This window comes from Scyliorhinus canicula, chromosome 5, assembly GCF_902713615.1.
Source record: "Scyliorhinus canicula chromosome 5, sScyCan1.1, whole genome shotgun sequence".
NCBI lineage: Eukaryota > Metazoa > Chordata > Chondrichthyes > Carcharhiniformes > Scyliorhinidae > Scyliorhinus > Scyliorhinus canicula.
Window position 1 is genome coordinate 39,223,212 of NC_052150.1, and position 144,179 is coordinate 39,367,390.

Sequence of the window (144,179 nt, forward strand, 5' to 3'; positions counted from 1 at the left end):
GTTGTACTAAGTTAAGTGTCCTTATTATGTCTGTCTAAGGGTGTCGGTCAACACGTGCTTCATCTAAAAATAACTTCCTACATCTTGTATGTTCAGGGAGTGGAATCCCTCCCTGTTAATATAGGCCCTCTCTGATGCCCTGGGACTCACAGGATGGCATGTGTGCCATCGATAATGTCCTGGACCTGGGGCATCCTGGCGATGGCAGCGAATCCTGCAGCCCCGCATCTTGGTGGGTCTCATCCAGGACAAAGGTGATATAGTTGGATGCCTGGACATACAGAGCATTTGTCACGTCCCAGATACATCTGTGGGCTGATGACTATGAGATGCCACACAGGTCCTCGCTCGAGCCTGGTAATGAACCGATGGCATAGAAGTTTAGAGTTGCAGTGACCTTCATGGCCACTGAGAGTGGGTGTCCTCCTCCTCCATGGGGTGTCAAGTCTGTGAGGATATGGCACAATCTCTCTCTGTTGAGACACAGTCTTCTGCAGCATATGCTGTCTGTCGGTTCATTGAAGGACCAAAGACCCCTGTACACCTTGACACATCACTGGACTCCCCTTCTGGCCCCCTGCTCAGATTGATGGGTGGCCAGGTCTCGAGGGTGTGCGGCGGTCCCCTGCATGTGTGGTGCTGCCTCCAACCTGGGTTGGTCTTGCTGTCTTTTTCAGTGCCTGCCCGCTTTAGCTGCGACAAGTACAAGGAGGGCCTCCACGGGATCGACACTACCAATCATTTTTGTATCTGTTAGGAATTGGAGAAGGAGTGGGACCGACAATCAGTTAGGCCTTCCACACGGGGCCCCTCAAATCTCCCAAGCCTCCACCACCCTTAGCATGCCTGTCCCGCCTTCTCTCAGAGTGCTATTCAGTAAGCCAGGTGTGCTGGCAAACTGCACTCTGCACGCTAACCCCCAGCCAGATCAGGAACCCCTGGACACCAGGCCTCTGCCAGCAACATTAGGGAGTTGTGCTCAGCTGTCCTCTGTTCATTCAGACACTTACTCTTTGGCCACAAGCGGGTCCTCAAAGCTGCAACCCTGCTCTTTTTAGTTTGATTGTTGGCAGCTGCTTCTATGGTGCAGACGCCAGGCACGCTGTTCAGGCATCAAAGGTTACAGTACATCCAATCCACTAATCATCCTCTCAGACAGGCACCTGTTCATTTGAGGAGGCTCTTGAGCGTTCAGGAGCGTCAAGTGCTCTTTCAACTAACCAGGCGAATCCCTCTTTTGAAATAACCTTCAGCTGTGAAGCCAGTGGCTGCTCACAGTCAAAGGGGGTGAAATTGACTTTCATCAGAGAAGCCACAGCAGGGTTCTGCGCTGGAAGAGTTTGGTAGGACAGACAGGCTACAGCTGTGGTTGCCCTATTAAGGATCTCCACAATATTTAAAGATGGTTCGAAGGCCTCACAGATGCAAAGGTCCCCCTCCCTGGCCCAGGAGAGAACCCCAACTCCCCTGATGCTCCCCCCCCCCCCCCCCCACCCCCACACACACCAATGACTGGGCAGAAGTTATCTTCCTAAAGCTAATAATAATATTTTAAAACATGAATTAAGAACTACATTTTCACAACATAACATTGCACCCATTTACAATTCAGGCTAAAACCAAGTGCAAATAGTTTATTGTTTATGTTTATAAAGTTGATTATTTTTCTTAATGTCCATTTTGTTTTAAATTTATGGCTTTCCCTTTCATAATTTATAGTGTATTTTTACATAATTTTTAGTTGGCTAGAAATTATTGTGTAATCATTGCATTTCTATGGTGATCATAATCTTAATATGGACAAGAAAGACTATACACAGACTACATAGAATGTACAGCACAGAAACAGGCCATTTGAAAAAATGAAAATCACTTATTGTCACGAGTAGGCTTCAATGAAGTTACTGTGAAAAGCCCCTAGTCGCCACATTCTGGCGCCTGTTTGGGGAGGCTGGTCCGGGAATTGAACTGTGCTGCTGGCCTGCCTTGGTCTGCTTAAACGATCAGCGCTTTAGCCCAGTGTGCTAAACCAGCCCCCATTTGGCCCATCAGGACCATGCTGGCATTTTTGCTCAATACAAACCTCCTCCAGTCCTACTTCCCCACAAACCATTGGTTAGACTGCAGTGAGAATATTAAGGATGACATTGATGTGCAGCACATACAAGGTGCTGATGAGTAGATTTATTGTTGTACCGACATAATCCCATCACTATTTTGATGATAGAGTCTGAATTAGTCTGGGAACCTGGAGCTGTGAAGCCACAATGCTAACTGTATATCTCACTGACCTGTCTCTGTCCCAGTCTGTATATCTCACTGATCTATCTCTGCCCCAGTCTGTACATCTCACTGATCTATCTCTGCCCCAGTCTGTATATCTCACTGATTTATCTGAGTCCCAGACTGTATATCTCACTGATCAATCTCTGTCCCAGTCTGTGTATCTCACTGATCTGTCTCTGTCCCAGTCTGTATATCTCACTGATCTATCTCTGTCCCAGTCTGCATATCTCACTGATCTACCTCTGTCCCAGTTTGTATATCTCACTGATCTATCTCTGTCCCAGTCTGTATATCTCACTGATCTATCTCTGTCCCAGTCTGTACATCTCACCGATCTATCTCTGTCCCAGTCTGTATGTCACTGATCTATCTCTGTCCCTGTCTGTATATCTCACTGATCTGTCTCTGTCCCAGTCTGTATATCTCACTGATCTATCTCTGTCCCAGTCTGTATATCTCACTGACCTGTATCTGCCCCAGTCTGTATATCTCACTGATCTATCTCTGTCCCAGTCTGTATATGTCACTGATCAATCTCTGTCCCTGTCTGTATATCTCACTTATCTGTCTCTGTCCCAGTCTGTATATCTCACTGATCTATCTCTGTCCCAGTCTGTATATCTCACTGATCTATCTTTGTCCCAATCTGTATATCTCACTGATCTGTCTCTGTCCCAGTCTGTATATCTCACTGATCTATCTCTGTCCCAGTCTGTATATCTCACTGATCTATCTCTGTCCCAGTTTGTATATCTCACTGATCTATCTCTGTCCCAGTCTGTATATCTCACTGATCTATCTCTGTCCCAGTCTGTATATCTCACTGATCTATCTCTGTCCCAGTCTGTATATCTCACTGATCTATCTTTGTCCCAATCTGTATATCTCACTGATCTATCTCTGTCCCAGTTTATATCTCACTGATCTATCTCTGTCCCAGTCTGTATATCTCACTGATCTATCTCTGTCCCAGTCTGTACATCTCACCGATCTATCTCTGTCCCAGTCTGTATATGTCACTGATCTATCTCTGTCCCTGTCTGTATATCTTACTGATCTGTCTCTGTCCCAGTCTGTATATCTCACTGATCTATCTCTGTCCCAGTCTGTATATCTCACTGATCTATCTCTGTCCCAGTCTGTATATCTCACTGACCTGTATCTGCCCCAGTCTGTATATCTCACTGATCTGTCTCTGTCCCAGTCTGTATATCTCACTGATCTGTATCTGTCCCAGTCTGTATATCTCACTGATCTATCTCTACCCCAGTCTGTGTATCTCACTGATCCCAGTCTGTATATCTCACTGATCTATCTCTGTCCCAGTCTGTATATCTCACTGATCTATCTCTGTCCCAGTCTGTATATCTCACTGATCTATCTCTGTCCCTGTCTGTATATCTCACTGATCTATCTCTGTCCCAGTCTGTATATCTCACTGATCTATCTCTGTCCCAGTCTGTATATCTCACTGATCTATCTCTGTCCCAGTCTGTATATCTCACTGATCTGTCTCTGTCCCAGTCTGTATATCTCACTGATCTGTCTCTGGCCCAGTCTGTGTATCTCACTGATCTATCTCTGTCCCAGTCTGTACATAAGCATTTTATTTTTCATATTGCTCATCCTGGATCCCAAATAATGCTGGCAAATGTATGAAGCACCTGTTTTTCCATGTTCTTCGTAGGGCGGCACGGTAGCACAGTCATCAGCACAGTTGCTTCACAACGCCAGGGTTCCAGGTTCGATTCCCGGCTTGGGTGACTGTCTGTGTGGAGTCTGCATGTTCTCCCCGTATCTGTGTGGGTTTCCTCTGGGTGCTCCAGTTTCCTCCCACAAGCCCCGAAATACGTGTTTGTTAGGTGAATTGGACGTTCTGATTTCTCCTTCTGTGTACCCACACAGGCACCGGACTGTGGCGACTGGGGGATTTTCACAGTAACCTCATTGCAGTGTTAATGTAAGCCTACTTGTGACTCTAATAAAGATTATTATTATTAATTCCTTCTATTCTATTGGGTAATATTGTAAATGTGTTTTCCCATCCAAATTACATCATCCTAAAACCCCTCCTTTGGCCAAATTGGGACCGGTCAGCCATGCCCCGCCCCCTCTGAAATGGTGTAACTTCGTCATGGGTCTCGTGTCATTGCAACGGTGTTGGCGCATCACCGGCAGGCCCTCCTGCGATGCTCCGCCCCGATGGGCCTGGTTCCCGACCTCACTGGCCACGTGTGGTCTCAGCGGTCAGGAACCCAGCCTGGCGGCTGCGGACAGTGTCCAGCACCGCCACACTCGGCCAGGAACCCAGACTGGCGGCTGCGGACAGTGTCCAGCACCGCCACACTCGGCCAGGAACCCAGCCTGGCCGCTGCGGACAGTGTCCAGCACCGCCACACTCGGTCAGGAACCCAGCCTGATGGCTGCGGACAGTGTCCAGCACCGCCACACTCGGTCAAGAACCCAGCCTGGCGGCTGCGGACAGTGTCCAGCACCGCCACACTCGGCCAGGAACCCAGCCTGGCGGCTGCGGACAGTGTCCAGCACCGCCACACTCGGTCAAGAACCCAGCCTGGCGGCTGCGGACAGTGTCCAGCACCACCACACTCGGTCAAGAACCCAGCCTGACGGCTGCGGACAGTGTCCAGCACCGCCACACACGGCCAGGAACCCAGCCTGACGGCTGTGGACAGTGTCCAGCACCGCCACACTCGGCCAGGAACCCAGCCTGGCGGCTGTGGACAGTGTCCAGCACCGCCACACTCAGCCAGGAACCCAGCCTGACGGCTGTGGACAGTGTCCAGCACCGCCACACTCGGCCAGGAACCCAGCCTGGTGGCTGTGGACAGTATCCAGCACCGCCACACTCAGCCAGGAACCCAGCCTGACAGCTGCGGACAGTGTCCAGCACCGCCACACTCGGTCAGGAACCCAGCCTGACGGCTGTGGACAGTATCCAGCACCGCCACACTCGGCCAGGAACCCAGCCTAGCGGCTGTGGACAGTATCCAGCACCGCCACACTCGGCCAGGAACCCAGCCTGACGGCTGCGGACAGTATCCAGCACCGCCACACTCGGCCAGGAACCCAGCCTGGCGGCTGCGGACGATGTCCAGAACCGCCACACTCGGTCAGGAACCCAGCCTGGCAGCTGTGGACAGTGTCCAGCACCGCCACACTCGGCCAGGAACCCAGCCTGGCGGCTGCGGACAGTGTCCAGCACCGCCACACTCGGCCAGGAACCCAGCCTGGCGGCTGCGGACAGTGTCCAGCACCGCCACACTCGGCCAGGAACCCAGCCTGGCAGCTGCGGACAATGTCCAGCACCGCCACACTCGGCCAGGAACCCAGCCTGACGGCTGCGGACAGTGTCCAGCACCGCCACACACGGCCAGGAACCCAGCCTGACGGCTGTGGACAGTGTCCAGCACCGCCACACTCGGTCAGGAACCCAGCCTGATGGCTGCGGACAATATCCAGCACCGCCACACTCAGCCAGGAACCCAGCCTGGCGGCTGCGGACAATGTCCAGCACTGCCAAACTCGGCCAGGAACCCAGCCTGACAGCTGCGGGCAATGTCCAGCACTGCCAAACTCGGCCAGGATCCGAGTCGCTGGCCGTGGGTCTTCTGCATGAGCCAGGGGGACTGGTGGGGGTGTCCAGGGGGTGGCCTATTGGATCGCAGATGGCTGGTCGGGTCACGCATGGCCGGCACCATGTTGTATGACGCAACCGCTGCAGGTCATCACCGTGCACACGCATGGCCAAGGACCCATCCATTCTCTGCCCGTTTTCAGCATTGGCGCCGCTGCTAGCCCCTCACTGCTCCCGGAATTGGTGAGGGCTTGGCGCCAATTTTTTTCGTCATTAAACACCCGTGAATTCTCCGTTCGAGCCAACACTTAACCGCTGAAACGGAGAATCCAGCCCTATTATTCCTTGATTACTGGGTCTACTGGACACTTGAGGAACTTACGCAGAGTGATATCAAATGTTTTGATAGGCCATCAGTGACACTCACAAAACATTTAAAATCTAATCGCAGAAAGGGAATGAAATGTTGGCTAGTGTAGACTTGAGAGATGAACAGACACTACCAACACTGAGGAAGGTTCAACTCAATTTTATTAACTAACTTCTAACTAACTAACAGACAATGACTGCGGGTTATGCTAACTTAAACTAGAGACCTAAGCCTTGTTCGAACCAGTTGATTCTCTCAACGCGTGGTGTGAGTCTGTGCTGGGCTGGATGAGTTCTTGTTCCAGTGAGAGGCAACACCAAGAATGAGCGGGAACCGTGGTGCCCTCTGCCTTTATAGTATGTGTATTCTAACTGGTGATTGGCTGCAGTGTTTGTGCATGTTGATTGATCCCTGTGTGTGTCCATCAGTGTGTGTCTGCACCATGAAATACTGGTGTATATTATGACAGGGGAGGTCTCCATGATGCTGAAAACCGGATTGGCAACACGGCAATAAAATCAGCTACAGCCGGGTCAGTACCAGCTCTGTAATTAAAGTCACAGACTATTAGATGCTGCATAAACACAGGCAATAAAATGGGAATGGATATGCAAATAACCTCCTGTGTCTAGGACAGCGACTTTAAATGAATAATTTCCAGTCGCTGCTTCTCTGAGGATCCCATTGATAATAATCGGCGCATCATTGGTTTACCATGATTAAATAAATCTAATTCACCTACTCTTCAAGTAACAAGGTCTTAAAGGATCAAACAATGACACTTAATCCAAACTGGTTTTAAACACATGGGCAAGACAATGAACATTAGCATTGTGGTGTTAAATTTCCTTCCAAAGCTTTCTGGCAGGTTGGGGCAGTAGAGTGGCGTCATTAATTTTCTGCGCGTGCACAGACAGGTTTCGACAGACATAATCTCCAGAGCCCCCACAGATCTATCCTCAGTTCCCTCCTATATCTCATCCACTTGCTGCCCTCAGCTGCATCATCTGAAAATACATTGTTGCAAGAATCTGGTTCATTATACATTTCAGAATTCAACTTTTAGTTAGTCTATGGAATCGCAGTAGGCCGCCTCTATCCCTGATGTACCGCCTGGGGAACCACCTAGACGGAGCGTTAGGGCCTGTAAGGCCAGAAAGTTAGACACTAGTTAAATTGGCACAGCTGCAGCACATCGATTAGCATTGGGGGATCAGTCCAAAGGAGAGGGGTTGAGGAGTCTAATAGCTGTGGGGAAGGATCTGTTCCTGTGTCAGGATGTGCGGGTCTTCAGACTTCTGTACCTTCTGCCTGATGGAAGGGTCTGGAAGAAGGCAAAGCCTGGGTGGGAGCGGTCGCTGAAAATGCTGTCTGCCTTTCTGAGGCAGCGGGAGGTGTATACAGAATCAATGGGAGGATGGCAAGCTTGTGTGATGCGTTGGGCTGAGTTCACCATACTCTGCAGTTTCTTGCAATCTTGGACCGAGCAGTTGCTGTACCAGGCTGTGATGCAGCCGGATAGGATGCTCTCTATGGCACACCTGTAGAAGTTGGTGAGAATCGATGCAGACATGTCGAATTTCTTTGAGTGGCTGTCGGAGGCGGGCACGGGCTAGGACCACCAGACATCGCCCCGATATCCGCCCCTCTCTCCCACATCCCCCGCCACCCCAAGCATTTGATAGGAATCTATGATGGAATGGCCACCTCGCCTGCAGTGATTACCCAGGTGAATGTTGGAAAGGGCTACTGTGGCAGTAGCAATAGTTGTTGAATGAAGTGGAGCACCAGAGCTCATCGCAGATCGGGTCAATGTCATCCTCCACCCCATGGACCAGACCCGCTGATACTACCAAACCAGGGCCCGTTGCTGCACAATGTTGCGGCAGATGCAGCAGACCACCATGATGTGAGAGACTCTCCCAGCTCTATACTGGAGGGCCTCTCCAGAGTGGTGCAGGCACCTGAATCGCATCTTCAGGGTGCCAATGCACCCCTCGATCATGGCCCTGGTCAAAGCATGGGATTCATTGTAACGAGTATCATAGAACATAGAGCATAGAACAGTACAGCACAGAACAGGCCCTTCGGCCCTCGATGTTGTGCCGAGCCATGATCACCCTACTCAAACCCACGTATCCACCCTATACCCGTAACCCAACAACCCCCCCCCCCCAACTTTACTTTTTAGGACACTACGGGCAATTTAGCATGGCCAATCCACCTAACCCGCACATCTTTGGACTGTAGGAGGAAACCGGAGCACCCGGAGGAAACCCACGCACACACGGGGAGGACGTGCAGACTCCGCACAGACAGTGACCCAGCCAGGAATCGAACCTGGGACCCTGGAGCTGTGAAGCATTTATGCTAACCACCATGCTACCGTGTTGTCCTCCAGATAGACATCATCTGACATGACTGCAGCGGATTACCCCTGTCGCCCAGGAGTCAATCCCTTACACGGGGGCGCGCCTCAGTCAGGAACTGTCGAGTGTGCCAGAATGAAGGCGTCATGCACACTGCCTGGGTATCGGGCGCAGAAATGCATGATGTTCACCTCGTGGTCTCACGCCAGCTGCACGTTCATGGAGTGGAACCCTTTTTGGTTTGTGAAGGTGCTTGTAGAGGGACGTGCATCCCGTTGATCACCTCCTGGACATGGAGCATCCCAATGATGACATCGAAGCCCGCTGTTCGGGCAACCTGGTGGGCTCGGTCCACATTGAAGGTGATGTATTGTATTGACGGGGCATATAGGGCCTTTGTGAGGGCGTGGATGCACCTGTGCACCGAGGTCTGCAGGAGCCCAGATAGGTCCTGGAAGGACTCTGTAGCGAAGAATTTCAGGGCGACCATCACCTTGATAGCTGAGGAGATTGTGGAGGTATTAGTGGTGATCTTTCAGGAATCACTGGAAGCAACGGGTACAGCCACAGACTGATCAGCGCCACTCCCTTTACTCAGAAAGCCCAACTGCCAAGGTCAATGACTGCTAAGGACTCGCCCAGCTACCAAGGCACCCGCCCCTTTATTGGCCGAATTCGAAGACAGTGATCAGAGCCCTGTCGAACTATTGGGTACAAGGTCAAGGACCGCCCCAAAGAACGCGAAATCCCAGAGGGATAAAAGAGGACACAGCCATGTGTTCTGTCTCTTTTGGATCCGGTATGTGCCAAACTAATTGTAGCAGGAACAGCCAGCCAAGTTCAAGACCAATGATCGCTACCTGACGGATGAGCCCAGCAGAGACAGATCCACTTTCTTTGAACCAGCCAAGTGAAATCCAAATAAAGGCCTATTCATTTGCATAGTGCCGGTTGCCCTGAAGTTAAGTGTAGGTTATTGTAGCTGATAGGTGTAGTTTAACTTGTAGTAGATATTGTGTTTGTATGTCGAGGTAACTCTTGTGTATGTAAATAAACCATCTTTTGAACTAACTAACTAGTTGTGTGGTCATTTGATCGATATAAGGGAAGGCTTGTGGTTCACCAACATTATCATTAATATTAGCAACAGTATTGGCGACACTTTTGGGATCGAAAATGGACAAAATCTCTCAGTATCTCCCCTCCAACCCTACGCGATAATTCTGACTTCTTGTTCAACCCCGATTTAATCTCACCAGCTGTCAACTGTCAAGGCCCTAAACTCTGGAATTATCCACCCCTTCCACCCCCAAAAACTCTTTGTCTCTGTACCTCTTTCCTCCTTTAAGATTTTAATTTCATTTGTGCTTTTGATCTGTTGTTTCAAAATTATTACGCATATCAAGAAATCTGGCACGTAAAAAATGTGAAAATTGTATACAACTCAGACCACTGAAAAATAGAGACTTTAACGTATGTGGGGGACTTTAATATATATAATGCAGTTCAAGTGGCAATCAGTAAATACATGATCAACCTGTTAATATTCGGCATACAGAGGAGCATTTAATTGTCCTAAGTAAAAGGAAATTGGTAGTTGTTTCAGAATAAATCACACAATAAACCCTTGACAAAATATAGATATTTTTAAATAATCTTTATTGTCACAAGTAGGCTTACATTAACACATATAACCACCTAACCGTTGGACACTACAGACAATTTAGCATGACCAATCCACTTAATCTCGACATCTTTGGATTGTGGGAGGAAATCGGTGTGGTGGTATGATTAACATAGCTGCCTGCCATTGGTACAGAACACCAGCTTACCATTGGCCCTGGTCGGTCATGTGCCTCTCGACCGATTGGTTGAGACCAGTCATGTGACGGCTCCCTGATTGGTCGAGAGGCTGAGTTAACCCCGCCTCCAGGGCGAGGTATAAATACCCAGCACGCCCGGTGGTCGGCCATTTACTGTAGTCGACCGCAGGGCTAACATCTAGCTTATTAAAGCCTACTTTTGTACAGCAACTCGTCTCGCGTTCAATTGATGGTTCATCAATCGGAGCCCCGAAGAAAACCATCACAGACACGGGGAGAAAGTACAAACTCCACACAGTCATCCAAGGTCGGAATTGAACCCAGACCCCTGGTGCTGTGAGGCAGCAGGGCCAACCACTGTGTCACCGTGCTGCCCTTCTGGTAAGATAGGCTTCCACTGATGATAAAGAGGGAATAGCAGTACACCTGAAAAAATATTAGGCAGCAACATGAACATAATGGGCTGAATGGTCACCTTCTCTGCAGCAAGATTCTGTGCAGGTTGAGATTTCTCTCATTGTAACTTCTGAGTGCATTTTGAAGAACAATTGGAATCATGCCTCACTAAGGATAAGGGACTTGGCTTTGTTCCTGTTGGCATTTAAAAAGAGAAAATTTAGGAGATGGGTCAGTGATTTTACAGACCTTCATCTGAATTATTTATGCTGTCACTTCAATGGTAACTGATTATGTTCAGCCTCTGTGCCAACATTTTACCTGGCAGTCATTCTTGCCTCTTGGTACTAGGTAGTTGAAAATTAATAAGGAGGTCCAGACCGATATCTCCATTGAAAGTAAAATTATTTTGTTTCCTCAAAGGTTTTTTTTGCACAGCAACAATAAAGATACAACTAAAGGTTCAATTTCGGCTTTGTGTGACTGTGAAGTTTGCACTTCCTCCCCGTCTGCGTGGCGTTGTTTGGTATTCGCTGTCCAGCAAGGAATGTACCAAACAACTCGACTTGGCCAAACCAGGATCTTTACATGTGGTAAGATAACGATCTGTTACAGAGCAAGCTATCACGGAGTTTCTTTGCACTCCTCTGGAACTCTCCTAGCACAACTGTCCACTTGTATGTCTTATAATCATCTGCCTATGGCCAGATGTACCCCCACTTATATTGGAGTCCCTTGTCACATGATCACTGTCTTGAGACCGCATTATGTGTCTGTACCGTGCCACCTGCTGAGATTGCACCACCAGCCATCTATAATATCGCTTGGTATATCACCACATCCCCCTTCCTCAGAAAACATTATGATTTGTTTGCAACATTAATCTAACAATGTGAATACGTTTAACTAGGGTGTCCATAAACATGATATGCCTGGCCAGTGTCAGTCTCTTCCGCATATGTCATTGTGTCTCCCTCGCAGGATCACCTCTGTGATCATTTGGGCTGTTGTCAGCCTCTTCAAAGACTGGTTTACGTGCCGGCCTCGTCGTTCGTCTCCTCTTCGCTCTGTGCCTCTGGAAGGCATGCATCCGTGATTGCCACACTTGCATCACCAGCTTCCTTTTCATTTGCCTACCATGACACTGTTTGCTCCTTCTTTTTGTTTCTGTTTCTGGTTTGTTAGTGGGATGAATGAGCTCTCCCAGCCTTCTCCTCATCCTTCTCTTTGTTCTGAGGATGGAATTACCAGTTTCTTGCATTTGTGTTTGGTTTGACAGACTCTGGTATGGTGCTGGACTTCACCCTGTGCTCGGAGGTCTGCGGAGGTTCAGAGTGGACCCTGAGGGGCCGATAAGTCATCACTGGATTGTGTGACCACGCTTACTTCTGCGGCCTCCTTGGAATGCTGGAGCGCATGGCTTAACATTCCATGCTGTGGAACTTCAGAAGGATTGAAGAAGTTAAAGAACGATTCATTTGGTGCAGTATTAGTGATTGTTTTGCAAGCGCTTTGACCTTTGTGCTTCGGTCCCCTTTTAGTTGCCGTCATCGTTACATCTTCGTCCTCCCTCCAGTCGATCTTGCACCCTATGATTGCTGGTTCATCAAAGAATGATTCAAGTGGCCACGAATCCAACTGATATACTTTCGTGATCACCTCATTTGTGAAATACTCATTGGGCTCGAACCTAAACTCCAGAGTGAAGCTCCACGGCTTCTCATACTCTGCCCATTTAACATTCACATCTTGCAGATGCTTTAATACAGGCTTGCCATGCTCCTGTATCATGCCCGAGTACATGCATGTTCTTGAAACTGTTAACTAGAATTGCAAATGCTCGCTGGCTGTTCCGTCTCTTCGTCGTCCTCCACCAGGATTTCTTCTGAATCCTCATCAACTGTGCACACTCTAATAGTTTGTAGGGATCGGTAGCATTCAGCTGGCCACCGCCTTCTGGAACACAGTCGCTTAACTAAATTCAGGGAATCACATGAATCTGCTCGTATGACGGAGTCAATGTCCATGTCTATGGTATGAAATAGTAACATGTACTTCATGACCACTGAGAGCTCGAAGGTCTCCATTGTTCTTGTTCCGAAGTACACCTGGCCAATAAGCGACTATCAGATGCGTGCTCAGCTTTTGCACAGCAGACCGAGGAGGTTGGGTCTCATTGTCATGTCGAAGCAATGTGTTATTCAGAAATACCATTGATTTCCATCCAGTTTTAATGGTTGCCGGAGAGTTCTTTCTAGCTTCAGTCTTACTTTAAATTTTATTTTTCATATCTTTTGTTCGGACTCTTCTTTTTTACATCTTTTTTGTTCAGACTCTTCTGGTCCTTAGCTATGACAAGATTGATGAAAAACTTCTTTGGTATTTATCTCATCAACTACATTAACTGATCTTATATGGTCCATTGTAGGATGCGCAAAACATTGTTTTACCAAGTGCCCAATACAGCCGCACCTGGAACAGATTTTTCCAAAGGCCTGACATTGCCTTGGACTATGCCAAGTGCCACACTTTTGGTAGAAAATGGCAGCGTGGGCTCCTGTCAGCTTCTTAAATTGGCCATCTGCACTGAGACCATGTTTCTTCATGACGGGTCTCACAACACTAATTGCGCAGGCGTCTCCCTCGGAGTTGGCACCAATATTTTTCGAGCAGAGTACACCCATTTGCTGTGCAGCTACCTTGCTCACCTGGCAAATCTTTACTGCTTGTTCCAGCATCAAATCTTCCTCCTGCAACAACCTCTCCCAGAGCTTATCGTTAGCTACACCAAAGACAACTTGGTCGTGGATGAGCAAAGATTTCAGGCTGCTGAAGATGCATGACTGGGCCTTCAGCCTCAAGTCAGTGGCAAAAGTTACAAACGATTCACCAGGTTTTTGGGTATGCTAACGGAACATGTATCGCTCAAAAGTCTCTTTCTTTTTGGGGGAGCAATACCTTTCAAAGTGGCTAACAACTTCATCATATTTCTTGCGATCCTCCTCACTGTTGAATGCAAATTAGCTATACAGTTAGCAACGTGCTTCGCCTTCAGGGCCTGTAGGCTTGGGGCCAAAACATAGAGGTTGAACTGTTGCTTGAAGAGCCGCCAGTTTTCATCTACATTATCGGAAATCTGAAGCTGGTGGGGGGCCTTCAATCTCACTCTTCAGCGTCTTCTCATACGTTAAGTAGTCACAGGTTGCAGTTCACTAAATCGGTCTGTCCACCAATTTTTAAACTTTGTTATTGCCGTCGTTACCGTCCCATCTTCAGCAGTCGTGGTACCATGTTGTGTCTAGCAAGGAATCCACCAAACGACATGACTTGTCCAAACCAGGATCTTTATTAAACCCAGACTGTTTCATTTTGTTAGTCCTTGGCTGGTACACTGGTGTTGTACACCATGGATGTGGCTTTAAGAACATAAGAACTAGGAGCAGGAGTAGGCCATCTGGCCCCTCGAGCCTGCTCCGCCATTCAATTAGATCATGGCTGATCTTTTGTGGACTCAGCTCCACTTTCCGGCCCGAACACCATAACCCTTAATTCTTCAAAAAACTATCTATCTTTACCTTAAAAACATGTAATGAAGGAGCCTCAACTGCTTCACTGGGCAAGGAATTCCATAGATTCACAACCCTTTGGGTGAAGAAGTTCCTCCTAAACTCAGTCCTAAATCTACTTCCCCTTATTTTGAGGCTATGTCCCCTAGTTCTGCTGTCACCCGCCAGTGGAAACAACCTGCCCGCATCTATCCTATCTATTCCCTTCATAATTTTAAATGTTTCTATAAGATCCCCCCTCATCCTTCTAAATTCCAACGAGTACAGTCCCAGTCTACTCAACCTCTCCTCATAATCCAACACCTTCAGCTCTGGGATTAACCTAGTGAATCTCCTCTGCACACCCTCCAGCGCCAGTACGTCCTTTCTCAAGTAAGGAGACCAAAACTGAACACAATACTCCAGGTGTGGCCGCACTAACACCTTATACAATTGCAACATAACCTCCCTAGTCTTAAACTCCATCCCTCTAGCAATGAAGGACAAAATTCCATTTGCCTTCTTAATCACCTGTTGCACTTGTAAACCAACCTTCTGTGACTCATGCACTAGCACACCCAAGTCTCTCTGAACAGCGGCATTAAACTTTTGCATTAAAATAAATTTGGTTTAACCTTTACCTGGATTACTACATTTCAAGGTAAATGTATATATTGATCAGTTGTTCTTTTCCTACGTTCATACTTTAGCACATAATTTAGTTGCTAGCAGTGCTGTAATGAGGGAATGCTTCAGAGTAAAAGGCGGTACCTTAAATGCACCGAATGTTGATATGCAACAGGATATCAAATTGCTCTTATGGTTGTGGGTTGAATGCCTAACCGGCATAATAAAGGATAAGTGGGGCTGGAGCTAAGTACTTCCTGATGTTCGCTCCTTTTGATGTGGTGAGGAGCAAGAGTGTTTAGAAACATAGTGGTTAGCATGGAAGGGCAATTCAAGCCTGAAGGGAAAGTTCAAAAAAACAATCCACCAAGCAGCTGTCTCTGGAGTAATAAAACTGTCAATCACAGGCTAATGCAATTTACTGCTGTGTGAAATTGAATGGAAGATTTGCATGTCAAAGGCTTATCAAGGGATTTCTAGCCCTTTGAAGTGTACTGGGCATTCCAGGATGCCACTGGCACGTGCAGCTGCTGCTTTCAACACTTTTGTCTTAAATGGCAGATGTTAGGAAAAAGGATGTGTGAAAATGCTGTTTGCTTTCAACTTACTGCCTGGACTGCACTTCAGCTTTCAGGCAGGCTTCTGTTATGCACTAACCCACCACACGTTCAGCACATTAGTCACACTTGAAAGCACCTGCGCCAATTCACACCTGTATTATTCCCAGAGAATCACAGGGGCCTGCAGAATTAGGGTTCCGCATGTCCAGAATTGCAGCCTGTAGTTTAGTTTTGTCACCAGTAGAATATTTACAGGAGTCCAGAGAAGGCTTAAACACACTGGTTTATTGTTTTAAAAAACAAGGCCACAACACAGCTCGCAGTACATCAGTCCCAGCCAGGACCATCCAAAGATGCCAGTTCCCATCTTGGGTGGCTTTTCACTGCCCATTTCAATGAGTCCTATTAGGCCTCCACCTAAGGAGGCGCTTGTATTCTACAGGCCCCACAAGTTCAATTGGATCATCACCATGGAGGTTATTACACAAGGTCAGGAACAATTAACATTTGTGGTTTTTGTGATAGCGTTAAGCTATTCACATACAAACTTTCCAGAAATGATTCAGAGTGGAGAAGGTAACTAGATTTTCTCTGCCTTGCTTAAAACACAGGCAAACAGTGACACCGCATCGCAACCGTAGCTGAAATATACAGAAATCAAGAGATTATTCCAGTTTACCTGGCACTCTTCAGACTCCCCAACTGCCCTTATTTATGATACCTCAAGTGTGTGCACGCGCAATGTTGCATTATTTGTTCTGCTCAGGTTTGTTGGTTAATAAATTTGCTCCGACACAAGAAAACCTTGTTTGATTGGCTCCCAATTGCTCAAAGCTGGATAGTTAAATATTTGGAATTGGAAAATACATTACTTTCGAAGAGAAAACTTGGTGGTGACCTAAGCAAGGCGGTTAAATAGAGCACCAGTTCATCACTTCCTCACCTGGTTGTAACACTCACTGGAAAAACCAACCTTTGAACAATCTTTAGGTTCCCTGTCCCAATTGGCTTAAATGTCTTAAGATTTGTCCAATTGCACTCTAGCAAAGTGCCTTCAGCCACTTGACTGCATTAAAGGGGTCCATGTCTTTTTCAATATAACCACATTTCTTTCCATAGACCGGTGGATTTTATTTAATTTTCTAAAACATTGTTTCTAACAGCATGGTGTACCTACACAAACAAGTGGAGATGAACCACTGCAGTCTAAGTGCAATAATAACACTGGCTGAGACAGCACCACCCACATTCCAAAAAATATACTTTAAAAAAATCAGTGAACACTTGGATCACATTCACAAGTTAAATAGACTACTGTAGTTTGCCGTGCATGTGAAACTAGATACTGACAGCATTGATGGAAAACAAATGTATTTCTGACAAAGCACCACGTCTAGAGTTTGGTCATTCAAGTTGGCCGTAATCAACTCAAACTCAACTGTTACCAACTCAGCCAAGCTGATCAACACTCAACCATTACTTCTACGCAAGTGGCAAGGAACAAAACATGCAATTCCTTGGAACTGTTAGACAAGAAACTATGCATAATGCAATTTGAATAACAGCAACACATGTTGGAACCCTAAAATGAAAACAGCAAATGCTAGAAATAGACATCAAATGTACTGTATTTACAGCCTGGTTTATTTCTCATTCATTGCATTGTTAATTGGTACACCTCCTCTCATCCACATCCCTACACTACTTCCGCATTCATTTATACTTTCCACATCTTTCCATTGGCCTGCTACCAAAATTGTCATCTTGAGTTTTCTAAACAATGTGGAAGCCACTTATCACAAGATGTTCCCTTCCCTTCATGCAATGGAAATCTATTTAACCCAATTACCTTTTCAGCACAGCCAATTGAACTTCACCTTACTAAGCATGGCTATGTCATAACATCACTGCAATTAGTTCAGAGTTACAGAGGCATTTCCCAAAATATGTGGTCATAGCCGAGACTTAATCCCTATGGTGCCAGAGGGCATTCAGCCCATAGAATCTACACCAACCCTCAAAAAGAAAGTCCCACTCAATTCTTGTAACCCCATAACGTAATCTGCACATCCCAGGACACTAAAGGGCAATTTAGCATGGCTAATGCACCCAACCTGCATATCCTTGGGACTGTGGGAGGAAACCAGAGCACCCAGAGGAAATCCAGACAATTGAGACTCAGAAGTCACCAAAGGCCAGAATCGAACCCAGGTCCCTCATACTGTAAGGCAGTAATGCTAACCCCTGTGCCACCATCAATATATCTACATCTTTCTAAAGTAGGTGGATTTTATTCCATTCTCCTGAAACTCCCTTCCTAACACTAGGCCTACCTCCAATTGCCCCAAACGTTGTGCAACTCCCTTCCTAACAACACTGGGTGTACCTGTACTTGCCCTTAAAAGGTTTCCATTTAACTAGAGAACCAATGACCATATTTCATGGTGTGTAGCAAATGACTATTTTAGTCTGCCCAATAGAAAACCATTTAATATTAAACACTAAAATGAAAAGTGGAAGAACTTTACAAAAATTTATTACACAAAATGGTGCATCACTAAAATATCAACTAAAAGCATATATTCTTAAATGTACATTTTCCTGGAATGCATTTACATACCAAGGACAGATTTAGTAATCTTGTCCATCAAGTTTATTGGCTACCTATTACAGTTCCTTACATAAAAAGGAATATTTTAAACATGCAATTATCAACTTATGCATGGAACAAAATTACACATGACAACTCAAAACTAGAGATAACAAGGATGGCAGTTCATATAACTGGCAGTCATTGTTGCAGAAGTTCTTTTAGAAAACTATGCAGGGGAAATAAGTCTCCCTCCCCTTTGGTGTCAGCAGCTTTTTATTAAGCAGTCTAGAATATAATGTACCTAAACTTCTTCCTCATCAGACCCTATCTTAGAACTCTCATCAAGAGATTCTTCTTCTGTAGCTATCTTAGAACTCTCATCAAGAGATTCTTCTTCTGTAGCTTCTGTGGTCACCTTGGACTCCCTGTCTCCCTGTTCAGACTCAGCTCCCTGTTCTGAATCAGCGTTGAACTCATCAGCACTCTGTGCACTTAACTTCTGTCAAAGGATAGGAAAAAAAAAGTTAGCTGGAATAAATGAGCATTCTTCCTTCAATTTGCAGTTTCAACTAGATATAGGGGGCCATTGCAATTTAGTTACAGAAATTGGCTGACAAACATCCAGGACAGTCGATAGTGGCATTCCAGAGCAATTGCACACAACTGCGCACTTATTGGGATATGTACACCAAGCTCAATGCACTAAAACCGTTGCTATCCGACATGCACAAGGAATGGATGCTGCTGGTGAATGGAGCTCCATTTACCAATGGAATATAGTACAATACCTTAGTTCATGCCACAACTAATGTGGAAGGAAGTAAACTACTGTTCTTTTTACTTCTAATCTTCAATATATTAAAATGATAGGAATTCCAGATAAGTTTGAAATGCTTCCGGTCGGTAAAGAGAGATTTGTATTATGGGAAGCACCAGAAATTCCTGTTAGTAGACAATTCCAGTTGGTAGAATGTCAGAAAATGAAATTTACCGCAGTAATAAAGTCAATTGTACGTAAATATGGAATCTGTAATTATAGGATGCCAAACTAAGCAACAGATATCACTACAGGTAGAGTGGACATTTTTAATTCATTCACATGGTCTGTGTGCCATTGGAGAGGACTGCATTACTGCCCACTCCCAACTGCCTTTGAGAAGATGCTGTTGAACCACCTTCTTAAACTGCTGCAGTCCATGTAGGTAGGTGTAGGAGTGGTGGATAACACCCACAGTGCTGTTAGGGTGTTCTAGGGTTTTGACCAAGTGACAGTGAATATGAAAATAGTCAGTCAGGACAGCCCGTGGCTTTGAGGAGAACTTGCAGGGGTGGCGTTCCCATGCTCTCTCTTCTAGGTGGTAGAAGTCTCAGGTTAGGAAGGTGCAGTCGAAGAAGTCTTGGGAGTGTTAGAGCATTACATCTTGCAGATGGTGCACATGGTTTCCAATGTGTTTAAGATGGTGGATGGCGTGCAAATCAAGCATGCTGCTTTTTCATGTATGACATCAAGTTGGAGCTGCACTAATCCAGGAAAGGGGAAGAGTATTCTCCATCTGGTAAACCATGTTCTTTAGGCAAGGAAATTTGCCATCTTTATCCAGTCTATCCTATATCAGTCTATTGGGGTAGACTCTGAACTTTCCATGCAAACAAGCATCAGATCCAGACACAGCCTAACCTACCCTGCAAGTTAGTATTTGGGCACCTTATGCTAAAATTGAGGAGCCATGAGTAATCAAGCAGCAGTCGAATTCTGACCGTCGGTTTTCAGCCCATGCTCCAGACTCCACCACCATCCCTAATTATGTCTTGTACCATCGACAAGACAAACCCACAAGAGTGGCAACATTGATATGATACAGAGGAAGGAATAGCCATCAGTCAACGTGGACCCAATAAGCCTCAAAAGAATGAAGTGAAACATGGGCAAGAAAACTACCTGATCATCATTCAACATTCTCTCCCAGTTGAAGCACGGAGGGCTGCAAAGGGTCAAAGCGCACTCCAGGCATGGACTTCAATGTCCTTCACTCGTGATTTGATGGCAGCCCTGAAGGGCATAGCTGAAATCCTAGCTTCACACCAAGCACGATCATGAGACACACTCACCATGCTAAACAAAGGGGGTAGATTGAGAATGGATATAGATGGACTTCCGGTGGCGGCAATGAGGAGCTAAGCCGCACATTCGGCAGCTCCCGCTGAGAACGGACTTTGGGGCTCTTTTTAGGGCCCCCAACGGAGCTGTGGCGGCAAATCCCGACGTGGGAAGAGGTCAGGAGTCGACCCCAACGGTCCTATGGTCCGGACCAGGAGTGGGGTAAGGAGAAAACCAGAGAAAGCACCCCTGAAAAAGCGGGGGAAGGAAGACAAAATAGCAGCCGGCGGAGGCCTTGCGGAGCTGAGGCAGTGGGCTCAGGAGCAGCAGGTGACTCTGCTGCGCTGCTTCCAGGAGCTTAAGTTGGAGCTGCTGGAGTCGCTGAAGGTAACCAACAGGGAGCTGATGGAGACCCAGACGGCCCAGGGGGCTGCGATCCGGGAGCTGCAGCAGCAGGCCTCCGAAAGGGAGGATGAGGTCGTGGCCGTGGCAAGGAAGGTGGAGATGCACGAGGCGCTCCATAAAAGATGGCAGGAGCAGTTAGAGGAGCTGGACAACTGGTCGAGGAGGAAGAATTTACGGATCCTGGGCCTCAGAGGGATCGGACCTAGCAGCCTATGTGGTGACTATGTTAAACTCGCTGATGGGGGCTGGGTCCTTCCAGGGGCCCCTGTAGTTAGAGGGGGCCCACAGAATTCTGGCTAGGAGGCCCAAGCCCAACGAGCCGCCGCGGGTGGTGTTGGTGCGGTTTCATCGGTTCGTGGATCGTAAGTGTGGGCTCCGGTGGGCCAAGAAGGAGCAGAGCAGCAAATGGGAGAACACGGAGGTGCGGATCTTCCAGGACTGGAGTGCGGAGGTGGCGAGGCGGAGGACCGGGCTTAACTGGACGAAGGCGGTGCTCCATAGACGGAGTGTGAAGTTCGGCATATTGCAGCCGGTGCGTCTGTGGGTCACCTATAAGGATCGGCACCATTATTCTGAGTCCCCGGAGGAGGCGTGGGCCTTTGTGCAAGCCGAGAAATTGGACTCAAAACTGAGGGTCTAAGATGGGGGATACTGTATTTGTATTTGCCTGGTTTAATGTAAGATGTGGGTTGGCCTTAGGGTGGGTGGTATGTTGTCGATTTGTTTTTTTTGTATGGGGTTTTCTGCAGGGGTCGGATGGACAGGTGGTAAACGGGGAGTTCGGGGAGCTGGTGTGGAGGGGGGGGGACACTGACACTGGGAGTAGCCCTGGAGGAGGCGGAGCCGGGCAGGGCGAAAGCGCAGGCTTTCTGCGGGTTTCCTGCGCTGGGAGATGGTGGGGGCGGGGCCGGAGCTGAGAAGCGCAGGTCGTTGCTGGCTGTTTTCTTTCATGGGGGGGGGGGGGGGGGGGGGGGGGGAGGACCCGTTGACGGGCACGATGGAGGAGGGGTAGTCCCACGTGGGGAGGAGTCAGAGGTAGGGCGGGAGTTGCCGGGGTCAGCAGAAGTTAGCTGGCTCACGGGAGTGCTGTAGAGGGAGGGGCGTGGCTAGGAGGGGTCCTAGCCTTGGGGGTGGGGTGTACCAGGTTGCTGCTGAAACGGTCAGGAAGGAGCTGGAGGACATAGGGGGTGCTTGGGAAGGGGGGGGGGGGGGTTGCCGCCGTGGGAAACTGGCAGAGCGGGGGAGGCTGGCCGGGAGCCCTCTGATCCGGCTGATAACCTGGAATGCGAGGGGGCTGAATGGGCCGGTCAAACGGGCCCGGGTATTTGCGCACCTGAAGGCGGATGTGGCCATGCTCCAGGAGACACACCCGAGAGTGGTGGACCAGGTTCAGCTGAGGAAGGGATGGGTGGGCCAAGTATTTCACTCGGGGCTGGATGAGAAGAGTAGGGGGGTGGCGATTGAGGCGTTAAATGTGGTGGCTGACATTGGCGGGAGATATGTGGTGGTGAGTGGCAAGCTGCAGGGGGAGCAGGTGGTGTTGGTGAATGGTTACGCCCCAAATTGGGACGATGCAGGGTTTATGCGGTGTATGTTGGGCCGCATTCCGGACCTGGAGGTGGGGGGCCTGATCATGGGGGGAGACTTCAGCACGGTACTGGATCCCCCATTGGATCGATCCACGTCCCGGACGGGTAGGAGGCCGGCGGCGGTTAAGGTGCTGGGGGGATTTATGGGCCAGATTTTGGGGGGGGGGGATGCCTGGAGGTTTGCGAGGCCAAGGGAATACTCGTTTTTCTCCCACGTACATAAGGCCTACTCGAGGATTGATTTTTTTTGTCCGGAGTAGGGGGGTGGTTTCGAGGGTGGAGGATGCGGAATACTCCGCCATTGCCATTTCAGATCATGCCCCGCACTGGGTGGACCTCGGGCTGGGGGAAGAGAGGGACCAACGTCCGCTCTGGCGCTTGGAGGTGGGGCTGCTGGCAGATGAGGTGGCCGAGGGGGTTCGGGGAGTATCAAGAGGTACCTTGAGGCCAATGACAACAGGGAGGTCCGAGTGGGGACGGTCTGGGAGGCATTGAACTCCATCCGAACCCATAGGGAGAGCGGGGAGCAGAGGGAGAGGGAGAGACTGATAAGGGAGATGGTGCGGGTGGATAGGAGATATGCAGAGGCTCCATTTAGGGCTGCGCTGTAAGTGACAAACATTTGCACAGCACAAAGATCACCTTCAACAATATTGTAATCAGCTTCCCTTGATGGCATTATCATGGTTGACATCCTGAAGATCACAACTGACCAGAAGATTAATTGAACCACAAAAATTGTTAAAAGCAAGCCTTGAATAGTCATACAGACTTGAAACATTAACTCTTTTTCTCTCTCGCCAGGCACGCGGGGCCCTGTACGAACACGGAGACAAAGCCAGCCGCCTGTTGGCACACCAGCTGAGAAAGCAGGCAGCCAGCAGGGAAATTGGCGCAAATCAGAGGTACCAGAGGCACATGGGGAACCAGAACCAGAGAGGATTAACGAAACCTTCAGGCCTTCTACCAAGAGCTATACACCTCGGAGCCCCCAACAGGGAAGGCTGGGATGAACCGGTTTCTTGATGGACTGGACATACCAGTCGTGGGAGAGGCAGAAAACGGGATCTGGAAGCACCACTAGCACTGGGAGAGATCATGGAGAGCATTAGCTCCATGCAGACGGGGAAGGCGCCTGGGACCGGACGGATTCCCGGCGGACTTCTACAAAAAATTCGCGACAGCACTGGCCCCGCACCTGCGGGAGATGTTCACAGACATCGCTAGCTAGGGGCACACTGCCACCCACGTTAGCACAGGCCTCAATCTCGCTGATACCTAAGAAAGACAAAGACCCAACGGAATGTGGGTCATACAGGCCCATATCTCTGCTGAACGCAGACGCCAAAATACTGGCCAAAATCCTAGCCAAAAGGCTAGAAGACGTGTACCTGAGGTGGTCACAGAGGACCAGACGGGCTTCGTCAAAGGTAGACAGCTTACCGCGAACATCAGGCCGCCTGCTGACGTGATAAGACCCCCTCCGGGGAGAGAACACAAGAGGTGATCGTCTCCCTGGACGCAGAAAAGGCCTTCGACAGAGTCGAATGGAAATACCTCAGAGGTACTGGAGCGGTTCGGGCTTGGAACAGGGTTCACCGCTTGGGGTAAAGCTCCTATACAACGCTCCCATGGCGAGTGTAACGGACCAACAATACCAACTCCCAATACTTCCAGCTGCACAGGGGCACCAGACAAGGATGCCCCTGTCCCCGCTGCTGTTCGCACTAGCAATCGAACCGCTAGCAATCGTGCTCAGGGCAGCAAAAATTGGAGGGGGATCCGAAGGGGAGGTAGAGAGCACAGAGTCTCACTCTATGCGGATGATCTGCTCCTCTATATCTCGGACCCACAAAGCAGCATGGACGGAATCATAGCGCTCCTGAAAGAGTTTGGAGCCTTCTCGGGCTACAAACTCAACATGAGCAAAGTGAGATCTTCCCAGTACACCCGCAAGGGGGGGGGGGGGGCAGCACAAAGGGCCTGCCGTTTCAAACAAGCCCGAAATAAATTCCGCTACCTGGGGATCCAAATCGCCCATGACTGAAAGGGATCCATAAATGGAAACCTCACCAGCCTGACGGAGGAAGTTAAAAAGGACCTGCAAAGATGGAACACACTCCCGCTCTCCCTTGCGGGCGAGAGTCCAGACGATCAAAATGAAACGTACTGCCCAGGTTCCTTTTCCTGTTAGATCCATTCCGATCTACATCCCCAAGGCCTTTTTCAAAGCGCTGGACAAACATATCATGGCGTTCGTATGGGGGGGTAAAAATGCTAGGATCCCAAAGAAGTCATACAAAAAACAAAATCCAGGGGGGGCTAGCCCTCCCGAATCTACAATTCTACCACTGGGCGGCAACAGCCGAGCGAGTAAGGGGATGGATCCAGGAGCCAGAAACCGAGTGGGTGCGTGCGGAGGAGGCCTCCTGCATGGGAACCTCCCTCCGGGCCCTCGCCACGGCAGCACTCCCATCCCCACCCAAAAAACACTCCACCAGCCCAGTGGGTGACAGCCACCCTCCAATCCTGGAACCAACTGCGGCAGCAATTTGGCCTGTACAAAATGTCGGACAAGGCTCCCATCTGCAACACCATAGGTTCAAACCAGCACTGACCGACGCCACCTTCAAAGGTGGAGGCAGGACGGGGGACACTGACAGTCAGGGACCTATACACGGACGACAGGATCGCAACACTGGACGAACTGACAGAGAAATTTCAGCTAGCTGGGGGGAACGAGCTACGGTACCTGCAGCTCAAAAACTTCCTACGAAAGGAGACAAGGACGTACCCACAACCGCCACGACAGAAACTATTGGAAGACCTACTGGACGCAAGTATCCTAGAGAAAGGGAACTGTAGTGACATGTATGACCGACTGGTAGACAGGGACGACACCGTACTGGACGCAACAAGAAGGAAATGGGAGGACGACCTGGGGATGGAGATAGGGTGGGGACTCTGGAGCGAAGCACTGCATAGGGTCAACTCAACCTCCACGTGCGCAAGGCTCAGCCTGACGCAACTAAAAGTGGTACATAGAGCCCACTTAACGAGAAACCGTATGAGTAGGTTCTTCCCGGAGGTGGAGGACAAATGTGAGCGGTGCCAGAGAGGCCCGGCCAACCACGCCCACATGTTCCGGTCTTGCCCCAGACTTGTGGAGTACTGGACAGCCTTCTTCGAGGCTATGTCCAAAGTGGTGGGGGTGAGGGTGGAGCCATGCCCGATAGTGGCGGTCTTCGGGGTTTCAGACCAGCCAGATCTATTCCTGGGGAGGAGGGCGGACGCCCTTGCCTTTGCCTCCCTGATTGCCCGCCGTAGAATCCTGTTTGGCTGGCGGTCAGCAGCACCACCCAGAGCTGCAGACTGGCTGTCCGACCTCTCGGAATCTCTCCAAATGGAGAAAATCAAATTCGCCATCCGAGGGTCGGACGACGGCTTCCACAGAACGTTGGAGCCATTCATGCAACTGTTCCGGGACCTGTTTGTGGCCAACGTACATGAGGAAGAATAGTCGGGTGGCCAAGAACCAGGGGAAAATGGGCGGGAATCGGGGGAAGGTAGCCGGGGGGAGGGGGGGGGCTACGGGCTCGGTATGGGGGTTTGATGGCAAGCCAAGGCCCAAAACCAAACTATAAATAAATGCCTATAAACATGTGCCTCGGCCATATTGGGGAATGTAAAATATGTATGCTGGCTAAAGGGGGCGGCCACAATTATTGTTATGAAGATGCTTACCTGTAAATATTCATGTTAAATTTTTGTGTTTTCCTTTTTTTTTTCTCTCTCTCTAATAACTTGTAATTTGTCATATATATAAAATATGAAAACTCAATAAAAAAACATTTAAATAAAACTCTTTTTCTCTCCACAGATGCTGCAAGGCTGGAGTTTTCTAGCATTTTTTGTTTATATTACAAATATTTTTGCTTCTCATCAGGCCATAGTTGGTGTTCTGCAGGATCCACAGGAGAGGAACATTATGATACGGACAAGACTTGGTTAGGTCACTACATCTTGAAGGGATACTGAGCTAGTAGGAAATTTGGCCCAGATCTATCAAAATGATCAAGTTACGAGAAGATGCGCTCCCCAGATGTTAAGGGGAGATTTGGGGGTAGTTAGAGAAAAAAATATTCTCTCTGGCTGGGGAGCTGGCACTAGGGCAGCATAGGCTAGAAATTGGAGCCACACTTTTCAGGAGGGAAATAAGGAAATCCTTTTGTTGGTAATCCTTGGTTAAAAAATTTGGAAGTCTTTTACAACCAGCAATTGGTTTTAGATCAATTTTAAATGAAATCAACAGATTGTTAACCAAAAGGTGGGGCAAAATCAAATAGATGGTGTTTGACCACAGGTTAGTCACAATTTCATTGAATGATACAACAGGCTCAAGGAGCTAAATGGCCTACTCATGTTCTTCCATGCTAGGCACACAACAGTATGGGGAATGTTCTAAAATTTCCTGGATAATGGTGGTTATAACACAAGTTTAACACCATCTAGAGCAGAGGTGGGCAAACTACGGCCCGCGGGCCGCATGCGGCCCGCCAAAGGTCTTTATGCGGCCCACCAAGTCATTAAAAAAAATAATAAAAAATTTTTTTTAATTTTTAAAAAAAAATTTTTAAATTATTTTTTTTAAAGGTTAATATGGGGGGGGGGGGGGGCTGTTGGGTTACTTACTGGTATAGGGTGGATACGTTGACTTGAGTAGGGTGATCATTGCTCGGCACAACGTCGAGGGCCGAAGGGCCTGTTCTGTGCTGTTCTATGTTCTATATGAGGCGTCCAGAATCATAACCGGGTGAAGTAATTATTTTACTTAATATACTATGCGGCCCTTTAAAATTGTGAATTTCTGAATGTGGCCCTTGCACGGAAAAGTTTGCCCACCCCTGATCTAGAGAAAAGCAGAACGCTTGAGCAACTCATCTTCCACCACCATAAATGTTCACCCCCTCCATCCCAGCATATGTCTGTATGTACCATTGACAAATACACTGCAACATCACCTAATTCTGTGATCATTACCACCCAGGACAAAAGTATCAAGCACATGAAATCACCACCACCTCAAAGCCATACATCATCCTGCCTTGGATCGCCATTCTTCATTACTTCGAGTAATATCCTGCAATTCCTACCGCAACAGCACTGTGGGTGTAACTACGAAGGACTGCAGCAGTTCAAGATGGCATGTCACAATGTTCAAGAGCAATTAAGATGGGCAATAAATGGTATCACATCCAGTGAATTAATTAAGGTAGGTAGGTATTGGATGGTGCAAACATCAATCTACATCTCAAAACCTCTGTTCCAATAAATATTGATTGCATCAATGTAAAAAGATTCCATTTGTGGGGTTCTGGGCATAAGTGAAATCCATTTTGATCACTTGTATAGTCTTCATTTAGTTGCAAGTGCAACTCATTTATCCATTGCATTTCCGACATCACAATAATGACTACGATGAGTGATATCAATTCAAGTGTTTCTTTCATGGATCCAGGACGGCACATGTGGCAAATGGAAAAATATTTCCTCATGCAGAAGAGAGCAGTGTATTATCCATCATGCTATATTTGACCTTTTGCATACTCACTCCAAATGTTAGGGTGCCTGAAATAGAACTACCCACTGTATCACAAAGTCTTCACAAAGAACATAAAATTGACTTAACTAAAGTTTTAAAAAAGTGAATAGCTGTTGACGTTCTACATAACAAGATATATTTGCAACAAGTTAAGAGATTAATTAATTTGGTGGTTATAAGTTCTATCTTAATTATGACCAGGTTTACAGATGAACTTCAGGTAGGAAGTGGAAAGGACTACAAAACAAGTTACGAATACTTCTAGTCATAAAGTGTATTGTTTTTTTTTAAAAAAAGAGTACCCAATTCATTTTGTTCCAATTAAGGGGCAATTTAGGGTGACCAATCCACCTAACCTGCACGTCTTTGGTTGCGGGGGCGAAACCCACACAAAAACTGGGAGAATATGCAAACTCTACACGGACAGCGACCTAGAACTGGGATCAAACCTGGGACTCGGCGCAGTGAGGCAGCAGTGCTATACACTGTGCCACCGTGCTGCCCTATGAATGTATTGTTGATACTTAGCCATAACCACCTTCCCCCGACAGAAGTTTTCTCACCTCAATCAGGTCAGCCATGTACTGCACATGCTCTGCTAACTCTGCAAGCTCTTGGTTCTCTTTCTGCAACATCAAAATGTCTTCATCTTTATGCTCAATTTCTTTGTGTAGCTGGAGGGGAAAGTTCAGTGTCACATTTTAAACCAAACTTTATTGTTAATTTGAAACGACAGAGTAATCAAAGAGTGCCTACTCTTTCATTTTCTTGTAGAACCTTGAACAGGGCTTTTCTTCGCTCTTCTGCCAATTCCTTCCAGTATATGGAACTTGGATTAGCTATAAAGATCATCAAACCAAGGTTAAAAGGGAATTTGGTTTACTATGCAAAGTTTAAATCTATCAAATTTGAATTTTCCAAAAAAAACAGTTCTTGCCTTTAACCAGAAGTTGATAAGCTTCTTTCGTCATTGCTTGACTTTCCGAGTTCTCATTGCTACATTGTGTGCTGTCTTGAGCTATCTGTGTGCGTGATTTCTTGCAGTTCTTTGGTTGATCATCATTCCAGTGCTTTCTTTTGGGAGACTGCTTGTAGGACTGTAAGAATGCAAATCAGTTTTGGGCTTGGCACTTTTAGCACACAATACTGTAACAAAGACCATTTGCATCACTTTTGAAGAATGTCTTTTAGGCAGGGATGGTCAAATAATCAAGTGTTGAAAAAATTCCCACTCTACAAACTTTACAGGTAGTATGTAATTAACAAAATGACTTTGTAAAATCAGCAAACGACAAATGCAGTTTAGTAAAGTGGGCAACACAAGTGGCTAGCACAGTGGCTTCACAGCGCCAGGGTCCCAGGTTCGATCCCCCGCTGGGTCACTGCCTGCGCGGAGTCTGCACGTTCTCCCAGTGTCTGCATGGGTTTCCTCCGGGTGCTCCGGTTCCCTCCCACAGTCCAAAGACGTGCAGGTTAGGCGGATTAGAACATAGAGAACATAGAACAGTACAGCACAGAACAGGCCCTTCGGCCCTCAATGTTGTGCCGAGCCATGATCACCCCACTTAAACCCACGTAACCCGCATACCCGTAACCCAACAATCCCCCCATTAACCTTACACTACGGGCAATTTAGCATGGCCAATCCACCTAACCCGCACATCTTTGGACTGTGGGAGGAAACCGGAGCACCCGGAGGAAACCCACGCACACACGGGGAGGACGTGCAGACTCCACACAGACAGTGACCCAGCCGGGAATCGAACCTGGGACCCTGGAGCTGTGAAGCATTGATGCTAACCACCATGCTACCGTGAGGCCCCAGATTGGCCATGATAAATTACCCTTCGTGACCAAAAAAGGTAGAAGGGGTTATTGGGTTACCGGGATAGGGTGGCAATGAGGGCTTAAGTGGGTCAGTGCAGACTCGATGGGCTGAATGGCCTCCTTCTGCACTGTATGTTCTATATCAGAGCTAATGTCTCAACAAAGAGCTTCACCATTTAATGTTAACATTAGTTGCATACTTCAACAACAAAAAAAAACTTGCTAAACAGCTCCCTCTCCAACAATCCCTGCTGAAAACACTCTTCGGAGTACTGGATGAAGACACAAAAGTGACGTCAGACACATTTAATTATTACTGTGTATTGATGAGGACAAAAGTGGCCCCAGTCACCCTTCAAGACTGAATTGTTACTGTGGCCCTCTCGGTCCTTCAGATAAATTACTGGAAAGCAATTTACAGTGGAGCTGGCATGAATCAGTGCCTTCAAGAAAGAGTTGAGAAAATTGTAAAGAATAAAGACATGTTAACAGGTTGTAGAAGTGTCATTATTTTGTCTTTATGCACAATACAAACCAAGTTACTATTAGGTTTTAAAAAGTTTTATTATGCACCACCCCTTTCGATGTGAGCAACCCAAAAAACAAACGTGTGATTAGAGGTTTTGTATTCCAAAGGTTCCGCTCCAGAAATTCTTAAATGCTCTTGATTACATCAACTCCTAAAACCAACCCAGCAGTTAACCTGAACCAGTAAGTGGTGAATCAGTAAATTTACACATTACTTACTTCATTTGGCCTGCCAACAAGTTGATCTGAAGTAGCAAGCGGCTGAATCACTTGTAAAGTTCGTCTCAACTTAGTGCTACTTGTAGCTCCGCTAGTGAATAAACTCTAAATGGAGATGGAAAGGGAGGAAATGGAATTTAACATTTAAGCTCAAAAAAATTGCACTTTCTTTGAATACAGATGACAACTTTTGCAGGGTTCAGACTAATGAAACCATGGGTGTCCATTGAATCCCTACAGTGCAGAAGGAGGCCATTCAGCCCATCGAGTTGCCATCAACCCTCCAAAGAACACCCCACCTAGGCTCACTTCATCCCCATAACCCCATCTAACCTGCACATCTTTGGACAGGGGGCAATTTAGCATGGCCAATGCACCCAACCTGCACATCTTTGGATTGTGGGAGAAAACCATGCTTGTAAAATTTCCAATTTCTCTCAGTTCTCGCCAGACATTGGCAAGCTTCAGTTATTACAGACAAGTACACTTTGTTGCTGGCTCATATCCACAAATGGCCACTTCTTAATCCAAGAAAATACTCAAACTCCACCCAACTTCTGCTTAACATTTCAACAAAAGCAAATAAACTTGCATCTTTTGGGGACTGTAGTGCTGCGGAGTCTTTTTTTGTAAACATAATGGAGCAACCAATCCTGCAAGATCCCAAAAACAACAATTGTAGTATTGGTGCTTTATTTTCAGATACCAGCACATCAAACATACAGCACAATAGGCAAATTGTCTATGGTGTCATTTAAGCCCCACAGAAGCATCCTCCCAGCTAACCCTATTCACACGGATGATCCCAGGAATGGTAGGCCTAACATACGATGAATGTCTGAGGATCGTGGGATTATATTCATTGGAGTTTAGGAGGTTGAGGGGAGATCTAATAGAAACGTACAAGATAATGAATGGCTTGGATAGGATGGACGTAGGGAAGTTGTTTCCATTAGCAGGGGAGACTAGGACGCGGGGGCACAGCCTTAGAATAAAAGGGAGTCACTTTAGAACAGAGATGAGGAGAAATTTCTTCAGCCAGAGAGTGGTAGGTCTGTGGAATTCATTGCCACAGAGGGCGGTGGAGGCCGGGACGTTGAGTGTCTTTAAGACAGAAATTGATAAATTCTTGATTTCTCGAGGAATTAAGGGCTATGGGGAGAGAGCGGGTAAATGGAGTTGAAATCAACCATGATTGAATGGTGGAGTGGACTCGATGGGCCGAATGGCCTTACTTCCACTCCTATGTCTTATGGCCTTATACCCTCATATTTCTTTCCCCCTCTGGCAATTACCTAGCTTCTTACATGCATCAATTCTATTTGCTTCAACTACTCCTTGCAATAGCACAATTAATACTTTTACTGCTCAGAGGAAGAAAGATTTCTTCTGAATTCCCTCCTGGATTTATTAGTGTCCATCATATGTATGATCTCTACTCTCAAAATGAGAAATATTAGAAGCCAGCTAGCATTGAATGTACCCGGAGTCAATTATTCAAGTCACAGAGTTCTGGTTCAGCCATAGCATGGAGGTCAAAGAAATGAATGAAAAGAACCAAAAATCAGGAAATGCTCCTCTGAATGTTTTGGGAGCTGTACAAGGAGATCACATAATAAAATCTACTTTAGATTACCAACCAAAACTCACAGTATCTTTTCTCTTACTGCTCTCCCTCTATTTTCCTTTCTCACTCATTCTCCCCCTTTTAGTTCAGATAACTAATGCTGAAATTATCTGGAACGCAACAAAAGTATCTCTTTAAATGAGGAACTTGGCTTACATTTCATTTTTGAAATAAACAAGATGAGATCTCATCTTATTGCAAATGTCATCTTTTTGTATGCTACTCAGATGCGGTGGGGAAGTTTCAATCTAGAACTCACGGGCACAGTTTAAAAATAAGGGGTTTCCCACGTTAAGACAGAAATAAGGAATTTTCTCTCTCAGATGATCATTAATCTTTAGAATTCTCTTCAGAGAGCAGTGTAGGCTGCATCATTGAATATATTCAACACCGCATTAGATACATTTTTTGAAAAGGGATTCAAGAGTTATGAGGGAGGCAGTAGGAAAGTGTGTTAAAAGCCAAAATCAGGTCAGCCATGATCTTATTAAATGGTGGACAGGAATGGCCTGCTCCAGCTTTTAATTTTATTTTTAAGCATTAATTTATGATATGCCAAAAGGCTCTGGGTACAGCCGTTGGTAGGTACCATTACAGTGCAACACAAATGCCCTGCTCAATAAGGCATGCAAAGGTTAAACTAACTTTAATAAAATTTCAAAAGCACAAATTATTCTATAAGCAAATCCAATCCAATTATACAACTTTACATGAACTGCACCACTAATTATATCATAAAATTCATAAACACAGAGTAAAATGGAACTGCAGTCCCCGCTAGCTGGGCAGGCATTTCTTGACCATTCCCAACTGACTTGGAATGGAGGGGCTTGCTAGGCCATTTCAGGGGGTATTTAATTGCTGCGGGTCTGGATGCACATGTCGGCCAGGTCAGGCAAGGACGGCAGATTTCCTTCCCCAAATGGACATTAGCGAAGCAAGTGGGTTTTACAACAATCGACAATGGGTTAACTGTCATCATTAGACTTTTAATTCCTGATTGTTATTGAATTCATATTTTACCATCTGCCATGGCAGGATTCAAACCCAGATCACATTACCCCGGGTCTCATTTCTGGATCACAACACTTCGCCATCGCCTCACCCGCCTAATATTTTCTACCTTACATTTAATGTTAATTTTACCCCTTAAAATATAAAAACCAGTTCCTTCAACTAGGCAATTTTGGCCTATGGCAAGAAAAATTGTAATAAACAACAATAATGATGAACCTTCGATCTAACAGATGACTGACAAGTAGAATTACCAATCTTAGACTAAAAGATATAGTACGAATGGTTTTACAATTCTTTAGGATTAAGTACCCCAAATTCAACTACCTGCACTTAATGTGACTTACATTATCTTCCGATCAACAGAACACAACCTAATTTTATTCATCAGAGATGCAAAACAGTTGTAGAGCGTCTACTAAGCTATTGTGTTCTGGGCTGCAGAGCTGAGTTTATCACTTTACCTGACCCTAGTACAAATGGCCTTTATTTATTGAAGCTGGAACCCATTCATCTTCCCTAATGATTAATTAAACTTCCACCATAAAAACCAACAAACAAAGGTAGATTAAAGGCATGATTAGGATTGATGCAAGTTGTATTCATGCATTACACTGCAAGCGTGGGAAAATAATTTATACTGTACGGTGTACGTGTAGCAACAGAATTCCCACGGTAAAGTTATTTCACTACAGATTATGACTCCTGTGGTGGACACACCTTACTAAGCGTGGGAAAGTGCTACACAATTGCTTGTAGACATCATTAAAGATTAAACTATACAGATTAGTTATTTCTCCCAAGGTGAATATATGCCAACAAATGCTGTTTCAGCAGTTAACCCATCACTTATAAAACAGTACCTGGCGTACAATAACCTTGAAGTAGTACATATTTTTATAAGTCTTGTACATGTTATGCTAGGTTGACTTTTGAAGAGGTTGCATTTAATTTCAGTCCTTTGTTAACCAGGAAAACTTTTCAGGTGAATTGAAATGAAGCTCATTACTAGCATTGATTGAACCTGGTTTGCCATTTAGAAACAGATAAGTTATCATTTTCATTATACCTTTCATTTAATTTATCCAAATCCTTAAGAATTCTGGACTTACCTTTATGGTTGGTGCAGGTTTGTTGGCATCACATTTGTGCTTTGTATTGGTGGTCATTGTTAGAACTGAAGGGGTGACAGAGGTAGAGAGGAAGAAGAAAACAAAATGAAAACAAATCAGTCAAATGCAGCAACTTTTGAACAGTCTAGGGAATGTTCCAAATGCCTGTGTCTTCCATTTGTAAAAATCTACCCCCATGACAAGAAAAGTTCTATTTTATCAATGCATTTCCAGTCAAATGCAAAATATTTTTGCATTGAGCCTCAGATCCCAGAAACATCCACTCAGTAGAGCAGGACAAAATGGGTAGATTAGGCCAAACAAATAATGTGCCTTTATATAAATGTATCATGACCGCCAGACATGCCTTTTTATTTTTTACTTTGAAGTATAGTTACTGTAGCACAAGAGAGCAATGGCAGTCAGCTAAGGACCCACATGGAAGGGAGGGCAACAGTGATTAACGATCCTCACAAACAACAACGTGACAACGGCCAGATGTTTTAATGGAGAGGGATAAATATATTGGTCACAATACCAAGAATAACTCCCTTGCTCTTCCTTAAATTAGTGCAATGAGATATTTTACAAGCACCCGAGGGGGCAGACAGGATCTCAGTTTGACATCTTATCAAAATGACAGCACCTGACAGTGTAGTATTGCCTCAATACAGTGCAGCATTCCTTTAGAATCATACATGTTTACAGCATGGAAACAGGCCCTTCCGCCCAGCTTGTCCATGCCGCCCATTTCTATCACTAAGCTAGTCCCACTTGCCCACATTTGGCCCATATCCCTCTATAACCACTCTGCCCATGTAAGAACATAAGAACTAGGAGGAGTAGGCCATCTGGCCCCTCGAGCCTGCTCCGCCATTCAATGAGATCATGGCTGATCTTTTGTGGACTCAGCTCCACTTTCCTGCCCGAACACCATAACCCTTAATCCCTTTATTCTTCCAAAACTATATCTTTACCTTAAAAACATTTAATGAAGGAGCCTCAGCTGCTTCACTGGGCAAGGAATTCCATAGATTCACAACCCTTTGGGTGAAGAAGCTCCTCCTAAACTCAGTCCTAAATCTACTTCCCCTTATTTTGAGGCTATGTCCCCTAGTTCTGCTTTCACCCGCCAGTGGAAACAACCTGCCCGCATCTATTCCCTTCATAATTTTAAATGTTTCTATAAGATCCCCCCTCATCCTACTAAATTCCAACAAGTACAGTCCCAGTCTACTCAACCTCTCCTCATAATCCAACCCCTTCAGCTCTGGGATTAACCTAGTGAATCTCCTCTGCACACCCTCCAGTGCCAGTATGTCCTTTCTCAAGTAAAGAGACCAAAACTGAACACAATACTCCAGGTGTGGCCTCACTAACACCTTATACAATTGCAACATAACTGTCTTAACTGCTTTTTAAAAGACAAAATCATGCCCGCCTCTACCACTGCCTCTGGCAGCCCGTTTCAGATGCTCACCACCCTCGTGTGAAGAAATTTCCCTCTGGACTCTCACCACCTAACAATTTTCCAGCACTTGGCCCATAGTCTTGTACACCTTGACATCACATGCAAATACTTCTTAAATGTTATGGGGACTCCACCACCCACTCAGGAAGCGAGTTCCAGACTCCCATCACCCTCTGGGCGAAAAGGTTTTTTTCCTCATACCCCCTCTAAACCTCCTGCTCATTACCTTATATCTATGCCCCCTGGTCATTGATCCCTCCACCAAGGGGAACGGTTTTTTTCTGTCCACTATCTATTGCCCCATATCATTTTATACATTGATTAATATGTTGATTCCTCCGAACTGTCCCACTAGCCTTGGATTTTTGTGCTTCCTGAAAAAGGGTTAGAACTGAATCTTCTGAACCAGGGGCAATTCCTGATCTATAGAGAAATCCAGAAATGATGGCATTTTATAAATCCAAGGTTTAAGATTTGTTCGTGAAATTCAGAGCTCCTGCGCCTCGATTTAAGAAAAAAATCTCTGATCAATCTTCATTAGAGTAATCCTTCAAGTTTGTGCATAATGTTAAAAGCACACTTCCAACTGGTTTTCTCATCTTATAAACATATGCTAGAGACCACATTTATAAATTCTGAAATTTAATTTCATGGCAAAATTCTAGACAAATTGAGAACAGTACATAGTCAAATTTGCATGACAAATGGGGGCACAAAGTTTTTTTGAAGAACTATCACTTGCATAGCTACATTAAGCAGGGTCAGTTAGAACTTCACTATTGGAACACAGAATGAGAAACAGATAACGTGTGCTTATTACATTTCCATATCGTGTTGCAAGGCCATGCTGTTGTATATTGTAGACTCTTTGGTGACTTCTGTTCAGAGGAATAGGTTTGACAAAACAAGTAAGCGTGAAGTTGAGAAATGACCATTCATTTCAAGCACTCAATGTAATCATTCCTCAGGTTTTTAAGGTTCAATGCACCATTTTAAGGGGACAGCAGTGGGTTGAAACACCACCAGTTCACTGCTTAGAACTGGAGTTTGAACTCAGCCCAAGCTAATGAATGGACGGGTCGCAAAATTGCCTCAGGCAATCTTGTACCAGGTGGCAGTAAGTAACTGAAGTTCGAAGCACAGATCTAATGTACTGCAATTTGACACTAATTACTCAGTTTTTCACAGAGCCTACTAGAATAGCTGACAAGAACTCATTCAAGTGCTGGACAGCATATTGTTTAGTCAAAACAGCAGCAGCTTTGCCCCACATCACACTGCTGTGTTCTTTACGGGCAGGGTTGAAGATACTGTATTTCATTTCAAATCACTAACAGCCTGCACCTTCCCAAGGATGAAAATTCAGTAACACATCTATTTGAAAATAGATCAGCAGACCAATCGTGAGGCTCGTGAACTGACCAACTGTTTCTTCTAGCTACCAAAAAAAATGCTAAGAGAACTCTCCACAGAAAATTTTACAATTGACCGTATAACCAACAAATTCCATTCACCCCTCAAATCACAACCGCCTACTTACTGCCCCGTCCAGATCCATTGGCGGGATGCTTTCGTGTAGCGTCCAAAAAATAAAACCCCAAAAGAAAACGCGACATCTGCTCCGCGGCTCAAGATTAAAAACCCTCAAATGCAAAATCTAGTGCCTTTGAAGATTTATAATTGGCGGACACTTAAGAACGCTTTGCAATAATTTCTCGGCATTCGAGAAGACAACAAACATCCCGCCTCGGCCTCTGGATTACACCCAGCACTCTGTGAACCAGTGCCAACGCCGTGTGATGGGCAAACACAAGCCTTTTCATCAGCGTGCTGGCAGCCAGCTGCCAGGGACAAGAAGGTGGTTGCTCAGCGAGGGGGGGGGGGGAGCAAGTTTCTGCGGACCTGATCCACACCGTCCAGGTCATGAAGAGGAGTCCCCCACAGGGTTTACACCCTCCGGTACCACCCACTCACACACCGGCCCGGTTATTAACAGGTGCGACCCCATCTCAACCATCCCGCCAGGATTAGGCTTTAACGCCGCTGCTTCAGCCCAAAGGGAAAACGCCCAAAAAATAAAATAATAAATGAAAGATCCATTTTTAAAAAGAGCAGACTTTAATCCAGGCCTCCTCGCCCTTATGCATTCCCCCTATTGCACCCACACGATCATCCGTCGCAGCCCGGAGAGCTTCGTTTGCATAGTGAAAATTTAAAAAGTATTCGCCCATGACTCACCGCCAAACTCTCCCTCCCCAGGTTGTGGGTGGGGGGGGGGGGGGGGGACGATGGTAATAGCAGGGCGGACAGAGCCACCCCACCTTCCTGTCTGTTCCTCGCTCCCTGGGCCGGACACTAACCGCCAGCCGGCCAGACAGCCTCGCTCGCGCTCTCTGCCTCCGGGTATTTTTTTTGCCGCCTTTGGCTCGAGGTTAAAATAACCCCCCGATCACGTGACGGTGGGCGGCCGGCGCGCAGTGCATTGTGGGCGCCGGGGGGTGGGGCAGGTACACACACACACACACACACAGCAGGCCTTTATTTAAAAGTTCGAAAAAAAAAACCAAAATCCTGCAAAAATTATGGCGCGGCCCAGCGATATATTGAAGATAAAGTAAATCGAGGTTAATCCCGACGGCGGTGGAAGCGACAGTGGAGAGGCGCGCCCCAGTCACGTCACAATGGCCCCTCTTCCCACCCCCCCCCCCCCCCCCCTATTAATCCAGCCTTGGAGCTGACAACAAACTACCCCCACTGGAAAATACAGCGCAGGATCAGGCCATTCAGCCCTGGAGCTGACAACAAACTACCCCCTCTGGAAAATACAGCGCAGGATCAGGCCATTCAGCCCTGGAGCTGACAACAAACTACCCCCACTGGAAAATACAGCGCAGGATCAGGCCATTCAGCCCTGGAGCTGACAACAAACTACCCCCACTAGAAAATACAGCGCAGGATCAGGCCATTCAGCCCTGGAGCTGACAACAAACTACCCCCACTGGAAAATACAGCGCAGAAACAGGCCATTCAGCCCTGGTGCTGACAACAAACTACCCTCCTGGAAAATACAGAGCAGAAACAGGCCTTTCAGCCCTGGAGCTGACAACAAAACACCCCCCCCCCCCCCCCCCCCTTCTGGAAAATACAGTGCAAAAACAGGCCTTTCAGCCTGGAGCTGACAAAACACCTGCCTTGAAAATATAGGACAGAAACAGGCCAATCGGTGCACCAGAGCCAGCTTCCATCCTCCCTTATCTAACTCATTAGCAAAGCTATTCTCTTCTCTTGCAAATGCCTATCTAGCTTTCTCTTCCCTTTAATGCGAGAGCACTGTTCATTTCCACCACCCTATGGTATACTAGTTCCACAGTTTCTTCCATTGACAGCCGCTAGTTTTGCTGCGTCAAAATCCCGGGACTCGCTAACCGCATTGTCGTGTGCTGACACAACATGGGTTGCAGCAGTTCAAGAAGGTGGCGGTGCTCAATTAGACGTGAGCAATAATGTTAGCATTGCCTTGTGTCCCATGAATATTTTTTAAAAACTGGGTGATGGGTGGTGGTGTTCAAGAGGAAGCACATGATAAAACCGGTCAAGACTTGAGAAACAGTTCTAAATCATCCACCCCCCCAATTCATTAACTGACTCCCATTCACATTTGTGCCTCAATTCCCTTACCTCACTCATATTATAACTTCAATTCCCTTTTACCACCCCATGTAACCTCAACTCCTTTATATCACACCCACACCAGCCCACAATTCCCTTACACAACACCCACATTAATACCCTGAATTCCCTTGCCCTCAATCACATTCACACCATCAATTATTTTACTGCCATTACATCTATAACCGTCTAACCTCTATTTTCTGACCCTTATCCACATTTACTCCCTCGGATCCCTCATCGCTACCACAACCCACCTGAGGAAGGAGCTGCACTCCGAAAGCTCATGATTCGAAACAAACCTGTTGGACTTTAACCTGGTGTCGTAAGACTTCTTACTGTGACAACCCATACACTCAGTTTACTGACCGCCATCCACATTCTGAGTGAGGTGTACACAATTATGAAGGACATAGAATAATAATGACATGTTTCTCTTATAAGAGGGGGTTAATAATCAGGGGGCATAGATTTAAGTTAAGGGACAGGAGTGAGAGGGGATTTGAGCAAAAGCTTTTTCACTCAGAGGGTGGTGAGAATCTGGAACTACTCATTGCCTGAAATAGTTGGCAGCAATCTTCACAACATTTAAGCAGCATTTGGATGAGCACAAAATCTCATAGCGCAAGTGCTGGAAAATGGGATTAGGTCAGTATTTTATCGCTAGACCTCTTTTGTGCTCCACGTCCCACACCCTCAGTTCTCTGACCCTCACCTATATCCTCTGGTCCCTTACCACCATCACATTCCATTTGCTCAGTTCCTGATCCCCCCCCCGGCCATCCTCAGGTCCCCTTCCCACATCCACACCCACAGGTTTCCCCCCCCCCCCCACCCCACCACCATTCACACCCTCAGGTCCCACCCCCATCCTCACCCTCAGGTCCCCCCCCCCCATCCACACCCTCAGCTCTCCCCCCCCCATCCACACCCTCAGCTCTCCCCCCCCCATCCACACCCTCAGCTCTCCCCCCCCCCTCCCATCTACACCCTCAGGTCCTTCTCCCCCTCCCCCAGCTACACCCTGGGGTCCTTCACTCCCCATACATCTACGCCCTCAGCTCTTCCCCCCCCCCATATACATCCTCAGGTCCTTCACCCCCCCCCCCCACCCACATATACACCCTCAGGTTCCCCCCCATATCATCCACAAGTCTCTTCCCCCCCCCATTCACACCATCAGGTCTCTACCCCATCCAATTGGGTCTCTCTCCCCCGACCCAATCGACACCCTCGGGTTCCTCCCCCCCTATCTACACCATCAGGTTCTCCCCCCCTATCTACACCATCAGGTTCTTCCCCCCCCCCCATCCATCCATCCATACCCTCAGGTTCCTCCTCCCGCCCCCCCCCCCCCCCCCCATATCCATCCACACCCTCAGGTTCTTCTCTCCTCCCCATCCACACCCTCAGGTTCTTTCCTCCTCCCCCCCCCCCCAACACCCTCGGGTTCCTCCTCTCCCAAGCCCCGCCCCCAGGCTCCTCCCTCTTCCCAGCCCCACCCTTCGGTTCATCCTCGTCCCCCCGTCTCCCCCAAATCAACATGCTCAGGTCCCCTACTGCCAACACATCCTGGACTCTCAATTTCCAACCCCCATCCTCAGATATCTTACCAAGACACCATCCCATACCCTCGGTTCCCTGACCTCCACCCAATCTTCATGTTCACCCATTCTCTTTGTTCTAACACATACCAGAGCCCTTTATTCTTACATGTGTGTAATTTTTTTTAGAAAGTAATTCAGTGACTGCAAAACAGTTGGCAGCTGATGTATTAGAAGCGCTAATTAGAAGTTTTTCTTCAACAGTATGCATCTCCACCCAGCTGTTTTCCCACAAATCCGCCCCCATCCCCCCCCAAAAAAAAATTCATTCTCTAACTCCCTCTCAATAATAAAAAATTCTCCTCCTCTGCTGCTGAAATCCATCATTGCCTAATCCTCTCACTCCGCCAGCATCACCTCGCCTACCTCCGGGACTTTGTCGAGTGTTACAGCCTACAGTGAGATGACTGAATGGGAGACAGGATTTTTTTTTCTCGCTCTGAATTACAGTACAAACATAAGACGAATGCTTTGAGTGCACCGCAGCGCTTAATCAATCAACCCCAGTCCCACAGATTGCCAGGAGTCTCATGACACTGAAAGGGCGACCGGAACCCGGAACCGGAAAGGGACGAGGTCACGGCTCGGCCTTATAAACAAGACAGCACGTGACATGGCGTGACGTAGGAGATAGGCTCACAGCAATTGAGATTAAACCAGAATTTTGAAAAAATAGATTATAATAGCACGATGCGTTGGCATTACTATGCCAACAGAATGTGTTAAGTTTAAAAATGTGATTTGAGAAAAATCAATTGTGGGGGGGGGAGGGGTTGAGTGGGTTGTGACGTTAGTGCGGCCATCTTGTTTGGAGAGGCGACGGTGGAGCGGGAGGGAAAGAAGGAAGGAAAAGGAAGGAAGGAGCGACACGGGAGTGAGGCAGACCCCAACTGCGAGGGAGTGAGCAAGCAAGCAGGGGAAAGGCTAATAGATAGAGAGCGAGAGGGAGCAGGTCAGCTCTCCATCGCTGAACTTTGCGAGGGAGGGAGAGGGAAATCGAGCCCGAGGCAGGCTGAAGGAGCCGAGGGCCAGGCCGCTTCTTTGTGCGGTTTTCTCAAACCAATAGCCCGCTTTTTTTTTAAAGACTATGGGCGACCGAGAGCGCAGAGAGCGCGATTCGCTCACACTGACGGGTTTGACCGGGTTCGTGGTCTCTTCTTGACATGGGCGGGGAGTGACATTGAACGTTGGTTTGCAATATCTATATTAACGTATATATGTGTATATATATATATGTTAAACATAAACAGCTTAGGAAAGGAGGAAAGAGAGAAAACCAAAACAAAAAAAAGGAGCAGTAGAAACTCAACATCTGAGTGAGAGGATCTGAAGGAACAAACATGATAAATGATTTAATTTTTTTTGTTTTGTTTTTCAGTGCAGGGAAATGTCAGGAAACGGGGTAGAAATTTGCCACCATGGTGTTGATTGAACTTGTCTCTTTGATAAAGTTAGAAATGCCTTTTTCTTGGATTTTTGTTTGTTTCTGCCCAGGTGCCAATGAGCAGCGCCATGTAGTTGATGTGCCAGTGCAATCCTCCTTTTTCCCTTTTACTGTGTGTCCTTAAAAGAACAACAAAATAACTAGTCCAATATGTTTGAAGGCAGTCATGTTGAAGGCTGCAGGTAGAGTTTTCAGGGTGATTTTTGTGTAAGAAGGCAAAATCCTGACTTGTGTGTAAACATGGGATCTGGCTGCATCACTTCTGTGTCATCTTTGGGCACACAGTTAGAATTACAGTTAGGTGTTTAATTTGTTGGTTAGATTCATTGGCATCCATCATTGTAAACTAGTTTTAGTTCAACGGGTTAAAATCTAGCATAATTCGGATTGCTTTGATTAGTAGGTTTTGTTAAAGTGAATTTAAAACAAAGTCTAATTCCCTGCACTCCCATGAAACCATGTATATAAAGGGACTGTTATCATGATTGGACTCTGGCCTACATTTATCCTAAGTTTTTGCACAACACAGTTTTAGACTTTCTGGTCTAGTAGTTGTGGTAGAATTTTTTTTTTCAGTTAGCACTACCAGACTTGTTTGTTCCGTTGCGCTGTTTTCCTTTGAGAGAAATTGCTCTTGCTAGGTTTTGTCAGTTTCTGATGAGCTAGAAACAGGGTTGCCACTTATCCAAACAAAATGGGTGACCCCAACTCTCGGAAGAACCAGACTTTGAATCGACTACGTGCTCAACTTAGAAAGAAGAAGGAATCTCTGGCAGATCAGTTTGACTTCAAGATGTACATTGCCTTTGTATTCAAAGAAAAGGTAGACATTTTATTTTGTCTTGTCTTCTTAACATGTGGCAGCACAAAAAAATAATATAGTGTATATCAACCAGACATGGGACTGTTAGACATGTAGGCTGCAAGTAATAGTATGAATCTCTTTAAAGGTTGTAATATTAAACCATAACTACCCTGAAGTTACTGCTATCAGAATAGCTACTTAAACAGCTACTTGTACTAGCTGTGTTCACCAGACCACTGAGGGAATCCAGGTGGTATTATTCATGCTATTAGGTGGTTTGTGAAAATTTCAGTAGACCCTTCCAAGTACTGAATTTGTGCCTGTGACATGTGACTGTCCCAGATTATGTCGCTCTGTCATGCTCCAAAATTCATTTGTTCCCTAATTCTGAAATCACACTCAGTTTAACTTGGATATAAAGCTTAAATTGCTTCACCATTTACACAGAAACTGAGGGGTAACTTGATTGTGTGCAAACAAAAAAACTTGCTCAGAGGTAAGTTACTGCTATCGTAATAGCTGTATTGCCAGGTGGAGTCAAACTCACATTGGCTAGAATTGTACTAATTGTGTGTTGAGGAAAGTGTAGACTGCATTCCATTTAAATGATCTAGCCCTGTGTTTTTTGCTCTGTCCTTTCTTGCTTATCCAACTATCCCCTTCCTGTTACCACATTACCCACTTTGTAGTCTCTAATTCCAATGTCTGTCTGGTAGTTTGACAATCAACGTTTTCACAGTTTTCTGTATTTGTTCATGACGTTTTAATCTATCTACCTGGATACCCAAGTCTCTATGGACATCCACTGTTCTTAGCTTTTCACCATTCAGAAAGTGCACCCTTTGTTTTTCACAGGTACTAAAATCACGTCCAGCTCTACTTCACAACCATGTGAGTCATACACTATCTCTAAATTGTCATATGGATTTTGGATGAGCAGAAATTTCCTCCAATTAAATGCTGGGAAGACTGAAGCAATTGTTTTCGCTCCCTCTCCCCATTTGGTCCCAAGCCACTGACTTCATCCCTCTTGTTGGCAACTCTCTGTTTGTAATCTTGGGGTCATATTTGACATGGCGATTTGTATCTGATCACTTAACACTTTCATAAAGACTGCCTATTTCCACCTCTAGAACATTACCTGAGTCCACTCCTGCCTCAGCTCATCTACTACTGAAACTTTCATAAGTTTCTTTACCTCTAGAGCTGAATATTCTGCAGTTTTCCATGTTCCACCTCTGTAAACTTCAACTCGTCCAATATTCTGCTACCCGTGTTCTAAATCGCACCAAGTCCCATTCATTGAGCTCTCTTTGCTCATTTATCTACACTGCCTACGGGGTAAGTTAGAGCTTTATTTTTAAAATTCCTATTCTTGTTTCCAAATCTCTCTCCCCTCCCTATCTCTAATCTCCTCCAACCCCATAAAGCACTCCTTTAATTCTGGTCTCTTCAGTATACCAGATTTTAATCACTGTTCCATTGGTGGTAGGGGGCAGGTGGTGTATCTAATAATAATAATCACTTATTGTCACAAGTAGGCTTCAATGAAGTTACTGTGAAAAGCCCCAAGTCGCCACATTCCAGTGCCTGTTCGGAGAGGCTGGTACCTAAGCCCTGGAATTCTGTCTTTTATCTCTACTTCACTTTCCTCTTTTAAAACCTATTGCTTTGACTGAACTTTTGGTTACATGCTTTAATATCTCCCTGTGATAGGTGTCACAAGGCGATTTATCATGCTCCTGTGAAGTATTTTTTTAAATTTGCGCGGGATTTGTGTGACTGGCCAGGCTATCATTCCCCACCCTTAATTGCCCTTGAGAAGGTGGTGAACTGCTACAGTCCATGTGTGTAGGCTCACCCACAGTGCTATTAGGAAGGGAATTCCAGGATATTAACTCAGTGACAGTGAAAGAAAGGCGATATAATTACAAGTCTGGATGGTGTCTGGTTTGCATCTGCTACCCTTGTCCTTCTAGGTGATAGAGGTCACTCATTTGGAAAATGCTGTTGAAGGAGCAAACCTTGGTGGATTGCTCTGGTGCATCTTGTATATGGAATGCACTGCTGCCACTGTATATCAATGTTACATTCCAGTGCCTGTTCGGGGAGGCTGGAATATTTAAGGTGGTGGGTCGGGTGCAAATCAAGAGGGCTGCTTTGTCCTGGATGGTATCGAGCTTCAAGTTCTGTTGGAGCTGCACTCATCCAGGCAAATGGAGAGCAATCCATAACACTCCTGACATGTGTTTTGTGGATTTTGGGCAGCCAGGAGGTGAGCTACTTGCAGGATTCCTGGCTTCTGGCCAGATTTTGTAGCCATAGTATTTATGTGGCTGGTTCAGTTTCTGTTCAATGGTAATGTCCGGGATGTTGATTGTGGGGGTTTCAGCGATGGTAATGCTATTGAATGTCACGGGGAAGATGGTTAGGTGTTCTCATTAGTGATGGTCTCTATTTGGCAGAAATGTTACTTTCACTTTTTAGCCCTAATCTTAATGTTGTCCAGGCATTGCTGCATACGGCCTGCCTCAGTATCTGAGGGGTTGCTGAATGTTGTCAGTGAACATCTCCACTTCTGTTATAATAAAATAATCTTTATTGTCACAAGTAGGCTTACATTAACACTGAAATGAAGTTACTGTGAAAAGCCCCTAGTCGGCACATTCCGGCGCCTGTTCGGGTACACTGAGGGAGAATTCAGAATGTCCAAATTATCTAACAGCACTCTTGGGACTTGTGGGAGGAAACCGGAGCACCTGGAGGAAACCTGCACAGACACGGGGAGAACGTGCAGACTCCACACAGACAGTGACCCAAGCCGGGATTGGACCCTGGAGCTGTGGATCCTGGAACTGTGAAGCAACAGTGCTACCCACTGAGCTACCTTGCCACCCCTGACCTTGTAATGGAAGAAAGGTCATTGATGAAGCAGCTCTAGATGGTTTGGCCTGGGAGACTACCCCGAGGAACTCCTTGGGTGACTGTCTGTTTGGAGTTTGCACATTCTCCCCGTTTCCTCCCACAGTCCCAAAGATATGCAGGTGGTGGATTGACCATACTAAATTGCTCCTTCGGGTTATGGGGTTACAAGGGATAGGGTGGGGACTGTGCCTAGATAGGGTGCTCATTCAGAGGTTTGGTGTTGACTTGATGGGCCGAATGATCTACTTTTGCACTGTAGGGATTCTATGATGAACCGAGATCCTCCAACAACCACAAGCATCTTCCTTTGTGTCAGGTTTGACTACCAATCAGTGGAGAATTTTCCTCCTGCAGTCTTAAAGTCAGGAGTAGTCACATTGACCACACTTCTTGAGTTTGGCTCTTTTGACCATGCTTGGACCAAGCCTGTAATGAGGTCAGGACCTAATTAGCCCTGGCTAACCCAAACTAAATGTCAGCGAGAAGATTATTGCTGAGTAACTGCCGCTTGACAACACTCGGTGACCTATTCCATTGCTTTGAGTAGACTGATAGGGCGGTAATTGGTCAGATATGTTCTGCTTTTTGTGAGCAGGGATTATCCACGTAACTCTCCAAATTGCTGACTCGATGCCAGTCACAGCTGTACTGGAACAGCTTGGCTAGAGGCGCAGCAGTTTCTGGAGCACATGTCTTCAGTACTACTGCTAGAATATTGTCAGGGTCCATGGTCTTGGGTCCATAACTTTGAAGTATCTGGTGCCTTTAACCATTTCTTTATATCACATGGAGTGAACCAAAATAGCTGGATGCTGGTGACTTCAGGAGGAGGGTGCGATGGATCATCGATCATCCACTCACATCTTCTGGATGAAGATGGTTGCAAGTTCTTTAACCTTGTCTTCTGCACTGATGTGCCAAAATACCCATCCTTGAGGTGAAATTATTTGTGGCGTTGCCTCTAGTTAGTCACAGTAACTTTGCAATGTTAATGTGAGCCTATCTGTTACAATAATAACGATTATTATTAGTTGTTTAATTGTCGACCACCATTGATGACTGAATCTGGCAGGACTGCAGAGCTTAGATCTGATCCATTAATTGTGGAATCGCTTAGCTATGACTATCACATGCTGCTTCTGCTGTTTGGCATGAAAGTAGTCCTGTGTTGTAGCTTCATCAGGTTCACACTTCATTTTAGGTGTCCCTGGTGCTGCTTCTGGCATTTCCCCCCCACACACTTCTTTGAACCAAGGTTGATCCCCAGCTTCATGTGAAGGTAGATTCAGAGATGTGCTAAACCATGAAATTACAGATGTGGTTGATTACAGTGCTGCTGATGATGGCCCACAGCATCTCATGGCAGTTTTAAGTTTCTAGATCTATTCAAAACCTATAATAGTCATCTTTATTAATAGTCACAAGTAGGCATATATTAACACTGCAATGAAGTTACTGTGAAAATTCCCTAGTCGTCACACTGCGGTGCCTGTTCGGGTACACTGAGTGAGAATTCAGAATGTCCAATTCACCTAACAAGCATGTCTTTCAGGACTTGTGGGTGGAAACCGTCGCAGCCGGAGGAAACCCATGCAGACTCCACACAGGTAGTGACTGAAGCCAGGAATCGACCTGGGTCCCTGGTGCTGTGAAGCAACAGTGCTAACCACTGTGCTACCATGCCGCCCATAAGTAATGGCTTTGGCAAACTGAAAGGTTCCACCCAAGATTTGAACTCGGATTGCTGGATTCAGAGTGAAGAGTGCTCGCCATTACACCATAGAACCACCATGGAACCCCAGCTATAGCACAGTGGTGGGGCCTCATAATACGATGGAGGAAATCCTCAATGTGCCAAGAATCGTGCAATGGTCACTTTGACAATTCAAGTACCTGCCCATTATTCCTATTTTCTACTAACTAATTTCCCAACCAGATCAATAATTTGCTTTCAATTTCATGAGCTTTGGAGCATTGATATTAACCAGAATCACGGGAGTGCCCGCCAGAGAGCCACAGACAATAACATGCCTGCCATTGAGGTTGGACAAGATTTTAGCAGCAGGAGAACATCCGGTGGTGGCTATGAAGGAGTAAGTCGCACGTTTCGTGGCTCCCGCTCTGGTCGGACGTTTGGATCTTTCTCCCAGACTTTTTCTGGTCTTAGACGGTGAATTCGAAGGCTGAGGCAATTGGCCACCGTTTCCACGTATTAGTGTATGGAAAAAACAAACAGAAGTGCACGAAAAGGCAGAAATAAATAGTTAGCAAAGAGCTGTGTTGAAGCTGCAGCAGGAGACAGCATGGCCGAGGACCGGACTCCTGGGGTGGCGGCGCAGCGACCAACGGAGCAGTTGATGCAGGTCATCCAGGACGTTTTTGCCAAGCAGAAGCGGGACTGTTTGAACCTGATTTAAAGAATCGATCGATCAGCTGGAGCACAGATTGGACGCCTAGCATCGGGCAATCCAGAAGGTTGAGAAGACACTGACTAAGCAGGAGAAGCATCAAACTGCGGCGGAGCTGGAGGTGGGGATGCTTCGGGACCAGCCGAAAAGGCCTCTGGAGAAGGTGGAGGATCGGTCCCGATCCTTGAGAATCGGTCCCGTCGGCAGAACTTAAGAATTGTCGGGCTCCCGGAGGGGGCTGAGGGAGCGGACGCTGGGGCATTACGTAGCGGGTATGCTTGAAAGGCTGCTGGGGGAGGGGGCATTCCCTCGACCGTTGGAGGTGGACAGGGCGTATAGAGCGCTTGCGAGGAAGCCGCGAGCGGGAGACCCTCCGAGGGCAATGGTGGTGAGATTCCATAGGTTCCTGGACAAGGAATGTATTCTTCGGTGGGCCAAACAAACTCAGAGCTGTAAGTGGGACAACAGCATCCTGTGGGCGTACCATGACCGGAGTGTGGAGGTGGCGAGAAAGAGGGCAGGATTTAACCAAGTTAAGTCAATCTTCTTCAAGAAGCAGGTGAAGTTCAGACTGCTGTATCACTGGTGGGGGTCTGAGAACTCGAACTTTCAGCCAACTTGTTGGCCTATATTGGGCCCTTTTTCCTGTTTTAAATTGGTTTTGTCTCCTCTTATTGTTTCGTTTCAGTTTTTGAGTTCTGTTTAAGAGGGAGGGGGAAGTGTATTTTCCGTTTTCGGGTTCTTTTTTTAGTGGATGTCGGCAATGTCTTTTTCATTGATGTACACTTGTGGGATGGAGACGTCCCTGTTTGAGTTTGGTGGGTGGTGTTTATTTTCCTTGCTGCTGGGTGTTTGGGGATTGTTAGATGAGGGAATTTGTTTGTACGAGCGGAGGGGAGCAAGGGAACAAAAGGTGGGAGACTTTTTGGCACCGGGACGGGGCCACCAAGCTAGCTGGGTGAGCTAGCTCACTGAAGCACAGTGAGGGGTGTGCATATGTTAGTTTAGAGTTAGATGGGTTAGGTTTAGAGTAGTGTTGTGTGGGGGGGGGGGGCTTCTGTTGACAAGGGAGGGACTTCGGTGGAGAGACAGTGAGGAGGGCGGGGGCCACCGAGGGGCGGCGCAGGGGCTGGAGGCGGGCTCAAGAAAGGGGATGGCTGATCGACTGAGGGGGGGGGCACTTTGCCCACCAACTAAGCTGATCACCGGGCAGCACGGTGGCACAATGGTTAGCATCGCTGCCTGCGGCGCTGAGGACCTGGGTTCGAATCCCGGCCCTGGGTCACTGTCTGTGAGGAGTTTGCACATTCTCCCCGTGTCTGCGTGGGTTTCACCCCCACAACCCAAAGATGTGCAGGTTAGGTGGATTGGCCATGTTAAATTGCCCCTTAATTGGAAAAAATAATTGTGTACTCTAAATTTATAAAAAAAAACTAGGCTGATCACCTGAAATGTTCGAGGGTTAAATGGGCCGGTAAAGAGGGCATGTGTGTTTGCGCACCTGAGGGATCAGTCAGGTTTTCCACTCGGGGCTGGATACAAAGACGAGAGGGGTTGCGATTTTGATTAATAAGCGGGCGACGTTTGAGGTGAGCAGAATAGTTTCGGGTGTGGGAGGTCGATATATCATGGTTAGTGGTAAGCTGCTGGGGATGAAGGTAGTGCTGGTTAATGTATATGATCCAAATTGGGATGACGTGGAATTTATAAAGAGGATGCTAGGGAAGGACCGGACCTGGACTCTCGCAAGCCAGTTATTGATTTCGGCCTGGATCGGTCATGCTCGAGAACGGGCAGGGTGCCAGCAATGGCAAAGGAACTGAAAAGGTTCATGGTGGGGGTGGATTCATGGAGATTTAGGAAGCCGAGGGTGAAAGAGTTTTCTTACTCCCACATACATAAGGTGCAGTAGATAACGGGGAGCCGATGGATGTGGTATATCTGGTTTTCCAGAAAGCCTTTGACAAGGTGCCACACAAAAGGTTGCTGCATAAGATAAAGATGCATGGCATTAAGGGTAAAGTAGTAGCATGGATAGAGGATTGGTTAATTAATAGAAAGCAAAGAGTTGGGATAAATGGGTGTTTCTCTGGTTGGCAATCAGTAGCTAGTGGTGTCCCTCAGGGATCCGTGTTGGGCCTACAATTGTTCACAATTTACATAGATGATTTGGAGTTGGGGACCAAGGGCAATGTGTCCAAGTTTGCAGATGACACTAAGATGAGTGGTAAAGCGAAAAGTGCAGAGGATACTGGAAGTCTGCAGAGGGATTTGGATAGGTTAAGTGAATGGGCTAGGGTCTGGCAGATGGAATACAATGTTGACAAATGTGAGGTTATCCATTTTGGTAGGAATAACAGCAAACGGGATTATTATTTAAACGATAAGGATAGATGCGGGCAGGTTGTTTCCACTGGCGGGTGACAGCAGAACTAGGGGACATAGCCTCAAAATAAGGGGAAGTAGATTTAGGACTGAGTTTAGGAGGAACTTCTTCACCCAAAGGGTTGTGAACCTATGGAATTCCTTGCCCAGTGAAGCAGTTGAGGCTCCTTCATTACATGTTTTTAAGGTAAAGATAGATAGTTTTTTGAAGAATAAAGGGATTAAGGGTTATGGTGTTCGGGCCGGAAAGTGGAGCTGAGTCCACAAAAGATCAGCCATGATCTAATTGAATGGCGGAGCAGGCTCGAGGGGCCAGATGGCCTACTCCTGCTCCTAGTTCTTATGTACTCTCGGATTTACTTCTTTGTCTTGGATAGGGCCTTACTGGCAGGGGTAGTGGACACGGGGTATTCGGCGATTACGATCATGGACCATGCTCCGCGCTGGGTTGACCTGCCGGTTGGTATGGATAGCAAGCAGCGCTTGCAATGGAGGTTGAGTGTAGGGCTATTGTCGGATGAAGCAGTGTGTGAGAGGCTGAGGAATTGCATGCTGAATTACCTGCTGGAAAATGTTACAGGGGAGGTCTCAGCAGTGGTGGTCTGGGAAACGCTGAAGGCACTGGTGAGAGGAGCGCTGATTTTGATCCGGGCTCACAGGGACAGAACGCATAGGGCAGAGACGGACAGACTGGTAAAAGATATTCTACAAGTCGACAGGAGGTACGCGGAGACTCCAGAGGCAGGGCTCTTAAGCGAATGTCGGAGGCTACAGACGGAATTTGGCTTGTTAACCACAGGGAAGGCAGTGGAACAGCTCAGAAAGGCGAGGGGGGCGATATATGTGCACGGTGAGAAGGCCAGCAGAATGCTTGCACAGCAGCTCAGAAAGAGGGAGGCAGCTAGAGAAATAGGGAAAGTTATTGACGGTGTGGGAACTTAGTTGGGGACTCGGCAGGGGTGAGCAAGACCTTTCGGGACTTTTACAGCAGGTTGTACAGGTCGTAATCCCCTGCGGGGCCGGAGGGGATGAGGCACTTCCTGGAGGAGCTGACTTTCCCGAAGGTGGACAGGGAGCTGGTAGAAGGGCTGGTGGCCCCGACCGAGTTGGAAGAGATAGTGGAGGGCTTGAAGGCCATGCAGTCGGGTAAGGCTCCGGGACCGGATGGGTACCCAGTTGAGTTCTATAAAAAGTTCTCCGGGATATTGGGACCGGTGCTGTTGAAGGTGTTTAACGAGGCTAAGGAAAGAGGGGTTCTGCCCCAGGCGATGTCACAGGCCACAATTTCGCTTATCCTGAAGCGGGACAAGGACCCGGAGCTATGTGGGTCTGACAGGCCGATTTCCCTGTTGGACTTAGACGCCAAACTGTTGGCCAAAAATTTGTTCTCCAGGGATTGAGGACTGTTAAACGTGATTATGATGCCCCCGGAGAGTAGGGAGGTGGAGATAGTGGTTGTGATGGATGCTGAGAAGGCTTTTTACCGGGTTGAGTGGGATTATTTGAGAGTTCTCGAGCGGTTCTGATTTGGGAGGGGCTTTATTGACTGGGTCAGGTTGCTGTACCAGGCTCCTGTGGCAAGTGTACGGATAAACAGGACGACTTTGGACTATTCTAGACTGCACCGGGGGACGAGACAGGGATGCCCCCTCTCCCCACTGCTGTTTGCGCTGGCTATAGAGCAGCTGGCAATTGCTCTGAGGGCCTCGAGGGGCTGGTCCGGGGAGGAGAGCACAGAGTCTCACTGTATACGGACGACCTGCTTTTGTATGTTTCAGATCCAGTGGAGGGGATGGGAGAAATTAGGGGAATTCGGCCGGTTTTCAGGTATAGGCTTAATATGGGGTAAGTGAGATGTTTGTGGTCCAGGCGAGGGGTCAGGAGAGGCGACTTGGGGAACTGCCGTTCAGTGGGGTAGGGGACAGTTTCAGGTACCTAGGTATCCAAGTGGCGAGGGATTGGGACCAGCTACATAAATTGAACTTGGCCCTGTTGGCGGATCAGACGAAGGAGGATATCCGGAAATGGAATGCGTTCCCATTGTCTCTGGCGGGCAGAGTTAAAACAGTAAAAATGACGGTCCTGCCGAGATTCCTATTCGTTTTCCAATGTCTCCCCATCTTCATCCCGTGGTCCTTTTTTAAGCGGGTCAATAAAGTTATTGCGGCCTTTGTGTATGTGGGGGGGGGGGGGGAGGGGGAGGGGAGGGAGGGGGGGGAGGGGGGGGGGGAGGGGGAGGGGGGGAGGGGGAGGGGGGGAGGGGGAGGGGGGGGAGGGGAGGGGGAGGGGAGGGGGAGGGGGGGGAGGGGGAGGGGGGGAGGGGGAGGGGGAGTGGGGGGGGGAGTTCCCGCGAGTCAAGAGGGAAATGCTCGAGCAGAGTTGGGGGAGGGTGGGCAACGCTGCCGAATTTCAGCAATTATTATTGGGCGGCTAATACAGCCATGGTTAGATGGTGGTTGGGGAGTCGGCATGGGTGCATATGGAGGCAGCTTCTTGTAAGGGCACAAGTCTGGGGGCGTTGGTAACGGCGCCTCTGCTGTTCCCGCTGGCGCGGTACTCCACCAGTCCAGTGGTGGTGGCCCTGAGAGTCTGAGGGCAGTGGAGGAGACATGTGGGAGCAGAGGGGGCATCGGTCTGGTCCCCAATCTGCGATAATCACCGGTTTGCCCCGGGAGGATGGGCGAGGTGTTCCGAATTTGGCAGAGAGCAGGGATTGAGAGGATGGGGGACTTTACAGAGTGGAGCTTTCCGAGTATGAGGGCGTGGAGGAGAAGTTTACACTGGCGGGGGGAAACAAATTTCAATATCTGTTGGTGCGGGACTTTCTGCAGAGGCAGGTACCAACCTTCCCACTCCTGCCGCTAAGGGGTTTCAGGATAGGGTGGTTTCTAGAGGATGGATAGGAGAGGGGGGCGTTTCGAAAATATATAAGGAGCTTATGGGATCTGAGGAGACACACACCGAGAAGCTGAAGCAAAAATGGGAGGAGGAGTTGGGGGGAGAGATAGAGGAGGGCCTCTGGGCAGACGCGTTGAGTAGAGTCAATGCGACCGCAACATGTGCCAGGCTCAGCCTGATCCAATTTAAGGTAGTGCACCGAGCTCTCATGACAGTTGCCTGGCTGAGCAGATTCTTTGGGGTGTAGGACAGGTGTGCAAAATGTGCGGGAGGACCAGCCAACCATGTCCACATGTTCTGGGCATGTCCAACGCTGAGGGGATTTTAGCAGGGGTTTGCTGACGTGTTGTCCAAGGTATTAAATACAAGGGTGGCATTGAGTCCAGAGGTGGCGATTTTCAGGGTGTCGCAGGATCTGGGAACCCAGGAAGAGAAAGAAGCAGATGTTCTGGCCTTTGTTTCCATGGTCACCCTGAGGCAGATATTACTACTGTACCATGGAGGGACTCAAAACCTCCAAAATCGGAGACCTGGCTATCGGACATGGCTGGCTTTCTCTGCCTGGAGAAAATTAAGTTCGCCATGAGAGGGTCATTGTTAGGGTTCACCCGGAGGTGGCAACCATTCATTGACTTCTTTGCAGAGAATTAATCGTCAGCAGAAGGGGGGTGGTTAGGCTAGCGTAGATTAGGGGGGTAAGTAATGGTGGACCTGTGGGAGAGGGAGGTGGTATTTGCACTGTTAATATTTTTATGTACATTGTTTATATTGCTGCTGTTACAATGCCAAAGAAATATCGCAATAAAATGTTTATCTAAAAAACAGATTTTAGTGACAGAACTCTGAGCCCTTTTATTATTAATATTGCCTCACCCTGGACCCTATCATTGAAGCCTGAATGAAAGCCTTGTCCCACCCATCACCTCCTCAGTCTTTTCTGGTCTCTGAGCCACAAATGAGTCTCTTGCAAAAACTCTTGTCAAAATTTAAAGTCTTACGGTGAGCAAAGACTCTCGACCTTTTCACTGGGCTGTTCAACCCCCTGACATTCCAGGTGACCAAATGAATTGGGGGTTCCCAGCCCCCTCTGAGAATTCCTAAACATCAGTCTGGATGCAAGTATCAGTCAAACACCAGATAACTTCAATTATTCTTTTATTCACCGCGGGGCTGCTGCACCAGTGTAATTCTGGGTTACAACAAGTGAAAGCAATTTTCTTTCAGTTACAGTTAATTATATACTTGTACAAAACCCCTCCTTCATATATTCTCTTCTTTCTTTCAATATTCATACAGTTAGTTCATTAACTACATAGCATAGCAATTTTTATCATCAGAAGGAGTAACTCATCCCCCAGCTGCGTTTCGTTCCCACAGACAGTCATAGCCTTATCGCGATAAGGCCATACCAAGCCGAACACAGAAGCAATTCATCTCACAAGGCACATACACATATTACACAAACCGCGACATTCCATTTCCCATCAAGCTGTGATTCTAACTTGACATTCCATTTCCCATCAAGCTCTGATTCTAATTCTAGCCAAACTCATTCCCCCTTTTATCATTTTATGATAACTTCTAATCCATAGCCACTTGCCTCCATCTTTCCCATTCTATCTGCACTTCTATAATTTTCCTACGTTCCTCTGCATCTTCTTTCTCATCCATTAGGCTCACTTCATGTTGCTGTATTAACTGTTGGGGAATTACTGCTGCACTGACAATTTTTCACAAGCATTTCATTAGGAAGCTAAGCATGATTATTATAAGTATTACCACTCCCAGGATCATTAATCCATGCACCAGGTAAGATACGTGTTTACATGTAATTCTCTTTTCTGACTTTCGTTTACGTTACGCCTTGTCCTTTGAAGGATTGATGTTTGATCCCTTTCACTTTCCTGCCTATACGGTTTGTTCTTCACTAACACATCTCTCCTTTATACTTTTGTCCTGGCGGTACAGTTTTATGCCTGTTTTTGCAATTATAGTCCCAACTACATCCAATCCGATGGCAGGGCAATCTTCCTTCAGTTCTTCCATCAAGGAGCAGGGTTTGGTGCGGTCGTTGCACGTAGGCCGAACATCCATCCACCGGGGTCACATTCCAGGATCCTCCTTCCTCAGGGTCGTTGTTGATGCAGCGCAAAGTGTCGTCACGACACAGGTGATGGACTAGTTTTCCGCTGCCTCCACAGGTTCTTTGCTTGGCCTCCCCACTTGTCTCCAAGAGTCCCAGCAGGACTACAGTGATAAGTAGGTACTTCATCCTACAGGCTGGGTTCAACTGTAACCTAGGGCTTGGAAACAAAAAGGTTACTTCTCATTTCACTTCAAGGCCGTACAATGATGGATGTGGATCCAGGCATTTTTCCCTTCCACCTTTACTGCAGTTGGGGTGGTAAGCAGGACTTGGTAAGGTCCCTCCCAACGAGGTTCCAGTCCTTTCCTAATCCAATTACGAATCAGGACATACTCTCCCGGATTAATAGTGACAGAAGGGAGGTATTTCCTCATAAGCAGCTCACACCCGTGAATGGAGGCCTTTCAACACCTTAGTTAAGGTTATCACATAGTTGGCAATTTCAGTAGTCATGTGGTGGAATCGGACCCATGGGGTTTTCTTGATCCCAGGGAGTTCGAAAGGGTCTGCCGTATAGAATTTCGGCGGGACTCAGTCGTATCTTTCCGGTCGGGGTTGCACGTATCTGGAAGAGGGCAATAGGCAATAATTTGAGCCAAGTGGCTCCAGTCTCTAGTCTCTGTCTGTAGTTTTGCCAGTTTCGTTTTTAATGTCTGATTAGTTCTTTCTACCATTCTCGCTGCCTGGGGTCGGTACGCGCAATGTAATTGTTGTTTTATTCCCAGCTGAATACAAAATTCCTTATTGATCTGTCCCACAAAATGAGGTCCATTATCAGAGCTTAATCGATGTGGAATCCCAAATCTAGGAACAATTTCTCGCATCAAAACTTTTACTACCGTGGAAGCTTTGTTATCTACAGTGGGGTAAGCTTCTATCCACTTACTAAATACATCAACAATAACCAATACATGTTTAGAACACTGGCATCTTTCCAAATCAGTGTGATCCATCTGAAGTGTCTCAAAGGGACCTTCCGGTAACGGGGTTTTACCCATTTCACAGGGTATTGCTTTTTATAACCGCGATTTGTTTGGGCAGCATCAGGGCCTGTAGCAAGTGAGAAACTAATACCTTGTGTGAAATTTGTGTGCCGGTAGATGTCAAAAATCCTCTATTTTTCCATAATTGGCCAAAGTCATGCGTGACTCCAAAGGCATATCTAGAGTCTGTATAAATATTCACCCTTAAATCCTTTCCGAGGACACAGGCACGAATTAGAGCAAATAACTCGGCCTGTTAGCTGAGAACGGGGTTTCAAAGGCTGCTGCCTCGAATTAGTTTGTATTCTCATTTACATACAATCAATCAACTATGTTCGCGTCACACTTATTACATGCAGTCAATCAAGTTTCCAAGCATCCCCAATGATCACATATATGATTAAAGTGGGTGTTATCTTACCCGCCCCTAACTTCATACAGAAGTCATTCAAAACTAACATAATGATGTCCTGTCTACAGCTGTAGACCTTGAGCTTATCAAGGATACATTGCATGTCTTGTTCTGTGAAGCTGTTATCAGTGGCTGTTGGGATACTGCCTGTACATACCCACGCTTGGGTCTCATAAGACAGTTTACAGGGAATGTGGCTTGTTCAGCCATTTTGTGTCATTAATATCTAAGTTGTTCTACCTTTGCATTCAACCTTTGCATGTCTAGTGACTTTACCATAGAAATTTCTGTCTTAATTCAAGTCACCACATTATTGATTATGCCTCTTCTAACCCTGTGTAGGTCGTCATGCCCTCAAAATCTAGTGGCACCCGTGTCATTGGCAGCCTGCTTCATAACAACCTTACTTAAAACACTGTACATATTTAATTCGTATTATAAACAATACCGGAACACGCGAGTAGCAGACACAAGTTGTATACGCATCCGATGTCTTTCCCCGAATGTAGCTGTAGCCAAGCATTAAAATAAACTATATCCTTGGTCCAGTCTCTGACTGCTGGGATGCATATCCCATCAATAAAATTATGTAAAGCCCCATAGTTCATATAGCTACATGTATCCTGTGTACGTTGTGAAGTCAGTGATGTTCAAGCGCCTTGAAGTGCTTGTAGTTGTTCTGAGATCTCAAGAGCCATCACAAGTCTTCACAGGTGCTACTGTCATGCCAGCCTTTCCTGAATGTTTAACCTAAAAATTTAAAGGAAAAGTGGAAAAGTGTCCTGGTCGTCACCAGGTGTTAGATGTTGTCCGTATGAAACTTTTCCTGTATGGGCCGAACACTTGTGTTATGCAGGGGTTAGATTCAAAACTTAAGATTTGTAAGTTCCTATTAAAAATACATCTTCAGCTATTTTGACTTTTTTATTACTTTATCAGAATTACAAAGCCAGAGCTGAGTGTGGACAGACAAACCCAGCACGGGAGTGTTGGATTGCTGCCAAGTTCCTGTTATCAGGTGTCTGAGAACGATCTGTCTTTTGGAATATAGATTTCCTTTCAATCGGAGTTGTGATTTTCCTTTTTTTTTAAAAACAGCTTCACACATTGTCTGAAGTTTTAATTTCCAAGCTAATTTTGAACAATTATTTTGAACTATCAAACACAGTAAGTTATTGAATATATGACTGAACCAATTTTGCTCTGTATCGTGTTTCTCTACCAGACGTCATTTTGTCACCACCCTACTTTTGTTTAAACAAGAAACATGATCATGGACATATTTTATTTACCCATCTGTCCTTTACACTTAATGCTGCAATCTCAGAATTAAAACATCTGCGTTGTGAGACAGGTTAGTTTTACCCTACTGATGATTACAAAGTATTTGTGTCAGGGAAGTTTTAACCCTGAACTAATGAAACACCGGCTTGGTCATATGTCATATGCATTGCAACTGTCATATGTATTTCAACTATCCTAACTTCCACTGATCACCATAAAACTAATATTTTCTTATTCTTACATACGTGATTTTGCACCCTGATTAAAATTCCTTGTGTATCAAAATTACCCTGGAAATGTCAATGATAGCCTTTGAAAAGAAAAAATTGTTAACTGTACTCAAACTATGATCTTTAAATCACAATGTCAGACGACACACCACAATAAGTTAGGTAAAATTCCTTCTGGAGCCTATTCTAAAATTCCAGATTATAAACCCAAGGTTACTTTCTCAGAAAATAAATCATAGCCGAGAGATATTAACATTCACAGACCAAACATACACATTCTCACAGGTCGCAAATATCAGAGTAAAGAGACAGAAATTTCACAATAGCTCAATTAAAATACTGAACCAAATCTTCCATTCTCCTTCGAAAACTTTATCTGTGTTATTCCATTTAAGTCAATTTCCACTGATTAATTTTAGAGGCATTAGCTATTCTTAGAGATGTATATTTCTTTGTGCAGATGACCTGCTTGCTGAAATGGTTAAATTTTTGTACAGAATCGAAAGTGGTGGAGTACTTGGCATGAGGCCATTTTTATCTGTTACGTGACCTCAGACATTATTTATCCTTTCCTTCAATGTTACCCTCATTTCTTTCTTGTTCTTTAAACTGAATTCAATTTTCAATGTTCGCTATTTAACCAGTTTTTGAAAGAGACATTACTGGATGTTTATTTTTCTTTCATTTCAAATGAACTGAACCACCGCTGAGTCTATCTGGATAGCCTGAAACGATCTGAAGTTATTTTAGACAAGAATCCATTGTTAAGTTTCTAACCTTAATCTTGTATTGACTTTACTCCCCATTTTTCGTTTTGGGAGGGGGATTAGTCATCCTCAGATATTTCTGAACAAAAGCTGATTGAGCGTTTCAGCCCTCTTTCTGATCTTTTGGACTTTATTTGATTTTTTTTTTTCTTTCTTTCCCTCTGGACATGTCTAAACTTTTAGTTGATTTAAAATGTCCATTCCAGGGAGCCTATTTCTTTCCCCTCTCCTTGAGACATTTCAGGACAGTCCTTAGCCGTAATTGTTGGCAGTTTTCTGTGATGTCTTTGCCAGTTTGCACAATCTGTACTGCTGCTATCTTTACTCGCTTTATTGCTATGCTTAAAGGAGTGTGAGCTCAATTCCTTTAAATTAGCCTGTTTTCCAAATAGTGTGAAGGTTTAATTTATGTAGTTTGTGCTTCTAACTGGTGAACTAAGATGACTTCTGCTTTATTTGTCTCATCTCACTTCTGTGTATCTCACCATTTTTCTCTGTTCCAGAGGGATCACACCCATCTTTGATCATTGCTTTTTTTTGTAATAGAATATTTTGCTCTTCAAAAACCAAAAAAAGAAATTTTAAACTGACTCTTTTACTCACTTGGCCTTGATACCAGATTCGTTGGATGTTACCTCACTGTCCGTCCGCCTTGCCGAGTGACTCTAATTTTTGCCGGTCAAAGGTTTGACTACTCGCCTTGTCCACCGGCTCGAGCGGCGTCCGGCTCAGCAACATCCTGCCAGACTACACCAAATGTTAGGGGTGAAAATATTCACACGAAGGCCTGAGTATCAGTTTTAAAAAAAAGCAGTTTATTATGTCAGAATTCTGGGAGACAAGATCTGGGGACTCCGCAGCCTCTGACAGCACCTTATCCCACTTAAGCTTAAGCTCACATGGATTAATATACAGATTCAAGGCAGATAGCCTAATGACTTGGTTCTTTTCCCATACGCGCATTCCTTTTTCAAGACCTTGGCTGTTTTAACTATTCCTCCCTCTGTCAATTCTATACCCAATTTTAATGTATTAGTTCCCCCCAGTGGCCATTTCCCTTCTCCTAAATTTTTATGCAATTCCCCCGATAATAGTCTCAACTGCTTAGAGTGCTCCGGATATTGTTCACAAAGCGTTTGCAGTGCGCTGCCACATTCAAAAGTTGTATCTAAAGTATTACCCATTGTACCCTTTGTCTGATGCCAGATGGTCCTTCCAATTACAATTTAATAGTGATCCTAGATCACTAATCCAATTTTGAATTTATTACAGGGTTATCCTGCCCTGTTTTTCAATTGATTAAGGAGATTACGTGTATGGTGGTTTATGCCAGGGTCCGCAACACTTTTGCCCTGTTTTATGTGTTGGTAAGCAGAGTTATCCGCATCTGCAGGGGATTATAATTTAAGTCACTGAGTAATCACGCTCCGTACAAGTCAATTTACAGCTCGAAGGTGACACCGTAAAGATTCTATGTCACCCACCATACAAAGTTAACAGGAACCTTTTATCGTGAAGGTTTTAGGTAATAACAAGGATCATGTCGGCATTGATATCTCTTTACCTCTTTTAACTATTTCTTAGGGACTCCAACCCTTGTTCTTTAGAGGACGCTAACCCAAGCTCTTTAGAGGACTCTAACCTCAGGGACTCTAACCCAAGTTCTTTTACTTTCTGGGGACGTCGTAGGGACGTCTCCAGCAGCAGGCAGTAGGGCAGACTCGCGACCGGGACAGCGAAGGGGAAAAACCAAAGTGGTAAAAATACTCACATTTGCGGGCCCTATTTCCCCTACGCGTCCGGAGACGATCTGTCGCTTACACCATCTGCTTCTGTCGACGCACCAGAGATCCCACCGCTGCCACCAAATGAGAATTCCTAAATTTCAGTCCGGATGCAAGTATCAGTCGAACACCAGATAACTTCAATGATTCTTTTATTCACCGCGGGGCTGCTGCACCAGTGTAATTCTGGGTTACAGCAAGTGAAAGTAATTTTCTTTCAGTTACAGTTAATTATATACTTGTACAAAACCCCTCAAACCCCTCCTTCATATATTTTCTTCTTTCTTTCAATATTCACACAGTTCATTAACTACATAGCATAGCAATTTTTATCATCAGAAGGAGTAACTCAACCACCAGCTGCGTTTCGTTCCCACAGACAGTCACAGCTTTATCGCGATAAGGCCATACCAAGCCGAACACAGAAGCAATTCATCTCACAAGGCACATACACATATTACACAAACCTTGACATTCCATTTCCCATCAAGCTGTGATTCTAACTTGACATTCCATTTCCCATCAAGCTCTGATTCTAACTTGACATTCCATTTCCCATCAAGCTCTGATTCTAACTCGAGCCAAACTCTCACCTCTATATCCGGAGTCGGCCATTCCACCAAGAGAGATTGCCCAACATATACATAATAGATACAGGAACCAGTGCCACTCGTGATGGCTGCTAAACCAAAACCAAATCATAAGACTGAACAAAAAAAATCTGCAGGCATGGTCAGCAAACTACACCCCCACCACTCCAATCCTGTCTCTCCGGTACTGCCATAGCCAAATAACACATATAAGAAGCAAGGTGAACAGAGACGTCTAAATTCTACTTCTAACAAAACCTAAACAAAACAAGAATTCTAATCTCATTATCTCAAAAATTACAATAATAATCATCTTTTATTGTCACAAATATGAAGTTACTGTGAAAAGCCCCTAGTCGCCACATTCCGGCACCTGTTCGGGTAAGCCGGTACGGGAATTGAACCCGCACTGCTGGCCTTGTTCTGCATTACAATCCAGCTGTCTAGCCCACTGAGCTAATGAGCTGCGGTCAACACTGCTCCTGTTAGCTAACTCTTGGGTTAGCGGGGAGGCTGCCAGCTGGAGTGAAGAAAAATGGTTACAAACAACAAAATACTAAAACCACATAGCCCAAATCTAAGTCCAAAGTGTAAAAATCAACCCCAAGAAGAATATGAAAATGCAAAAATAAACATGGAACCACAACAATTCAACATGCCCGTCCCCAACACCAAAGAACTCAAATCACGCTGCGTCCAACCCATGGTTTTTGATAAAGGAGTCCACTTTTGTACAGGGCGGCTTTGGCTTTGTTGAACATAGCCTTGTTTGCCTGCTCCGCTCATAAGTCTTGTTGAAACCTGATGGCGAGGCATTCCCATTTGAAGTGAAGATGCTCCGTCGCCCAACTCAGAACCTGCTCGTTCTTTTTGAAGCTATGGAACTTCACTATTGCCATACTCGGGTCGATGCCTCTGCCAGAGTGTACGGTGGGCTTGGTCCAACTCGGCTGGGAACCTGAATCTACTCTCTGCCACCATCTTCCTGAAATCTGTGCAAAATACTCGATGTGGATTGGGCCTTCCATCCCCGCTACAGCCCCACAATTGGAGCATTTTGCTTCCTGGACTGATACTCTAAATCATTTATTTACCTTGGCCGTCAGCAATTTATTTGCTTCGACCACCAGACATCTCCGCCTCCAGTGAGGCAATCCGGCCACTGTGTCTCGAAATGGCCACTTCCATATCTTTTATTGTGCTCCATTAGCTTTCAGGTCGTCTCCAGAGCTACTCTGATGGAAGCCAAGGCCGCTCCATCGATTTCCGGAGGTTCTCCGACACACTGCCCCCCCCCCCCCCCCCCCCGTATTTATAAAACCTTTTGCTGAGGTACTTGAAAGCCCCTCAGCTGTTAGTCGAGTGGCCAGAGTCCCAGAGGCTGCCTCCGCCAATTTATCTGTAGACAAGTTCTGAGAGGCCTTCGATTCCATCGACTAACGTCTACTATCTGCCTTTTTTCCCCCTGACCTTTCTGGGCATTTCACCTATATAGGATCCTTATCCCATTAATTATGAGTTTTCAAAAGAAAACACCCGCTGAAACTAAGGGAAAAGGGCAAAAGGTGCAGTGCTCTCGTGGGAGCCACCTCATGCACATCTTCCCCTTGCATTACACCCCCAGAAGTCCGGGTCGGTGCAAATTTGATTGGGCAAATGGCCTCCTTTGCACTCCAGGGATTCTAAGTAAGACTGGCTTTGGTGTCTTTCTTCAGTAACTGGATATCAGGAATATAACATGACCTACCCCTTTAGTCTCTGCTGGCTCTCAGCTGAAAATCTTCAAGGTGTCCTGTCACGTTATTAATTGTAGACTACAGTAATCTCTCAGTCAGATTTTTTTTTTAGTAATCTTTATTGTCACAAGTAGGTTTACATTAACACTGCAATGAAGTTACTGTGAAAAGCCCCTAGTCGCCACATTCCGGCACTTGTTTGGGTATACGGAGGGAGAATTCAGAATGTCCAAATTACCTAACAGCGTGCCTTTCAGGACTTGTGGGAGGAAACCCCCACAGTCACAGGGAGAACTCTGCACAGACAGTGACCCAAGCCGGAAATCAAACCTGGGATCCAGGTGCTGTGAAGCAACAGTGCTAACCACTGTGCTACTGTGCCGCCCACGATGTTGGGGAACTGGTCCTTAATTCCTGGTTCTTCTCCACGTGCACACAAACACCCCCCAATGTCTTAAATAGTGGAGCAATCTGCACAAATATTTCCAATCTAAAGCAATGGTTTTAAATGGAGAATTTTGGCAGATTATGGTTGGGGCATCTGCAATATTTTCACCCACTTCATTTTAAATTTCTGGGATGGAACACACATGGTCCTGGAGATTTTCTAACATCATTTGCACCACCATCTTTAGTAGCACCTTTACAGCTGTTTTTGCTTAAAGTAGTTTTGATGAGTTTCTGGCCTGACTTCAATATTAGTTTATGTAAAATATGCAACATGCTGTTTAATCCTTTCCCCTGTTAGGATTGATGCAAAGGAATTATTACCCGTGTTCGTCATTTCTTTATTTTCATGACACATTATCAATATCATCAATATAAGGGATGAACATTGTGCCTGACCACCCTCTTTTTCCTAATGTAATTGTATATGTTTTTTAGTTGATTCTGATATCCCTTCCTAGTTTCTTATTGTACTATTATCAGTTCTGACATATTGACTATTCTCGGTACATTTCCCATTCACCAGGTTCTGTGCTATTTTTGTATGTTTTTTTCTTTTGATTTTATGTTGTCCTACCTCTTTAGTAACCCATTGTTTTTTTTTACGAGATTCTGTCGCTTGGGGGGTCCAAGCTGGTTTTGTATCACATTTATCTTTGAACACCTCCAGCCAAGGTTACTGAGGGCACTCTCATCGCACTGAAGTCAGTTTTCAATGACTAAATATAGAAACTTCGCAGTTCCACATCTGTCTCTTTCCAACGTTACGTTGAACTCAATCATATTTTGACCTAAAGTGGAGTGCATCTGTGTACTTGACCATACCAGATATGGATACATTGATCCAGTGGTTGATGTTCTTCAGCCTGTTCACCTACAAAATCAGGAAGTCACAATGTCCTGTTGTATTATTTTTCAATAAGTGCAGTGTGGTCTTTGAAAGGGAGAAATGTGAAAAGGATTCTCATATTCTAGATATAGTGAAGGTTGACTAAGACTGTTCAGAGTAAACTGAGCAAATCTGTTTTGAAAATCACAACAGAATACAGTTGGGGAGATGCTCAAAAGAGCATTTAATGTGATACAGAAGCAGTTTATACCCATAAGGTGCAGGAGCTTGATGTTTCAAAAATGACAGCCATAGACAACTGAAGAAGGTAGAGACAACAAAATACTAAACAACAAAGCACGTACAAATGAAAAAACACGGATATTTTCTTTACTCCCATCATGCAGATTTTTCTGATCCATATCAATTTTTTTTCTTTTTATAAATCTAGAGTATCCAATTCATTTTTCCAATTAAGGGGCAATTTAGCGTGGCCAATCCACCTACCCTGCACATCTTTTGGGTTGTGGGGGCAAAGCCCATGCAAACACGGGGAGAATGTGCAAACTCCCCACGGACAGTGACCCAAAGCCGGGATCGAACCTGGGACCTCAGCGTCGTGAGGCAACCGTGCTAAACAGTTGCGCCAAGATCCATATCAATCTTGTAGTGTTAGGCCAAATATTGTCATTGGTTAATTCAATACAGCCATTCGTTATTGCGAGCCAATTTTAAGAAACTTCCTTTGTTAATTGATTTTTTTTTTCTAGTTCATTAATGGCCTAATCATAGAATCCTAACAGAGCAGAAGGAAGCCACTTCGCCCATCGGGTCTGCACCATCCCTCCGATAGGGCACTCCACCGAGGCCCAACTCCCCTGTCCTATCCCCGTGACCCACACATTGATCATAACCAATCCACCTAACCTGCACGTTTTTGAAATGTGCGAGGAAACTGGAGTATCAGGAGGAAACTTACACAGACACGGGGTGAATGTGCAAACGCCATGTAGTCACCCAAGGTCGGAATTGAACCCAGGCCCCTGGTGCTGAAAGACTACTGTGCCGGCCTCCTCTTCTCAACTGTGACTTCTGTCAACACATAATTAGGAGGTGTGAAGAATTCTGTGGCTTTGTTCATTTTATATCCTAGCCAAGTCAGCAGAACTCGTGACGCAACAAATGTAAAATAAATTGATTATTAATAGCTATTAATTAACCTCTATATGGATTTTAAGAAAGTGTTTGTCAATGTGCCACATGAAAAGTCAGTTTTAAAAAGAACTTTGGCTTGAGGAATTAGGGTCAATTTGGATTTTTAAAAATTGACTTAAATGCAGAAAACAGAAGGCTACTGTAAATGGTTATTTTCACTGGAGGATGGTGGACCCCAAGTTGTCAGGGCTAGGGCATATTTTGGATATTGGAATGCAGAGTAAAATTGAAAATTTTGTTGATTAAACTTGGAGGAGTGGCAAACTAATTGGCTACAACATGACCACTGGAGGTCTAGCAGAATGGACAGACAAGTGACGGATGGAATTTAATTAAGTGAAGTGTGAGGATAGGATAGGCAACCTAGAATTAATGGCCCAATTCTAAAGAGTGTGCAGGGACAGAGGGACCTGGGATTACATGTACATAAGAAATAGGGACAGCAGTTAACCACATGGCCCATATCTTTTAATTCCCTGAGACACCATAAATCTGTCTATTCCAGCCTTAAATTTATTCAACGATAGAGCGTTCACCACTCTCGAGGGTTGAGAATTCCAAAGATTCACAACCCTATGAGTGAAGAAATTTCTCCTTATCTCAGTCCTAAATTATCAGGCTTATATTCTTCTGTTTGTAATTCCGCAACCACAGGAAACAATCTGTGTCCATCCTACCAAATGAAGAATTTTATTGGTATTTAATGCCTTCTCGAAATCCAGGTATACTACATCTGTTCGTTCCTCTTTATCTATCCTACTAGTTACATCCCTAAAAAAACTCTCAATACATTTGTCAAACAGGGTTTCCCTTCAGCAAAACCATGTTCTAATCATATCATGCCTTTCTAAGCACATTTTTATGACTCCCTTATTAGATTTCAGCAGTTTCCAGCAACCGATGGTAGACTAACTGGCCTGTAGATCACTGCTTTCTTTCTGTTTTCTTTCTTGAAAATAAATGTTTGCCAATTTCCAGTCTAATGGAACCACTTCTGAATCGAAGGAATTTTGGAGAATCATAGCCAGCAAGTCGACTATCTCTGCAGCCATCACTTTTGGAACCCTGGGATGTAGGCTTTTGGGTCCTGGGAATTTGTTGGATTTTAGTCCCTTGAATTTCTCCAATACCTTTTCTCGGGAATATGTCACTTTCAAACTTTACATGGAATTGGATGATATGGTCACTACTAGGAGTGCAGCAAAGGTTTACTGGATGATTCCTGGGATTTTTGGACTGTCATATGAGGAGAGACTAAAGAGATGAGGATTATATTCATGAGTTTAGAAGAGTGAGAGGGGATCTCATAAAAACTTTAAAAATTCAAACAGGATTAGACGGGGTAGATTCAGAAAGAATGTTCCTGATGGTGGAGGAGCCTAGAACTAGGGGTCATAGTTTGAGTGTAAGGGATAAACCTTTTAGAACTGAGCTGGGGATAAATTTCTTCACCCAGAGTGCTGAATCTGTGGAATTTGTTACCACAGAAAGTAATTGAGACCAAAACGTTGTGTAATTTCAAGAAGTAATTAGATATAGCTCTTTTTAAAAAAAAAAAAAAAAAAATATTGTCACAAGGAGGCTTACATTAACACTGCAATGAAGTTACTGTGAAAAGCCCCTAGTCGCCTCATTCCGGCATCTGTTCGGGTACACTGAGGGAGAATTCAGAATGTCCAATTCAATTAACAAGCATGTCTTTTGGGACTTGTGGGAGGAAACCGGAGCACCCGGAGGAAACCCACGTAGACATAGGGAGAACTTGGAGATAAAGGGATTATGTGGGAAGGCGGGATCAGGGTATTGAACTTGATGATCAGCCATGACTTCAGAACCAACACTAAATTGTGTGTGCCTACTGGGAGGAATTGGATCTAGAGAATTGATTTATTTTTGTTTGCCAGTAGGTTATTCATGTATTTTCTATATTCACCATCATGCACAAGACACCATTATAAATTAAGACAATAATGTTATTGGAAAAATCATTCACATTGGAAAACTTTGCTATATGACCTTCAGTCCATCCAAATTGTCACATTGTTTTTTTATTAATGCCTTTGTTCCAATGTAATTATTAAGGTTATTGGAGGAATATTCTCATAGTGTACCCTTGTTTTCCCCCTTAATTTTTGGCCGGGACAAGAATATAGCAAGTACTATATTACAAGTTAAATCAAACTTAACCATGTGAGCTCTTAATTTCAACTGTGACCTCTCAAAGTCTTTATTTTGTCAAGGAGCCCTATTGGTCAATTTTTTTCATAGAATTTACAGTGTAGAAGGAGGCCATTCGGCCCATCGAGTCTGCACCGGCTCCTGGAAAGAGCACCCTACCCAAGGTTAACACCTCCACCCTATCCCCATAACCCAGTAACCCCACCCAACACTAAGGACAATTTTGGACACTAAGGGCAATTTATCATGTCCAATCCACCTAACTTGCACATCTTTTGGACTGTGGGAGGAAACCGGAGCACCCGGAGGAAACCCACGCACACACGGGGAGGATGTGCAGACTCCGCACAGACAGTGACCCAAGCCAGAATCGAACCTGGGACCCTGGAGCTGTGAAGCTATTGTGCTATCCACAATGCTACCGTGCTGCCCTTGATGTATATTTTAATTTTTAAAAGCTTACAAGATTTCAACATCTTAAATCATAAAACTCACAATACACACAATTATCCTGTTTCAGGTTATGATTCAGGCTTCTGCCAGCTAAAGATGCCCCTGTTCTGTGACTGCCCATATGTGGCATTTCTTTATTTAGTGAAGTGACTCTTAAAACGATGATTGGGCCTGAATGTTGACATTTCTGCATGGCAGTCTGCCTTAAAAGCGAGTGCAGAATTTAATGGGGAGGAGATGGAACTTGCGCTGTCTACATTTGAGGTGTCAGATGGCCACGCACTCTTGAAACTGAGTGAACGACTGAAGATAATGATTGGAGGCCATGTTAGCTTTATAGGATCAATAGATGGTTGAAGGAAAGGGGAACAGAGCAGGCACATTAAAGTAGAACTGCTGCTTGCAAGAATGATTAAACAACACAGATCTGGTTAGGTTGAGAGGCCTGTTTCCATGTTGCACATTCTATTTAATTCTCTGTGTTTTTCCCTCTTCATACCCCTCTTGTCTCAACCATGCATACAATTTGATTAAAGTTTGCTTCTAGATTAAATTAATTCTTATACAGATTTTCAGTTCGCCTCCCTATGATGGGTTTCTTTTGAAGTTGATTTAATTCAAAATAATTCCTTTAATGATTTATGTGCACTAAATTGTCAGCTGATTTATTTTAAATCATTTGTGATCTTCCAGCAAAATGAAGCCTAGTAAACTAACTTGGATTAAAATTCTAATTTAGCTTTGAGAGTGTCACCTTGCTTAAATGCCGGAATTTCTTTGGAATTGTTTTATTCCACCAGGTTTGAACAATTCTTCAGAAAATCATGGCCCTTGTGCTCAATAAAAACTAAGTTCAAGTGATATGAGAACTTGTTCTTAATGTGTTATTTTCATCTTTTTTTAAAGAAGGACCAACTGCTAGACCATCACTGAATCCAGCTATAACAATTTCAGTCTGCGATATTGATATAATTTTTTAAAAATAGAAATTTAGAAATGACATAGAATACTTTTTTATTTCAAGAATTCTGATTCTGGTATTTTTTTTTAAAGAAGAAAAAGCCGGCACTATTTGAAGTGGCTGAAGTGGTACCAGTTATGACCAATAACTATGAAGAAAATATCCTCAAAGGCGTACGGGAGTCCAGCTACTCCCTGGATAGTTCCATAGAGCTGCTGCAGAAGGATGTAGTGCAGCTTCACGCACCTCGCTACCAGTCCATGCGCAGGGTAAGTAGAATATTAAACTATTATGGTTTGTTTGTTTTAGACCAGAACATAATAGTCTCACATTTGTTAGCATGCTATCACTTGAGACAAAAAAGGAAAAAAGCTTGAAATAAAATATTTGGAATAACACAGCAGATATTTCATTAAGTGTAAAAGTAGCTTCATGTTTTGTTTAACAACCTTTTGTCCAAGGGTGAAACAGCTATTGACAACCTCTTGCACATGTGAGTACTTGTCTGTTTAATGCAGACCTTATCCTTGTTTTATGTTTCTGCATCACACCATTACAGAATCAGCTTCATGTTGACCCAGAATTCAGAGCTGGAGTTCAAGTGGAGAGTTTGAGCAGTGGAGATTCTGACGCAGAATGAGGAATTCTACCGCTAAGCCAAAGATTTGCTTTTGAATTGGGTTGTTATGGGGCTGGTTTAGCACAGTGGGCTAAATCACTGGCTTGTAATGCTGAACAATGCCAGCAGCGCGGGTTCAATTCCTGTACCAGCCTCCCCGAACAGGTGCCGGAATGTGGCGAATAGGAGCTTTTCACAGTAACTTCATTGAAGCCTGCTTGTGACAATAAGTGATTATTATTATGCTGTTATTCAATGTTCTTGTGGTTGTTGAAACTGATACTTCACAGTTGTTTTAAATGTCTGCTTGTACTGCTGATTTTGTAATCTAATGAATCAGATGTGAAGCATCTGCTGCCTTAGACTGGAATTACAGTAGATTCTGTATTGGTGTAATGCTGAAAGCATGACACCTCTGGTAAACCAGAGCTTAGATTGTTTGATTTGGATTATCGTTGTAAATTGTAAAAAGCCATTTCAAATAAATACAAGCTTTTCATTATAAACAGGCCCTTTAAACCATCCAAATTACATTTTTAATTTGGAGAGACAGGATTTCCTTGACTCTAAGAGGAATCCCTGAAAATTCTGTTTGTACTGGCAAAGATGCTGGATAAACACAAAGGAATCCTGCAGATGTAGTTTGGCTAAGGCAATATAATATGTGCAGGTAGCAATTTAATCTAACAAAGAATCTAACTTTGTTATTTGTGTCGGATAAATTCTTAAATTTCCACCAAAAAGTGCATGTGGATTGTTTATTGTACATGTAGGTTAGTAAGAAGTCTTATAACACCAGGTTAAAGTCCAACAGGTTTGTTTCAAACACGAGCTTTCGGAGCACTGCTCCTTCCTCTGGTAAATCCACAACATGTAGATTAGCATTGAAATAAATACAAGATGCTTCCAGCCTTTCGGATAGAGAGGATACAGTGATAGATGCCTTACCTCCAGCTTATTTTGTATCTTGAGCTCCAACCAAAGTTATCAAACCTGACTAGGAAAAATGGCTCAGATTGAGATTATTGAAACCTTATGGTTGCTGTACCTGACACAAACACCATTTAATACTTGGGAATTTCCTTCCTCTGTTAGGACGTAATTGGCTGTACACAGGAAATGGACTTTATCCTTTGGCCACGGAATGATATAGAGAAGATGGTCTGTCTCCTGTTCTCCAAGTGGAAGGGTACAGATAGTGAACCTTTCAGGCCCGTTCAGGTACAATTTCAACTCGTTACATGACAATACTCCGAATTGTCATCTGTATTTTGGCAAAAAGGATACCTGTTTTTCACTCAGTGATGTTTTGACTGATGCTGTGCAGATCATTTTTTAATTGTCTTCAGTTTTGATCCTCCTCTGGCAGTGTTGGCTCCCTGCTGGGTACAATGGGCACGGCATGGCATTTTGCTAAAACAGATTATTCATCTGTGGAACTTGACTGTGTGCAGGTTATTTGATATTGGGACATCATTGCCAGGCCTGAACCCCTCCTTACCTGGAGTTCCACATACATGCACTTTAAGCAAAGATGCCTGGATGAAGATCAGCAGAAGGTGCTCTGGCAAATCTGAGCAAGGCACTGAACCAATTTGAAGCAGCACTACACCTGTTTTAGCTGAAATCCGTTAACTCTGTATGGAATTTGAATTGAATCTGGGGCGGCCTTGATCTCTTTGCTCAGCTATTCACTGGATACTTGTTGAGCTGCAAATCTTGTATTTAAAAATAGAAATGCATTAACAAATTTGCTGTTTATGCAGGCCAAGTTTGAGTTTCATCATGGTGATTATGAGAAACAGTTTCTGCACTTTAGCCAGAAGGATAAGGCAGGACTCATCGTAAACAACCCAAACCAGTCCATCTTTCTGTTCATTGATCGTCAGCACTTGCAAGTGAGTATAATGCTGCTTGCCATTATTTTTTTTAAAGCTCTTCAGTTCCAGCTGTTTAACTAAGGGAATGTAAAAATAGTGGCATGACAGTCGGTTTTAATTGTTTTTAGTGCCATCAGTGCTTACAAGCTGATTCATTCATCTGCATTTTTTGCTGCTTTGTGTTTTTTAACTTATTTTGTGAACTAATGTAGTAGCATTCTAATGGCGTATTGATAAAGTTATGCTGTTAACTCTAGCTGCCATTATATATGACAGTTCCTCTTTACATAATTGTATATAATTACTTCTAGGAGGCAGCACTGTGGCGCAGTGGTTAGCATTGCTGCCTCACAGCCCGAGGTCCCAGGTTTGATCCCGGCTCTGGCCCACTGTGTGAAGTTGCACATTCTCCCCGTGTTTGCGTGGGTTTCACCCTCACAATCCAAAGATGTGCAGGGTGAGTGGATTGGCCACGCTAAATTGCCCCTTAATTGGAACAAAAATGAATTGGGTACTCAAAATGTTTTTTAAAATAATTACTTCTAGGTTTACTGTCCAGAATCTGTATGAAAAATTCTAATTTGCGTACATTTGTTAACTTATCTTGTGACATTTTACGGGCTGTTGTTGCTTTTTCAGAAATCCTTGCGTGAAAAGAAGCTGCTCAGCTATTTTGACTCTGCAGGGTGCCCTGTTCATGCATTCAGAGTGGACTATAAATTCATTATTTTGTATAATTACTTTGGAGAATAACGAATGAATTTGGTTAAGTTTCCACCTCCTATTAAACCGTTAGTCTGTGCAGAGTAACTACTTTCGGCTTAAGTGCTGCAGTTGACTCCAAAAACTCTGGATTGTGATGTTGGGGGGGGGGGGGGGTGAAAATCAGCCAGGGTTCCTGCTTTTGATCACAGTCTTTTATTAGGCAGTCCCTCAGGGTCGAGGCTGACCTGCTTCCATGCTAAAAATGAATTCTTCAGTAACTGAGTCCCAACGTGTGACCTATGGTGGCTGTCACAGGTGGGGCCAGAGGTTTTTGGAGGGGTGGGTGGGGTGCCAGAATTGCCATGGGCTCCTTTTTGTTGACGATGCTTGGCTTCAGCTTGCTCTCGGTAATGAAACTTGTGTTCAGCTCCTTCCGAGGTGCTTTTCCTCCTCCGGGCAGTTTTGGGCCAGGGATTCGCAAGTGTCTGTGGGGATTCAAGGAGTATTTGAGGGTGCCCTTGAAGTGTTTTCTCTGCCCTCCTGCCGATCACAAAACAGTGTAAGGGCTTGCAGTGTTTGGATACTGGATGAGTTGGGATTGGCTGTGCTGTAATCACTATACCCAGATAGCCTGCTGTCAGAGCTTAAATATAAATGGCAACTTAGATAAAGTACCAGAGGATGACCTCAGTCTGTTGAACCAGATCTCTGTGCGAGAGGCCTCAGGAGGAGTAGAGAAAAACTTTGTGGAGGGTAGAAACTCAATGGACAGTATTGCATTGATGTTTATTGTTTATAGCTTTTGAAAAGCTAATTCCACCATAAACTGTTAACAATGTGGTACAGTTATATTAATTCAAATAGACTAAACCAGTTTCTTTTTTTTTAAAGTAAAGAAAAAGTTTAATTTGGGGTTTGTGGCCCAAATGCATTACGTTTCCTCCTGCAAAGAGACCTTTGATTTTGTCTGGGCCTTGTATGTAAGGATGCCCTATTTGCTTATTGGTATAGGCACATCAAAATCATAAGGGTTAGAATGCAGGCATCCAGGGTGTATGTTGAAACAAACAAAACAGTTCTACTTTTGATAGAAACTGCTTGGGAAACCCCCCCCCCCCCCCCCCGCGCCAGAAACAAAAATCCTCCAAAGGCAGAATCTTGGTGTTTAATTTCTGACCCCTGGTGTAGTAAGGCTTGGCATTTTCTAATAGGGAGGTAGCAATGCATTCTTCACCCTCCGAAGACTTGTCATAGCCAAGCCATTTTAAATTTGCCTGCTATGGATTCTTCTAACGGCTAGAAAAATGTATTTTAATAACCTGTAAATTAGACTAATTGGTGCCTGAAAGTTCAAAGTAACATTAGACTTGACTTGTTCTGTGCTTTAAAGAAGAAAAACATACTTGCCTCACTAGATTGAAGTCGGGGTCAATGATCTAGCTTTGGTTTGCATTTAAGGTGTAGTAGCTGTATTTTAAATACCGTATATACTCGCGTATCATTCGATCTCGCGTATCATGCGACCCCTAAATTTTTAACCCCAAAACATGATTTTATGCTATACCTCGTGTATCATACGAGTCACTTTTTTGGAAATTAATTTTGGAAACTAAAACTTGCTGTGGTCACAATCAGTAGTATTCTGATGGGAAGAGTGGATTCTGCTGTGAAAGCTGTTCGCGATTCGAACAGCTTTCCAGCTGGCTTTACTAGCGTCGTTCTGCCACTTGACGTTTCCATTCATAAAAACATGAATGGAAACGTCAAGTGGCTGAACATCTTCCCATCAGAATGCTGTGGTCAAAATCTGAAGAGTAGTATTCTGATGGGAAGATGTTCAGCCACTTGACGTTTCCATTCATGTTTTTATGAATGGAAACGTCAAGTGGCAGAACGGCGCTAGTAAAGCCAGCTGGAAAGCTGTTCAAATCGCGAACAGCTTTCACAACAGAATCCACTCTTCCCATCAGAATACTACTGATTGTGACCACAGCATTCTGATGGGAAAATGTTCAGCCACTTGACGTTTCCATTCATGTTTTTATGAATGGAAACGTCAAGTGGCAGAACGACGCTAGTAAAGCCAGCTGGAAAGCTGTTCGAATCGCAAACAGCTTTCACAACAGAATACACTCTTCCCATCAGAATACTACTGATTGTGACCACAGCATTCTGATGGGAAGATGTTCAGCCACTTGACGTTTCCATTCATGTTTTTATGAATGGAAACGTCAAGTGGCTGAACATCTTCCCATCAGAAAAAACAGCAAGTAAAACACCCGCGAATGTTGTATCTCGCGTATCATGCGACCCCCCAAATTTAGGCTACAATTTAGGTCTTCAAAAGTCGCATGTTACCATAAGACCATAAGACATAGGAGTGGAAGTAAGGCCATTCGGCCCATCGAGTCCACTCCACCATTCAATCATGGTTGATTTCAACTCCATTTACCCGCTCTCTCCCCATAGCCCTTAATTCCTCGAGAAATCAAGAATTTATCAATTTCTGTCTTAAAGACACTCAATGTCCCGGCCTCCACCGCCCTCTGTGGCAATGAATTCCACAGACCTACCACTCTCTGGCTGAAGAAATTTCTCCTCATCTCTGTTCTAAAGTGACTCCCTTTTATTCTAAGGCTGTGCCCCCGCGTCCTAGTCTCCCCTGCTAATGGAAACAACTTCCCTACGTCCATCCTATCCAAGCCATTCATTATCTTGTACGTTTCTATTAGATCTCCCCTCAACCTCCTAAACTCCAATGAATATAATCCCACGATCCTCAGACGTTCATCGTATGTTAGGCCTACCATTCCTGGGATCATCCGTGTGAATCTCCGCTGGACCCGCTCCAGTGCCAGTATGTCCTTCCTGAGGTATGGGGCCCAAAATTGCTCACAGTATTCTAAATGGGGCCTAACTAGTGCTTTATAAAGCCTCAGAAGTACATCCCTGCTTTTATATTCCAAGCCTCTTGAGATAAATCTATACGCGAGTATATACGGTAAATAAATAGTTTATGTTTTGTGACTGGAGAGTTATGGATTTATTTGTTTTTGTTTTGCAGACTCCAAAAACTAAGGCCATAATTTTCAAGCTGTGCAGTGTCTGTCTTTACCTGCCACAGGATCAGCTTACCCATTGGGGAGTTGGAACCATTGAGGACCATCTCCGTCCCTACATGCCAGATTAGGGGCAACAGCCAGCAAAATAGGGAAGATCACAAGAGCCAACAACAGTGAACTCACATTTCATCTTTATTTCTGAGTTTTAAGATGATCCACTCATGAAAAGAACAGTCTGTTACAAAGCATACTCATCTTAAATTTAATTTTTTCCAGTCATGCATATCTCAGAACTTTATTTCTTTCATTTATTACCTGCATACTCATTGTAATAGGCTGCTTTGCAGTTAATCTGCATTGTGTCAACTCCACATGGAAAACAAAATGGTGAAATTTGAAGAGATTGTTATACATTGACGCATACATACCTGAAATGTACATATTAGTCTTCTCGTTTGTGCTGGTTATGTACCCTGACAATTACTGTACATGTTATAAAGATGTTATGTTAGGGTGGGAAGTGCATTTGACAAGAATTTCAGCAATTAAAGGATACAACTTAGATGTGTTGTACAGATGAAAGGATTTAAAGCTGAATAGCACTATCATTACGGTCCTGATAGATACATTTATATTGGGCACATACTGGTCACAATTTAAAGATGACAAGCAACTTAAAAGTGGGGAAAGAAATCTTAAAGTACTCTTTTAAAAACCTCTTGTGTAATGTAAGTCCTGGTGTGGGCTACATTTGAGTTTGCTTACATGTTCTTTTTGGATCTCTTTCCCTGAGTTGCTATATAAACGTACAAAGGAGTTTTCCTTCTATTCTTTGGGGAGATTTTAGCAGGTTAATAATGGACAGACTCTGCAGATAACAGAACTGGAGCCTCAAGTAGCAAAAGAGCTACAAAATCGTCACTAAAGTTCAGTGTTACTGGAATTTTTAAATAAAAGAGCCTTCCTGTAGCTGAAGCAGCTTATTTACCTAGAAAATGAGGTTGGGACTATAAGATGACGGTAGAAAGTGGTGCAAAATATGCTGGTTGCTGATCGCACAACTGTGTAAAAGTTAAAATGACTAATGGAGAATTACCAGTGCTTGCATACAAGAAAATGCACCTAAAATTGCTTCTTAAAAAAAATCTTCTGGAGTCTTTCAATTTGGTTATTAAGGGGATTGTTTGTAAGACTTGATTTTGAGCTTGTGCAATTAACACTAGGCAGGCTGCCGAGATGAATCGAAGGGGAAATAGCTTTTCTGTGGAGCTGTAAGACTGAGCTTTCTGGGGTTATTTATGCATGCCTGCCACTTCAGATAAGAACAGCGCTAACCAGTAGCAAATTTGTACTCGCCTTCTGTTGAAATTGGAAAAAGTGAAAATAAATCTTCAATCCATATTCCGAATTGTCTGAATTGTTTTCTTGAAGTGGTTTTGATTAGCCTTTGAAGTACCTTAACAACTCGTGGTAGATGTACACCATTTTAATATTTCTGAACCAAATTATCCTGTCATGTTGTACTAACAAACATAATAACCTGATATCTAGGTACAGCCCATCAAGAGAAACAAAATTTAAAGGTTAGCATTTGTTAGCAGCCATTGAAAATGATTTGATCTCTGGTAACAGGGCTGTTTGTCTCAGACTGACAGAATGGATGTTGCCCCTTTTTGCTGCCTCCAAAGATATGAATCCAGTGTGGGCATTCATAACCTATTAAAATATAAGAACCCAGCAGAGATCAACCCATCAATATAAGTACCAAAGCAAACTACTGTGGATGCTAGATCTGAAATAAAAACGAAAAGCTAAAAATGCTCAGCAGCATCTATGGAGATTAAACAGTTAATGTTTCTGGTCAATGATATTTCATCAAAACAGAAGGGAGAGTTTAAAAGCGTGGACAGGAGATGCTGGAAAGAAAAAACAGTCAGATCTGTGATCGGTTGGAATGCAAGAGAGGTTCACAGAACAAGATTTTATGATGCAAAATATAGGAAGTGGCAATGGGTACAATAAAAGGACAAAGGTTCATAGAATCCCTGCGGTGCAGAAGGAAGCCATTCAGCCCATCGAGGCTGCACCGACGCTCTGAAAGAGCACCCTAACTAGGCCCACACCCCCACCCTACTACCTCTGTAACCCCACCTACCCTTTGGACAATAAAGGGCAATTTAGCATAGCCAATCCACCTCGCCTGCACATTTTTGCACTGTAGGAGGAAACCGGAGCACCCGGAGGGGAAACAGACACGGGGAGAAAGTACAAACTCCATACAGGCACTCGCCCAAGATCAGAAGCGAATCTGGGTCCCTGGTGCTGTGAGGCAGCAGTCATAACCACTGCTGGTCAGATGAGGTGTGACTATATAGACATCTGAATGCAACATGAAGGGATAAAGAAAGATGCAAAGCAACAGAAAAAAGAACCAGATGGAGGCATAGGTTATGATCTAAAATTGAACTTGAGGTGCTGTCTTGCAAGCTTGCATGAGCTTCATGGGAAAACTGCAGCAGGCTCTAGACCGGTCAGAGTGGCTATGTAGCAGCTATCTGAAGAGTTCTTTGGTGTCTGAGTTGAGGGATATGGGGTGCAAGTGGGAAAATGAGGTTGAAGCCTGATGTCAGCCATGATAGTATTCAATTGCACAGCAGACTCAATGGACCCTTTGCTCTTGTTACTTGTGTTTTGAGCTATCACCAGAGTTCCAGAACTGTTAACCGCTTTCTATCTGTCATCAACATATCCCATGGAACTTAGCAAGCAATACACACTTTTGCCATCGAGCTACAGAAGGAGATATGAGGACAGCTTATCAAAGAGGTAGGTTTTAAGAAGCATCTTAAAGGAGGGGAGGGAGTAAACTTGAGCATCAATTTACACACATTTTCAGCTGTGCCAAACAGGATACTACTGCTCCACAGGGGTATCTTTGTCCCAGCAACATGGACTCACTACTTTCTTGGATCATCAGGGCTTTTTCTGAAACATTTTTGATTGACAGAGCTTTTCTCGAGCCTACTTCACTTAATGTCTGCTTCCTGCAGTCCTTTTCTATAATTCAAAGCCTATTTCTCTGCTCCACTCTTAACAACTTACCTGGGACATGTTTCTGTCCACTGTCTTTATCCCTTACCTGGGAGTTCCTTTTGGGAACTCCCTACCCCCGTCCTAATCCCTCTCTCTGGGAAGCTTATTAATTTTGGTGCTCTGTACCTGGTCACATGGCCTGGGTTTTTCACCCTTCTCTTTCCGCCGTGTGCCAGAGCACAGCACCTATCCTGGGCCAGAAGAACGCAAAGATGCTGAACTGCATGTGTAGCCTGGTCCCAGGCCTGCGTATGCATAGAAAATCGAAGGTTCATCAGGACTTGGAATTCTGAACCTCCAAGGTAAGTTTGGGTTTCTTAACACCCCTTACACTATGAGTTCTTGTTTTGTGTAGTAACCTTTGATGTAGCATCTGGTCAAATGCCTTCTGGAAATCTTTTTTTAACGGACAATTTTATTGAGGTATTTTTTGGCATTGTAAACAGTAACAATATACATTAGTGTGCAGATACCAATTACAAAAACATAGTGCAAATAACAGTTCCTCTCTCGCAAATAGACCCGCCTATTCTTCCCCCCCTACTCTACACTATTCTATCCCCGCCCCCGCTGACGATTAGTTCCCCGCGAAGAAGTCGATGAATGGTTGCCACCCCGATAGTGATCACTGGCGAACCCCGATAGTGATCCTCGTAAGGCGAACTTGATTTTTTTCCAAGCCGAGAAAGCTTGCCATGTCCGACAGACATACTTTGGTCTTTGGGGGCTTTGAGTCCCTCCAGGCCAACAATATTTGTCGCCGGGCTACCAGGGAAGCAAAGGCCACAGTCGGCCGCTATCCCCTCCTGGATTCCTGGGTCCTCCGACACCACAAAAATCGCCACATCTGGATTCATCGCCAGCCTTGTTTTCAGTACCCGAGACATGACGTCTGCGAATCCCTGCCAGTACCCCCTGAGTTTTGGACACGCCCAGAACATGTGGACATGGGTCGCTGGTCATCCCCCACATCTAGCACACTTGTCCTCCAGCCCAAAGAATTTGCTCATCCGGGCCATCGTCCTGTGGGCCCGGTGAACTACCTTGAACTGAATCAGGCCGAGCCTGGCACATGTTGCGGTTGCATTTACCCTCCTCAGAGCGTCTACCCATACGCCTCCCTCCAACTCCCCACCAAGTTCCTCCTCCCACTTGAGTTTCAGTTCCTCGGTCCCTGTGTCCTCCGCTCCCATAAGCTCCTTATAAATATCCGAGATTCTCCCCTCTCCAACCCCACCCCTGGAAACTACCCTGTCCTGGATCCCCCTTGGTGGAAGGCGTGGAAAGGACGGGACCTGTCTACGTACGAAATCCCGCACCTACAAGTACCGAAAGTCATTCCCCCTTGCCAGCCCGAACTTCTCCAGCGCCCTCATGTTCGCGAAGCTCCCTTCCAGGAACAAGTCGCCCATCCTTCCCACCTCCGCCATGCTCAAAACCCGCCGTCCATCTTCCCTGGGACAAATCGGTGGTTGTCGCATGTTGGGGACCAGACCGATGCTCCCACTTCCCCCGCATGCCTCCTCCATTGGCCCCAAATCCGCAAAGCCGCCACCACTAAAGGGCTGGTGGAGTACCTGGCCGGCGGGAGCGGCAGAGGAACCGTGACCAGGGCTGCCAAGCTGGTGCCCCTGCACGAAGCAGCCTCCACCCGCTCCCAAACCGACCCCATACCCACCATCCATTTCCTTATCATAGCTATGTTAGCCGCCCAGTAGTAGTTGCTGAGGTTCGGCAACGCCAGTCCCCCCTCGCTACGTTTCCGTTCCAGCATCCCCCTCTTTACCTGTGGGGACTTGCCCGCCCAAACAAATCCCAGGATGATTTTATTGATTCCTTTAAAGAAGGACCACGGAATGAAAATAGGGAGACACTAAAAAATAAACAGGAATCTTGGGAGGATTGTCATCTTCACCGCCTATACTCTCCCCGCTAGTGACAGCGGGAGCGCATCCCACCTCCAAAACTCGCTCCTCATTTGCTTCACCAGCCTAGACAAGTTCAATTTATGCATCTTGCCCCAGTCCCGCGCCACTTGTATTCCTAAATACCTAAAACTTTCCCCAACCAGCCTAAACGATAGCTCCCTCAGCCTATTCTCCTGACCCCTCGCCTGCACCACAAACATCTCGCTTTTTGCCATGTTCAACTTGTACCCCGAAAACCGGCCAAATTCCCCAAGGATTTCCATAATCCCATCCATCCCTGCCGCTGGATCCGACACGTACAAAAGCAGGTCATCCGCGTAGAGCGAGACCTTGTGTTCTACCCCCTCCATCCCTTGCCGTTCTCAGAGCAATTGCCAGTGGTTCTATGGCCAACGTAAACAGCAATGGAGAGAGGGGGCATCCCTATCTTGTCCCGCGGTGTAGTCTAAAATACTCAGATGTCATCCTGTCCGTCCTTACACTAGCCTCCGGGGCCTGATATAGCAGTTTAATCCAGTCCAGAAAGCCGTCCCCAAACCCAAACCGTCCCAGCACCTCCCATAAATAGTCCCACTCCACCCGGTCAAAAGCCTTTTTGGCATCCATTGCCACCACTACCTCCACCTCTCTGCCCTCCGGGGGCATCATAATCACATTGAGTAGCCTTCGTAGGTCGGCTACCAGCTGCCTGCCCTTTACAAACCCTGTTTGGTCCTCCACAATCACGCCCGGTACGCAGTCTTCGATTCTGGACGCCAGAATCTTGGCCAGCAGTTTAGCGTCCACATTAATCAGGGAGGTTGGCCTATCGGACCCACAAGCTTCCGGATCTTTATCCCGTTTTAATATCAGCGAGATGGTAGCTTGCAACGTTGTCGGGGGTACCACCCCATTGTCCCTCGCCTCGTTAAATACCCTAACCAGCACCGGCCCCACTATCCCCGAGAACTTTCTGTAGAACTCCATGGATACCCATCCGGCCCCGCGGCTTTACCCGACTGCATGGCCTTCAGGCCCCCCCATTACTTCTTCAGCTCTAATCGGGGCCCCCAGTCTCTCTACCAGCCCCTTGCCCACCTTTGGGAAGGTCAGCCCACCTAAGAAGCGCCTCATCCCCTCCGGCCCCATGGGGGGTTCTGAGGTATACAGCTTACTGTAAAAGTCCCTGAATACCCTGTTCAATCCTGCCGGGTCTCCAACCTGGTTCCCAGCCCCGTCCACTACCGTCCCTATTTCCCTGGCCGCCTCCCTCTCCCTAACTTGCTGTGCAAGCATTCTGCTGGCTTTCTCCCCATACTCATACCCCGTGTCCCTGGCCTTTCTGAGCTGCTCTACGGCCTTCCCACTGGATAGTGCTCCCAGCTCCGCCTGCAGTCTCCGTTGTTCCCTAAGTAGCTCTGCCCTCGGGGACTCCGCATATTCCCTATCCGTCCGTATCATCTCCTGCACCATACTGTCCATCTGGGGCTGGTTTAGCACAGGGCTAAATAGTTGGCTTTTAAAGCAGACCAAGGCAGGCCAGCAGCACGGTTCAATTCCCATACCAGCCTCCCCGAACAGGTGTCGGAATGTGGCGACTAGGGGCTTTTCACAGTAACTTCATTTGAAGCCTACTTGTGACAATAAGAAATTTTCATTTCATTTCATCTCCGCCCTGTCCGTTCTGTCCCTATGGGCTCGGATTGAGATCAGTTCTCCTCTCACCACCGCCTTCAGTGCCTCCCAGAGCACCGCTGCTGAGACTTTCCCTGTATCGTTGACCTGCAGGTAGTCCTGCATGCATTTCCCCACTCACACGCCCTCTCATCTGCCAACAATCCCACCTCTAACCTCCATTGTGGGCGCTGGTAACTTTCTTTGCAGACCTGCAGGTCGACCCAATGTGGAGCATGGTCCGAAATAGTGATCGCCGAGTATTCTGTATCCCTCACCCCCTCCAAAAAGTCCCTACTCATAATAAAGAAGTCAATACGAGAATAAACCTTGTGAACATGTGAATAGAGTGAGAACTACTTCCCCATCGGCTGGCTGATTCTCCAGGGATCTACCCCCCCCCCCCCCCCCCCCATTTGTTCCATGAACCCTCTCAGTTCTGTTCTGGAGCACGACCGGTCCCGGTCGGGGTCGAGGACTGTATTAAAGTCCCCACCCATAATCACCTTGTGCGAATCCAAGTCGGGGATTTTCCCCAGCAGCCTTTTGAGGAAATCTACATCATCCCAGTTTGGAGCGTCAACATTCACTAGGACCACCCTCACCCCCTCACCATGAGAGACCATGAGAAATCTACCCCCCCCCCCCCGATCCGCTACTGTGCTGTCCCCTCAAATTGAACCCGTTTGTTAATCATGATCACGACCCCTCTGGTCTTAGCGTCAAGCCCCGAATGGAAGACCTGGCTAACCCAGCCCTTCCGTAATCTAATCTGGTCCGCCACTTTCAAATGTGTCTCCTGCAGCAACATTACATCCGCCTTCAGAGCCCGTAAGTGCGCGAACACACGCGCCCTCTTGACCGACCTGTTTAACCCTCTAACATTCCAGGTGATCAGCCCCCCCCCCCTCCCCCGCCGATCAGCCATCCCCCTTCTTGGGCCCACCCCCTGCCCATGTGCCGCGCCTCCCCTGGTCCGCCTCTCGGCAGCTCCCACTCCCGAGCTCTTCCCTGTTACCTGGTTCAGTTCCCTCCCTCGTCAGCAGATCATCTCCCCCCCCCCCACCCCCCCCCAAGCAACAACCCCTTGTAACCTATCCCCTGCCATATACTGGCTGTATACACCCCCCCCCCCCCCCCCCCCCCCCACCTCTCTCCCGTTGACTAGCTCAAAGCAGCTAGCCTGGTGGCTCTCAACTCCGGCGCCACCATGTCTCCCACCTATTGTCCCCCCGCTCCCCTCCCCCCCGCACATCAACACCACCTCCCCAGAACAGCCCCGTTCGAGCAATCGCTCTGGGACCGAAACAGAGAGAAAACAAACAAAGAACAAAGCTCGCCCCCACAATAGTGCAATTCAAACTGTGTAATAAGGTGCTACCACCCACCCCCCTCCCATCATTCCCAGAAAAATAGCAAAAAGAACCCGAACAGCCCCCCAGTACCCAATAACTTAAACTTTAACTATAACTTTGGCTTTAACTTTAAAACTTTCAAACAGGCAAACACAAACAGAAGAACACCCCCAATTTTAAGTAAAAGAGCATGCCGAGCGACATCGCTAACACGAAGGGCAATCTACGAACAAATGCAAACATCCCTTAATACACTCTGACTTGAGTCCATGGGTCCTCAGTTCAGCACCAGTCCATGCCCCTTAGCGAAGTCCATCACTTCCTCCGGGTGGTTAAAATAATGTTGCTGTTCCCGGTATGTGACCCAAAGCCGCACCAGGAAAAGTAGCCCGAACTTGACCTTTTTAAACAGAATCTCTTTAATTTGTCTGTAGGCTGCCCTCCTTCTGGCCACCTCCTGGCTCAGATCCTGGTAGATGCGCAGGACACTGTTGTTCCATGAGCAGATCTTCGTGCTCTTGGCCGACTGTAGAACCCGCTCCTTGTCCACGAACCCATGGAACCTGACCACCATCGCCCCCCCCCCCCCCCCCCCCCCCCCCCCCGTGCCTGCCTCGCCTGCACTCTGTATGCCCTGTCCAGCTCCAACGGACGCGAGAAGAAATCATCCCCTTCAGCTTCTGCAGCATGTCTGCCACATATGCCATGGCATCCACTCCCTCAGCCTCCTCCGGGAGCCCAATGATTCTCAAATTCTGCTGGCGAGACCTGTTTTCCAGGTCCTCCAGCTTGTCCATCAGCCTTGATTGTTGCTCCTTCAACTTTCTAATTTCCAAGTCCGCTACCGTTTGGAAATCCGCCTGCTCTTCTACTGTCTTCTCCGGTGCCCTGGACCTTCTTATCCTGAGCATCCAGCCTCTGGTCCAGTCGCTCCACCGCTTTCTGGAGCAGTTCCAAATTATCCCGCTTCAGTGCTGCGAAGCTCTCTTTCATGACCTGCAGCATGTTGTCCAGTGCTGTCTGGACCGTCCGTTCCGTGGTTCGTTCATCGGCCATCTTTCCTCCCACTTGAACTTCCACACCTCCTTCGCCTGTTTTCACTCCCTTCTGCTCCTTAGGTCCATACAACTCTGTATGGATTCAGATCTAGTGTGCTATTGTTTTCCACTCCAGCGCTCAAAAGTTCGATAAAGTTGGGGGAGAAGGTCTAAAAGTCTGACCGGAGCGAGAGCTACCAAATGCGTGACTTACTCTCTCATAGCCGCCACCGGAAGTCTGCCTTCTAGAAATCTAAATACATCACACCCACACATTTCCCTTTATCCATGTTGTTCGTTACTTCCATAAAGAACTGCAACAATTCAGTCAAACCATGTTAGAATCATCGAACTCCTACAATGCAGGAGGAGGCAATTCAGCCCATTTGGTCTGCACCGATTCTCTAAGAGCAGCCTACCTAGGCTCACGTCCCCATAACCTAATCAGTACATCCTGGACACGGAGGGTCAATTTAACATGGCCAATCCACCGAACCTGAACATCCTTGGACTGTGGGACGAAACCGGAGCACCCGGAGGAAATCCATGCTAATGGGGATAAAGTGCAAACTCCACACACAGTCACTCAAATCCGGAATTGAACCCAGGTCCCTGGCACTGAGGCAACAGTGCTAACCACTGTTCCACTGATTGCACTGAGATTTTCTTAGTGCCCCACTACAACCTCTTTAATAATAGATGTTAGCACTTTTATGATAACAGTTTAAATTAGCAACTGGCCTGCAATTTGCTGCTTTCTGTCACTCCTTTCTTGAATTTCAGAGTCACATTTGCCATTTTCCAATCTGATGGGATTTCCAGAATCTCAAAATTTTGGAAAACTAAAACCAACGGTCGTGAAAACTGGACTTTTCCGACGGCAAATACGGATGATCAGACGCGACCATTTTGAAGCGAAATGGTGCGGAATCGCCGGGTCCGTGATGCTGAGCTGGAGACTCTCCTGGACGCCGTGGAGGAGAGGCAGATGATCCTGTACCTTGGCCCGGGAGGAAGGTCGTCAGGCGCCGCTGTTCACCTTGCCTGGGCGCAGGTGGCAAAGTCGCCCGGACTGGCATCCAGTGCAGGAGGAAACTGCACAACCTCCTCGGGGCAGCCAGGGTGAGGAGGCAGCACTGTGCTCCTGGCACCAACCCCACATACACACATGTAACCCGGACCCCCCACCCCGGGATGACGGTCAAACCCCCACCCTGCCCCTCCATGCATGCACCCATGCTAGCTGCCATGGTTGGGTGCTCTGGCCACTGATGTCATCATCTACCCAACCCCTGGGCTGCATGCGCCGGACTGTCGCTTGTGTTTGCCCCCCCCCCCCCCCCCCAGCCCAGGAGAAGACCACGCACGACTGCCCGGAGTGGGAGAAGACTGGGGGGGGGGGGGGGGGGGGGACCACCATACCTGCAGCCCCTCTCTGTACCCAAGCAAAGGGCACTGGACGTGGTCGGCGACGTAGAGGTTGGCGGCGGGCGAGGAAGTGAGATCCCCTGCCTAGTTGTGGATCCTCACGACATATGTCTGCTCCCCCCATCCCCCTCACCCCACCCTCACCCCCCGCACACCTCCATCCCCCCAACACCCCCTCACCCTTCACCTCCCACACACCCCTCACCCACAGCTCCCTCACCCACACCCCCTCACCCACACCCCCCCGCACCTCTCACCCACACCCACACTCACCCCTCACCCACCCCCGTCGGGCTGTCTAACCGTACATGCCATGCCATCTTGTGTCTTACAGGACCTGCCGGAGATGGGCTGGTCCATCCGAGGCCCCCCGCCCCCAGCCATTGCCACAGCCGGTGCCCCCGGATGGCAGAGCACTGATGGGGAGAGCAGCCTGAACACCAGCCCTCTGCCCGAGACCCAGGAGACACCGGAGTTCGGGTCACAGGAGGACACTGACTTTCCGTCACAGCTGTCTCCAACACCTTCCACCATCCCCGAGACTCTCACCTTGGTTGGACACACGAGTATGGAGGCTCCTGGGACACAATCTGGTGCACACCACACATCACATCCAGGATAGCAGATGGAGGTAGGAGCAGCCGAGGTGCTGGACAGTCGGAGGGCAGCCCGGCCCCAGGAACCAGCTGCCGCCCAGACGGGTCCCGACCTCCTGGAACATCCAGTCCCACCCACAGTGGAGATGCAGGCAGAGACCCAGGGACTACGGGGGGGGGGGGGGGGGGGGGATGACGGTCGGCGTCCAGCACCTGCGGGTGCAGGTGGAAGAGTCCATCTGCCTGCAGGAGCAGGGGGTGATGCTGATCATGTGTGCCACCCAGGCCGAAACCGCATGTATGGCGTCCGCACTGGAGGCAATGGGGGGGGGGGGGGGGGGCGACGGTGTCGGACATGGGTCCGCATGTGCAAGACCTGGGGCATTCTGTGCAGGCGGGGGCTGAGGACCAGGACAGGGCTGCCGTCTCACATGCAACCATGTGCCAGAGCCACCTGGGGATTGCAGCGGCGCTCCTCAGCGTGGCCCAGTCACAGCAGGCTATGGCTGAGAGCATCGGCGGCATTGCGCAGGCCGGCGTTGCGCAGACACAGAGGGAGGTGTCCCAGTCAATGGCTGATGTGGCCTTTGTAGCTCAGTGTTGTGCACAGTGGCAGAGTGATGTGGAGCAGTCCCAGATGGAGTTGGGCCACTCGCTGTGCTCCACAGCCACGAACGTGCAGACCCTTATCGAGACCAGAACGGGCATCCGGGGCTGGCAGCGCCAGGTGGTGGGGAGGCCTCAGGGGGTGGCACCGCTCGTACCCCCATCCCATGGAGTAGCCCAGGGGCCATCAGGCACCCCGAAGGAGGACGAGGTACTGGGGCCCGTGCCGGTGACCTCTGCAGAGGAGGTGCCGGAACACCGCAGCACCTCGGACAGCCCCCCCCCCCCCCCCCCCCGTCCCCCATCCCCCGTCCCTGGTGCAACTGGTGGGCAGTGGGCAGAACAGGGCGGCACCACGCTACCCGGTGTGCCTGCCCGAGTAGCAGCCGGGCCCATCCAGACCAGGCCGCCCAAGCACACATGCGCCAACGGGGACCCTTGTCGCAGGGCAGGAGTCACAGCAGTCCGCCTCCACTCCTGCTATACTGTCTGGGGAACCACCTAGACGTAGTGTTAGACAAGAAAGTTAGACACCAGTTAAGTTGGCACGGATGCAGGGCACAATTTAGTCATGGGGCTAGGGTACACACTGTATATATTTCCTCACAATAAACACCTGATAACACCGTTCAAACCTGCCTCTGTGCTCTGTCTGATGGGTGTGGGGGTGGGGCGGATGCAGGGATCACCCAGGTGAAGGTGTTATTGTGGGCATGAGTCAGACATTGTCAAATGATGTGGAGCACGGAGCTCATCGCAGAGCAGATTGTCATCATCCTCCATCCCATGGACTAGACCCGCTGTTACTGCAAGCCCAGTGCCCCCAGCTCGTAGCGCCGTAGCTATGTATAACGGAGGGTGTGTGCATGCAGGTGGTTTGGTGGTGTGGGTGCTGAGGGGGATTGGTGGTGTGGGTGCTGAGGGGGATTGGTGGTGTGGGTGCTGAGGGGGATTGGTGGTGTGGGTGCTGAGGGGGATTGGTGGTGTGGGTGCTGAGGGGGATTGGTGGTGTGGGTGCTGAGGGGGATTGGTGGTGTGGGTGCTGAGGGGGATTGGTGGTGTGGGTGCTGAGGGGGATTGGTGGTGTGGGTGCTGAGGGGGTGTGGGATGATGGTGTCCGTGCCCCAGGCCAGTGTCCCACCTTCCCCCCCCTAGTCCGTGAAGCATGTCGCGACGAGTGTGTCCCGTGCGCGCTGGCCCTGGTGATGGCGTTGTGCGGTCTTCCGTGCATGGCCGGGCGCCATGTCCATGGGCTGGTTTAGCACAGTGAGCTAAACAGCTGGCTTGTAATTCAGAACAATGCCAGCAGCGCGGGTTCAATTCCCGTACCGGCCTCCCCGAACAGGCGCCGGAATGTGGCGACTAGGGGCTTTTCACAGTAATTTCATTGATGCCTACTTGTGACAATAAGCTATTATTATTATTATTATTATGTCCCGCTCATTGTCCCCCTCCCCCTCATCTGACGAGACCTGCCCTGCCTCCTCATCCTCCTCCAGCACATCGCCTCTCTGCTGAGCTATATTGTGGAGGACGCAGCAGACTACCACAATGCGGGCGACCCTCCTAGCCTCGTACTGGAGGGCCCCTCCTCGCCAAGTCCAGGCACTTGAAGTGCATCTTCAGGACCCCAAAGCACCGCTCACCAACACCTCTGGTCGCCGTATGGGCATCATTGTAGGGGGTCTCGGCATCGGTCTGTGGCCTCAGTATAGGCATCATCAGCCACGACCGCAATGGGTAACCCCTGTCGCCCAGCAGCCAGCCCCGCAGCCCGGGGGGGGGGGGTTGCTCCTCGAACATGTTGGGGATCACCGAGTTCGCCAGTACGCAGTGCCCGGGTATCAGGTGCAGACGTGCATAATTTGTATCTGATGGTCACAGACCAGCTGAATGTACATGGAGCCGTACCCCCTTCCTGTTTGTGAACAGCGGCCTGTTATCCGCCGGTGACCATAGGGCGACATGTATCCCATCGATCACCCCCTGGACCCGGGGCATCCCGGCAATGGCAGCGAAGCCCGCTGCCTGGGCATCCTGGTGGGCGCAGTCCACACGGTACTGGATGTAACGCTCTGCCTGGACATACAGGGCGTCAGTGACGGCACAGAAGCACCTGTGCGCTGATGCCTGGGAGATGCCAGACAGGTCCCCACTCGGCGACTGGAACGATCCCGTCGAGTAGAGGCTGAGGGCAACCGTTACCTTGGTGGCCACCGGGAGCGGGTGTCCTCCCCCATAACCCTGCGGTGCCAGGTGTGCCATCATCTGGCAGATATGTCTGACTGTTTCCCTGCTCAACCGCAGTCTCCGTCTGCAATCCTGGTCCTGAAGGTCCTCAAATGACATGTACGCGCCCGGCCTCATCCGGCGCCACCTTGGCACCTCCTCCTCCTCTTCCTCCTTGGCCTGTCAGGCGGGCAGCCCTCCAGCCTCAGCGGCTGCCACCTGCCCCTCTGCAGCCTGTTCCTCTACTGCAGCCTCCGCCTCCTTTCCTCTGCTGCAGCCTCCGCCTCCTCTCTGAGCGATCCCCGCTAATGCTGCCACAGGGCTTTATGCAGGGCTGCGGCCATGTCGGCCAGCATCGCTGGTTGATGACCAAAAGGTATTATTTTCTGCATGGGGTGAAAAGCAGACATGTTAGCATGGTGCATACACTCGTGCCAAACCAGGTACATGGGCTACACGGTGGCCCCCATTTGGCATCGTGGGCCCCACCCATGCATGTTCCTCCCCCCCTCACCCCGGCCCCGTCGGTGCCCCCGTGCCTGGCACCCGTCCTTGCTGCCAGGGGCACAGTTGGCTGCCACTGCCCTCACGGGGGGCTGCCGTCGGTCTGGCTCTGGGTGGGTGGCTGCCAGGTGAGTGGGGTGGTCGGGGAGGGCGGGTGCGGTTGCCCATCCATACCGGCGTTATCACTGCGTGCACCCAGGGGCCGGGGTGGGTGGCCAGCAAGATGGCCGCAGTAATCGCGGTCAGTGTCTGCGCGCCGCCCCTGTCCTGTGGGGGGAACCCCGGCTGCTCGGCCTGTTCCCCCCCCTCCCTCCCCCTCCCCTCCTCCGGCAGGTCCCCCATCCCACCGCTGCAGCCAGCAGGCCAGTGTCTGAGCCGGCAGCCCGCAGTCACCCCACGCCACTTCCTACCTCCTCTCTCTCGCTCAGCAGCCAGGACGCCACCTTCACAATTTTTAAAAGCACATCAGAAACATGCCGTAGAAATCGGCCCATCCGAGGCGCTGAATCGCGGAGGCCCCGGAGAATCGGGCGTCAGGCCCGCTAATGATATGCCTACTGTACTTTCAGGCCCCGCGGTGAGCGCCGCTTTTACATAGTTTTTGGGGGGGGCGCGGAGAATCCCGAATCAAACCGGCGTCTACCTCGATTTCAGTGTCGGAAGCTATACTATCCCCGATCGTGTTTCCTGATTTTGGCGTTGGCTAACGGAGAATCCAGCCCATCTCAGTAGCCACTTTTAAGACCCCAGCATGAATTCCATCATGACCTGCCGACTTGTCAGCTTTTAGTTCTAATAATTTTCTCAGTATCCTTTCTCTGGTGGTTGTAATTGTTTTAAGTTCCTCCTTCTGTTTTCACCTCCTGAGTCACACTTATTTCTGGGATGTTATCTGTCTCCTCTGCAGTGAGGATGGGCACAAAATATCTGTTAAATCCACCTGCCATTTCCTTATTTTCCATTATTAATTCCCCAGATTCTCTCTCTGGGGCACCAGTACTCACTTTACCTCAGAAAAATAAAGTCCAAGAAAAGAGGCTTTAAAAATGTTGCCGGTGAGAAATGGCACAAATCAAACATAGGAAAAACGACACCAAATTCAGAAATGTTTACAAGCGTGATTTCAGCCGAGGTGATCTTACGCATCTCTGAGCTGTTTTTACTTATGAAGCATAAAGACAGTTAACATTTCATCAGGTATGTTCAAAACTATTTAATTTGCCCACTTTGAAGCAACCATAATTAATTTATTTCACCACGAATAGCCCAGCTTAAGCAATTCACTTTTCTTAGTTTACTTTCCATTGTAGTATTTAGCGCTTTTTTTCCCTCTTTGGGTGTTCCCACTTGGAATGACCCCACTCTTAAATCAACCTGGGTAAGGAGAAAAATAGTAAAATACTGCAGATTTTGGAAATGAAACAAAAAATGCAGGCAACACCCAGCAGGTCAGTTATCTTCCATAGAGTGAATCTTCCTGTTCTGACAAAGGGTCCCAATGGAAGCATTAACAGGTCTGTTTTCTTCACAGCTGCTGATCCATTTGCTGAGTGTTGCCTGCACTTTTTGTTCTTGATCCTGGGTAAAGAGAGCATTTTAAAGTTTACCTGAACGGTGATGTCCAAAACTAGTTGACACACTATGGTGCATTGAAATTTAAGTGCGCAACATCAATAGGGCGAATCATTAACTGGCAGTTTCAACTTAAAAACATATTTAGCCTATATTTTCAGCAGTGGGACTAAATATGGACACATGGTAAATAAATTGAAAGCAAAGTCTACAAAATGTGAAATTAAACTCTTTTAATTTCTGTGTTACATTTTTCTCAGGCAGAGTAACTCTCAGGCCAACAAGAACATTTTGTGAGAATCAAGAAATTGTTCAGCTGCCTAAATGCTTTGTGTGTCGGCCTTGAGCTAAGAGTTTTCCTGTTACCTTGCTTGTCAAATCCACAGTTGTAAATGCAAGAGTTTTGCCTTCCTTTAGCACCTGAGCAGTTATGATAATATCTTCTCCCAGTTTAGCTGCACTCATGTATCTAAAAGGAGGAATAATGACAAGTCACATAATAATACATCTCCAACTAATTGTTCTTGGGTATTAATGTAAATTGTTCAGAAATCAAAAATAAATCCCATTGTGCAGTTCCACTTTCCTCCCAGATTAATTGCCAGTCATGCTTTTTTCTAGATGGTAGGCCAGGATCCTGCTGCTCATAAATATCTCCAGCAAGGACACTCCGTGTATCTCGCCTGTTGTACTTGAACAATATGGAAGAAGCCTATCTACCCGCAATTGTAGATAAATTGAAAGAACTGGTATACTCAAGGTTTACATCCATTATCAACTGTAACTCAGTTGGTCACTGATGGATCTGTACTTTGTTAATATACTTATGTGTCGCCGCACTATATATCAATCTTACAGAACTCGAGATGGAGCTCCTTGGGTGAAGTCAAGTTATTTATGTCAGTTCCAAAGTCTACTGATCGAGTCAAATTTTATGTGAATACAGAATCTAGAAAGTTGTTTGTCCAAGGTAAATACAGATGATTGAGTTGAATTCAAAATACAATTCAGTTTGTGGTAATTTCTTCAGATCAAAATGCACAAAAATGAAACAAAAGGAAATAGCTGTTTGCAAAGCAAAGTAGGACTAGGTTTCAAAAGATAGGTTGAAGATGAATTCAGAGAGAGAGAGAGATGAGAGCTGATTTTAGAGAGAGCAGAAAAAGTTCTCTCTCGGTCTCATAAGGAAATCATAATCTTTTGAGGTTCTGTCCCCTTTCTGACTGTGATTGGGTTAAAATAATTATAATTAATCTGATTGACCGAAATGTCTGTCTATTAAGTTTTAAGAGATAATATAGCATGGGAAAACTTCGCTATGTTTCTACAAAATGGTAGGATCGAACCACCTGTTTCCCACCATGTTTTCTAAAGCTGGGATGTTTGCCCAGTAATGTTAACAATGAGTCTATTCTTCAACGTGATTGTCAGTTTTAATACTGACTTCCTTATTAGATCTTTTCACATGCTCTCAGCATTTTCTGCTGTTGTGGCTAATATATGATTTTTAATGGTATGTCACTAAATCATTTCTTCCCGAAAAGGTTTCTATCAGTCACACATGCACCTGAGTCAGAAGATTGTGGGGTTGAGACCTACTCCAGGGACTTTTCAAAGAAGGGCATAGGAAGTTATTACTGGTGCCTTAGTCAGGCAATATGTTATTGCTTAACCAACAGGATATTTCATAATTTATCTGATTGCTGGTTGTTTTGGGGCCATTGTTCTGTGCAAATTGGCTGCAGTATTTACCACATGAAAACACTATTGAGGTTGATTGGATAGCTTTTTCAGAGAGTCCTGACTAAATGTACCGACTGGCTTCCTTCCGTGCTATGTGAATCTATGCTCTGCTATTTTAAACTTGTAATCTCTGCTAACAAACATACATATAGTTCTAAATGTCCTTTCGGCTTCACTGCCACATTTACATTTGAAAACAATCCTATATGTAGGATAGGATTAGTTAGCTCAGTTGGCCAGAAGGTTAGCGGGTCCTGCAGAATAATGCCAATGGAATGGGTTCAATCCCCACACCAACTGTGGTAGTTCATGGAGGCATGCCTCCTTGACTTGCTCCTCAAGCTATGTAACCACTTGTCCCTCTCTCTATCTCTCTCTAACACAGAGAGATGCCTATGGTCCATCGTGGACTACGATTAACTACTACTTACATAAACTATTAGCAGTGAATTCAGTTGCTGTGCAATAAAGCTTCAATACTGCGATACCACCAAAACAGTTTAGTTATATTAACCAAGTTCTGAAAATTGCTCTTACGTTATATTCATGTCGACACTAACTCCTGGTAGTGCTCGTTCTGTATTAAGTAAGGCTGTTGTTGACACCACATCCACAAGAGTAGCAGTCAGTCCACCGTGCAAATTGCCTCCTCGGTTCACATGTTCCTCTTCCACTTTCATTTCGCAGACTATTTTCCCAGGACAAGCTGAAACAACAGCCATCTAGAAAAGGGCACAATTGTAATTTCATTAGAAATTTAGTTTGCGGTTTTATAAGTACTCTTTTGCTAAACCACGAGCATTGTTCCTTAGGGGCCTTAAACTGAAGCCTTGTCTACCTTCTTTTATTATTATTGGCTTCATTGTTGCGTGGAATGTCCTGCCTGCAACAGTAGAGGACTCGCCAACATTAAGGGCATTTAAATGGTCATTGGATAAACATATGGATGATAACAGATGTGGTAGTATGGCTAGGGGTATTACGGTACCTGGGAGTGTGAGCTGCCATTGGTGCAGAGGGCTCGCTGCCCATTGGCCCAAGTATTTTGTTCTCTGTATTCTCATTGGTTGAGAGGAAGGTAGCTCCGCCTATGAGGCGGGGTATAAGAACCCGTGTTCCCCAGCAGCCAGGCCATTTCTGTACTCCTGCTGCTGGGCTCACTTCTTGCTGATTAAAACCTTTCGATTCAGACTACACCTACGTTTCGTGTCCATTGATTGTGCATCAACAGAATAGTGTAGATGGGCTTTAGAGTGGTTTCACAGGTCGGTGCAACATCGAGGGCTGAAGGGCCTGTACTGCGCTGAAATGTTCTATCTTATTGTTCTTTGCTCTTTAGGGTTTTGGCCAAGGTTGGTATCATGACCGATACAGGCTGGAGGGCCGAAGGGCCTGTTCCTGTGCTGTATTGTTCTTTGTTCTTCTTGGATGGGCATTAACGATCCATTGGTACTATTTCAAACCTCCTATGGATTTTGCTGTGTGCAAATTAGCTGCCCTGTTTCCTACAGGATAACTTTTATCCTTCAAAAGTACTCCATTGGTTGCAAGTTAATTGAAAGGCAGTGTGTGAGTTGAGTTTGTTCTTTCCTTGTCTCATTGAAAGGTACATTACTGTGTTTACTGTACATCTCTAAAAATGTACTGAGAATATGACAATGACAATCTTTAATTATATAACACCTTCAAAATAGTGAAGCATCCCAATGAATGGAGGAGAATTATGAAATGAAATTTGGCACCAAGCCACAAAAAGACATGGCAGTTGACCAAATAATTTGGTCAAAGGGGCAGGTTTTAAGGAGTGTGTTTGAGGAGGAAATATAGGTGGAGAGGCAGCAAGGTTTAGGGAGGGAATTCCAGAGCTTATGGCACTGTCCTAAGCACAACCAAATAAAAACAGAAAGTGCTGGAAAAGCTCAGCAGGTCCGGCAGCATCGGTGGGGAGAGAAACAGAGTTAACGTATTGAGTTTGTGTGACTTTTCTTCACTTGCAGCATATTACTTTTATTATGAAGGAATGACCAATACTGATGGAGTAATCAGGGTGAGGAATGCTCAAGAGGTCGGAATTAGAAGAGTACTGACCTCTTGAAAGGTTACGAGGTTGGATGGAGAATATCGAGATAGGGACAGGTGAGACCCAGGAGGAATTTGAAATCAAGGATAGAACATAGAACATACAGTGCAGAAGGAGGCCATTCGCCCCATCGCAACCCACTTAAGCCCTCACTTCCACCCTATCCCCGTAACCCAATAACCCCCCCTAACCTTTTTGGTCACTGAGGGCAATTTATCATGGCCAATCCATCTAACCTGCACGTCTTTGGATTGTGGAGGAAACCGGAGCACCCGGAGGAAACCCACGCAGACACGGGGAGAACGTGCAGACTCCGCACAGACTGTGACCCAGCGGGGAATCGATCCTGGCGCTGTGAAGCCACAGTGCTAGCCACTTGTACTCCCGTGCTGCCCTTTCACGATTGATAACAATTGTAAAATCAAGGTGTTTCTTAACTGGGAGCCAACATACATTAGCGAGTACAGGGGTGGATGGCTGAACAGGACCTGGTGCAAGTTAGGACGTGATCAGCAGAGTTTTGGATAAACTTACGTTCAAGGAGGGTAGAACCTAGGGGCAACTGCAAGGCAAGGTTCCAGATGGGGTCATAAATCAAAGGGGCAACATTTTTAAAAAGTGCTGGCAATTTGTTAAGTAACCTATAGCCTTCTAATCACCCAGTTGTATTTTTTACAGTTGACATACACATGGCTTCAGTTTTGAGTTTCCAGTTTCTTTCATTTGTTTTTGCATCCAGTTTTAGGACTTCAATGATTCACATTGCCAATGGCAATTAAGATTGTTTTTTCTTTGCGCAAGATAGTAGACATCTACCAGAATTGCAACCATTGTAAGGTGTGCTGCCTCATGCTGACAATTTGCTAACTATATATCAGGAAGCTCTAGTTTGATCCCAGCGTAGCTATTTTAGCTAACTCGGAAGCAGCACGTACAGGGCAGCACGGCGGCGCAGTGGGTTAGCACTGCGCCCTCACGGCGCCAAGGTCCCAGGTTCGATCCCGGCTCTGGGTCACTGTCCGTGTGGAGTTTGCACTTTCTCCCCGTGTCTGCGTGGGTTTCGCCCCCACCACCCAAAGATATGAAAGCTAGATGGATTGGCCACGCTAAATTGCCCCTTAATTGGAAAGAAATTAATTGGGTACTCTAAAAAAAATTTTTTAAACTCATAAGCAGCAAGTACATCATGAGCTAGAAATTGTGGACTAATGAAGGAAATCACATTAAGTGCTTGACAACCAACTCCTTGCCCAAGCTGATGGGCATCAAACTGTCATGAATATAGCTGAGGAGGTTTTGCAGGATCAGTTGGGTGATGACTGTTTCTGTGGGACTCTGGAGTGGAGTTACTGCGACTCAAGGAAGAGATCCTGCATTCTGGAAGCAGAATTGGAAAGACAGACTGCATATGGTGCAACAATCTTGCAGGGAATGATATGAATGTCTGAAATCTTGGGATAATCTCACATTTGCTATTCCATACAATTATGGTTATTCATGTTAAATGTAAGTGGATTCTGATCCACTTTCATTTTCATTTCATTTCATTTGATTTTCATCCACATTGAAGTTAAAAATACAAAAAGTAGAACTGGATTGGTATTTCTTCATTTGGGCGTCATTCAGTAAATTTGGTTAACACTACTCAGGGAGTCCTGTAGTAATAGCTTCGTTGAGAATTTGGAGGCAGTTTCGCCAGCACTCGGGTTGGGGGCAGAGTCAAGGGAAATGCCGATTCGGGAGAACCATAGATTTGATCCAGGGAAGTGGGATGGAAATTTTCAGAGATGGGAAGAGAAAGGAATCAGGACACTTAAAAGATTTGTTTCTTGGGGGTCGGTTTGTGGGATTGAAGGAGCTGGGAGCGAAGTATGGGCTGGAGCAGGGGGATATATTTTGATACTGTTGCTCTATAATAATGTTGTTGAACCACAAGCCTTCCCTTTTATCGATCAAATGACCACACAACCAGTTAGTTAGTTCAAAAGATGGTTTATTTATATACACAAGAGTTATCGCGACATGCAAACACGACATCTACTACGAGTTAAACTACACCTATCAGCTACAATAACCTATACTTAACTTCAGGGCGACCGACACTGTGCATATGGATAAAGCCTTTATCTGGATTTCACTTGGCTGGTTCGAAGAAAGTGGCTCTGTCTCTACTGGGCTCATCCATCAGGTAGCAATCGTTGGTCTTGAACTTGGCTGGCTTTTCCTGCTACAATTGAGTTGGCACAGGCCGGATCCAAAAGAGACCGAACACATGGCTATGTCCTCTTTTACCCCTCTGGGATTTTGCGCTCTTTGGGGCGGTCCTTAACCTTGGACCCAATAGTTCGACAGGGCTCTGGTCACTCTCTTCAATTTTGGCCAATAAAGGGGCGGGTACCTTGGTAGCTGGGCGGGTCCTTAGTGGTCATTGACCTTGGCAGTAGTGCTTTCTGAGTAAGGGAGTGGCGCCGATCAGTCTGTGGCTGCACCGGTTGCTTGATTGGAATTCTATTGTCCTGAGAAAATGGGCCATTAAAATGCAAACGAGCGGGGGTTTCGATCAGGTCTGGTTACCTGTGTTTTAGATACACATAGGCTGTGTATCTGTCTGAGTCCTGGGTTGGCCATAATTCCCATGGTCCTTTGCAGGTGGCTACCTTAGGTGCTACAATGGCAGCACGGTAGCATAGTGGTTAGCATCAATGCTTCACAGTTCCAGGGTCCCAGGTTCGGTTCCCAGCTGGGTCACTGTCTGTGTGGAGTCTGCACGTCCTCCCCGTGTGTGCGTGGGTTTCCTCCAGGTGCTCCGGTTTCCTCCCACAGTCCAAAGACGTGTGGGTTAGGTGGATTGGCCATGCTAAATTGCCCGTAGTGTCCTAAAAAGTAAGGTTAAGGGGGAGTTGTTGGGTTACGGGTATAGGGTGGATACGTGGGTTTGAGTAGGGTGATCATTGCTCGGCACAACATCGAGGGCCGAAGGGCCTGTTCTGTGCTGTACTGTTCTAAATCTAAATCTAAATCTAAATACATGCAAGTCCTGAGAGAACGAAGGTTACGTATGGGAAATTTAGGGAGCCTTGGATAACGAGGGATAATGTGAACTTTGTCAAAAAGAAAAAGGAGGCTTTTGTGCGGTCTAGAAGGGAGAGGGCAATCAAAACATTTGAGGAGTACAAAGAAAGTAGGAAGGTAGTAAAGTGGGAAGCTAGGAGGGCTAGGAAAGGTCATGAAAGTCCTTGGAAAGTAGGATTAAAGTCAATCCCAAAGCTTTTTATTCATATGTAAAAAGCAAAAGGGTGACCAGGAAATGAATTGGACCACTTAAGGATAGTTGGGGGAATCTATGTGTTGAACCAGAGGAAATGGGCGAGGTATCAAATAAATGAGTACTTTGCATCAGTGTTCACCAAAGAAAAAGACTTTTGCAGAAGATGATTCTTGGGACGGGTGTGTGGACAGTCTGGGTCATGTTGACATCAAAAAGGAGGAGGCATATGGAATGCTTGCCTTCACTGGACCGGGCATCGAGTATAAAAATTGGAAAGTCATGCTACAGTGGTAAGGACGCACTTGGAATATTGCCCACAATTCTGGCAGGCACACTACCAGAAGGATGTGGAGGCTTTGGAGAGGGTGCGGAGGAGTTTTACCAGGATGCTGCCTGGTCTGGAGGGTGTTAACTGTGCGGAGAGGCTGAGTAAACTGGGACTGTTTTCATTAGAATGACAGATGTTGAGGGGTGACCCGATAGAGGTCTACAAGATTATGAGAGGCACGAATAGAGTGGATGGGCAGACACTCTTTCCCAGGATGGAGGGGTCAGTCACTAGGGGGCATAGTTAAGGTCCATGGGGCAAAGTTTAGAGGAGATGTGCGAAGCAGGTTTTTTACACAGAGGGTGATGAGTGTCTGGAACACGCTGCCAGGGAAGGTTGTGGAAGCAGATACATTAACGGCGTTCAAAAGGCATCTCACCAAATACATGGATAGGATTGGTATAGAGGGATATTGCATTAGGAAGTGATGAGGGTTTTGGCCCAGGGTGGTATCATGACCAGTACATGCTTGGCGGGCCGAAGGGCCTGTTCCTGTGCTGTATCGTTCTTTGTTCTTTGACTTCATACTGGAAGTAGACCGGTGATACTCCAAGGCCCCGACTGCAGAGCTCCTCACGGAGATGAAAAAGCTACTTTGGTAGCTTTGGCCTGCTCTCCACAAGGAAAACTGTGTACCAGCTCCACCAGGCACGGGGGATCCTGTACGAATACGGAGACAAAGCAGCCGCTTGCTGTCTCACCAGCTGAGAAAGCAGGCAGCCACAAGGGAAATAGCCCAGATTAGGGGCAGCAAAGGCAACTTAGTGGCGTATCCGGAAAATGAAGTATTCGAGACCTTCAACCAGGGGCTGTACACCTCCGAGCCCCAGCTGGGGACTTGAGGATGACGCAGTTCCTCAATGGACTGGACATGCCAGTCGTGGGGGAGGATAGGAGACGGGGCCTGGAAGCACCACTAGAACTAGGTGAAATCATGGAGAGTATTAGCTCCATGCAGGCAGGGAAGGCACCGGGACCGGATGGTTTCCTGGGGGGCTTCTACAAAAGATTTGCAATGGCACTGGCCCCGCACTTGCGGGAGATGTTCATAGATTCACTGGCAAGGGGCACCCTGCCGCCTACGCTAGCACAAGCCTCAGTCTCGCTGATGCCTAAGAAAGCTGAAGACCCAACAGAATGCGGTTCCTACAGGGCCATCTTGCTTCTAAACACAGATGCGAAAATACTGGCCAAGGTCCCAGACAAGAGGAAGGAGGACTGCATACCAGAGGTGGTAGCAGAAGACCTGACGGGCTTTGTCAAGGGTAGACAGCTAACATCGAACATCAAGCGCCTCCTGAACTTGATCATGACCCCACCCAGGGAGGGAACTCCAGAGGTGATCGTCTCCCTGGACGCAGAAAAGGCCTTTGATAGAGTCGAATGGAAGTACCTCATAGAGGTACTGGAGCGGTTTGGGCTTGGAACAGGATTCACCGGCTGGGTGAAACTCCTGTGTCATGCTCCTACAGTGAGAAGAACGCAAAGATCCCAAAGAGAATACTCCAGAACGAGATCCATGGGGGGGCCTAGCCCTCCCAAACCTGCAATATTATCGCTGGGGGGCAACCACCCAGGGTAAAGGGGTGGATAAAGGAACCAGAAGCCTAGTGGATGCTTATGGAGGAGAGCTCCTACAGAGGGACCTCCCTCCGGGCCCTAGCCACGGCGGTGCTCCCATCCGCACCTAATAAATATTCAACCAGCTCAGTCATAGAATCATCCGATCCCTACAGTGCAGAGGCCATTCAACCCATCAAACCTGCACCTGACCCTCTGAAAGAGCACCCTATGTAGGCCCAATCCCTCACCTTCTCCCTGTAACCTCACATAACCTTTTGGACACCTAAGGGGCAATTTAGCATGGCCAATTCACCTGACCTAAACATCTTTGGACTGTGGGTGGAAACTGGAGGGCCTGTGGAAACCCACACAGACATGGGAAGAATGTGCAAACTCCACTAAGACAGTCACCCAAGATCGGAATCGAACCCGGGTCCCTGGCGCTGTAGACAGCAGTGCTAACCACTGTGCCACCGTGTCACCCAGTGCCATTGACAAATAGTCTGCAATTGGTCACTGTAGTAAACCGTTACCACGTAATATAATATTCTTAAAGTGGCGAAACAGGAATTCATCGTCTTCCAAGGCAACTAATAATTACACCTGAGTGTAACAAAATTACAAAGGATTGGAAGAAGACCACATGGGACTATTTTCTTGAATTAGCTAATTTCAGCTCCAACTGCAGTAATCCTCCAAGCACCAGAAACTTTTGTGTGACACAAAATCAACAATAAGCTGTGCTGCTTTCCTAATTCAGCGGAAAATATGAAGTTTTATTGTTGCTTGGAGTTTGTATTGCCCTTTCTCAAATCATACCCCGAATTCAATGGGTCACAGAATAGTGGATATTTAGCAGCAAATTGCTGTGTTCATGAAATCTTCCTACACAGAAGGAGGCCATTGAACCCTTAGTGTCTGTGCTGGCTCCTAATCACCTTCCTCATAAACCATGTCATTTTCTGGCCAATACTAGATATGATTTTATATCCAACACATTATCTTTCATGTAAACAATTATAATGATTTCAATAATTTACACCCCTTCCATAGTAGACAGTTTGCAAATACTTTACAATTGGAAAAATATATTATCAATAAGGTAACAAAGACTGAGGGGAAAATTAGAATGCTGAATGTAGAACCAGCAGGTTGAAGCAAGAGGATGGAAGGAGCTGTGAAACTTTGCAAGGAAGGGTGAGGATTTGGAGGGCAATGTGCAGATTAACATAGCTTGGTGGTAAAATTGGAGGCTAACAAGGAGGATGATTGATAAAACAGTCTGCGAGGTACCAAAGGCATTAATGGTTTTGTTAGTGAAATGGTGGGAGCTGGGACGGTGGGGGAGTAAGGGTATGAGCTGGCTGTGTTCCAGGCATGGAAAATTCCAGTCTTAGTGGGTCATAAGGCAAGAGGGTCATCTTTGAGCCAAGCACCACCTGCTTTGGTTGGATAATGTAGGCAGCCAGGGACGGGGGGTGGGGGGGGCAGAGCTGATCTACAGCCAGAGGCAAAATATAGAGGAGGGTTTTAGTTTTGTCGACATTGAGTTCAAATGTTTGCGACTCTTCTAAAACAAAAAGGTCTTAAATTTCCTCCATATTTGTGCAGAGAGAAATGCATGACAAATGTGAGAATCAATTACTCATACAGAATCCCTACAGTGCAAAAGGAGGCCATTCGACCCAGCGAGTCTGCACCAACCCTGTGCCCAGTCTCCCGCCCTATCCCTGTAACTCCATAACCCCACATAACCTTTTGGACATTGAGGGGCAATTTAGCATTGCCAATCCTCCTAACCTGCACATCTTTGGACTGTAGGAGGAAACTGGAGCCCTGGAGGAAACCAACGCAGACACGGGGATAACGTGCCAACTCCACACAGTAACCCAAGGCTGGTATTGACCCCGGGTCCCTGGTGCTGTGAGGCGTAACCACTGTGCTACCGTGCCACTCTTGATGTGGAAAATGGTGGAAATTTGGGCATCAGCAAACAAGATGCATAAGTATAATGCCCCCAAATCTTCTCAACCTTTTACAAATATCTTCCGATCCCTACATCTGAATCACTCTCCACACTGGAAATGGACAACTTTCAAAGGCAAGTATAAAAAAGGGTAGGATCCACAGATCTACAACCCAATGGATGTCAAAGAATCAACAACCAAACAATGTCAAAGAGTAGGATAAGGCAAAAAAAAGGTTCAGTCAGATGTCAAGAGCTCAACACTGCCAAAAGCCAAGAGTGTAGAAAGTCCATGAGTGAAATTAAAAAGAAATGAGAAAAACAAAGAATGGTCATGAAAAACCAAATATTTACATAGAATTTGCAGTTTAGAAGGAGGCCATTTGGCCCATCGAGTCTGCACCGGCTCTTGGAAAGAGCACCCTACCCGAGCCCACACTTCCACCCTTTTCCCCATAACCCAGTAACCCCACCCAACACTAAGGGCAATTTTGGTCACTAAGGGCCAATCCACCTAACGTGCACATCTTTGGACTTTTGGAGAAAACCGGAGCACCCGGAGGAAACCCACGCAGACATGTGGAGAAGTGTTTTATAAATACATAAGATGTTTTATAAATACATAGAGAGTAAGAGGATAATTCAATAAAGAGTAGAGCCAATTAGAGACCAAAAAGATACTTGTGTGTAGAGGTGAAGATGTGGGCATGGTTCCAAATGAATACTTTTCATCTGTTCTCAAAGAGAGGGACAAAGCAGATGTAGTTAAGGAGCAGAAGTGCAAATTATCGGATGGTATAAACATGGTGAGGGAGGAAATATTAAGGTGCTTAGCATTCTTGAAAGTAGATAAATCAGCAGGCCTGAGTGAAATGTAATCCAGATTGGTGAAAGAAGGGAACAAATAGCAGAGGCTCTGATCATAATTTTCAATTCTCTCTGGCTAGAGGTGTGACACCAGAGGACTGCAAACTGCATCATTGTTTAAAAATAGGGGAAGCATTAGACCAGGTACTTTAGTCAGCCTAACCCTGCAGATGGACATATTACAGGTACAAATTCTGAGTGACAGAATAAATCACCACTTAGAGGAACACAGAAGGACAGTCAGCATGGATTTGTGAAGGAAAGTCTGTGACTAACTTGATTGAATTTTTTGAGTAAGTAAAAAGGAGGGTTGATACGGGTGCTTAAGTAGCCTGCATGGATTTTAGAAAGTCTTTTGACACGGCCCCATGTGGCTGACTGGTCTGAAAATTAAAAGCTCATCATCCGGGAGCCTGGCAAGTTGGATCCAAAATTGGCTCAGCGGCAGGAAGCCCAGGGATAATGGCCAACGGCTGCTTTTGTAACTGGAGGTTCTGCAGGGCTAATTACTGGGTCCCTTACTGTTTGTGGTCTATATCAATAATTTAGACTTCAGGCCTGATTAAGAAGTTTTTAAATTATACAAAAATAGGCCATGTGGTTAATAGTGATGAAGAAAGCTGGAGGACTGTAGGAAGATATGAACAGAGTGGTTGGGTGGACAGGAAAGGGATAACAGCCCTCACCCTTAACCCACACTGGTGAAAATTTGGGGGACGTCAGGAATGGGGGAATCCCAGTGTGGGGTCTGCACCTCCATTTTCACATCTCCACACATCCCCCATGCAGCCCATTAACTCTATGGCTGCGGAGTATTTTCCTCAGTTTTGTTTCCATTGCTGACTTAGTGCTTTTACAGCCACCAGAGGGAGATCTTAATTTCATTCAATTCCTGGTCCCAAAGGTTAAAGGGCAATGTGCCACCCAATGCCTACCAGTTGCAGAGTAATAAAGGTGGAGTTGTTACTGGTTGCAGCACCTTTTAGTGTCTTTTAGGAGCTGCTGAATATTCCACACATAAAATTCGAGAAGTAAATAAGTTGCATCCATGTTAATTTCGGGCATTATGCAGTAAAACAAACCCGGATATCATCCCCCCCAAAAACATACCAACGCAATCGGAACAACTGCTCCCCTAGCCTGGACACTATTAACATTCGAACTGTGCAAAGATACATTGAGAATGGCCATCTGAGTCAGATCTTTACAGATGGTGAGGGTGTATGTTTTATTTTGGGGGAGGGCTGCTGTTAGTCTCCTGAAATGCCCCCGATTGAACCCCGACTTGGCTTCAGTAAAGGCTGGCGACGCTCGAGAAAGCTGCCGGCCATCGTCTACCTTATTCAAAACCCGATCGAAGCCGGTTCCGCCCGTCATCCCCTGGACGACCTGCCTCAGGGCACTCAAGGTCGAAGCAGCCATAGCCTGGAGTCCCAAGCTTGAAGCTGCTGCTTGGCAGGCGAATGGGGAACTGTGCGAAGGCTCTCGGCTTGCAGCAGGTCAGATTGTTGCAGCTCCAGCTGATCAGCAACTCTCCTCTCCCGGCACCAGCAGGTCTCAACACAGCGCTGGCAGCCCGAGCTTCCTGCACTCACAGGCTCCACTGCTAACCCACTGGCTAACTTCCGTTCCTTGCTGCATTGTCCCTTCCGAAATGAACCACTTTTAGTGGATCTCTTTACAGGGATTCCAAGGCTATTTTTTTTTAACCCGCGGGTTGGTTTTAAAACTTTTTTTTAAAAGAATCAGTTTCTTTACACAGTCAAACTTGCCAAAATCAACAGTTGGAGGCTTTATCTTACTGTCCAAAGGAGGTCATGAAGAGAAAAGTGGGAGGAATAACTAAGGTAGGACCAATTCTCCCAGTGGTGAAACTAACGTTAAGTATCCTACACTCTCTCATTGGAGTTTGGAAGAATGAGAGGCGACCTTATTGAGACATACAGGGCTGGATTCTCCGGTCACCGAAGGCGAAATCGCATTCGGCGATCGGCCGGAGAATCATAGTTCCTGACCAAATCGGGTCAGCCGCTTTTGCGATGCGCCTCTCCCTCCGAAATAGCATACTCGGAGAGTACGGCATGTGCCTATCGATGGCCTCAGGCAATGCCCCCGATGCTCTGCCCCTGACCAGCCGAGTTCCCGATAGCGTGGGTCTCTCATGGTCTCACCCGTCGGGAACTCGGCATGGCGGCTGCGGACTTCGGCGTCGCCACAGTCGGGGGAGGGCCGATCCGCAGTCAGGGGGGACTTTATCAGAGGCTAGGAGCACTGTTGGGGGGTGGTTCAGGGCACACGAGTCAGCCAAAGGGGGGGGGGGGACTATTTCGCAGGCCGGGTCCACAAGCAGCCGGCGCATGTTGCCGCGGCAGGCCGCTGCCGTGCACATGTATGGCCATGGACCCGGCAATTCTACGGGTCATTTCAGCAGCTACAGCCGGTTCTCTCCGCTGACTTGACTCTAGCCCCCAGCCAAACGGAGGATTGGTGGCCGTTTACGCCATTGTTCTGTCGTAAAATGCCACAGTTCCCACGCCGGCGTGGGGACACCGCCTCAAAATGGGAGAATCTAGCCCCTAGGGCGCAATTCTCCAGAAAGATTTCCAAGTGTGGTAGCGAGCGGGAACTGCTGTGCGTTTCCTGGCGCTCTGGCCCAGCAAGGCCGGCAACGCTATTCAACGTTAATGGCCCCACAGGCTTCTCGCTGCAAATGAAGGCTCACCAGCAGATTCGCTGGCACCTTACTCGCCAGCCCCCTCCCCCACTAACAGGGTTGAACAGCACTGAAGCAGCTGAGCCAACCCCAGCCAGTCCACAACAATGGCGCCCAGGAGACCAGCCCCAATATTCAGGGATGCTGACCTGGGGAGGCTCCGAGGCGCAGTGGAGGCCAGGAGGAATGTCCTGTTCCCCCGAGTGCCCTCCCAAGGCAGTCAGTCCTGGGACGAGGTGGTGGCGGTAAGCTCTGGGAGAGTAACTAGGAGGACTGGCCTCCAGTGCCGAAAAAGGTCAACGACCTAACCGGGCAGCAGGAGTGAGTAGACACCAACGCCCCCCACACCCCCACCCTCCGAGACCGTTCCACCCCCACACGAGCATCCAGCCCCCCAACTCTCTATGCGACGCTCAACCCTCCCTTCACCCCCTCCCTTCAAACCCCCTAACACTCCCTTGTCCCCCCTCCTCTCCCTTCAATAACCCCCACCCTTTCTTCACACCACCCCCCCCCCCCCACCACACACCACTGTGAACCACACATTTGGCTAACGATGCTCTCTCTGTGACTCCTCAGGAAAGTCTCTCCCACAATCGCTGGGAGAGGGCCCAGACTGATGGCAGGGTGCCAGACTTAAGAATCCTCACCGCCTTCAAAGAGCAGGTCCAAGATGTGACTGGGGTGGCCGAGGACAGGGCAGTCACCCATGTGGAGGTTGGTGGATGCCGTGGAGGTGAAGAACCACCGGGCTCTGCCCAGAGGACGTGTCAAACGTGAGTTGTTATTGCCTTACTGACTGACCCATCCCTCCCACTGACCACATGTCCATTCTCCTACAGGTCCTCCAGCCAATGTCACTGGCCCATCCCAGGTGCACCACACAGCTGCTGATGTACATCAGGTGGAGGAAGGAACCTCCAGGTGAGACAGCAGTCAGAGGTCTGCTGGATCCCAGGACTCAGCTGGATCCCAGCCTGATACTAAGCCTATGGAAGAGGTATGCCTGGAGCTGATGGAGACGTTAGGGTGCGGTCAGGACATTCAGCGGGAGATGTCAGCGACACTCCAGCAGATCCATAACTGATTGGAGGAGTCCTCGAGGCTATGGGCACAGGGGATGTTGCCGGCAATGCATGGCATTGATAACGTGGTAACCGCAGTGGAGAGCCTGGTGCACGACGTCAGCACCATTAGTGTCCAAGGCATCGCGCAGTCAGTGACAACCATGGCTTAGTGTCTCAATGGAATGCCCGACTCGCTGGGGGATGTGACTGTAGGATCGTTTTCAGATTACTTTTACGTGAGGATCCTCCCCCTTAGTTATGGCTCAGCTAAACACAAGGACCCACAGAGATAGCAACTCTGGTTAAGACGGCTTTATTTTCCAAACTTGGTCAACATACGAGAGAGTGTGATTTGAATAAATGTCAAAACCACTCTACTTTATATTGTTTCAGGTGCAACAGTTATACAATTTCCAAACATCAGTAGCTCACCCCAGTTGGACTCCATCCAATGCTTGGAGCTGTCGATTTTACCTTGACCAATGAATTTTGCTTTAGGCAGCATGGTGACTATGTGATTAGTTCATGATTTGACCCTGCCCCTGTTCCCTGGTCATCTGTTGTTTTCTAGGACTCTTGTATCCGCTATCTCTTGTTCTCCCCTATTCCCAGTGTGGCAAGATGGCGCCGGAGCGAGGCGACTCTCTGCAAGCTCTCCCCAACAGATCCACTTTTTACTTAACTTATACTCGTTCTAATCTTTTAAAAATTAATTCTAAAGCTAACATTGTTACTAACCTCTCTCTTTTATCTTCTCTTGCAGGCTTGAAGATACATTGCATATCTTGTGTTGCCCTATTATTTAATTCTCATGTATTTTCTTGAATTTTGTTTAATTCCCTTTTCTTCCATGTAATGAATGATCTGTTGAGCTGCTTGCAGAAAAATACTTTTCACTGTACCTCGGTACACGTGACAATAAACAAATCCAATCCAATCCAATCCATTTTCCTTATCTCAGTCAGATCCTGCCTGTTTATCTGTGCGCAGGATAGAACATAGAACAGTACAGCACAGAACAGGCCCTTCAGCCCTCAATGTTGTGCCAAGCCATGATCACCCTACTCAACCCACGTATCCACCCTATACCCGTAACCCCCCACACCATTAACCTTACTTTTATTAGGACACTACGGGCAATTTAGCATGGCCAATCCACCTAACCCGCACATCTTTGGACTGTGGGAGGAAACCGGAGCACCCGGAGGAAACCCACGCACACAGGGGGAGGACGTGCAGACTCCGCACAGACAGTGACCCAGCCGGGAATCGAACCTGGGACCCTGGAGCTGTGAAGCATTTATGCTAACCACCATGCTACCCTGCTATGTTGAAGCTACTCATAGAAACTGCTCATTGAGCTAGTTGTGTTATTGCTGACCACATTATTTCTGTCTCATTCTGTCTGTCTTAAGAATATGAGCAAGGTAGCTAGCTTAAATCCCATCATACATTGTGGCCACTGCTATTAGCAAGTGTTTAAATGCATGTTACTGCTAAGTTCTAAGAATACATGTTTAGTAGTTAATAATGATTACTGGGTATACTTTCAATGATTAGTCACAATCCTCAATAAACTAACTTATGTAGAACTATTCTAGTGTTATCCTAGCTATCTGGTTTTAAGGGGTCTCATCTCAGGACACCTCCCTTCAGTGACCCGGTATCATGCTGACCTTGATGAGGTGCTGCAGGCCATGTCCTGCGCTGCAGAGCTTGTCCCAGTTGTAGATGGGCATTGCTGAGGTGCTGCAGAGCATGGCCCAGTCACTGAGGAGCATCGCCAAGAGTGTCGACACGATGGTGCAAGCATCAGGGAGCCACCAGGGCTGGCAGAGCCAGATGATGCAGGGACAGTCGGGCTCGAACCAGCTACCCCGCCTTCCGAGCTGAACCCCAGGGCCATATGGGCACTGACCGGGAGGAGGAGGCGTTGGGTGCCAACCCGGACCCATCCCATAGATTGGTGACGGTGGCCACCAGCTCCCCCGAGTTCCACCCCTCTGATGAGGCAAGAAATGGAGTTGAGGCCACAATCAGATCAGCCATCAGATCTTACTGAATGGTGAAGTAGGTTTGATGGGCCTAATCGCCAACTCCTGCTCTTATTTTGTATGGTCTTATGTGCTCTATAGATTTTTATTTCCACTGGTCTCAGTGGAATCGACTCCATTTTGTCTGACTGGATTTTCAGGAATCGTGTTGATTTTAAGCCTCACTGCCTCCGATGTTGAAGCTACTTGTATCCAGGAGTAACATGTGCAGGGAGATTTGGTTCACTGATGATAATGATCAGAAGTGAAGGGAATTCACCTCATAACCAGGACAGACTGTGACTTGTGATTCAGAGGCAGTGACACAGGGACCACATCGAGTAATTCCTACCTTCATTATTAGGTGGGACACAGGGGAACGTTTGGCCACAAGTTCCTGGAGTTTGAGTTCAGGCCAGACAGTTGAGGGTTGACTGGAACATCTGGAGCTTTCAGTGATGGCCAGAGGATGTGAAATGCAGTTGTGTATGTATTCTCTGCTGGCAGCTTTACATGGAATTTACAGCACAGGAACAGGCCAATGCATCATCTATGTTGGTATTTAAGTTCCACACAAGCAGGGCAGCACGGTGGCACAGTGGTTAGCATTGCTGCCTAAGGCGCTGAGGACCTGGGTTTGAATCCCGGTCACTGTCCGTGTGGAGTTCGCACGTTCTCCCCATGTCTGCGTGGCTTTCACCCCAACAACCCAAAGATGTGCAGGATAGGCAGATTGGCCACGCTAAATTGCCCCTTCATCGGAAAAAATAATTGGGTACTCTAAATTTATTTTTTAAAAGCTCCTCCCACCCCTCTTGATCACACTATCAGGCTAACCTTCCGCTTCTTTCTTCCTCATGTGTTTGTTAACTTCCATGAATGTATCTATACCAGAATTATAGAATGGTTACAGCGGAGGACATTCAGCACATTGTCTCCGTGTCAGTTCTTTGCAACAGCGACTCAGCTCGTCCAACTCCTGGACGTTATGCCTGTCGTCCAGTAAAATCTTTTCTCTTCAGATAATTATCCAGTTCCCCTTTGAAAACCGCATTTAAATTTGTCTCAACCACACGCTCAGACAGTAAATTCTACTTGTTGCCGAAAGATATTTTCCTCCTGTTCTCTCTGATTCTTTTGTTAATCACCTCAGGGTTCTGAACCTTCTGCCAATGGGAACAGCCTCTCCCCATTTACTCTCTCCAGACTTGTGATGAACATGTCTAACAAATCTCCCCTCAACCTTCCCTTCTCCAAGGAGACCAACTCCAGCTTCATCTGTCTATCCACATAACTGAAGTCTCTCATCCTCAGAACCATTCCTGTAAATCTTTTCTGTCCCTTTCTCAAACCTTCAAATCCTTCCCGTTGAGGCTGAAACAGTTTTTTATGAAGCTTCATAACTTATTTGGTTTTGAACTCTGTTCCCCTATGTATAAAACACAGGATTCAGTATAATTTATTAACTGCTTTCTCAACCTGTCCTGAACCTTCAGTGATTTATGCCCATATCCATCCAGCTCCCTCTACCCCGGCATTTCCTTTGGAATTGTGCCCTTTATTTTATGTCACCCTCTCCTTGTTCTTCTGACCAAAATGTATAACTTCACACTTCTCGACATTAAATTTTATCTTCCACGTGTCTGCCCATTGCACCAGCCTGTCTGTATCCTCTTGAAATCTATCACAATCCTTCCCACACTTCACAAGTCTTGCATCGTCTTCAAAGTTTGAAGTTGTGCCATGTACACCAGATCGAGGTCATCAATGTAAATCAAGAAAAGCAGCGATCTCTGTATATACCATCTGCCAGTCAGAAGTAAGCAACATTTTCTGTAATTCGTGTTTTTAATTGGCTTGATTTAAATAACTAAACTGTTGTATAATAAAATTCTAATTATGTTAAAGACTAATTTTTTAAAAATGATATGAAATAAAATGCCTGCCCGGCAATAATATTTTTCACTTGTAAGCTTACATACATCAATACATATAGAACAGTACAGCACAGAACAGGCCCTTCGGCCCTCGATGTTGTGCCGAACAATGATCACCCTACTTTAAACCCACGTAACCCGTATACCCGTAACCCAACAATCCCCCCATTAACCTTACACTACGGGCAATTTAGCATGGTCAATCCACCTAACCCGCACATCTTTGGACTGTGATATGAAAACATATCTTTGGATATGAAAACAATGTAATAGTAAATTTTGAAATGATATGGTCAACACATTTTCTTAAAGCTCCTGCATCTCAAAATTTGCCACTGCACCACTGGTCCTCACCATTGACTTTGGAACCCATGTGATCTCCTGGCATCAGGTCAAACATGGGCAAGGAAGCCTTCTGCTGATTACCACTTATCATTCTCTCTTAGCTGATAAATCAGTACTCCTCCATGTTGAACACTGCTTGGAAGAAACACCGAGGATACTAAGGGCAAATGATGTACTCTTGATGAGGAGTCCATTGGACACTGCAAGAACTAGCCACACCCCAAGCCAAACTGTTCCAGTTTAGCTACAATACTGGCATCTACCCAGCAATGTGGAAAACTGCCCACATATGTCCTGTCCACAAAAAGCAGGACAAATCTAACCTGGTCAATATCCACCCCATCAGTCTACTCTCGATCATCAATGTGGCAGAAGGGGTTGTTGATAGTGCTATCAAGCAACATTTACTTAGCAATAACCTGCTCACTGATGCACAGTTTGGGTTCTGCCAGTGAAACTCAGCTCCTGATCTCATTACAGCCTTGGCTCAAACATGGAAAAAAGAGATGAACTCATCAGGTGAGGAGAGAGTGACTGTCCTTGACATCAAGGCAGCATTTTACTAAGTATGGCATCAAGGAAGCCTAGTTAAACTGGAGTCAGTGGGAATCAGGGGGAAACTCTCTATTGGTTGGTTAAGTGGGGTTCCAACAACACTCAAGAAGCTCAACACAATCCAGGATAAAGCAGTCTTTCGATTGGCATCCTATTCACCATTTTAAACATTCAATCCCTCCAACAGCGATGTATTTTGGCAGCAGTGGAGTATACCATATACAAGATGCACTGCAGCATCTAGTCAAGGTTCGAACTATACCTACACTTGGAACTATATTGCCATTCCTTCACTGTCACTGGATCAAAATCCTGGAAGTCTCTCATTATCAGCACTGTAGTGTTGTTCCACCACACAGATTGCTGCGATTCAAGAAGGCTGCTCACCACCACTTTCACAAGGGCAGGGATGTGCAACAAATGTTAGCCTTTGGAGCCCAGATCTCTGAGTAATGGGGTCACATGGTAACTGGACTAATGAGCGGCATTTGGAGCCAAACCATGTGGATATCCCAGGAGTCAGAGGGTGCTCTGCAATCGCGGATGGTGTGGCTGTGCATTATGTGAAATGTGCAATGGGAAACTCCATTGACCGGCTGCCGTGATGGAGAATCCTGTCGGCGGGTCAGGGCAGAAATGTGGCGCAGCGGGGAATCCAGCCCCATGTTTCATTTCTGGAAGAATGGAGTACGGAGAAATAATGTTAAATTTAAATTGAACCTGAATTAAACCACACTAAAACAGATTATTTGATCATTGCTCATGTGGCAATTTGTTGTAAATTGGCAATTACATTTCCTACATTAAAGTACTTCATCTATTGTACACATGAACTTTAGAAAAAGCCTTTGACCAAGCACCACATAGTTATATGATTGGGGGTATTTAATTAGCGAAGATAGCATTCCATTAAGAAAATGATCAGATAGGAGAAAACAAAGAACAAAGAAAAGTACAGCACAGGAACAGGCCCTTCGGCCCTCCAAGCCTGCGCCGACCATGCTGCCCGTCTAAACTAAAGTCTTCTACACTTCCGGGTTCCGTATCCCTCTATTCCCATCCTATTCATGTATTTGTCAAGATGCCCCTTAAACTAGGAAAATAGAGATGGTAGAGAAAAATGCAAGTTCAGGGCTAGAGCAGGGGAGAGCTTTGTGTGTTTGGCCCTTTAAAACTCTGTCAAACCCTTGACTGTTTTTCAATTATCAGAATATCCATTGACATCAGATTAGCAGAGATTTCCAACAATGAAAAGTTAGGAAGATTGAAACCATCGTCTTTGGTCCCAGCTGTAAACTCCATTCATGAGCTACAAACTCCATCCCTTTCCAATGGCAACGGAGAGGCAACTTTGATGTATTTGATTCCAAGATAAACATTTAACTGCATGTTTGCATGAAGACTGCCTATTTCCATCTGACTGCACCCAACGTATACAAAACAACTTGCATCCAAATTCTCACTATGTCCTGTTCATCAAGATTGTGTCTTAGTTCACTTAAGATTCATCATCTTTGTTTGCAGGTTCCTCCATGACCTTTCCTTCCCAACAAATTGGCTACCACATTTGCCTACATAGCAACAGTGACTACACATTTGTTCTGAAGTAATTCGAGATGTCCTGAAAATTTACGGTGCTTTATAAATGTAGTTTCTTTTCAGTCCCTTAAATACCTGAATGGTATTGAAACAAGTGAGCCTCCAAGATGTTTTCTACCAACATGGTCAGTAGATGCAGTGGCTGTCATCTACAAAACAGGATTCTAGTGTCAAAATGATTGGCTGAAACACAACTTTGTTTCAGTGCCATTTAATTAAGCTTCATGAATTTAAAAGAGTTAGGTTTGTGGTGAACGTATTGCACTAACCATTCACCATGTATGTTACTGTATCATGCAGTTGCCCATGAAGGCTCCACCTGTGGACCATTGTAAGGTATTACCTGTGATGTATCATGGTGGTGCCCTTGTGGGCTCCGTCCTTGCCTCCACCCCCTTGAGGGGAGGTATAAAGAGCAGTAGCCCTGTAGGCGGCTCTCAGTAGCAGAGCAGTCGCAGGCAGACACTGTTCTAGTCGATTAAAGCCACTGTTCACTTCAGCTCTCTGTCTCGCGTGAATTGATGGTCGTCTTAGATAACAGCATCTGTGTTGAGAAAGGAGACAGCAGCGTGATTTAATAGCGACTGCATATTAAAGAGTACCTAACTGTGCACTTTAATATGCAAATTTAGGCACCCGCCCATAGTGGGCAGGATAGAGATTGTGACATCTAGCGAGATCAGTTAGATTTGCGAGGTGTGTCGAGTAACACAGCATACACATACACACTGGATTTTCAATTAAGCAGGCCTGGAGACACTGGCAATTTTGAGTGTCGCGTGTTGAGCAAAGTTTTGAAGCAACAAATTGTCACTAATTTTCAGAAAACAAAGACACTTAAAATCCTTTACACTGCTAAACAAGCAGATTAAAGTGTTAAGACGCATACCTGGAAGAGTCATTTTCTTGGATTCTGACAGGACTTTAAAACTCAAATTTATTTAATAACAATATTAATATACTATCTGGATAGAAATGTCTTGTTCCAGTAGTTGGGAAGTTAACCAAGAATGAACAGTTAAGAATAGGATTTAAGGACTATTTTTCAGTTTGATTGGAAGTATTTTGCACAAGAGTTCAGTTCTGGGGTCGCTTCTGCTTTGTATTTATGTCAATGATTTAGATGTCGGCTTGGAGGGAAAAATATCAAAATTTGCAGATAATGCTAAAACAAAAGAATTGTTTTTTGTAGAAGACCAAAGGAAACTGAAAAGGGACATAGTAATAATAATCACTTATTGTCACAAGTAGGCTTCAATTAAGTTACTATGAAAAGCGCCTAGTCGCCACATTCCGGCGCCTGTTCGGGGAGGCCGTTATGGGAATTGAACCCGCGCTGCTGGTCTTGTTATGCATTACAAGCCAACTGTTTAGCCCACTGTGCTAAACTAGCCCCTATCGCTATGACTGGGGAATTAGTTAAAAAGTGGCAGCAGTAATTCAGTGTTCTTAAATTGAAGGTAACACTCAAGAGTATTGCTCATTAGTATAGCTCAAAAATAAACCCAACAAAATTATAATCCTGTCTTCATTATTTATGATACAAATAAGATTATGTGGTGTCCGCTGGCCACAGAGGCCTTGATCCAGCAATCAACCTGCTCACCCACAACAACACCCCCTGCCGACCTATCAGTGTACCAGCCCTCCGGGATTACCCTGTGATCTCCAGCAATTAAAGGTTAATCTCCTGGGGATTGCTGAGTGAAATGCAGGAGAAAACATATTAGGGCTTTGAAAAAAATTGTGTGTCCCTTTCATTTTCTTTGAACATTTCTGTCTGTGCATTATTTAAAAAATGAAAATGGGAAAAAATGCTATTTGACCAGCTGGATATGGGGGGGAGGGGGGAAATCATATGATGAAAGCCGAGTTGATAATCCTCGAGGTCAAAGTTCAGGAGCATTGGGCTGAAGCACTATTGAAAACCTCATTTAGTTCTGTCATGGCAAGGGCTGAACAGAGTTAAGATTTACAATCAATAATTTTTCCCAGTAAAATACAAAAATATAAAAAAGAATGATAGAAAGAGCAGAGTAAATTAATGAATTGATCATTTGATTTGTGTATTTATGTTATCAGGATTCAAAGTTTAAAAATCATTAGAGTTTATTCATTGTGTGGATGAGATGCGGCATCGGTCTATTCTTAAATCTTAAACTGAGGAGCATTCTATTTAAGTAGAGACAGGGGCTCCAACCGTACACATTTCAGATAACAATGAAACCATTTCTCCACAGCTCAATAATGTTTTGGAATGAGTTTGAGCAGGAATCACAGCAGTTTCTGAGCTACAAATGTCACACCCAACTCACTGTTCTATAAAATATGGAATGGACTGGTGGGAATTCACAGAAACAAGTAGCTAGTGCCCTCTGGTAATGACAATAAATGAGATGGCAGGGCAGCACGGTGGCCTAGTGGTTAGCACAACCACCACACGGCGCTGAGGTCCCAGGTTCGATCCCGGCTCTGGGTCACTGTCCGTGTGGAGTTTGCACATTCTCCCCGTGTCTGCGTGGGTTTCGCCCCCACAACCCTAAAATGTGCAGAGTAGGTGGATTGGCCACGCTAAAATTGCCCCTTAATTGGAAAAAATAATTGGGTAATCTAAATTTATTTAAAAAAAAAAAAATGAGATGGCCACCACATAAAGTACAGAAACAATGGGCGCGATCTTCCCAAAAGGGAACAAAGTCCTGAGCGAGCGCGTTTAGCCATGTGTTTCCTGGTACCCGCAATGGGAATTAGGAAGGAAGCTCTCTCACAACTCGCTTTGAGTAAGGGCCCTGAACGGGGAACGCACGACCGAGGCCGCACATAGCCCCATTTTTTACAATGGGGCGTTCCATTTGCTGGAAATCCACATTGTAGTGCAAAATGGCGCCCCGATCGCCAAGGTCCCAAAAAGAATCGCCGATTTCCCCCCGCCAGCCCGAATGCAATGTGGGAGGGTCCCCCTGCACCTCCCCACACCACCAACACTGGGCAACCCTGGCCTGATTGTTCGCGCACAAAGAATGCCAGCTTGGCACCTTGGCAGTGCCAACCTGTCACCATGGCAGTGCCACTTAGGCACCTTGACAGTGCCAGGCTGGCACCCAGGTCCCCGAGGCGAAGGGATTGAATCCCGATGCCTCAGGTACCTCAGAAATCTGCACATTAGAGTGAGGCTTACCGTGCCTCATTGTGGGAGGAATTCCCCTTGCAATGTCTCGCGAGATTGCATTGAATCTTGCATTGCGTTGCGAGCCAGGTAGATTCCAGGAGCAGGGTCTCACGGCTCTCACCGGCCATGCTGGGCCACAGCAAGCTGCATGCGACCCGATCTGACCCCCCCCCCCCCCCCCTCTCCCACCAGAGCAACCTGCTAGGATTCACCCCTCCAGGTGTGACCTGGCTTCCCCCGCTCCATGTCCCGGACTGACCCCCCCCCCCCCCCCCCCGCCTGGACTGACTGCCGTCCCAGACTGGGTCTCCTCCCTCTGGTCCAACCCCACCCCCCTCCACCAGACTGAAATCCCCCCTCCAGTCCAACCCACCTCCCACCCACATACCGGATTGACCCCCTCCTCCCAGACTGAACACCCTCATCAGACCATGCCCCCTCCACCTTTGCCTGGACCATTTACCTTTTAATTATCCCTTGAAACACCTCCTTTACGGTAGCCACACGAGGAAAGACTTTTTTATGCCGTGGATGAATTCCCTGAGAGTGGGCAGATTCAATCACGGCTTTCAAAGGGTGCTGAATAATTATCTGAACAAAAATTACTTGCAGGATTGCTGCAAAAAGCAGGGGAGTGGGATCAACTGAACAACTCTTACAGAGAGCTGGCACAGACATGATGGGCCAAACAGTCTCCTCTGCTGTAATCATTGTAAGTTTTCATTATCAGGACTACCATTACAGCAGGTCATGTTTGATTTAGCTAGTGCTACGGCTCAGCGGAACGATGGTTAGCGCTGCTGCTTAACAGCGCCAGGGACCCGGTTTCGATTCTGGCCTTGGGTGACCTTGTAGAATTCGCACTTTCTCTCTGTGTCTGCATGGGTTTCCTCCAAGTGCTCCGGTTTCCTCCCACAGTCCAAAGATGTGCAGGTTAGGTGGATTGGCCATGCTAAACTTCCCCATAGTATCCAAATATGTGCAGGTTAGGTGGGGTTATGGGGTTACAGGGGTGGAGACTGGGCCTGGGTAAGGTGCTCTTTCAGAGGGTTGGTGCAGACGGGACGGGCCTGTAATGATATGTATATTGGCTGGGATGTAAAGAGTTAACAAGTTAATGATAATGCTTCTTACCACTAGAGGGAACCACAGAACAATCATATAAATATTATGGGCGTGATTCTCCCAGACAGGGAGAAATCGTAAGGCTGGCGTCAAAACCGGGCATGTTTGACGCCAGCCTCCCCCTCCCCGACCGGGAACCGATTCTGGTCCCCGGTCGGGGCTAGTATGCCGCGGCCGTGAACTCCGGCATGCTGCACGCGAATTTCGTTAAGCCCGCTTGCCAGAGTTTGCGCTGGCTGACGCGTCACATGATATCAGCCGCGCATGCGCGGATTGGAAGACTCCAACCCGCGCATGCGCGGATGACGTCATCGCGCATTTGCGCGAAACCCGCGATGCCCCTCAGCCGCCCCGCGAAGTGATACAGCGGGGCGGCGGAAGGACAAAGAGTGCGCGGGAATCGGACCCGCTGCCCGCGATCGGTGGGCACCGATCGCGGGCCCATGGCACCCTTGGCACGGCCGTGGTACTGCCGTGCCAATCGGTGCCATGGTTGCCAAGATCGGGACTTTACGGCCATTTTTACGAACGGCCAGACCAGGTGTGTTTGCCGTTCATAAAAACGGCCGTAAAGGGCTTGGAATTCGGCCCATCGGCGGCAGCGATTCGTGTCGGGAGTTGGGCGTGGGGGGGGGGGGAGAATAGCGGGAGGGCGTCGGACTAGCGTGGCCGTAAAAATTTACGACCCCCGCTATTCTCCGCACCGTCGTGAGTGCGGAGAATTGCGCCCTATGTGACCAGGGGATTCTGGGATTAGATTAGAAAAGAGAAGATTAAGAGTTTAGAGTTAGGAGAGAGCTGGAAGAGTGTCAGGCATAGAGAGCAGTTGTATTCTTGAGAGTTCTATGAGTTAGAGATTGCATAGTTTTATATAATAACCTTCTACTTTAGAAATGTGATTCAATCTTAGTTAGTAGTGTGATAAATTTATGGTTTTGTTCGTTAACAAAGCTTTGTGTTCTTTATTCAACACAACACATCCAAACCATCCAGGTAAAGCAGAATAAAAACAACATGGTACAATGAGTGGACAGCTTTAAATGTTAATGTACCACCTTACAACATGGTACAAGAGGTGATCTTAGAGTAGATTAGTCAGGTTTAGAGAGAAAGAAAGAATCTCCGTTCGAAGAGAAAGAGAAAAAAACGTGTAAAGGAAAATCTCAACCAGACTCCAGCAACAAACAGAAACATCACAGAAAAAAATCCCCACCCGAAGAGTCATGGAAGGTCTGCCGTTTCCAAAGGCATTCAGCATATCGGGTAATGTAGATGTAAACTGGAAAGAGTTTGAACTGTACCTCTCATCCTCCAACCTTGAAACTTCCAGTGATAAGCAAAAAACTGCTTTATTACTACTAATGGCTGGACAAGAGGCTATAAAAGTGTTTAACTCATTCCACTTTGAGAGTGAAGTTGGAAAAAATAATTTTGAACTGGTCATTAAAAAATTTGATCATTATTGCAAAGAAATGAAAACCTGTGTAAGAGACTGCAAAAGAAACAAAATAAAGAGCTGGAAGATTCAATTAAAATGTCCCATGCGACTAAAGAATCAAAAAATAGAAGTACCGAAATGTTGAATCGGCAAAGTAAAAACATTTTTGCCTCCGTGAAAGCTCTGGCATAGTTAACAATCCATTGCATTGAAAAAGACCAATCTGCGCAAGCGCACCCAAAAAAAGCGCGCAATTTGGATTCTGAATGTTCTGCACATTGAAAAAAGCCGCAATTCGGAATTTGACTGTTCTGCGCATGTGCACATGAAAAAAGAGCGCACTCCGGACGAAGATCGTTTCGCGCATGCGCAATACATGTTTACGCATGACATCACCGATGCGATGATGTCAGAACGTTGTGAACACACCCACTTAAAGAAAAACTGCCTGGAAATCGAAAAAACAAGTTTTAAAGGCACAGAACAGAGGTTTATTACCTCGCAGGGCAGAACATTGTCTGAATTTGAACAAACAGCTGAAGAAGACTTTTGCAGCACCATGGAACAAAATGTTTGCAGCATGCAACAAGAAGAAAATGTTAATAAATCTAAAACTAAAGAAGATAAATCCTTCATTGAAGAATATTACTCAGATATGGCAGAGATAGTCGGGTTCAATGATTATGCTGTTAGTAACAAGATTGAAAATCTAAATAGCACTCTACTAATGGTACATGAATCCAATACATTGATGGAATTGCATATTGTTGTTACATCAGATAGCAGTAACCTTTTTTTTTAAATAATTTTTATTGAAGAGATTTTTTACATGAAAATACTTACCCCCCCTAACCATAGACTATTACACAATATTCCCTCTTAACAGATATCCCCCCCCCGCCCGACCCCCCGCGCGCGCTGTCCCTCCCCCCCTCCCCCCCCCCAAAAAAAACAAACAAAGCAACAATTAACATCAAACATGAACTGCGAACAAATTTGTCCGCATTACAACCTTAAATAACCCACCACCCCCGTTGTCGCCACCCCCCCCCCGTTGTCGCCACCCCCCCCCCCCCCCCCCCCCCCCCCCCCCGGGTTGCTGCTGCTGCGACCTCTGCACCCTATCTTTGAGCCAAAAAGTCGAGGAAAGGCTGCCACCGCCTGAAGAACCCTTGTACCGACCCTCTCAGGGCGAATTTGACCCTTTCCAACTGGATAAAGCTTGCCATGTCGTTAATCCAAGTTTCCACGCTTGGAGGCCTCGCGTCCTTCCACTGTATCAGTACCCTTCTTCGTGCAACTAGGGACGCAAAGGCCAGTATTCCGGCCTCTCTCGCCTCCTGTACCCCCGGCTCCACCCCAACCCCAAAGATCGCTAGTCCCCATCCTGGTTTGACCCTGGATCCCACCACCCTCGACACCGTCCTTGCCACCCCCTTCCAGAACTCCTCCAGTGCCGGACATGCCCAAAACATATGGACATGGTTCGCTGGACTTCCCGAACACCTGACACATCTGTCCTCACCCCCAAAGAACCGACTCATCCTTGTCCCCGTCATATGGGCTCTATGTAGCACCTTAAATTGAATGAGGCTAAGCCTCGCACACGAGGAGGAAGAATTAACCCTCTCCAGGGCATCAGCCCATGTCCCATCCTCTATCTGCTCTCCCAGCTCCCCCTCCCACTTGGCTTTCAACTCCTCTACTGATGCCTCCTCAGCCTCCTGCATTACTTTGTATATGTCCGATATCCTCCCCCCTCCGACCCAGACCCCCGAGAGCACCCTATCGCTTGCCCCCCTGCTGGGGAGCAAGGGGAACCCTTCCACCTGGCGGCTAGCAAATGCCTTCACCTGCAAATGTCGAAACACGTTTCCCGGGGGGAGCCCGAATTTCTCCTCCAGCTCTCTCAGGCTCGCAAACCTCCCATCTACATACAGATCCTTCAGCTGCCTGATGCCCACCCTGTGCCAGCTCTGAAATCCCCCGTCCATGTTCCCCGGGATGAATCTATGGTTCCCTCTTAACGGTGCCTCCATCAGACCTCCCACTTCCCCCCTGTGTCGCCTCCACTGCCCCCAGATCTTGAGGGTGGCCGCCACCACCGGGCTCGTGGTGTACCTCGTGGGAGGGAGCGGCCATGGCGCCGTTACTAGGGCCCCCAGGCTTATGTTGCCACAGGACGCCCTCTCCATTCGTTTCCAAGCTGCCCCCTCCCCTTCCATCATCCACTTGCGCACCATCGACACATTAGCCGCCCAGTAATACCCCGAAAGGTTGGGTAATGCCAGCCCTCCACTCTCCCTACTCCGCTCCAAGAAGACCCTCCTCACCCTTGGGGTGCCGTGCGCCCACACGTAGCTCATGATGCTGCTCGTCACCTTTTTGAAGAAGGCCCTAGGGAGGAAGATGGGCAAGCACTGAAATAAAAACCTTGGGAGGACCGTCATTTTAACGGACTGCACTCTGCCCGCCAGCGCCAGCGGCACCATGTCCCACCTTTTAAATTCCTCCTCCATCTGTTCCACTAGCCTAGAGAAGTTCAACTTGTGGAGAGGGATAGCAGTAACCTGACAAATGAACAACTAGCAATGAAAGACTCCAGAGAGAGAACAATGAAAGACTCCAGAGAGAGCAATGAAAGACTCCAGAGAGGGGCAATAAAAGAAGAAGACTATGATGGTCTGTCTAGTTTATTTGATCAACAAAAAGAAGACTATGAAGATATATCCACTGTATTTGTGAATAGTGACAAAGTGATCACAAGTAGCATACAAGCTGTGCAAGCCAAAAGCGAGGCTGACTAATCTCAGCTGGACTGTACAAAAAAAGATGACAATCAGAGTGCAACATTGAATGAATCAATTGAGAACACATCAATTGTGAACAACCTACAATAAAATGATATCTTGGAGAAATTGACTCCAGAAGAAGAGCACCAAGAGATCAAAGATAAATCAGATCATCCAGAAGGGACTGATGTCACAAAGCTCAATGATGCATCAGATCTTCCACATGAACCTGAGATCATAAAGTGCAGCAAAACATCAGATAATACAAAGGACAGTGATACTAAAAAGTTTGAAAATGAATCAAATAATCCAGAAGGAACAGTTCTTGAGCACAAAAAGAGAAACTACAGAACAACAGACTACACAATGGTACGATTCTGAAACTGAAGGACAACTAAACAGCACAGTTCAATGCAATGGCAAGAAAGTGTTGAAACTTGCAGCCACATTTGACAGACCATACAGTCTGGAAAGAAATCCAGATGGCAACCCAGCAAGGAACTGCAGACAGTGTGTGAAACACAGCTACAGGTAGAGGTAGAACAAAAATATGTGTTTAGACAATACAAAATTCATGCATAATGGCACCAATGCCAGGAAGAACAGGACCTTGAGCAGCCAAAAAAGAAGTCATACCAACAATTGTTTTTAAAAAAACATTTTATTAGGGTATTTGTAATTTTTATACTAATAACAATAACAGCAGCATAAATATGGTACATAAAACATTTCCATCCCTATCCCGTGCTTCGCACCCCCAATCAATGAAACAATAGCTTAACCACGCACCCCCCTAGATTTCTGCCTCTGCTGACATTTTAATTTTCTCCGAGAAAGTCGGCGAACGGCTGCCACCTCCGGACGAACCCCAAGATTGGCCCTCTTAGGGCGAACTTTATTTTCTCAAGACTGAGAAACCCAGCCATGTCACTAACTCAGGTCTCTAATTTCGGGGGCCTGGAGTCCCTCCACATTAACAGTCTCCAGTATCCGTCTCCGGGCTACCAGGGAGGCAAAGGCCAATACGTCAGCCTTTACAAACCCCGTGTGGTCTTCCCCTATCACCCCCGGTTCACAGTCCTCTATCCTTGTGGCCAGTATCTTAGCCAACAGTTTGGCATCCACATTCAATAGGGAGATTGGCCTGTATGACCCGCGTTGCTCAGGCTCCTTCTCCCATTTTAGAATCAGTGAAATCAAGGCCTGCGACATTGTTGGGCGAAGGACTCCCTTCTCCCTTGCCTCATTAAATGTCTTCACCAGCAGTGGGCCAAATATCTCCGAGAACTTCTTGTAGAATTCCATCAGGTAGCCGTCCGGCCCCGGGGCCTTGCCCGACTGCATGCCCTCCAGCCCTTCCATTATTTCCTCAATTTCAATTGGGGCTCCCAGCCCTTCCACCAGTTCCTCCTCCACCCTTGGGAGCCTCATCTGACCCAGGAACTGCCTCATCCCTGAAACCCAACAGGAGGTTTCGACTTTTATAATTTACTGTAGAAATCCTTAAACACCTCATTCACTACGATTGGGTCCAGAACCGCATTCCCACCTCTGTTCTTTACTCTCCCTATTTCCCTGACCACCTCCCTTTTCGTAAGCTGGTGCGCCAGCATTCTACTGGCTTTTCCCCCGTACTCATACACCGCTCCCCTTGCCTTCCTCAGTTGTTCCACTGCCTTTCCTGTAGTAGATAACAGCCGAAACTCCACCTGTAACCTCCGCCGCTCCTTCAGTAACCCCGCGTCTGGGGTTTCCGAATATCTCCTATTCACCCGGAGTATCTCCCCAACCAACCTGCCCCTCTCTGCTCGTTCCACTTCTCTATGGGCCCGTATCAAAATTAATTCCCCTTTAACCACTGCCTTCAGAGCTTCCCATTGTGTTGCTGCCAAGACTTCCCCCGTGTCTTTAATTTGCAGATAATTCTGGATGGACTTGCTCACCCGCCCACAGACTGTCTCATCCGCTATTAGTCCCACATTCAACCTCCATAATGGGCGCTTCCCTCTTTCCATACTGACACGTAGATCCACTCAATGTGGGGCATGATCCGACACCGTGATTGCCAAGTACTCAGTATCCATCACCCATGGCAGTAGAGCCCTGCTCAGGATAAAATAGTCGATCCGAGAGTATACCTTGTGGACATGGGAGAAAAAAGAAAATTCCTTCACTCTTGGCCATCAAAACCTCCATGGGTCTATCACCCCATCTGCTCTATAAACCCCTTTAGTTCCTTCGCCACGGTTGATACCCTCCCTGTCCTAGATTTTGACCAGTCCAATCCTGGATCAATGACTGTGTTGAAATCTGCTTGCATGATCAAATTATGCGACTCAAGGTCTGGGATCTTACCTAACACCCACCTCATAAATTCCACATCCTCCCTGTTTGGAGCATATACATTCACAAGTACCACCCATATCCCTTCAAGTCTCCCACTCACCATTATATACCTGACACCCCCATAGCTGCCAAGATTCTCCCTGCCTCAAATGCCAAACATATATAGTTGCCAATATAACTCCGTGTATATATGTTCACTATCCACCATTGTAAGTGCAGTTGCACTATCCGACCACCAGGGGGAGTCGCTCTGGGAGTACGCGAGAGTTTGTACTGGGCTCCTCCCTTGGCTCCGCCCAGGACTCCTCCCCCTGGGACCAATGTATAAAGATCAGTGCCCTAGAGCCAGCCTGCCAGTTCATCTGAAGTTCAACGACGAATAGGCTGGCTCTGTTGTAAGTGTATTAAAGCCTTTGTTCAGATCCAACTACACGTGTTCGCTGAATTGATGGTTCCATCACAGCACAAAAGTGATTTTCACCAAATCATCACCACAGTGCCCTCCGCCAAGGTTCAGTATCTTTAGTCCCCAGCTAGTCTTTTGTCTTTGTTAAAATTCATTACTTTGTCTGGTGATTCAAAGTAAAGTTCCTGGTCTTCAGACGTAACCCAAAGACATGCTGGATACAACATCCCGAACTTCACCCACTTCTTGAAGAGGGCCGATTCTTCCCTATTAAATCCCACTCGCTTTTTGGCCAGATCCGCGCTCAGGTCCTGGTAGATGCACAAGTCACAGTTTTCCCATTTGCTACTCCGTACCTGCTTGGCCTACTACAAAATCTGTTCGCTGTCCAGGAACCGGTGCATTCGCACCACCATCGCCCTCGGCGGCTCATTCGCTCGCGGCTTCCTCGCAAGTACTCTATGTGCTCTATCCACTTCCGGGGTCAAGTAAATCTCCCATCAACTTTTCTACCATACTTGCCACATATGCCCTCATGTCCGAACCCTCACTGCCCTCAGGGAGGCCGACGATCCTCATATTCTGTCTACTGGACATGTTCTCCAAGTCCTCCAGCTTCTCCTGCAGTCTTTTCTGGTGGTCCTTCATCAGCCCTACCTCGGCCACCAGCACGGTGCTCGACCACCTTTTTCTCCACCTTCTGAATCGCCCGTTAGTGGGTTTCTAGACCCTGCTCCACCCGATCAATCGATGACTTAATCGGGTCCAGCCTGTCTTTCTTTAGCTTGGCAAAAAGAAACTTCAAAGAACTTCACCAGCTGTACCTTCGACCATTGTGCCACCTCCCCAGGGTCCTGCATCTCCGCCATGCTTTCCTGCACTGCCGGCTTTACCCGCGTCTTCCTTGCTTGACTATGTCTCCTTACACGGCCACTTCTAGTCCAGCTCTCCATACACTGGTGGGGGATTGCAACTCACTGTCTCACTCTCCGATTTATCCAGTGAAATTCCGTAAAAAACAGGAAAAACAGTCCAAAATTTCCGTCACAAGTGGGAGCTACCAAATGTGCGACCTACTCCTCCATGACCACCACTGGAAGTCCATACCAACAAATTTAATGAGTTCGATTTGTTCAAAGACCAAACAGCAAACCAGTTTTAGGGCAAAGAACACACAAACTCGATACCACAAACACAGAAAGAAGACCAAGTCAGACAACAAAAGTCGTTCAACCAGTCGAATACCTGCTCAATTTGAACTGTTGACTTATTAGTACTTCAACACACCACGAGTGAAGACTGAGTACAGACTCAATTTGTGGACTGTAAAAAAAAATTTTTAAATTGTTAACTACTATACAATTTCAGTACTCAATTACATGTATAGAGCATACAATGCTTCTTACTCTGCATATATTTGTAGAAATCTCCAAACATCTTTGGAAAAAAAGGGGATGTAATGATATGTATATTGACTAGGATGTAAAGAATTAACAAGTTAATGATAATGCTTTCTACCACTAGAGGGAACTACAGAACAGTCATATAAATATCATGTGACTAGGGGATTCTGGGATTAGATTAGAAAAGAATCAACAGTGTTGAAGGAGGCCATTCAAGTCTGTTCTTGGAAAGATAACCCTACTCAAGCCCATGCCGCCACCCGAGTCCCATAACCCAGTAACCCCACTTAACCTTTTTGGACACCAAGGGCAATTTAGCATAGCTAATCCACTTAACCCACACATTTTTGGACTGCGGGAGGAAACCAGAGCACCCGGAGGAAACCCACGCAGATATAGGGAGAACGTGCAGACTCCGCACAGTGACCCAAGCCAGGAATTGAACTCGTGACCCTGGAGTGGTGAAGCAACATTGCTAACCACTGTGCTATCGTGCTGCCCACTTCAGAGTTAGGAGAGAGCTGGAAGAATGTCAGGCATAGAGAGCAGTTGTGTACTTGAGAATTCTGTAAGTTAGAGATAGCATAGTTTTGTACAGTAACCTTCTACTTTAGGAATGTGATTGAATCTAAGTACTGTAATAAATTTATGGTTTTGTTTGTTAACAAAGCTTTGTCTTTATTTAACACTAAGCACCTGAGCCACCCCGGGAAAGCAGAATAGAGAATACAAGAGGGCCGAATGGCCTTCTTCTGCACTGTAGGGATTCTATGGATACCCATACAAATGTTGACAGAATTGGGATGTTAGTCTGTGACGCCGAGGAAGGTAGAGGCAGAAAGCGGGGGCTTTGTGCTGTGCTGCAGCCCCCCGCCCCGCTAGAGGACGCTAGCGGGCGACCGGAAGCCCTGGAGGGAAGTCGTCTCCCCGCCTTGGCAACGCCGCGTGTGCGCAGGGGGCGGCGAGGGAGGCGCGTGCGCAGGGATGTCGAATCAGAATTGTGGGTGCCGGCAGCGGCGCAGGCGCAGACTCCTGTTATGAGTGAGCCGCAGAGTAAGAGAGCTCGGCTGAGCGGCCCGGGGGACGATGGAGCACCTGAGGCCCAGCATGAGGGGCCGAGCGGAGCGCCTGCGGCCCAGCATGAGGGGTCGAGCGGCCAAGGCGCTCCAGCAGCCCGGGAGGAGGAGGAAGAGGAGGAGGGAAGGCGCGGACAGCGCGAGGGTCTTTGCGCCGAATTCGCTGATGTGACCGGCACGGATGAGGCGGTCGCTCAGTGTTACCTGGCGGAAAATGAGTGGCTTTTAGAAGTAGGTCAACTGGGTGCTGGAGAGTTTAACCACGATCTCGTTCCCAATGCCGGGGCCCGAAAAGAGGCTTTGATCTGTTGGAAATGGGTCAACAGGATGTGGGTAATACCGGCAGAGCTGCACCTATTGGTCCTTTAAAATTTACACTGACCCCTTTCTCAGCTGGAATTCTTCCCTCGGGGTCCTGGGCAACATCTATTCCTTAATCATATCACTTTCAAACATGTTCTTTTTTTTCATAGAATTTACAGTGCAGAAGGAGGCCATTTGGCCCATCGAATCTGCACCGGTTCTTGGAAAGAGCACCCTACCCAAGGTCAACACTTCCACCTTATCCCCATAACCCAGTAACCCCACCCAACACTAAGGGCAATTTTGGACACAAAAGGCAATTTAGCATGGCCAATCCACCTAACCTGCACATCTTTGGACTGTGGGAGGAAACCGGAGCACCCGGAGGAAACCCACGCACACACAGGGAGGATGTGCAGACTCCGCACAGACAGTGACCCAAGCCGGAATCGAACCTGGGACCCTGGAGCTGTGAAGCAATTGTGCTAACCACTATGCTACCGTGCTGCCCCTCTCTGATTAGTTATCACACACTCCTTTGGTAGCCGCTTGGGATTGAGGTTGATTTGCTCACGCACTGAATTGCTTCAGTGGATTCTGACATGGCTGATAAATCTGTCACACCATGTACTTTAAAAAAAAATAAAAAAAATTGAAGGTCCCAATTCATTCCCCCCCCCCCCCAGTAAAAGCATTAGAAACCCAACCCCCCCCCCATAACAAACTCCAGCTTAACACCTGCTAACCCCCCACTATGCTTCTATGAGTCAGCTGACTATGCTGATTTCATAGCACCCGCCCATGGCACCAAGCAGCCTGTCTCCCCATTGTCCCCCCCCCCCCCTCTTGGACAAACATATTCAAAGCATCACATTCCCCAGTAAACAAACATCAGAAAAAACAGTGGGAAAAAAAGCCTCAGAAAAAAATCAACACCAGAAACCACCCCCCCTCTAACCAGTTCCCAGTGAGACAAAGTGAACTTTAGCCATCAAAACAGCCCCTTAATACACATAACACTACTTATTCAACCCAGCACAAAAGTGATTTACAACAAATCACCACTATGGTACTCTCCAAGGCTTCAGTGTCTTTTAGTTCACCTCTAGTCTTTTTTCCTTGAAAGTCCATACATCGTCTGGTGTTTCGAAGTAAAGTCCCGTTCCTCATGTGTGACCCACAGATGGGCTTTGTACCACATTCCGAACTTCACCCCCTTATTAAAGAGAGGCGGTTTTTGACCGATTAAACCCAGCTCACCTCTTGGCCAAATCCAGGTCCTGATAAATGTGCAGCTCACAATTCTCCCATTTGCTGCTCCATTCTTTCTTGGTCCAACGCAAAATGTGTTCCTTGGCCAGGAATCAGTGTAAACGTACCACCATCGCCCTCGGCGGCTTGTTCGCTTGGGGCGTCTTCGCGAGGGCTCTGTGCGCTCTATCCACTTCCAGGGGCCAACGGAATGCCTCAGGGCACATCAACGTCTCCAGCATGTTCGTCACATAGGCCCTCGCATCCGATCCCTCACTGCCTTCAGGGAGGCTGACGGTTCTCAGATTCTGCCTCCTGGACCTGTACTCCAGGTCCTCCAGCTTCTCCTGCATTCTTTTCTGGTAGTCGTTCATCATCTCCACCTTGGTCTCCAGCACAGTTATGTGTTCCTCGTGCTCGGACACCTTTTCTCCACGTCCTGGATCGCACGTCCGTGGGTTTCTTGATTCTGCACCACCTGATCAATCGAAGCCTTGATCGGGTCGAGCGTGTCCTTTTTAAGCTTGGTGAAGCAATCTTCAAAAAACGTCACCAGCTGCTCCGTCGACCACTGTGCTGTCTGCCCGCAGCCCTGCTTCTCCGCCATGCTTTCCCGCGTTGCCAGCTCTGCTCGCGTCTTCCTTGTAGGACTTTGTCTTAACACATGACCACTTCTGGTCCAATTCTCCATACACTGGAGGAGGATTTCTCCTCACTCTTCACCGATTTATCCAATAAAATCCGGGGAAAAACGGGGGAAAAAGCTCCAAAGGTCTGTCACAGGCGGGAGCTATCAAATGTGTGACCTACTCCTCCATGGCCGCCACCAGAAGTCCAATATTATCCTAACTTGAAATAACAAATGCTGTTACTGTTCAATTTATTGCTCCTCCAACAAAACTTTATTTAATGGTACTCTGGAGCCACCTTGGCTGCTTTGCCATCAGTTTTCTGTGAAATATGAGATTTGATTATCTCCTTAAACTTCAGGTAAATTTTCTCTTTGAGTGCTTGAAATCACAACTCGTATTAATGCATCTTTTCTATTGCAATCTCAGAAATAATGATGCCCAGGCTTTGTGGTTTTAAATGGTCTTAGAATAGAATTTACAGTGCAGAAGGAGGCCATTTGGCCCATTGAGTCTGCACTGGCTCTTGGAAAGAGCACCCTACTTAAGCCCATGCCTCCACCCTATCTCAGTAACCCCACCTAACCTTTTGGACACTAAGGGGCAATTTAGCATGGCCAATTCATCTAACCACATCTTTGGACTGTTGGAGGAAACCCACGCAGACACAGGGAGAATGTGCAAACTCCACACAGACAGTCACCCGAGGCTGGAATTGAACCTGGGTCCCAAGCGCTGTGAAGCAGCAGTGCTAACCACTGTGCCACCGTGCCGTACTTGAGAACCAGAAGTGTTTGCAATTAATTTTGAGGTGGTGGACGTCCGGTGGCACACAGGTGGAGGTCGCACATTAGGTGGCTCCTGCTGGTCTCTGGGTTTTGGACTTTTATGCTTGATTTCAGGGGTAGTTTGTGGATGAGTTGCTGTGGGAAGTTCAGCAACATTTCAGGGGTTTTGCACGTCTGTGTGCAGCCCGGTCCCCTGGAAGCCATATTCGGGGTGTTGTACCTGCCGGCAGATAGGATGGGGGGCGTTTGTTTTAGCCATTGCCTCGCTGATTGCTCGCAGGCGGGTCTTGTTGGGGTAGAGTTCAGCTTCTCCACCCTGTGCCTCGGCATGACGGGTGGGATCTGCCGGAGCTTTTGACTCTGGAGAAGGTGAAGTTTGTGCTGAGGGGTGAATGAGGGGCTCGACAATTACTGGGGTTTGTTCATCATGCACTTTCGGGAATTGGTTACTGCTGACTTGAGGGGGAGGGGGGGGGTTTACGAGGGCTGGGCGTTTTTGTTTGGGGTTGTTTTGTATTGTAACATTTTGAAAATTTGCTGAATAAAAATAATTTTTAAAAATAATGTTAATTTTGAGGTGACTTCCATATTACCATTTCTTGAGCACTTTGTCTTGGAAGGTAACAGATAGGTTAAGGCCGTATCTTTAAAAGGAAAAGTCTTTAGTCCAAATCCTCACCATGTTTTGACATTAGATTACTGAGGATAAGTTCTTAAATTTGCTTCTTGATCTCTTGCTTTGTGGTATCAACACTCATATCGCCCTGAAAACCGTGGTCCGTTCATGTGGACCTGAAAACAAGTCAGTCCATTGTGTCTCAGTTTACAAGTTTAGTGGATAAATTTATCAAATTATGTCTATCAGTTTGGGAAATCTAAAGTCAGTCGTGTCTAATACATAAATTTACATTGCATAAAACTAAAGTTGTACAGTATATTAAAAACAACTGTCAGCAGAAAGGGTTAACTTCTTTGCGAAAGAGCAAAGTAAATATTTTCTCATGCACGTACTTGCATCACTTTACGTAGCTTTTATTTCCTGGTTAAAGGTGAACCAAACGCCATTTGAAACTGTTTTCCATACGTGTTATGTGTTTAAACTTGCATACTTTAATTTTAATTGCAAGGAATTGAAAACAAATAATTTTCAACTCCAAATGAAAGAATTCACATCACCACAGCTCCAGGGGCCCAGGTCAGATTCCGACTTTGTGTGATTGTGTGGGTTTGTACTTTCTTCCTGTGTCTGTGTGGGTTTCCTCCTACAGTGCAAAGATGTGCAGGGGATTGGCCATGCTAAATCGCCCCATAGTGTCCAAAGGTTTAGATGGGGTTACGGGGAAAGAGCAGGAGATTGGGCCCAGGTCGGGTGCTCTTTCGGAGGGTCAGTGCAGACTGAATGGGCCGAATGGCCTCCTTCTGAATTGTGGGGATTCTATGATCAGGCAAGATAGTATTTAAAGCTAAACTCCAGTTTCCAAACTTACTAGCTTACTCCTCAAACTGATTTTTCAATTTCTGTTATTTTCTCATTCTGCTTTAACAATTACTTGATGATGGCTTGAGTATGCTGCATATTTTCAGCCGGGTAAGAGTAGTGCTACATGAGAGTCTGCTAATAGCTTTGGGTTTGGTCATGTGTCCACGATCATGTTTGTGTGTTAATAATAAACCTGGCATAGACTCCAAATTTGTTCACACCTCGGGAGTTATCTGTCATGGCTAGGTCATACCCCTCAGCAAAGCATGGGGCTCGCTCTTCATAAGGCCAGGCCAGGGATCATGCATAAGAGATCAGATTTCACCTCTGATCTCCTGTTACTGTTGTACCGGAGAAGGGAAGCCACCTCATCGTGAGAGGCCTGTTGCAGTAATGGGAGAAGGGGGTTCTGGAGCTATTTGCCTGAGTACCGGAGCATCCGGTACTCAGGCAAATAGCTCCAGAACCCCCTTCTCCCATTACTGCAACAGGCCTCTCACGATGAGGTGGCTTCCCTTCTCCGGTACAACAGTACTAATTTGCATGGCCTGTATCGTTGTCTTTGTCTCCTCCAGCTGCTGATCGACAGGGTCGGGACTCCTCTGTAGAGGAAGAGATGCAAAGTGGGGCTCACAATCAGCCTCTGCAATGCACCTATTGTGACAGTCATGGACACGTATCTCAGATGGTCACAATTAAAATGGCGCATCGGGGTTTCTTTTCTCGGCATTGGATTTCTGGGTGTCCCTGATGGGACTTCAATGGTTGCTACCTTAGCCTCAGTGACTGCTCAGGCAAGTGTTACCACTGATCTGTTGCCAGTATGCTGTAATGCAGGGGTGGGCAAACTTTTCCGTGCAAGGGCCACATTCAGAAATTCACAATTTTAAAGGGCCGCATGGTATATTAAGTAAAATAATTACTTCACCCGGTTATGATTCTGGGCGCCTCATATAGAACATAGAACAGTACAGCACAGAACAGGCCCTTCGGCCCTCGATGTTGTCCCGATCAATGATCACCCTACTCAAGTCAACGTATCCACCCTATACCAGTAAGTAACCCAACAGCTCTCCCCCCCCCCCCCCCCCCCCCCCATTAACCTTAAAAAAAAATTTTTTTTAATTAAAAAAAATTTTTTTTTATGACTTGATGGGCCGCATAAAGACCTTTGCGGCCCGCGGGCCGTAGTTTGCCCACCCCTGCTGTAATGGATCCACAGCTCTTCCCAGGCTGCTAATTAGTGTTATAACCCCTTCAGTGCTATGGACTGGAGGTCATTCAAAAAAAGACTTTTAAACTCAGGGAATCAAAATGGTGAACTCCACCAAATCTTGTCAGCGTATTTGTGAATGTGCCCTGTTTTTTGTCAGAGTCCTGCTTGGTGTTAACTAGCACTTGGTGAAAGTCCATGTTCTCTTCCACTCATGTTTTCCACAGGCTGGCCTCCAACTTCCCCGTCCTTGATCAGAATGTTTTAATCTATTTGTAATTTTAATTCTGGGGAGCAGACGTTAGAACAACCTATTTAATGTCATTCTTCGCTAATTCTGGGTGGATGCTCTTAAACATTTCCCACTTTGGTGCAAGGAAAGGGAGTGCGTGTCCATTTCTACCGTCGTCCCTAACTCCTCCTTGAGAGCATAGACATCAATGGGAGGTAAAGGATCAATGTGTGCTTGTGATGGTAGTCGCCTCTGTCTCATCCTCAGTGGACATGAATGATTGTTTGCTATCCCCTTTATTTTCAATCTTGGGCCTATGCTATTCTTTTGTCCTGCTTGGGTGATCACACACATTGGCATTTTCCTATCTGTCATGTGTGGGAGATGTGGAGTGGAGAGGGTGAGATTCTTAACCATATTGCCCCAACAAGGGCCAGTGTTACCTACTCTGTTGTAGGCTGCCTGCTGTTGGCCAATTTGTGCGTGAAGCTGTTTGGATTTTAGCTACTCATTGTCCGCTCAGTGGAGGTGACAATTTGTTGCTGAACTAACTTCCTCAATGCACACACACATCTTGCATCTTCTAAATCCTCACTTAGCCTGGTATTTTTCTATTTGTAACTCAATATTTTGTATCAATATTGGCCCTTTTTTTTGTATGACGTGCTCTCATGTTCTTCCTTTTCCCAGTATAACTGCAGGACGGCAGTGCTCTCGTGCCAGCCATTGCTTTCTGTTTGTAACATGTGTGTCCCATATGCCAACTCATCCTGACCTCTTTTGTTTTTTCTGGACATCTCAGAAAGTCTACGGAGAAGGCAATTGTAATATCTATCTTTACTTGACCAAAACTCTCCTGACGTTTTCTGCCAGGCTCAACAACACTGGCATGTGTTTAGCGAAGTCTCTGATCCTCACCATTGTGAATCCCACTTTTGACACAGTTTTTGTCCAAGAGTCACAGATTACCACAAAAGAAGGTTGAAGTCATGGGCGATTGTAAAGCAGTTAACTAAGACACAACAGCTTAGATGTGATACATCAACTAAATATGTAGAAAAGACATACAACCAGTAACAGGTGAGAATAGTGTCCCAGATTGGATGAATGGACAGATGAAGAATAATGATGTTGACCTACATAGCTGGAGGTGACAGTATCTTCTGCACTGGGTATGTTTGCACTAAGCAAGGTGTTAGGCAGGAACCAGCGTTGATTCGGCACAAAAAGCTCTAATTTGTCCGAAGTGACCTTTTTTTTCCCTCCTCGAGAGCCTGTTTGTAAATTATTTTGAGGGGGTAGTGGGTGCCTCATGCCAGTCACTTATTAGCAAAGGACAAGTGCTCCAGTTAGATCCCTTCTATTTTTGTCCAAAACCCATGTAGTCATCTTGTGGCTAATCGCTTGCTGGGCATCCTGTTAACCTTTACTCAACAATTGGTTGAGATATAAGTCATGAGATCCTAGCTTATCAGGCTTTAGGCTTGCCAAAACCTCTGCTAGAGTCCTGTCATTGGGAGAGATAATGGGCCTAGGTTCACCGATGTGTTTCACCCGCCTGCTATAGAATCTCTCTTAATAAGAGAGAGCACTATTTGTGTAATCATTTAATTTGTTAAGATTTACTAAGGATTTTGTACAGTGAATTAACCTCTGAGATATTACATCAACTCAGCATGTTGGTCTTGAGCAGATACACTAATGAACTACAGCAAAAACACACTTTGTGGTTATCTTGGAAAAGGTGAACTTGGTCATTTGAAGGAAACCTTTACTGTGATTTAGTGCTGTATTGCTAATCGCACGTCCGTGTAAGCAGGTATTTAACATTTGCAGAGTATTAGCTGTATTTCCTACATTACGACAGTAACTACTCTTACAGAAGTACTTAAATAGCTGTAAAGTGTTTGGGGATGTCTAGATTTTATGAGAGACTCTTATGTAAACCAAGTCTATCCTTACCTGGGCCTTTATTGTATTTTCGTACTGTTTCAATCTTTCTGCCAAAGAGATTTTAGAAGTAGTTGGTGATACTTAAGGCACAATATTCTATTACTATCTTTTTAAGTATCTCCATCACAGCAACACGGTAGCATGGTGGTTAGCATAAATGCTTCACAGCTCCAGGGTCCCAGGTTCGATTCCCGGCTGGGTCACTGTCTGTGCAGAGTCTGCACGTCCTCCCTGTGTGTGCGTGGGTTTCCTCCGGGTGCTCCGGTTTCCTCCCACAGTCCAAAGATGTGCGGGTTAGGTGGATTGGCTATGCTAAATTGCCCGTAGTGTCCTAAAAAGTAAAGGTTGGGGGGTTGTTGTGTTACGGGTATAGGGTGGATACGTGGGTTTGAGTAGGGTGATCATTGTTCGGCACAACATTGAGGGCCGAAGGGCCTGTTCTGTGCTGTACTGTTCTATAAAAAAAATTGGGGTAGTATGGTGGTTAGCATAAATGCTTCACAGCTCCATGGGTCCCAGGTTCGATTCCCGACTGGGTCACTGTCTGTGCGGAGTCTGCACGTCCTCCTCGTGTGTGCGTGGGTTTCCTCCGGGTTCTCCGGTTTCCTCCCACAGTCCAAAGACTTGCGGGTTAGGTGGATTGGCCATGCTAAATTGCCCGTAGTGTCCTAAAATGTAAGGTTAAGGGGGGGGGGTTGTTGGGTTACGGGTATAGGGTGGATACGTGGGTTTGAGTAGGGAGATCATTGCTCGGCATGGCATCGAGGGCTGAAGGGCCTGTTCTGTGCTGTTCTATGTTCTATCTCTGTTAACTATAGTAGTATTACAATAGGACTTGGGAAATGAAGAGAAAAAAAGCTCAAGTCTGTTGGTGGAATCTTTCAAGTTCTAAACTTCCATCCAGGCAACGACACCATACCTCGTTATGTCTGGTGATGTCACTGCTCAAGTATTCTGCTCATAATCAATCCCATTACAATGTTTAAATTTGATTAACTATCCTAGCATACGAGAGAATAGCCTGAGGATGGGAAAGGGTGAAGAAACCAGATCAGCTATTGTAAGATGGTGGATGCTCATAACAGCATAGCTCTAAACTGCCGCTTTTATAGTTAAACAGCATCCGTGTGTTTGTTTAAGCAAAAAAGTGACTGAAGATTGTTTTGGAGTAATTTTTGTTTTTTTGTAATTATTTGCAGAGAGCCCTGAACTCCTATTTTGAAACACCTGCTCAGCTACCTTCTCCTGTAATGGAGTCTACCTCACAGTTGGTTCAAAGAGCAGACTTCCAGGGATGGTATGCAGTACCCATTTATCGTTGATGTGGAGATGCCGGCATTGGACTGGGGTGAGCACAGTAAGAAGTCTTACAACACCAGGTTAAAGTCCAACAGGTTTGTTTCAAACACGAGCTTTCGGAGCACTGCTCCTTCCTCAGATGAGTCCTCAGTGCTCCGAAAGTTCGTGTTTGAAACAAACCTGTTGGACTTTAACCTGGTGTTGTAAGACCTCTTACTGTGCCCATTTATCGTAACCATTGAAACTTAACCATTCTTTTGGGGGGGGTGTGATGTAATTTAGAAAACAGATTAAGCTTATCGTGCACATTGCCTGCGTGTGCATGTAAACAATTTTCAGGGTCTGCAGCTGTTGACATTTACTCAAATCAGTTTGGAAATCTCGAGCAATACAGTTAAGCACTATTGCCAGAAATGTAAGAAAAGAAACACTGCTTATTAAATGGTTTATTTACAAAAAAAGCTGTGCATTCAGATTGCAACGTTTTATTTTACTTTCAGGGGTGATGTGAGGTGAATTTCCGTATATTCCTGTTATTTATTTGCTTATTGATCTTCAGCTAAATTAGTTCACTTAATAGTTTAATCCTAAAATCAGGGTTGATGATGCAGCGCTATGCTGCTTACTGAAGATGGGGGAAACAACTCCCATAGAGCCGGTCAGGATCATTTTAGTACTTAGAATAATTAACTGAAAAGGTGTTTCAGTTGATGTGCTACTAGAGGTGGGCAAAGCAGGAGCAGTGAAAGCTGGAATAAGCAGTATGAAAAGGAACCAAGAAGAAAATAAGTAGCAACACCAGCGGAAGGAATATTGGAGTGCCATGTGCTAAATACAAGCTGAAAATGACATCCAAGCTGCAACAAATATAACACTGATTAACTTTCTTTTACTGTTCCATTTGTTATCAATGCAGTATTGATTTGACAGACACTGACAGTGTGCAGACCAGCAACGGAGATGGTGCACAGCCACAAGTAGATGAAAGTCACATCTCATTGTTAACCTGGAACGTGGATGGACTTGATCTGGCAAACTTACAGGAAAGAGCACGGGGCGTTTGTTCTTGCCTAGCATTGTGAGTCCAAATATTACATCAGTACAAATAAAGCTTGTGAAATAATTTGTGACATTTATATAGACAACTTCATAAAAATAGACATTTTACTTGATTTTCAGCGCAGTTGCTGATGACTGCTGCCTGGTAACAAAATTTTCACTTAATGTAACCTGTGTGTACTGTATAAACTAAATTTGTGAGCATTTACCCTTTGTGCAAACCTGGGTGGGCTTTATTTTAGGTGATAAAGTGTGTGTATGTTTAGGCAGAGCCTGCAGTGAACTAATGATTTACATTGATTTGCATTCAATTTTACAGCACCGAAACAGACTATTTGACCCCAACTGATTTAATCAGGTGTTTACGTCTTCCCATCTTATTTTATCTCCCCCTAACAACATGTCCTCAATTTCCTTGTTCCTCATGTACTTATCTAGCTTCCCTTAAATGTATACATGTTAATTGCCTCAACAAACCCATATGGTAGTGAATTCCACATTCTCTCAATACTGGGTAAAAAAGGGTTTCTCCTGAATTCCTTATTGGACTTATTATTGATAACTTATATTTGTTGGTCTTGTTTTTGATTCTCCCTCCAGTGCAAATGCCATCTTGATATCGGCACTATCAAAGTCTTTATAATTTTAAGAATCTATAGATTTACGCCCCAACCTTTTTTGTTGAGAAAAGAACCGCAGCCTCTTCAATTTTTCCTGAAAGTTTTGTACCCATCCATTCTGAAAGCAAAATTAATTTTTGACATGTGATGTGGTGACAGCAATTACTGTCCGCAGAGAATGTGCAAATCGTTGATCGCCAAAAAGTTGTGAACTTGTAGCAGCGTCCAACTATCAAGATGAATTTATGTTGGGTTTACAAAGTCACAATAAATACCCAGTGAGAGTTGTTACATCAGCCCCTTAACCTATGCACATTGTACTGTTCCAACACAATCTCCATCTCTTCTTCCTTTTGTTTCTGTGCCATGTCTCCAGGAATATTTAAGCAGTTCCGAATATCTGCCTACCAGTCTGGCATCCAGGTCTATCTGGAATTTGGTTAGCATGAAATTTGTTGTGATTGATGTTGATAATACATTAATGTCATTGTCCCCTGGTGCAAGGGGAATACTGACTGGCAGGTCTCCATGGTGATGGAATGTGTCAAAGTTTATGCCCGTGGCTATTTAATACCTTTAACAGTATGGATTATGTAGAATTTTATACACATCCCTTTTTTAATCTTCGGACTATTATTTGCTTTTGCCTGTGTTAACGTTATTATGGTACAATATAAATGTGAATCCTTTTTGTAGTTCATTTGGGTTTCAGAAGATTTGTGAGCCCTTCATCGGTTTATGTTAAAATATCTGAATGTGATTCGATTTTAAAGAATGGCTAAACAAACTTTTCTTTTTTAAAGGTATAACCCTGATATAGTATTTCTGCAGGAAGTTATTGAACCCTATTACCTATACTTAAAGAAGCGAGCAGTCAGCTACACAATTATTTCAGGTATGAAATGAGCTATGACCTAGACCTTATGGACTGGAGTACCGTTTCTGTGCTTGATTCAGTGAGGACAAAATGGTTTGTAATTTTAGTTTTGAAAGAATTGCAAAATTTGAATTGATCGGTGGTTCCAAAAGAGTTTGCTCTGAACCTCCCCATTTTGTTCCTGCTGATGTTCTCTAGTCGCAATTATAATGGGGAATTTGGCGGTTACAATACTTGTCCACAACTGGTTGTCATACCTTCAGTTATCTTGCCCTCGAGTACTTTTTGTCACCTGTCACTTATTTCTGTTTTTCATTTCATGTTGTTTTGATGAATGTCATCCAAGAGGGAGCACATAGCTTGGTCTGCCATAGTAACTCACAATGTCAATTTTATTGGCACATTTTCAGTTCTACAGAAAGTAGTTATATAGATTAGGGTTTTAATGTTATTAAATGTGTTTCATTTATTCTCTTTTGGGAAAAGTGGCTATTATCTATCAATTCTGGTTTAGATTAGAAAGGGAAGTATTTTAATGCTCTAAGTAAGTGGTAGTGTGTGGCCCCAGGGTTGAGCTTCCCTGGGGCCAGTGAATGATCAGCTCACCAGCGCGAGCACTTAATGTAAAAAATAAATGCCTACTACTGATGTAGTAGTTTTCGGCATTACACTTTCAATGAATAAATGCTGACTTGCAGAAGCTAAACCATCTATTCTGGTGCAGTCCTGGAAGTCTTCTATTCATTTTCAGATATGGGCACCGTTGGCAAGGCTGGCATTTGTTGCCAATCCTGAATTGCCCTTGAAATTGAGTGGCTTGTTGTGCCATTTCAGTGAGTAATTTAGAGTCAGCCACATTGTTGTGGGTCTGGAGTCTCATCCAGGGCCAGCCCAGGTAAGTGTGACAGATTTCCCTGACCAGATAGGTTTTTAATGACAATCAGTGATAGTTGGCATGATTACCATGACTGAGACTGGCTTTCAATTCCAGATTTTTAAATTGAATTTAAGTTCCACCACCTGCCATGGTGAGATTTGAGCACATGTTGCCAGATCATTAGCCTGGGCCTCTGGATTACCAGTCCAATGACTCCAACATCTCCCCCTGCCATACTTAACAAAGGGTATCATTAGCTGTACTTTACAAAAGGCACCTTACCAAAATCCTTTAAAAAAAACTTTAAAATTCAAACCGATTGATTTTACCTGCTACTTAAAACTTGGCCAATAGGTTGAGCAAATATCTTAACATAGTTTTGGCTGTAGCTCAAAAATTCTGGTACAATCTCTGTCGGGACCGAAAATTTTTCAAAAGAAATCCAAATTTCCAGTCGATGGCTGAAAGAGTGACACAACAAGATTTAATGTTTAAGACTATTACCATAACGAACAGATTAAAAACACTTGAATTAACATTATTTTTGTCGGCAATTTATACTTTAAAGTGCAGAGTAATAATAATATAATAACCTTTATTGTCACAAGTAGGCTTACATTAACACTGTAATGAAGTAACTGTGAAAAACCCCTAATCGTCACATTCCGGCGTCTGTTCGGGTACACTGGGGAAAATTCAGAAGGTCGAATTCACCTAACAGCACGTCTTTTGGGACTTGTGGTAGGAAACCAGAGCACCCGGAGGAAACGCACGTGGACATGGGGAGAACGTGCAGACTCCGCACAGCCAGTGACCCAAGCCGGGAATTGAACCTGGGACCCTGGCACTGTGAAGCAACAGTGCTAACCATTGTGCTACCATGCTGCCCGCTGTGTCACCTGCTGTGGAGAGAGAAGTACATCATGACCTGACACCCACCTAAAGAGTGACCCTTGATTGCTCCTTAACTTACCATCAGCACCTCCAAAAGACTGCACAAAACACCAAGACTTGAGTGAATACCAGTCGCAAACCTGGCAGCACGAATTGGCAAAAATCACCTCCTTTGTACTTCTGCTGTAACTCTGGTCTCCTCAACAGCTGAGTACTGTGAATGGCTCTCAAGTCGTCTCACCACACTCATTGACGCACAACTTCACTCAGTAATGAGGATAATCTCCAGAACTCCAGTTCAGTGGTTACCAGTCCTCTCAAATACTGTCTCCCTCCTCTTTCAATGGGACAGAGCAATGCACAGAAATGGCTTTTATCAGAGGGTGGCATGGTGGCACAGTGGTTAGCACTGCTGCCTCATGGCACCGAGGATCCGGGTTCGATCCTGGTCCCGGGTCACTATCCATGTGGAGTTTGCACATTCTCTCCGTGTCTGCGTGGGTTTCACCTCACAACCCAAAGATGTGCAGGGTAGGTAGCTTGGCTATGCTAAATTGCCACTTAATTGAAAAAAATATAGCTCTTATCAGCAGCAACCTGGACCTCCCATCCATAGAAACTTTCAAGCCCTCACCCCACCACCACAATCACCACCTCCACAACTCACCACATTGCTCTATGAAACTCATTGGATACAAATCGAACATCTTCAATTCTAGAACACTGATGGAAGTGAGCAGAAAACACTCTCCCAGTTAAACAGATCTCCTATTCAACAACCAAACTCCAATCTTTCCAGAGCATGTGGGCAACCCTCAATAGAATACGGACTGGACATGGCCGATGTGTAAGTAGCTCCTCAAAACCTTGCCTTGGTGCAACTGCGGAAACCCTGAGAAAACAATGGAGTACATAACATCTTGCCCCCAACTCAAGCTTGAGGGCGACATCCTGGAGTTACACAGGTTTGCCAGCTGAAAATTGGACCAGTTAGGGAATTTGACATTAAAACTGTGACACAATTTCTGTTGCTCAAGCCATATGAAAGAGGAAGAGGGTGGTCTTTATATTATCTTAGCCCACAATCTAAATTTAATCCTATTGGTTGATATTTTATTATACATCAAGCATCCAATTCATGCACTCACCAAATTTCATTGTACTTGGGTGAAACCAGCACTCAGGGGAAGCTGCTCTGTGCTAATACTCTAATTATTAAACTGCTTACCGATTTACTTACCCCAATTGGAATTTTTAATTTCCCACCTCCTAGTTTAAAATCTATGCCCTGGAGAAAGAGGATAAAAAGAGAAGAGAAATACCCACTCCTGTTTCCCTGTGATATCACACTCTGATGTATATATTTTGAATGCGGTCAACCTGTTCCCAGCCTAACACTTCTGTCTGCTCCAGTCTTGCTGAATTCCCAATCCTTCTGGTCTCAGGTCTGCTCTGCTGCCGAACATTTTATCCATTCCGCACTCAGAGTTCCTGCCCCTTGTCTCGAGTACAGACCAGCCATGATCTGACTGGCAGAGCAGGTGTGATGGGCTGAATGGCCTTATTCCTTGCACTCCTATTACTTGTGGAGCTGGTGTGACTGAAGCTGATGTTGACCGCCAGGAAATTATTCTCTCGAGATTTCCCCCAGCTCTTTGCTCCTAAATGTCATTTTAAGATCAATTTTCAGGAGGCACCTGTCTTTCTCGGGTTGTATCCTTAAAGAGTTCACAAAAGAATTTGGAACACTCCAGGTTTCAAAGTGTACAGCAGTCATGTTTATCAGAATAGTTTGAGGATAGATGGTGGTTGTTTTGATCACTGCTTCATCACACAATCGCACAATATTGACAATTTTGGCATGAGAGTAATGTGAAGTTATAGATTGACTGTAATAGTCAATAGTGGTGCAACATTAAGTGACAGCAAACTTCAATATCTTATAATTATGTTGAGTTAGAGGTGCAGACGTTTACATGTTACTAATTCTGTTCAGAAATTGAGTGCGCAGAGTAATTGGTGTGACATTGGTTTTCACATTGATCGAATGACAACGAATGGTGGTGACAAAAGTTGAATTTAAAAAAATATTTGTGTCGTTTGCTGATTTTTAAAAATTGATTAATTTGTTAAATATGCTTTGATTCGTGGATCAAAATATAAACTATAGGTGATTTGGACTAAATGTGGTAATGGGGTTTTTGTCTTCCAACTTGCTCAAACTTCTGTATATGACAGTAAGAAAAGTACATGTACTAAGTGTACCAATGTCAGTGCTACAGATTTATTTTGGTATTCTGAGCATTTGATTTAATAAAAGTGCACTCTGTATATAGATTTCCAGAACTTTCCTTTGAGATTCATTCTCTATTTAAATGGAGCTGATAAGCTGTTTATCAACAGAAGGTGGAAGGTAAAATTATTTTTAGCTAAAGGTTGCCCTCAAGCCCTCCCTCTTGCACATACATGTGAAACTTTGAATCCAATCTTTATTTGGAGAATGCCTCCTTGAGGTATGCAATGAAACTTGCTTTTATCTGATTGGTACCAGGCCTTGGCCAAACACAGAGCAGAGTGACAACAAAAAAAACACAGATGCTGGATGTCTAAAATATAAACAGAATGTTGGAAATGTTCAGCAGGTCAGGCAGCATCTGCAGAATGAGAAAGAATTGTGTCGGGTACCATCTGGTATCCCCATACTCCTATCAATTCTGGCAATAAGTCATCAACTTGAAACATTGGGGGTGATTCAACTAAAAGGGAACAAAGTCCCATAGAGAGCATGTTTCGCCGCATGTTTTCCGGC

General features: G+C 46.3%; 4 protein-coding genes and 1 long non-coding RNA gene across 12 annotated transcripts in view; 2 read left to right on the plus strand and 3 right to left on the minus strand.

Annotated features, from left to right (window-relative positions):
* Positions 1-15,837: 15,837 nt before the first annotated feature.
* On the minus strand, positions 15,838-41,314 carry gmnn (geminin DNA replication inhibitor). 5 transcript variants are annotated; one of them, XM_038796937.1, is made up of 8 exons: positions 37,774-37,818; positions 36,477-36,534; positions 34,186-34,250; positions 30,433-30,537; positions 28,796-28,955; positions 28,615-28,697; positions 28,422-28,532; positions 15,838-18,663 (listed from the first exon to the last, which is right to left on the minus strand). In XM_038796937.1, the coding sequence occupies exons 1-8, from the start codon at positions 37,801-37,803 to the stop codon at positions 18,466-18,468; spliced, it is 810 nt and encodes a 269-aa protein (XP_038652865.1). In that variant the 5' UTR covers positions 37,804-37,818; the 3' UTR covers positions 15,838-18,465. The 5 variants fall into 5 exon arrangements, with proteins under 5 accessions (XP_038652865.1, XP_038652866.1, XP_038652869.1 ...); XM_038796938.1 differs by lacking the exon at positions 37,774-37,818 and adding an exon at positions 37,197-37,229; XM_038796941.1 differs by lacking the exons at positions 36,477-36,534; positions 37,774-37,818 and adding an exon at positions 41,296-41,314.
* A 402-nt stretch (positions 41,315-41,716) lies between these two features.
* c5h6orf62 (chromosome 5 C6orf62 homolog) lies at positions 41,717-77,476 on the plus strand. 3 transcript variants are annotated; one of them, XM_038796942.1, is made up of 6 exons: positions 41,717-43,196; positions 44,034-44,069; positions 69,902-70,078; positions 71,524-71,649; positions 72,195-72,326; positions 76,078-77,476. In XM_038796942.1, exons 1-6 carry the CDS (start codon positions 43,068-43,070, stop codon positions 76,201-76,203), a joined length of 726 nt encoding a protein of 241 aa, XP_038652870.1. In that variant the 5' UTR covers positions 41,717-43,067; the 3' UTR covers positions 76,204-77,476. The 3 variants fall into 3 exon arrangements, with proteins under 3 accessions (XP_038652870.1, XP_038652871.1, XP_038652872.1); XM_038796944.1 differs by lacking the exon at positions 44,034-44,069 and adding an exon at positions 56,666-56,806 and having other exon boundaries at positions 43,066-43,196; XM_038796943.1 differs by lacking the exon at positions 44,034-44,069 and having other exon boundaries at positions 41,720-43,196.
* Positions 54,936-61,010, minus strand: LOC119965924. The gene is made up of 2 exons (XR_005460635.1): positions 60,220-61,010; positions 54,936-56,097 (listed from the first exon to the last, which is right to left on the minus strand). It is a non-coding gene; the product is annotated as an uncharacterized LOC119965924 (long non-coding RNA).
* A 14,816-nt stretch (positions 77,477-92,292) lies between the features above and the next one.
* acot13 (acyl-CoA thioesterase 13) lies at positions 92,293-128,214 on the minus strand. 2 transcript variants are annotated; one of them, XM_038796948.1, is made up of 4 exons: positions 128,100-128,214; positions 114,484-114,684; positions 94,357-94,541; positions 92,293-92,545 (listed from the first exon to the last, which is right to left on the minus strand). In XM_038796948.1, the coding sequence occupies exons 3-4, from the start codon at positions 94,539-94,541 to the stop codon at positions 92,389-92,391; spliced, it is 342 nt and encodes a 113-aa protein (XP_038652876.1). In that variant the 5' UTR covers positions 114,484-114,684; positions 128,100-128,214; the 3' UTR covers positions 92,293-92,388. The 2 variants fall into 2 exon arrangements, with proteins under 2 accessions (XP_038652876.1, XP_038652875.1); XM_038796947.1 differs by lacking the exons at positions 114,484-114,684; positions 128,100-128,214 and adding an exon at positions 105,230-105,516.
* tdp2b (tyrosyl-DNA phosphodiesterase 2b) overlaps positions 127,796-144,179 on the plus strand; it is a 31,341-nt gene continuing 14,957 nt past the window's right edge. The window contains exons 1-4 of the mRNA XM_038796946.1: positions 127,796-128,126; positions 136,944-137,041; positions 137,960-138,121; positions 139,526-139,617. Coding sequence (XP_038652874.1) covers positions 127,857-128,126; positions 136,944-137,041; positions 137,960-138,121; positions 139,526-139,617 — 622 coding nt within the window. The 5' untranslated portion in view covers positions 127,796-127,856. The remainder of the gene's footprint in view (positions 128,127-136,943; positions 137,042-137,959; positions 138,122-139,525; positions 139,618-144,179) is intronic.

What these genes read in the sequence shown, in the direction of transcription:
- gmnn (XM_038796937.1), bottom strand. Translation starts at nt 37,803, where the DNA reads ATGCATAAGGGCGAGGAGGCCTGGATTAAA. An exon ending in AACCTGCACCAACCATAAAG is followed by an intron (nt 30,538 to 34,185) that starts GTAAGTCCAGAA and finishes ATCTCCATTTAG; the next exon opens with AGTTTATTCACTAGCGGAGC. An exon ending in TTATCAACTTCTGGTTAAAG is followed by an intron (nt 28,698 to 28,795) that starts GCAAGAACTGTT and finishes TGATCTTTATAG; the next exon opens with CTAATCCAAGTTCCATATAC.
- c5h6orf62 (XM_038796942.1), top strand. Translation starts at nt 43,068, where the DNA reads ATGGGTGACCCCAACTCTCGGAAGAACCAGACTTTGAATCGACTACGT. An exon ending in CAGCTCTACTTCACAACCAT is followed by an intron (nt 44,070 to 69,901) that starts GTGAGTCATACA and finishes TTTTTTTTAAAG; the next exon opens with AAGAAAAAGCCGGCACTATT. An exon ending in AACCTTTCAGGCCCGTTCAG is followed by an intron (nt 71,650 to 72,194) that starts GTACAATTTCAA and finishes CTGTTTATGCAG; the next exon opens with GCCAAGTTTGAGTTTCATCA.
- acot13 (XM_038796947.1), bottom strand. Translation starts at nt 105,313, where the DNA reads ATGGCTGCTTCGACCTTGAGTGCCCTGAGGCAGGTCGTCCAGGGGATG. An exon ending in TCGATCGGGTTTTGAATAAG is followed by an intron (nt 94,542 to 105,229) that starts GTAGACGATGGC and finishes GCCCTTTTCTAG; the next exon opens with ATGGCTGTTGTTTCAGCTTG. An exon ending in AGTGTCGACATGAATATAAC is followed by an intron (nt 92,546 to 94,356) that starts GTAAGAGCAATT and finishes TCCTCCTTTTAG; the next exon opens with ATACATGAGTGCAGCTAAAC.